Consider the following 121,896-nt stretch of genomic DNA (forward strand, 5'->3'; position numbering starts at 1 on the left):
ATTCTTTAAGATCAAAGAACATCATGGCTTTTTTTTAAATATAATTGCCCTGTACACTTATTTAAAGTTTATAAAATTATAGTACACGTTTCTAATATTTACTTGAATTTACTTGCAATCACTTTGATATGTTGAAAATAATTGTCCTCATTCTACTGTTAAATATAATATAATACTAACTATAATAATTCTTTAAGATCAAAGAACATCATGGCTTTTTTTTAAATATAATTGCCCTGTTCACTTATTTAAAGTTTATAAAATTATAGTACACGTTTCTAATATTTACTTGAATTTACTTGCAATCACTTTGATATGTTGAAAATAATTTTCTTCATTCTACTGTTAAATATAATATAATACTAACTATAATAATTCTTTAAGATCAAAGAACATCATGGCTTTTTTTTTAAATATAATTGCCCTGTATACTTATTTAAAGTTTATAAAATTATAGTACACGTTTCTAATATTTACTTGAATTTACTTGCAATCACTTTGATATGTTGAAAATCATTTTCCCCATTCTACTGTTAAATATGTTACTGTTAATATAATACTGTTAATATAGTACTGTTAATATAGTAATATGTACTGTTAATATAATACTAACTATAATAATTCTTTAAGATCAAAGAAAAATGAAGTCCCACGGATCGATACTTCGTCTAACAAGATATCCAAATTATTTTCACGTTACTTTAATCATCCTATGTATAACATTTTACCAATCGTATGGTACGAGTGAAAGATACCTATCTAATAGAAATACTTATAAGAAAGAGGATACGGAAAACACTAAAGATATACAAGAAAATAAGGTAAGCGAAGAAAAATTGAGAATTTAATTCACATTTCAAAATTGAAATCAATTTAATGTTTCTTTCATAAAACGTATATTTAATAACTACGAAAATATTCACAATTCAATATTACACACCTCTACCTGTACGTGTATGTGTATCAACAAAAAATAATTCAGTATAAGTAGGTGTGAGCATTTTTTTTAATTTTTTTCATTGTTCGATCTCATCTTCTCCTCTCTCTCTCTCTCTCTCATGTTTCTTTCGATAAACGTATATTTAATAACTACAAAAATATTCATTTCCTATTACACACCTCTACGTTTATGTGTACGTGTATGTGTATTAATAAAAAATAATTCAGTATAAGTAGGTGTGAGCTTTTTTTTTAATTTTTTTCATTGTTCGATCTCATCTTCTCCTCTCTCTCTCTCTCTCATGTTTCTTTCGATAAACGTATATTTAATAACTACGAAAATATTCATTTCCTATTACACACCTCTACGTTTATATGTACGTGTATGTGTATTAACAAAAAATAATTCAGTATAAGTAGGTATGCGAGTTTTTTTTTAATTTTTTCATTGTTCGATCTCACCTTCTCCTCTCTCTCTCTCTTTCTCTCTTTTTTTTCGAGTGATTCGTCCTTACGCCGGATGACAAAATGACAAAGGGAGAGTAGAGTCGCCCTCAGGCTTGCGATATTACCGTTTCCGTTTCGGAACTACTGCGAATACACGCACATATATACACACACACACATACACACACATATATATACACACCCACCTCGTCTCGGTCCAACCCCCACTCCCAACCTTACACCCTTTTTTTTTACGAACCTTTTCCGCGTGCACACCAGTACCCGAAAACCGTCTCGTGATTGATTATGCTCGGTGTACTTTTGGCTGGTACCGGTCCTCAAGCTAAAGCGCGATTGATCGAACGAAAGAAACCTGAACCTTCGTTTGAGAAAAAGATATGGATAACTTGAGAAATAAAAAGGGAGACACAGAGGGAAAGAGAAGGAGAGAAATATTGCGAGATCATTTGCAAGAATTTTCTACACCCATTTGCTGAAAATTCTTATTTAATCGTTTACACTCGAATTTTATATCGATACACGAGTTAAATATATCCATGATATTAAAAAAGAAAGAATCATATCTTAAATGTCATTATTACTGTAATCAAATATAATTATATTTGAATCGTTCGCGTAGGAATCTTATTTCGTATAAGTCGAATAATAATTTATACGATAAAGATATTTTGTTAAAATGTCATTCGTAATGAAAATGAAATTTCTAAAACAGTCCGTGGTTAAGAAAAGACTTGACATAGATAGAAAAAAAAAAGAAGTGTCTCTTAAAAACGATGAAAAAAAAAAGAAAAAGAATAAGGGAGAAAAGAAAAAAGATGAAGTGGAGAAAATGAAAGGGCGTTAAGGGAAAGGACAGGTAGTGGTGGTGGTGGTTATTTGCTTAAATGCCACCTATAATTGGGTGTAAAAGTGGTTGTTTTTTTTTGTACTTTCTCTCCTTGTTTACCATGAAGTAGAATAAGAAGAAGAATAATGATAATAAAATGAGGGAAAGGACGAAGGACAAGAGTAGGGAAGGGTAGAAGAGAACGTACATTGGAAGCACCTTTCTCTCTCTTTCTTTTCTTGAAGCCCTTTAAGCATCTCCTACCTATAAGGTCGAGTTTTCTAGCCCTTTTCCGCGTACTGGCAGCCACCTGATGGTTGCTGGTGCTGTTCACTGTTCACTGTTGGATGTTCGCTGTTAGCTACTGGCTTGCTAGGTTCCTAGCTTCCTAGCTTGCTTGCTGGCTGGCTGGCTCACAAGGGCCCGCAGGGAATGAGATGCAGATTGCCAGAGGCCACTTCACCCGCTAGAGGGAGTGAATTTTTAATAACACCGAGACCGTACCTGCGGCTTCTCGCGTTCCTCTATGTAGAATCCCATTGTCTTCTCCTCTTGCCCACTCTCTTTTCCCTTTCTTTCTTTCTATCTTTCTTTCTTTCTTTATTTCTCTTTTACCCATCGCGTCCGTACGCGCTGCTCACCAACCGAGAAAAAAAAAGAAAAAGGACAAAACGAATACGATGCGTAACGGAACCGTACCGGTGTTATTATAACGCGCCAACATGTTGAAAAAAGGGAGAGTGAGAGGGAACGAGGTGGATTGGTAGAATGGGAGGGAACAAGAATTGTCAACGACAAGACACTTCGCACAGTTCTTCTTACAAAACGTTTTCTTCGGATTTCTTCTTTTTTTTTTTCTTTCTTTACTTTCTTTTAACGAAACTTAGAATATACGAGAAATTAGTATGACAGAGAGAGAGGGGGAGGGAAATGTGTAATACGATTGACAATTAATTTTATTCTTTAACTGATAATTCATTTAATTCTTTAATTATGCAATATTATTATTATTTGTTAATATACTTTTTTCTTTTTTCAGATCGATCAAAGTGAATCGATCGATTCGGTGCATCATAGATCGGCTAAAATTACAAACGAATCTGATAGTCCTGCTTTACGTTCCTTCTTGAAGAATATTTTAAAAGCACGTTACGAATTGAAGTGGATAGATCGTGCTGCTATTAATCGATTAAATCAACCAAATCCTTTCTCAGAGTACGTTATAATTTCAATTATTTTCAAATCGTTATGATGTATAGAATAACATGAAAGGAATTGTGTTTCGAGTGTAAACACTTAAAATACGTTATTCATGCGTGATAATATTTATAGAAGTTTTATATAGAAATCTAATCTTACAAAAGAATCTTTTATATATATATAAAAATGTTCTTTCTTTCGCAAATTTAGATCGAATAAAGCTATCATCGATAAAAGAGATATTATGAAAGAGGGAAGACCATCGAACGATCTTAGAACTTTTTCTTTAAACGATCGCTTGAATTCTAATCAAAATCTTCGATATGAAAGAAGCAACAGAGATAATCGATGGATTCGTGATTATGTAATCCCTTATACGAATAACGACATTTCAGGTTTCGAATTTATGATATTGCTAAATGTAAATTACATAAGTTAGTTTTTTGACAAAAGTATAATCAGTCATTTTGAACTATAAATAGACGTATATATATATATATATATGTATATATGTGGGATGCGAACACCTCCAAGCCAAACACTTAAATAGGCATTCGTGAGGAGATTGGACGGTGGGCCCTGGATAGCTCAATTGGTTAAAGAGCAGTCAGTCGCTCGGAAAGCGGAAGATCCGGGTTCGAGTCCCGGTCCTCCAGTCAGTCCAACGGCCCAATTTTTTCTCGAATCCTACATATATAATAATAATAATATATATATAATAATAATAATAATAATATATATATGTATGCATATTAAAATAAATAATAATATAAATGAATAATTATTAATATAACTGAAAATAAAAAAAAAGGTAAATGTTGATAGGAAATGAGGAAAAAATTTCATCTCAAAATTTAGATCCGAAGATTTATGCGCAAAACAAAAGAGAATCCCCTAACACCGAAGAATCGTTGGAAGAACTGAAACGTACCGTATTAGAATTAAAAGAAAATCTGACAAGAAGAAACGAAAATTCTGAAAGAAATAAAGCTATAGAAAAAGCTATCCTAAATAATAAGGAAAACGAAAAACTCAGCGAGGAAAATCCGTTGAAAAGGATTAGCAAAAATAAACGCAAGAAAGATCCGTCGTTCTTACAATCGAAAGGTCAAAAACATACTGAACGATCATCAGCAGCAGCTCTCGTGAGAGGAAATGTTAACAACGCGAGTACGTACGGATTTGTTTGCTTATTGTTTGCTAATTTTTATATAAAAATATAAATATTATCGGAATGATGATTTTAACTGAAAAATATTTATTAATTTATATAGAATTATCTTGGTTGAACGAGGCAGAATCACCGGAGGAAATGATCGAGTCTGATAAATCGCTTAATAATGTGGGAAATCAAGATAGAAGCGTGATACTTTTGAGAAATAAGAGAACGAATTTGAGGAATGATCCTTTCAACGGAAGGGAAATGAATTTATATAAACGTAAGAAACGTAGCAAAGGAAATATTAATAAAGATAATAATTTCAAAGAATATTCGTATTACGATAAATCAAATAAAGACACTAATAATTATTGGAAAACAAATAATTACAAAGAATTAACTAACGTCGATGATTTGATAGCACAACAAGCAAAACTTCTTGATTACGATAATACCAATAATAATAATAATAATAAGAATAAAAATGTACTAAGTGAAACTGAACAAGTAATAAAACGTAAAAGTTCGGAAAGACGATTATTCTCGATAATAGAAAAGGAAAGTAATAATCGATCATTGTCGGATAATGAGAATAAATGTTTCATTGGTAAAAAACATCAACGTAGAATTCTACAAAGTTACGAGGAAGAAAATTTGGAAGAAGATTTTCTTACCAAAGAAGAAAATCATTCGAAAAGGAATGAGATAAGTAAAGTCGCCAAAAGTTGTCAAGGTAAGAAAGATGAAAGGAAACTGGATTATCCAAAATCACCGATTAATCGAGACGACGAACGAGAACGACGGAATATTATCGAAGAAAATTTAGAAAGGAACGAAAAAGTAGAAAATGGTATCGAATTTAAATATTTTTATTTTGTTATTTTACTTCCAGTAATTGTAAATGTATATATATATATATATATATTGTTTTTTGTTTAAATTATACACTTTCAAAATGTATTTGTTAATCTACAGATAAGAAGGACACTTCGAAAGTCGAGAGAGATGTAAAAAATATGTCAGAAAATGTAAAGGATCCGTACGAAGCTAGAGTTAACATGATGATCAAACAACGAATGGCATTGAGACACAAGGATGATAAAAATCATGTAAGAAGGAAACGTTATCCTTTGGGAATAATCGAATATTACGATTACGACGAGGAAATGAATGAAGGGTCGAGAGAATCTCAAATTATTGGTGACAACGAGGAAAAGAATACTAATCAAAATGATAGTCCGATAGATTCGAGTTTTAGATTAGGTAAACGAAGTTGTTCCTTCTATTAATTAATTTATTATTATTATTATTATATTATATATTTATTTATCTATTAATCTAATTATTTTCTAAGATGTGCACATTTGTGCCTTATTATTGAAAAATTGTAGATGCAAATTTGCGAGAAACTCAGAACGAAACGTTGATGAAGAAGAAAAATGAGGAAGCCGAGGAACAAGAGAAACAAAAGAAAAGGAAAGAAAAACTGAAGAACAAAGAACCAAAGCAACAATTTCTGGTCGACCTCGAACAACAAGCACGAGCTAAGAACGAGAATCCATCTGAGTCTCTGAGGAGCAAGGTCACGTTTCAGGGGGTGGAAAAGGGGGAGGATAAAAGCTCGCAAATGGATCGAGAAAAATCATTTTTAAACGAGGCCGTACAACCCTCTGGCCAAATTCGCGATGAAAAGTCATTTGTTCCAGCTTGTCAAACGAAATGGTAAATATATATATATACACACACTATTGTATATTCATATATTATTATGTGTGTGTGTGTGTGTATGTGTGCCGTTAATTAAGAAAGTAGAATGAGCCGAGAAATTTTGTTCAACTCTCTGTATTTATAATTATTATCATTATTTAATATCAATTATAAACTTTATTTAGTTAGTTAGTTTTTTTATTTCATCTACTACCACAATTTACACATATTATATTTGAATTGTTGTCTGGCATTTGCTACACATATTCGATCGAATGTAAAAAGTAACCTAATTCAATCATGACGAGTAGGTCGAACAACAGAAGAAAAGAACAAGATGAAAATGATCGAGTGATGGAAGAACCTAATCAAGAATTCGTAAACATTGATAAAGTTGTACCAAAGGAATCTCTCGAATATATATTACGTGCACCTGAAACTCTCCAACGAGAAATAGTCGACGTTGTTTTCGGTGACGTTCAACCAATCCAATTACCGGAACATGACAAAAAGTTGGACAATGTGGATCAAACTAGGTATGCTATTCTTTAAGGGGTTATACGCAGTTGCGAGGCTCGAAAAAGACGTATTTTCATGAATTTTTTCTAGAAACAGTTTTTATTTCTCAAACAAAAGTGATGGTAATTCAAATAGAGGCAACTTTTGAGAATACAATAGCGCGTCGATTATGTCAAAATATTAATCTGCACCGTTCCTGTAGACGATTTCCTGAACGTCCTCTAAAAAAAGACGTTTGGCGGTGATCTTCATTTTGGCGGTTTGGATTATTGAAATTAAAAAATATGGTGGATTCTTTTAAAGGATAGATTAATGCAGGTATTAAAACCAAGGAATAATAAAAATTTTGATTTTTGACAAAATGGCGTCTATTTGAAAAAAAGTGTGTTGTTTTTGACTAAAATTTTCGCTCTAAATTGTTACAAAAAAATAGTAATAAATTTTTTCAAAATTATTCCTTATACTTAATACCTGAGGAATATATCTAAGAAGATTGTGTAAAAATTCGAAACCGATCGGTTAAGCCGTTTTTGAAAAATCGAGATCACCAACTTTGAAAATACCGTATTGAGAAAAACGCGTTTAAAGTTTCAAGGAGACGTTTACACATAGTTAAAAATTTTTCTTTGCAGCTTACATGAAGCGAAGAATATTTGTCGGATCGATTTGAAATTTTCAGAGAATATACTTAAATATATGTACATTCCGAAAATGAAAAAAAAAAAATCGATTTTTTTTAAATTCTAACTGCGTATAACCCCTTAATAACACCAATTACCATTAGAACATCCGTAAATTGCGTTAAATTATAATATTAGGAAGAGGAAAAGGATGAAAAAAGAAACAAATGATAGATTTCATTTGAAAAAGATTTATTTTTTTTTCCCAACAGATTGGAAAATCGAGTTGGTTCGAAAAAATTAGATGAAAAAGAGTACGACGATATCGACAACGTCTACGACGAATTGAAGAAATTATACGATTGGGAGGATAACGAAAATAAAAATGGGCCTCGGCTTAAAGGAGACCAACGAATGCATCTCGATGCATCCGAAGATGATTTTGAAATCAAAACTAATACCAACGATAACAATAATAACAATAATAGTAATAACACGTCGGAAAGTAATTACTTAGCTTTGAAGAAAACGGATGATCTTTTTAAAGGTGGTTTAGAACAAAGTGATATTTTTGAAGAAAGATCATCGAACAAAAGTCAAAATCAACATCATCATCAGAATTCGAGCAATAATTATGCCGGAAACATCGAATGGAAAGTGATCCCCGTAAAGAATCGTTATTTAAATAATTCAATTCTTATATAATAAAATAGACAGAGAAATTATTTTTAATTTTCTATATATATGAACATATATATATATGTGGGATGCGAGCACCTCCAAGCCAAACACTTAAGTAGGCGTTCGTGAGGAGATTGGACGGTGGACCCTGGATAGCTCAATTGGTTAAAGAGCAGTCAGTCGCTCGGAAAGCGGAAGATCCGGGTTCGAGTCCCGGTGGTCAGTCTGTCCAACGGCCCAATTTTTCACGAATCCTACATATAAATATAAAAATAATATTCTAAATATATATATATATATATAAAATATATATAAACATATATATATATATAAAAATAATTTTCTAAATAAAATATATAATATGAATGAATAAATATAATATATATATATGAAAATATATATATATACATATGAATTTACATACATTTATACTAAATATTTATATTCGTTCAATATTATTTATTTGTTCACTTAAAAAAGTAAGGAAATTTTATTGATATAATTAATTATTTGTCGTCGATATCACGATTGTTTTAATCGTGAAATTAATATAACGATTACATAATACATATATGTATATATACATAAGAAGATGTATAGGTAGATTAGATATTAAATATTATTCCTCTATTTCTTGGGGGTACTACATTACTTAAAATAAATGTTTTATCACAGGTAGTGGAAACTATAAATGATTCACGTTCCAAATCAAGCGGAGTGGTTCGATCGGGGTTATCCAAGCGTAAAACTGCGCCGGAGAACGATTCAGGTTCGCCTTATGAAAATGGAAAGTACCACGATTCCATGAACGAACTGGAAGAAAACGTTCGGAACGTTATCGACGGTGATAAACGTTCAGTTCTCGAATCTAAAGACATGCACGAATCTTTCGTAGAGCCTATGGATCGAATAGATGATTTTGACGATGACATTAAAGTTAGATTAGGAAGGGGTTTGAAAACTATCGATGATAATTATCTCAAAAATGCTACTATCAATAATTATACTAATCGAATTATTTTATCTAACGAATATTTAACGACAACGATTAAAACTACTAATATTTCTACGAAATACGAAATAACTAATCATTTCTATTCGTCGTCGTCGTCGTCATCTGTTCTAGAAAATATCAATGATAATTCAAACGTGACTGTGAAAGAAGAAATGAAAGAAATAAATAATAAAAAGAATGAAAATAATTCGAATGTAAATAATATCGATACGAATTCGAGTAGATTCAACTTGACGTTTAAACCACAAGCGTTGGCCAATAGAAATGCATCGAGAATTAAACGAGATGGAAATTCTTACTCGTTAAATTACAACCAAGGAAGAAATCCTTACGAAACTTATTACTATAGACGTTCGAAAGATTTATCGAATGATCTTTACACGATTAATCCTTATCAATACAAAGCTAACAAAGATACTGAATTAAAATACAACAACGATATGAATGATCTTTATAATAAAGAAAATAAAGAAGATATTTCTAAGGATAAAAATATTCAAGATCGTAATAGGAAGAAAAAGAAAAAACGAAGGAATAGGATGCACAAAAAGAAAAAGAAAAAGAAGAAGAGAAAGAATAAAAAAAACCAAAAGAAAAAGAAGAAAAATAGTAATTGGAAAGTGTCGAAAAAACGTGCGAGAAATTTGAACAACGAATTCGACGATTTATTCGGTAATTCAATGAAAAGTAAGAGGAAACTTTGGAAAAAAAATAATCCCATCTCGAATAACCGTAATAACGATTGGAATGATAGAGTTAAGAAGTGGCAACAACAACACGTGAAGAGAAGAAATAAGATGAAAATGAAGAAAAAGAAAAAGAAAAAGAATGAAAAGAAGAGAAAAGAATTGGAGAAAATGAAAATGAACGTTAATCGTGAAACGGCAACTGTTAAAGGAATCAGAAGAAATTCTAATAACGATGGCATCATTCGAAAGGATTATTCGAAAGATCGAAACGTTAGTTCCAACCAAAAAATAATAAATAATTATAACAAGATTGTTCCCTGATAGTTTTCAAATAAAATATTAACAAATTTTTCATTTATCCATTCGAAATGTCAAATATTTCAATTGAGTAGAATTTCGTTAATAAAAATAGACGAGAATAATATTATTAATTATCTCGTAGATTAATTAGAGAAGATTTTTGTAAATAATTTTCTAGTCCCCTTTCATAGATACTTTTTTAATAAATATAAATAAATATATAAATAATATTTATATATTTATATAATATATATTTATATAAAATTTATATAAATAATATAAATAAATTTAAATTTTTTTAATTAATAATAATAATCAAACCAATGTCATAGTTCAATTTCTATACAAATTATGTCATTATTTATTAACGAAAGAAGAAATTAAAATAAAACAAAACGTTTCAATCATGAAAAATAATAGTAGGAAATAAAAAGAGAGAGGGAGAGATAGAGACGATAGTGAGGATATTGTTTATTCATTTTTGAATAAAGATGGTGCGATAAATAACGAGCGATGAATATACAGACAATGAGAAAGAAGGAGACGAAGAATGAGGATACTCGTAGAAAGAAGCTTGCTATGCTCCTGACAGCTGACAACATAGAAGATGAATCTCAAATGGATTTGGCTCTTCATGGAGAATTGGCTGGAAAAATCGTCGAAAATATTTTTGAACAAGTAAGAGAATCGCGGATAAACTTTCTCACTTTCTCTCTCTTTTTCTTTCTCCTTCTCTCTCTCTCTCTCTCTCTGTTTCTCGTTCTCTCACTTTGATAGATGGCAATGAGAAGCAACGTGGCGAGTGGTTAAACGAAAGCGAAAGTATTATCGATCATTTGCATCGTAGGTGCAAAGGAACGAGGCCCTTAAAGTTGCACTTGGTCCGGGACTTTATAGAAAGAACAAACACGAAGATGAAATTGAAACTAATCAGATTTATCATCGGGGACTCGATGAAAATGACGTATGTCAATAGTATAATTAAATAAAGTTTCATTAAAAACAACCTAACTTATTAAAAACACCTGCTACATATTGTAATTTAGTATACTGTAATATTATATTAGAATGGAATACAGTATTCCTGAATTGAAAATATTTGATAGAAATCTTAGAAAAATTTCTTCCAATCAAAGTTCTTCAAACTGGACCCGATTATTCTTTTGTAACAGATAAAACATACCGAGAAGACGATGAAGAAAATTATGGAACTTCTTGATCGACTAGTTTTGGATGAGGTACAAAGTAAAACTTGTGCGAAACTACCACCTGACATGCAAGAATTTTTGGAATGGATGTTACAAGTTAAAGGAGAGAAACAATTATACGAACAAGTAAATACTAAATTATTTTATTAACTTTTTCATGAATTTTTCATTAATGTTATCTTATTATTAATAAATATATATATATAGGGTGTTTCATAATATGTGGGACTTATTAACAAATATGAAACAGGAACATACGAACAATGATAAAAAAAAGTTTCTACAAAAATATTTCCTAATTGACCTCGTTTCTAAGTTTTAATTACAATTTAATTGATTTAGTTAACGCGTACTCGACAAAATTTTCTACTTCATTTTTCACGTAGAATCAACCCTTAATCGTTTGGAACTGAATTTGTTTTTAATATACACCGAATAAAATATTGAATTACAGACACCGTTATTACCATTGGTAAACGATCAAGAAACAACGGAACATCCTGTAGACGATGATAAAATCATTTTCCCTAAAACCTCCGATGAAGAAATTGACAAAGACTTGAACGAATTCCAGAAGAAAGTTCGAATCTTGCAGAACCTTATAAACGAGTACAACGCTTTATCTGCTAAAGAAAAGATAAAGGTTCAGACTGTCCACGATTATCTGGTAATATCGCGAATCTATTGTTCTCGAAAATAAATTACTATTTTTAATAATATCATACTTGCGTATATAAACCTAATTATTTTTCGTTTATTATTATATACTTAGGTCAGACAATTGAATGTACTTTTACATTACATCGAAATGAAAGAAAAATCTAAGAAAAATGATACGATCGATGTTCCACAGACAGAAGAAGTTAGACGTAATACCGGATTTATTCTTCATTATCAGAATGCATCGCCAAAATTCAAATTCGATGATAACGTAACTGTAATCAAAGATCCGAACGTATCGGAATTTTGGAAATTAAACGATACCAGATTTTCCTTGGATATCGAAAGAAACAAACGTAGGCCTGTTAGAAGTTACTATGATCATTATCTTAGAAATAAAAAGAAAAGAAAAAAACGTAAGAAAGGTAAAAGAAAACGTCGACGTAGACGAAACGAATTAAATTATGGTAGACGAGATACGCCGGAATATCGAAAACTTGCACGTCGTGCCGCTATGATAAGAAAAAAACGTGACGATTATTTGGAAGACGAGTGGAATCAGTTTGATTTTAAATACGAACAACCAAAGATATATAAATCAATGAGTATAATGAACGATCCGATTGAGTAAGCAATTTATAATATAATGATTCGTAATTTGTATATCATATTATCTCATTTTTTCATAGAGATACTTTTCTACGAATACATTTTCACATCTATTCGATATTACTATTTTTTGTTTGTTGTAAAAATTTTTGTTTTTTTTTCCAAACGAATAACCCATCGATTTTATTAAACGTGCCCATATGTGTGTTTGATTTTAGTAATCCGACGTAAATTAATAATCCAACTAGATCGTTGATACAATATTATTAATAATAATAATAATAATTTAATATATTAATTAATATATAATATATATATAATTTGTGTTTTAATAGAAAAATAAGAAACGAACGTTCGACCGATCTGCAACAAAAAGAAAGGGAAATTCTAAAAACAGATAACGTTACAATAACAAATTTTGATAACAATAATTTCGATGATTTACCTGTGAAAGGTCGAAATCTTGCCGAGGATGAAATGATACTTCTTAATAAACGGGAAGCTTGGAAGAAAGAGAACGAAAGACAACTCGAAGAAGTGGCATTCGGTAAAGATATGCGAAACAAAATTAGAGAAGAAGAACAATTTAAGAGATTGATTGGAATTAAAGGGAAAAGAATGGCCAATGAAAAAAACAAATTAAGAGAAAAACGAGAAAATATTAAAGAAAAACAAAATTTCATTAGATCAAATTCAAATGTCACGTTGAGCATTAACGTTACTACTGTTTCGTACAATGAACCAACTATCGTCAACTTATCTTCTAATTTTCTTGATACTAAAATCATTTCGTTAGAAAAACGAAACGATACTAATGAAAATGAAGAAGAAAAATTGAAAATTATTAAACGAAAGATAAACATTTTTGCCGATGATAAAAATGAGACGTCGATAATGAACAAAATAACTGCTTAGATAACGACGAACGAATAATTAATAAGTGATGTTTATATCATTATATAAGATAGTAATATAACACAATAAAATAAAAATGAAAAAAAAAAGAAAAACGTAAAGAATAATAAATAACGTGTCCTTATTGGTAATTAAATAGAATTGATAATTATTATGTCAGTATTTAAAATAAATGATTGCTATTTATAATAAAATATATCCCTGTACCGATATACGAGACGTTGAAGCAACCTTGTCCTTATTATAAATACTAATCATTTATTTAAAATACTGAAGAATAAATATATATTTCAAATATACGATCAGTATATTTATTTATTAAAAAACTGGTGTGTGTATTTATGTACGCACGTAAGAAGTTATACTTTTTTGGCGTACGAACATAACCTCAATAACCTCAAAAATAACTTCAAAACAAAACTTCAAAGAACAAAAATAACTTAAAAAAGAAAATATCGTGTCGTCATTGATAATTAAATAGAATTGCTAATTATTATGTCAGTATTTGAAATAAATGATTGCTATTTATAATAAAATATATCCCTGTATCGATATACGAGACGTTGAAACAACCTTGTCCTTATTATAAATACTAACCATTTATTTAAAATACTAAAGAATAAATATATATTTCAAATATACGATCAGTATATTTATTTATTAAAAAACTGGTGTGTGTACTTATGTACGCACGTAAGAAGTTATACTTTTTTGGCGTACGAACATAACCTCAATAACCTCAAAAATAACTTCAAAACAAAACTTCAAAGAACAAAAATAACTTAAAAAAGAAAAAGAAAATATCGTGTCGTCATTGATAATTAAATAGAATTGCTAATTATTATGTCAGTATTTGAAATAAATGATTGCTATTTATAATAAAATATATCCCTGTACCGATATACGAGATGTTAAAGCAACCTTGTCCTTATTATAAATACTAATCATTTATTTAAAATACTGAAGAATAAATATATTTCAAATATACGATCAGTATATTTATTTATTAAAAAACTGGTGTGTGTACTTATTTACGCACGTAAGAAGTTATACTTTTTTGGCGTACGAACATAACCTCAATAACCTCAAAAATAACTTCAAAACAAAACTTCAAAGAACAAAAATAACTTAAAAAAGAAAAAGAAAATATCGTGTCGTCATTGATAATTAAATAGAATTGCTAATTATTATGTCAGTATTTTAAATAAATGATTGCTATTTATAATAAAATATACTCCTGTATCGATATACGAGACGTTGAAGCAACCTTGTCCTTATTATAAATACTAATCATTTATTTAAAATACTAAAGAATAAATATATATTTCAAATATACGATCAGTATATTTATTTATTAAAAAACTGATGTGTGTACTTATGTACGCACGTAAGAAGTTATACTTTTTGGCGTATCAAAACGAACATAACCTCAATAACCTCAAAAATAACTTCAAAACAAAATCATTTAAGTAAAGCAGCGCTGAGTACAATTAGTATTTGGATGGGTGACCCGCTTGAAAGAAAAGAAGAAGAAGAGAAGACAACAACTTCATGGTGTCGTTTTTCTAGACGCTCGGAACAAAATCACTCCCCATTACATTTTCCTCAACGCGCCAAAAGAAGTATAACTTCAAAAATATTTGTTTGAAAATATTGAGGAAAGAAATTAGAACGATTAGATGCATATAATGTAAAGCGGATCTAATAAATCCGTCGATCGTGAAACGTCTAAATAATTTCATCTCGAATGAACGAACGAACGAACGAACGAATCGATTGCGTCGGTTGGTCGCGTTATCTCGGTCGACGTGTTCTCCCCATCGCATCGGAGTAACAGACAGCCAGGCGAAACTTCGTAAATTGTCCTGTCGTTACGATCAACCGGATGTCCTCGTGCATTTACACGAGCCCTACCTTCGCTCTGCTAATCTACAACCAAATTACTCTCAATGAGATCGAACTAATTGCGAAAGAAATGATCTGTCTGTTTTGTATTCGAAAACGAATTCCAACAAATTGGACCCAAGTTATGCGATCAACCCCCTTAAAAAAAAAGTACAAAATTCATTCCAAAGCAAATAATGAATCCCATAATTTCGCAGTTCGATGTTAGGCTTATTTAATCCTTCGAGTGCTGAATACTCTTACCTGAAGTGTTGTAGGGACGTAATAGTTAGAGAGATGCGTCTATAAAAAAAAAGAAAAAAGAAAAATAGAACGCTAAAAACAAAAGGTATCAAAACGAACAGATAAAAAGAGATACGCTTAACACTTTAAAAAGAATTGAAAAAGTTAGTTTTACCCGGCGATTACGACACCTGTGAACTTTCGCAAGTTTATTAAATACCGCGTAGGTGTTGTGTATGTATTATATATATATACCAACTTAACTTATCCGAAGTTCTTTAAAAGCTGCTCGGAAATTGATAGTCATCTTCCTCTTCCAAGTTCTTTCTTAAACAAAACAAAAAAAAAGAGAACAAAAATAAGGCTTCAGCTTGCTTTTCTTCTTCTTATTTTTCTTTCGTTTAAAAGAACGCAACAACAGCCTCTGTTGAACGCGCTTCAATAAAATCTTACGAATCTTTAATCACCTCGACCCTTCCCTCATAATAATCCTTTCCTTCTCCGCATAACTACCGACGATCTACGCGATAATTTACGACGTACAAAACTCGATTAAGCCCCAATACTCGTAAAAATCCCTTATCTTCTCAGTTACAGTACATGAATGTGGAGAAAAAGTAAACTTTTTAATTTAAAAAAAAAAAAAGCAACAACAACAACAACAACAACAACAACGAAGTACCCAAAAAAGGAAGAACTATATTTATACGTTCCCCCCTCCCCACGCCCACCACACTACACTACACCACCCCTTCGTTTCTTTTGACGAGAAAGGAAAATATCTAAAAAAAAAAATCTTCTCATCCCGCAAAATTTCCACGCGTTGGAATTCCCCCCCGAGCCAATTAAAGTCCCAAAATCGGATGCGCTCGCTTATGCAAGTTAAAAAGGGGTGGCTAACTTATAGAGGGTGAATGTAAAAAGAGAGAAAGAGAAAGGGAGAAATAACTGGAAGTAGGAGTAGAAGAAGAAGAAGAAGAAGAAGAAGAAGGAGCTGGGTTCACTCACGCCGAACGTTATTACTTATTCGACGAGATTTTAAGGGTGGTCGACACGCGGATTTATTTAGATATTCAACGGTGAGCATCTGCAGACTTTCCTCCTCTCTCTCTCTCTCTCTCGGTCGCGTTTTGCTAGCCGCATCATCCTCTCGCGGCTCGCAACATCTCGCGGAATCTCTATTTCCCTTATTCCCCCTAACTCCCCCTAACTCCCCCTCCCTAACCACCACCTCTCGCGCATTAATATACACCCGGGCTTTCGAGAGGGAAGAGTCCTCCGGAGAGGACCAACCAAACCCTCCTCCCCTGCTATCTTTACATAACATTAAGTTGTTGCTATGCCAAGAACCCTCCCACCCCTTTTTCCTATCTCTCTCTCTCTCTCTCTCTCTCTCTGTTACTATTCTCTCTCACTTACGCTATCTTTATTGGAGTGTACGAAGCTTAGGCCACTAATGGAGGTTAAAACACGGAAACGAGCCGACGTAATTTCTTTTTTTAACTTTTCCAACCTACTTCTCCCCACCCCCAACCCCTTCCACTCCATTCTCTCTCTCTCTCTCTGTTCTATCCTGTAAATTATATTTTTTTCATGGGACAAAGAAATTATCGATCTACCAAAGCCATTTTTTGTTACCAAGCCGAAGGTGTTTAATATTACAGGAAAAGGCAGCTCGCGAATACGATGAAGCGTGTCCCCCATGGCTAAAGAGAATTTCGTATTATACAACTCGGATCTATGAGGCCCGTTCGCGAATCCTCTTTTGAAATTTTTAATACTCTGTTCTAGATAGACCGCGTGAAAGAATACCTAATTCGATAGATACATTCTACTCGGTTTATTATTTTTCATTTTATTCCTATCCATATAGAGAGTGAGAGAGTCCCATACAGGATAGAAGTACATCCTATATTTCTCTAAGAGTATATTCTAAACATAAAAATAATTCATTTTAAGGGGTTATACGCAGTTGCGAGGCTCGAAAAAGACGTATTTTCATGAATTTTGTCTAGAAACAGTTTTTATTTCTCAAAAAAAATTGTTGGTAATTCAAATAGAGTGAACTTTTGAAAATACAATAGCGCGTCGATTCTGTAAAAATATTAATCTGCACCGCTCCTGTAGATAATTTCCTGAACGTCCTCTAAAAAAAGACGTTTGGCGGTGATCTCCATTTTGGCGGTTTGGATTATCCGAAATTAAAAAATATGGTGGATTCTTTTAAAGGATAGATTAATGCAGGTATTAAAACCAAGGAATAATAAAAATTTGGATTTTTGACACAATGGCGTCTATTTGAAAAAAAGTTCTTGTTTTTGACTAAAATTTTCGCACTAAATTGTTACAAAAAAATAGTAATAAATTTTTTCAAAATTATTCCTTATACTTAATACCTGGGGAATATATCTAAGAAGATTGTGTAAAAATTCGAAACCGATCGGTTAAGCCGTTTTTGAAAAATCTAGATCACCGACTTTGAAAATACCGTTTTGAGAAAAACGCGTTTAAAGTTTCAAAGAAACGTTTACGCATAGTTAAAAATTTTTCTTTGCAGCTTACACGAAGCGAAGAATATTTGTCGGATCGATTTGAAATTTTCAGAGAATATACTTAAATATATGTACATTCCGAAAATGAAAAAAAACAAAAATCGATTTTTTGAAAATCCTAACTGCGTATAACCCCTTAAATGATAAATTTTCAAATGTTATTAAATACGATATTGATTTGTTTTTAAATAACTCGCAATCAATACAATATGTTTTCTACGTACTGTATAAATATTGAATGGTGGTTGTTTTCTAACACCCAAGTAGTATAAGGAAATCTAAGAAAATAGGTTTATAAATTCGTGGAATAAATATGAGAGAATGGAAGATTTTGAAGGGATCTCGAACGATCTTCCGTCGGTCCGACGGATTCGATTGAATTGTACCGCGACGAGGACTCATTGTCGGATATGTTTAATGAACTTATCAAAGCTATCGTTAGTCACCCTCTCGCTCACTCTTATCCTGATCGATATTATCTCGACGACGTCGACCCCGATTGTGGGCCAATATACCGTTAGTTCGTACGATTCGAGTCGAATGCACATTGTAAACCTTCTAATTGGAAAGTGAATTCGGCTATAAGGACAATCCCTACGTAGAAAAGCCGCATTGTTTCGGAATTCGGATTACGGTCGCGGTATGCGCTGAAGAAAAGGGATCAAAAAAATGTAAAGAAGAAAAGAGAGAGAGTGAGAGAAAGAGAGAGAGAGAGAGAGGAAGAGGAGGAAGAGGATAGGCGAATCGTTAAAAACGCATGGTATGCGCTTAATAATCGCGTTCGCATTCTCACGTTCCCACATTTTCGCGATGTTTTCGATAATACGCTTCCGGGGGCTTTTTGAATTTTCACGCGAACGAAACAAAGGTTCCTAGTTAACGATCAAATTCTTATTGACAATGGACTAATATACTAATTGTTAGTTTCGTTTCTGGTTAATTATAGTAAGTACCATCTCATATTGGTACATATATCTATAGATTTGAAAATTATTCTGCGAGAAAGTGAAATTTATACTAATTCGTCATACTAATTCGTCATTAATATACATATACATATATATATATATAAAATCTATTACAAGTAATTAATAGATTTAGATATAATTAATTACACTCTTCATACAAATGGGAAAATTATTCGGTAAAAGAAAAATAAAAAATAAATAGATAGATAGATAGATAGAGAGAGAGAGAGAGAGAGAGAGTGAGTTTCACTTTGATTTAAGCGTCGAGTACCGGATTGGGAGATAGAGAGTCGAAAGGGATAAAGCTCGTCAAATCCATCACGATTATAGGAATTCGCGGCTGAACGAGGCTATCGGTATTGAGAGAAAGAAAGACAGACAGACAGTTAGACGAATGGACAGACCAACGGATAGACAAAGAGAGAGAGAGAGAGAGAGAGAAAGACAAATCAGATCGATCGTCGATTCCATAATCACAAAATCCAATGACGAGCAATACGACACGTTGATCATTTCAATAATTCCACTTGGTTTATAAAATAATTCTAACTTAAAAAAAGAAAGTAATAGAAACATATTTTAGGAGAACAGAAACGGAATGAAAATTTACTTAAAAATAAAAATAAGAAAAGATAATAGAAATAGAATAGAAAATTGAATAGAAACGAAAAAACAAAAATAATAGAAATATAGAAGATTGACTCTGGGAGGGATCATGCCACGATTTCTGAGCCGTTTATTTTGAAAGTGGCCTAACTCCATTTTTCATTTTTTTCCGGTTACCCGCGGTAACATGTACAGCTTCAAATTATCTATCAATAAAGCATTTAAGATTTTTTATATTCCGAGTAAATACGGTAATTCTGGACACATAAGTTATCAGAGTTAGTTGAATCACTGAACCGTTTATTTTGAAAGTGGCCTAACTCCATTAGGAGTAGAGATTTTGGTGTGGTAGAAATGGCATTAAATAAAAATAATTTACCGTTTGTCCCCCGAGATTATTACAATATTATCAAAAAGTGTCGGAAAGGTAATAACTTTATTGTACATGAAATGAGACAAGAAGATTTTGTATGAACAAAATTATTAGAAGACGCAATTTTTAAAAGGGTCAAGAATTCTAACGGAGAACCAATAAACTGGTTAAAAATATGTTGGATGCGTTTTGTCAAAAATGAATAAGATTTTTCTATAAGACATCAATGAATGAGAACGAAAATTGGAAAGTCCTGAATTTAATACCACGTCGGGGTAGACCAAAAAAGTTCGAAAATATTGTATTGACACCACTGTATAAAAATATAAGACAAATTACAACCGCAAAATTCAAGGACATAATTGACTTATTACGATATATACCACCGGAACATCATGATTTCTTTAAATCCCTTTCACATACACAAAATGTAGATGAGTAGAAAATTGTTTTGTAATTTATGTTTGTAAAAAATATTTTCAATCGCATAATTTATGTTTTTAAAGTGTTATAAAGATATGTAAAATAAAATAAGTATTGTTTTTTCGCAATTTGAAGCATCTTAAATTATGTTGAATGGACTTCGGTTCCTTCAAATTTTAACGAATCTGGTTGTTAATTTTGAAAGTGGCCTAACTCCATTCTTGGTAAGAAAACGCATATTATTCACTTAATAATTGCCATTATTTTAATAGGAACTGTAAATTGAACACCTTTAGATATACTTAAACAACATAACTCATTGTTATTCTTTACGTATATTTTGAATTGCATCGAAACGCAAACCTTTAAATATCTCAATTAAGGTTATATGGAGTTAGGCCACTTTCAAAATAAACGGCTCAATTGAAGATTAGATAATCACGAAATTCAATAACGATCTATTTAATAATTCCTTCTTAACTCTATAACGATCTTTACCAAAGAAATAGTAAAGTAAAGTAAAGGAAAGGAAAAAAATAGGAATAAAGAAGTTTGGTTCTGGAAAGGTCCTGGCACTCGTTCTACAATGACAGATGATATTTTCGCGTATCATGATCGCAGCTAGGATAGTATATTCTATGTATCCTCGAATATATATATACACAGAAAGAGAGAGGGAGAACACTAGGAGTAGCAGCAGTAGCAGTAGCAGCAGCAGCAGCAGCAGCAGCAGCAGCAGCAGTAGCAGCAACGCACCGGCCTGGCATCGTCGACATGTCGATAGCAGGCCTTGCCGTGCGATACATCCACCGATATCTCCGTACTAGCATGGGTAGAGAGTAGTATATCCGCGACCCACCCCCCTCGTTCGACCGCTAAATGGCCGAGCGGAGGCCACCCCCCTATGGTGCTCAATTATTGATACTTACCCCTCTCTCTTTCCTATATATCTCTGTGTAGTATGCGTGTATCTTTAGATCTATATATATCGGGTACGTACCACAGGACTCTTTCAACTGTACCGTAGGTATTTTCTTCTCCTCTCGTTCGCCCTTTATCCGAGATGCGTCGGGTTCCTTCTATTCCATTGCGGAATGCATTTTCTCCCTTTCCCCGTCGTCCCAATAACCGGGCTCCCACCACCCCCCACCACTCTTAAACCCACGTAAAAAATTTATTCACTTGATACCTCGAAACAACGAATGAGAAAACAGGGAGATGAAATTTGACCGTTTCAATTGATTTCCCTTTTTTTGTTGGCTTTTCTTTCTCGAAGGGTCGAGTGATTTTTTTCTTCAATTCTTTTTTTTTGTTTAATAGTATAGATTATAAATCAATGAAAATCGAATGGAAATTGATAAGATGAAGAATGAGGATAAGAGATAGAGTATTGTAGGATATAGTATATCACTAAAATTTGATAAGGGTTAGGTATGAGAACCACTGAGCCACGGAATGGCCTCGATTAACCGTTTGATCGGCTAGAGGCAGTGGTCAACGTTTTCCAGCCGGCCAGCTCGGCCTATTAGATCCTACTACGGGGCTATGGGTTACGTCTGGGTTGTCGAGCTTTTCGGCGTAAGCGAACGAAATCGTTTCTATGTTTCTTTCCTACCCTGTCTATATACATATGTGTGGTATATAGTATCTATGTATTTATCGTACGGTTCACAAACTCTCACTGAACAGACTCAATTCCTACGAAAGAACGAAGAAGTAACAAGAAGGAGAAGAAAATCAAATGGATGTTATTTATTTGGTTCAATTAATTTTCTAATTATTTTCTTTCAATTTATTATTTATATTACAATATTAATATTTCATTTGTATCAATGTGCAATCCTAATGCAATGCTATTCCTCTCTCTCTATTATAAAAATTATAAAAAATTATTATTTATAATGAAAAAAATACTCGACATTATATCGACAATAAGGTAAAAGACCCCTCGGTTGGCCAGGCCCCCTCTATTGGCCACTTTATGCCACAACAGTGATTATAAATTATATGCTGATGTGCACATGGTGACAGTTTTTAAAAAAAAAATTCTAATTTTAAAATATCATTGAAAGTAATTCGGATTATTTTAAAAATATATTTAAAAACGAAAAAAAATAAAGTTGTGCAAGACTTCTGTTTTTGGATGGTTTCTTGTTAAGTAAGGTAAGGATACTGTGATTTTTATTAACCTATATATTTCATTTTTGACAATAGCAACCAAAATATTTTTTTTTCTGCAATTAACATAGCTTAAAATTATTATAGAAATTGAAAGTTAAGTGATTTTTAATTATTCTCCATTAAAAATATGGTGGCCAAGCATGGAGACAGTATTATTGCCTCTGTTTTTATCATTAGCCAACTTATGGCTATTCGCTTTGAGGTTATATATATTGTACATAAAGTATTCAACTAGTTTTTTTAATATTAATGAGTAATTAATTTCTTTGTACACGAGTTTTGAATTATTCAATTTTGATTTATTTAATAAATTAGTTATTAATTAATTATTATATTTTAAATAGGAAACATGGCCAAATGAGGGGACATGCGTGGCCAAAAGAGGGAGAAAGTTGGCTAAAAATAGGGACATTGCAAATCTATGTTTTTTTTTAATTTATTATTAAAATATTTATGAATAATTTATCTTTTTCTTTATTTTTATTCAAAGCTGAAAGCTCAAGCTTACAGGTTAAACCATTAGTTTAGATGTAAGTTATTTTATTGAATGAATATAATTTTTCTAAAAAAGAAAACGGCTTAACTGGCCAACCGAGGGGGGGCTTTTACCTTATAGAAAACAAAAAATAGTCAGTATCTATGATAAATTATTAATATATACTATTTACAATTACAAATACTCACCCACGTATTTAAAATATTGACAAAAATTTATCATATATCTATAAAACAATACAATATTGAAAATTATTCTTACCGAAATAAATAGAAAAGTGAAAACAAAAGTATGAGTAAACTTAAAGAAATGAGGAAAATTGAGGAAACATCGGCGACGAGGACGTCTGATTAAAAGTTTTCAACGAAAGAGAGAGAGAGAGAGAGAGAGAAAGAGAGAAAAGAAGAAAAAGAAACAGAAGGACAGAAAGGGAGAAAGAAAAAGGGAGAGGGTTAGGGTCGAATCGTTAGGTCGGTCCAGGGTGAACACGTTAGATTCGATAAATCGAAACCAGTTCGCACAAATGCCTAGGACGAAACTCTTAAGACGCGACTTTTAACGAGAGAGCAAACTCTCCTCTCCCGGCTTCGTTATTAAAAGCGAAACGATCTTCCCTTCTCCCCCTCTCTCTCTCTCTCTCTCTATCAACCCATCTAGCATCTTTTTTCGTGGAGAATTTGAAAGGCAGTCATCGATTGGAATGTCGACTCTTTGCCTAAAAAGTAAGTTTGAAAAAAGAAAAAGAAAAAAGGACAAAAGGGAAGGGAAGGGGAAGGAAGAAGGGAGAGAATAGCACAGAAGGGAGAGTATAAGAGAGAGAGAGAGAGAGAGAAGAAAAGGAAGGAAAAGAGGTCGTCTCCATAAAACGATCGGAGCTTCCCTTTTTCATGTTCGTTTTTCGCGCGAATATCTCTCTCTCTCTCTCTCTCATTCTCGCATTCTTTCGCATTCTTTCTATCTCTATTTTTCTCTTTCTAAGTGTATTAGACTCTCGCATTTCGGATCGTCGGACGAAGGCGAAGAAGAAGAAGGTGGAGGTCGGTTTTGAAGGGTGCGAGAGGAGGGTGGTCCGAGGGCGCGCGCGGCCCTGTACCCCGCTAATGGCACCCTCGGGGTATTCTCGCAGAACCCTCTCGTATTTATTATTTAGCGAGGATGCTGTGAAGAGGGAGAGAAGAAAAGAGAGAGAGAGAGAGAGAGAGCAAATTTACGTGAAAGGACGAAGAATGAGAGAACGAACAAATAATCGTCCGACCGGAAGCTTAGAAAGAAAAAGAGAGGAAGAAAGAGAGAGAGAGAGAGAGAAGAGGCAGCCCGTTTTCACCCCTCTCTACGATTCTCTCCCTTCGGTAAACCACGAGGATTTATCCGCAAACATCACACATAGGAAGAACTCGGACTTCCGTCGAACACGATTTTCTTAGCAACGGAGAATAACCGCGGAAAAATCGAGAAAGACACGCACCAGAGCTTACCGACTTGACTTTGGACAAAAATAAGTCGAACTCCCCCCTTCCCCCCTCCTTCTCCTTCTTCTCGCCCCTTTTTTTGGTTCTATGACAAATTATATTGGAAATCGACTGGACGAATCGGATACGAAAATGAATATTTTAAATAATACTCCGTAATTGAAAATATCACGCGTTTTGACGAATATAAAAATGTTTAACTGCAAAAATTCGTACATTTGTGGTGTTACGAATTGCGTTATAAATTGCATAATGGATTGGTTTCTGTAAAATTTATTTTGGAAATATTAATAATAAAAAACCGCACGAATTTCTGGTTCAGACTAATATTTATATTTGACAATACATTGACTATAAATAAATATAATTATATATATGTAACGAAATATTACTATTTATATTTCGTCACCTTTACTAATAATTTAAATTGGCCGTCGTCCTACAGTTAAGGGGTTATACGCAGTTGCGAGGCTCGAAAAAGACGTATTTTCATGAATTTTTTCTAGAAACAGTTTTTATTTCTCAAACAAAAGTGATGGTAATTCAAATAGAGTGAACTTTTGAGAATACAATAGCGCGTCGATTATGTCAAAATATTAATCTGCACCACTCCTGTAGATGATTTCCTGAACGTCCTCTAAAAAAAGACGTTCGGCGGTGATCTCCATTTTGGCGGTTTGGATTATTGAAATTAAAAAATATGGTGGATTCTTTTAAAGGATAGATTAATGCAGGTATTAAAACCAAGGAATAATAAAAATTTTGATTTTTGACAAAATGGCGTCTATTTGAAAAAAAGTTCTTGTTTTTGACTAAAATTTTCGCTCTAAATTGTTACAAAAAAATAGTAATAAATTTTTTCAAAAATTATTCCTTATACTTAATACCTGAGGAATATATCTAAGAAGATTGTGTAAAAATTCGAAACCGATCGGTTAAGCCGTTTTTGAAAAATCGAGATCACCGACTTTGAAAATACCGTTTTGAGAAAAACGCGTTTAAAGTTTCAAACAGACGTTTACACATAGTTACAAATTTTCTTTGCAGCTTACATGAAGTGAAGAATATTTGTCGGATCGATTTAAAATTTTCAGAGAATATACTTGAATATATGTACATTCCGAAAATGAAAAAAAACTTTTTTTTTTAAATTTTTTTTTAAATTCTAACTGCGTATAACCCCTTAAGACGCGCAGGCGTATTAGGCTTAGAAAGATTCGGGAACGTTAACAAAGAGACCGAAAATATATAGAAACAGTTAGTAGTTTGCTAAGCAGAGACGGTTAGAGTTCAAATTGCGTAACTAGTAATAAGACAATAAAATAAGAATGAATATTAGCTGTAAATATTGTTTCTCTTATTTGCAGGTAATGCAACTAATGTACATAGTGTAGTTTTAAGTGTAATTTGTATTTTTACAATGTAACGCAATGCAGATAATGTAGGTTAGTGTGAATAATAATTAATAAAATAATCGAGAGAATCTCTTATTTGCAGAAACTCAAGGCAGTTATATATTCCAAGACATCATCCCTATAAGAACCATATAGAATATACCTTATATATATATATATATATATATAAAGATTATATTAATATAACGTTACAGAGAGTATGGTTGAATTTTCTCTTCAATCTTTATGAAGAAAAAAAAGCCACTAAAAAGAGAGATGTTGACAGAGATGATGGTAAAGGGGGAAAGAGAGAAAGAGAATTAGAGGTGGAGGTTAAGCCGGAAAATCGAAAACGATTGTCGCTCGTGGCCCTTCGTTCGAAAAGGGCTCGCTCGCGCGCGCAATTTGCGCGTCAGGGAAATGCATGCTTCGGTGGCAGCAGCTGCGGGACGTTATTGATACTACATTTCTCCCGATTTGACGAATTGCCGTACTGGACTAATGGTCCGAATACGAAAGCCTGGCCTTCAACAACTGCTTTCTGACCGTACCACCTCTGCTTTGAAAAGAGAGAAAGAGATGTTAGGATACCTAAAATTGTTGAACCCGTCGTGTTGTATGTACGTACGTATACAGTGTGTGTATGTATATATATATGTGTGTGTAACTGTAGCTTGCTCATAACTCTTCGACAAGAGCATTGCCTTCGAAAACGTCCAGTTGTTGGTCCAACAAGAAAAAACCCGAAAGAAAAGAGAAATGAAATACATATGTTACTGTTAAAATGTTCAATGTGTTCATTCATGAAATAACTACATCGACCTGTTGAAGTATGAAATAAATTAGAATTGCATATTTTAACCAGATAATATAAGAATTCACGCAAAAGACGAATTATAATATCAAATCGAAATTATATCTGTAAATTAGATTGGATAGAACAGTAATTCAGAATAACAGAATATTGGTATTCATAGTACAGAAATAAATAAGAACAAATAACTATGAACACATTGTAGTAGAAAGAAAAGCAGACGTTAAAGACGGATCAAATTGATACTTCTCTCGTCAATTCATATTTTGTTTAATTATTTCATAAAAACAGCTAGTTTCATTGTAAACGTATAACAAAATTCTTTTTATATATTTTTCCTAAAACGTCTAGTTATTTCTTGTAGAACCTAATATTTTCGTGAATTGAACTGAATTAAAGATTTTAACAGTAACATATGCGTACACAGAGAGGGAAATAAATGTGGAATTGCGAACGAAATGGAATTTATCAGAATTTAACGGAATCGTATATACATACGTTAAATCAAATGATTTACATACGTGAATTTATAATTACATCATGAACGACACCTATACGTACCAAATAGAAATTAGAGACAGCGCCACCGACCACCTGTTGTTCACCCTTATAACGAGATTCCATAAAAAAAAATATATATATATATGTACATATATGTTTATATGTGCATATGTAAAATATAATGATAGGATGAACTCGTAAAAAAAAAATATTATATATATAACGAATTGTACAATTTCGTAGGTAATATTTATGCATGTAAATAAAAAAAAGCAGTTGTCACGAAAGAAAAGAGATAAATTGTTTTGTCTAGTCGAACGAGAGCAAGAACGTAAGCCAACATTACTGACGTAACAGTGCACTATTGACTTGCGTGCTATCGGCTTATGTACCATCACCTTGTGTACTATTACCTCGTGAACCATTGTAGTGTTCTGGACCGAAGCTCACCCGCACACAAACATAGACCCTGCATATCCATGTTTGTCCACGATTTCTCTCTACCTCTCTCTCTCTCTCTTTACGAACGAGAATCAAAGCATTCCGCTTAAATCGTTCAAATACATTCGCATTACACAACTGTCGAAATTCACTTATTCGCGAATACTTAGATTACTTCAAATAAAAATAATGACAAATGTTTAATCGATAAGTTTTTACGTAAGAAACGTAACGTACTTGAATGAACATTCAGAAGAATGAAATAAGATATGCAATTGCAAAACTTACTCAAAATGGAATTTTGTTCTTCTTGATTACGGACGACTCAAAAGTAATATATTCCATTAGTTCACAAATGAAATATTTAAAAAATACTTGTTCTTGTTTTTTTTCTTTTAAGGTACTACGAACGAAAAGAAAGGATTAATTTATCCATAATACCTCTCTTGTAACGGTCCCTTTACTTTTATCTACGTTTTAATCATTACAATTTTACTTGCGCGCGTTACTGTTACGTCCAAAAGCCAACATGATTCGTCGTAGACTGATCGTTCAATGAATATGTTCCTTTGTATCGACGATGAACGTCGATAATTACCGTCAATAGATACAGACGCAGAAATTACCCGTCGATAACTTTCAAACTATGTCCAAAAAATTCTTTATCATTGACTTACAATATATATTCAAATAATACAGAAGTATAAAAAAGGTAACAAGTCAACTTTTCGCGCAACCACACTCATTTTAGTTACTCACCAGATAACCAGTATGCGATAGTAGTTACTAAACGTGATGACGGTACAATACCTATAGTATCTGACAGAATATAATATGCTGTAAAAGAATTTTAAATAATTATATTTAATTTTTAGCGTATAAATACGTGTGTGCCTTCAGAAATGCGAATTAATATAATATACAAAATACATATATTTTAAAAAGTAGTCATGGCGTTCCAATAGAAGAAAATTTGAGATTTGTTGTTAAATCCCACGATGATCACCTGTAACAAAAAGCAAAATATATTAATCATACAATCAAGTGATACAATAGCCTAACATATAAATCATCCAATTGGCGATGCACTTTTCAATTGAATTCTCTATTTACTTTTATCAAATCTCTAATTACCGTAGCAATAAAATTAAATGTAAACGCGTGAATTTACATTTACATAAAATAAATAGAAATAAAGAAATAGAAAAAGTAAAAGTACTAAGTTACTAAAAAAAATAATATCTTTTAATTATTATGAAAGTCTCTAAACTGCTTTATATAGAAAAAAATAGCAAATTTAATAAAATACGATCGCAGTAAAAGATATTAAAAACGAAACAAGAAAAGAGAAATTACTATAATATTTACCGAACGTTATTTAAGCTTTAAAATTTATTACTAAAAGAATTTTAATATTTCTGACCCTAACACTAAACACATATGCATCTGTTAGACGAAATAGACACAAATTTGGTGTCCCAAGGAGATGGAATGGTCCATCATCTCCAATTACAACTACAAAATTAATGACGAGCAAGAATATAATATAATAAAATATAAAATATGACTAGAGAGCTATTCTCGAAAAGTTCGAATTTGAACCTTTGAAAATAACTCAACAGTCTATGTAGTTGCCCTCTTCAGCCACAATTAAGTGGGGGCCTCTTCGGCATTAGCCTCTTCTTTCTTCATTCCCTGAAAACTGCATTGGACATTTTCTACGTGCAAGAAAGATAAGATCTTTAATACTACTTTAAAGAAATTACATCGTATTTTTGTATGATTTTAATCATTAATTATTAAAAAATTAATTGACGTTCACCGTTCATTAGTAAAGCTCGTGAACCATGAATGAACTTAGAGTTCATTGACATATACACGAGCACAATTAATTATTTGTCCAAGCAGATAATTATCGATGACCTAAAAACACGTCGCACTTTTAATTTCAAGTAATAAAATAGAATTGAAATAAATAATGCAATAAATATTATGCATTTTCTTGCAATATTTTAATTTCATTCATTCGTTATATTTCTAATTGAAAAAATCGCGATTGTGCGAAGTGCTAATATTATAATGCTTAAAACTAAGTATCAAATTCATCAAAGTATTTGCGAATTTGTTCGGCTCTATCTCGTTCGAGATAGAATCGAAATAGAAATGAATCTTTCAAATCGTTGCAAATCCCTTTGAATCATGATACATAATAAAGATTACAGAAAAGTCACAAAATAAATTTACAAAACAAGCATAATGGAATGAAATGATATAATTTTGTAACAGTTCTGTATAAACCAGGAGGCGGAATTTCCACTCCGGAGTGGAAGCAAGCCTAGTGCCTTTCCTGGATCCTACCTACTTAAAATTAAAGTTTTCACATTCGCTCAAAGGAGTATGCTACCTGCCTGCCAATTACCCATATTTAAAAAGAGCAAATATACATACGTACCCACCCACTCACTCCACGATTCTCTCACATACTACCAGGGTGCAAAAGCCTAAACTAGAGAGCATGCCCCGGGGCACCTCCGACACCCTAGTTCAAACGCGTGTTTTCTAAACTTATGGGAGTACGTACCAATGCTGTAATCGATTGTCAAGGCTAATGATTATTGCAAATATGACTAATGCAAAAATACAAGTATACACTAGTATATATTGTATACTAGTTATATACGAGTATATCATAGTTTCCACAAATAAATGCGGTAACTCTACTATTCAAAACGATTTTATTACAAAAAAAAAGTAGAAAAATTTAATATAAATATAAAAATATAGAAACACTCGTATTTGTCATATCACACGTGATATGTAGAAGTAGTGTTCTCAGTATTAAATGATGTATTAATTAAAAAATATCGCGAAACGATGTACAAAACACTTTACCTAATACGCACACACAGGTGTAAAGTACATCGTGCAACCACTAGCACAATAACAGCCGCCAATAGGGGAAAAACTTAAAACTAAACCCACACTAACTGTTTCTCACCCATACGTGTAACACCTGGGCACACGCATAGATGAGAACACAGAAAGTATGGGGGGGAGAAACGGGAGATTAGTATATTAGAAGCTGAAAATCCTGATCTAAAAAATATGATTAAAACACATATATACATAAGACATAAATACATTTTTATAGAAATTTATCTAAGCGGCTAAGGACTCTACAATTTATTTGATAAAAAAAAACTTTTAATATTTTTAATATAACTTTTAATATCTTTTAATTAATATATAAAAAAAACCTCGGACGACTCCTTTCATTAAGTTGGCTGTTCTAATAAAAGAACTGGGCTTTGAGCCACCACTTAACTGCTAGAATCTATCCGTCGCGAATGAGTTTGTTTTCTTGCTCATTTATTTGTAATATCGAAGTATCGATATATCAAAATTAATCGCGATTAGATAAACTAAGTACGAAGCAATACATGTAAGACATTTATTACATGCTTTTCTGGACGAAAACGAGTAAATAAATGCTCGATTTCACCACTACTAACCACGAACAAAATACGTAATAAAAAAGAAAGTGCATTAATTGATTGCACTGTTAATTAAATGAATTTAACCGATGAGACAAGAAAACCTATCCTGAACTAATATAAAATATATAATACAATATACAATACAATATACAATTTTCATGAGTAACTCCTAGAAAGGAATTACTCATGTGCTCGTCACTAATTTATTTAAATAATTACAACCAGTAACTCGTGCCGATTAGGACCTTTCATCCTCGACATGATTGAGCACCGGAGGGACTTTAAATTTTAACTCACGGCATAAGAAGTTCTACGATGGCTCCAAAACACTCCTACTTCGCAGCAAGTATTGTAGAATGCGAGTATCAAAGATCCATCGAAGATCCATCGAAGATCCATCGAAGATCCATCGAAGATCCATCGAAGAATTCGTCCCACATTTTGATAAGGTAGAAAGTCCGTGTCATATCTGTAAAATAAAATAGAACAAAACGATAAGTTATCTGCAATATAATCTAAAATCATATAAAATAAAATCGAATAAAATGTAAATAAAAATAGATACTTACAATGCATTCCAATGGGATGAAATTCAATTGCACCATGGCGATGCACCTCGCGTGAATCTAAAAACGCGGTATAAACGAAAATAAGAAACTATAGATGAGTTTCTTATCGCGAAACCGAAATTTTATTATCGACGAACAACACTGATTCTAATTCGCGTTTGATTTTAATTTGTTTTACGCCCGATCACTGATTCTACACAACTAATTCAAAGACTGCTTTGCACACAGTCAATGCAAGTAGAAAAATCTTCATTGATGCACTGATTCTAATACGCGAACAGTCTGTGCGACTGTTTAAAGATAAAAATACAACTTTACTCGAACAAACTCTAATGCAATTACTGCATTGGTCGCAGTTAATTTAATATATAAATTTCAAAAATAGTTCGCGAACGCGACGGAATTGAAATAAAACGAACGAACGTGCTTCTAATCCGTGATTTTAATTATATTTAACGATACAACACTCCCGTATATTGCTTCGCGCACGATAGCAATGCACGAACACTTGCAACACTTCACAAACACAATTCACAAACACTTCCAACACTGATATATTCCCATGATGATCTGAAACAGAAATAAAAACAAAATTATAAATATCATTGTTGTAAGTAAAAAAATTATTATAATTATTGAGAAAGTGTTTAAAATAAAAATTGACTTACGTTTATTCTTCATTGATGAATGCACGATGGGTATCCTACCCTTAGGATGACGATGAGCACACGTTTAAACCGAATAAAAGAAACTTACGGAGTTTCTTAACCGAGCAAACGAAACTTTAACATGCGACGATCAACACTGACTTTACTTTCCGATTCTTTTGTATTTTATTTTTACGATGCAACACACGAGTACCTCATTGCCTACGCGCTCGATTGCAATGATGTTCTGAAACAGAAAAAGAAAAAGAACAATTAATATCATCCTTATAATAAAAAACCATTAAAGTTATCATAGAAACGTTTAATAGGAAAATATACTTACTTTTAGTCTTCATTGATGACTGCAGGATGGGTATCCTACCCTTAGGATGACGATGAATAAAATAAAATTAAATAAAACTCTGAAAAGCTGAAACATACTAAAAAGATTATAGAACAATATATCCTGTGAATCATTCCTGAAGGCATTGCACACTTTTAAAGATATTTTATCATAAAGAATCAATATAAATTCAAGCAATATTAATTGCCTTTATCTCACTACTTGTATAAAATTACATATAAAGTATTTAATATCAGTAAAAATTGTTAATAAAAATCGAAACGTTATATATATATAATAGTTTAATACGTCACGTCGTTAGATCTTAGCTCGTTGAAGGAACGATCTGGAATGAACACGTAATCGCGTCCTTCATGTCGAACGTTCGGCTGTCTTCGTTTTGTTTTCGGCTGTCTTCGTTTCTTCTGTTCTCACTTCGAGAAATTCCTGGAATATACGTACACATTCGTTATTGCCCGTAGATAGAATATTTTGTTTTCTTATTTTCTCTCTCTCTCTCTCTTCTCTCACTTTCGTTCTCACTCTTTGTATACATTTCTGTATGGTTAAAAAAAAGAATAACGCTTACCTCGATGAATATGAAGATAAAAAAGAGTAAACACAATTGTTAGACTGAGTATATGTATTCCTGCTGGACTCTTCTAATGCTAGGTACCTAAAAAGGAAAAAAAAAGATTACATTAGTATAACATAAAGAAAATCAAATATATGAGTGTATGTGTACGAGCTACCTATACTTATGCATATATGCCTGTATGTGTGTGTATGTGACAGGAATCGAATTTAATACGAAATACGATCTTTGAATAGATAATTATGAAAAATAATTAATTAGAGCATCATTAGAGATGGTAGTAAGTATCGATACCATGAAAAAAGCTGGAAATTAGAAGAAATATTGTTAAGTAACATTGGTGAGATTTGGCGGAACGTCGAGATATATCGATGTTACATTCTCACAGATATATATCGAACTTTTCAATATTTCGTTTTGAAAACACTCACGTATAAAAATCTTGCTTATAGCTATCGTTTGATATATAATAAAAAAGTGTACAATACTTTTCAATTACCTGAGTTAAACGAGATGACAGGTATACAAAATGGTGATCGCGCTCTGCGCGACATCTGCTGCGAGCAATGGCTACTTGAGATATTGCATCCATCTATTATAGAAAAATATCGAATAGTTAAAAATAGGATATAGGAACATAACAATTGTCGAAATATATACTTTATTAATCGAAACAATAAAAATAGAACATTATAAGTCGATATCCTGCTGTATGTCGATATGCTGTAAAACAAGATATATATATATATATATATATGATTGCATAGAAAAATGCATACCAATGTAGATGGAATTTTTTTCTACGAAAATATTTTTTATCATTGACATTATCGTAATCTTTCGATTATATCATTTGAAAGTTATTTATTAGAATAATCGATTAGTATATAGGTAAATTATTTACGTTAGAAAATATTTTTTAATTACCTGAGATTAACGGGACGACGTAGAATCCATCCGATCTCCAGCACCGACGCCGCGAAAAGAAAGAAAAATGATCAGCAAAGAGCCCTGATTGGCTGATATAATTATTTCAAAAGACAAATGACCAATTAGAAATTCCCAATTACCATATAGAAATGTATTTCACGCACACAAGCTTGCCCCGTCACACGTACGTAACTCGGCTTTCTTCATGACCACGCTAGTCAAGCTAGATATGATAATTTATTTATTAAATAAATAAAAATTTTATTCTATTTTACTATTTAAGGTACACGTATCTTGTTAATATTTAAAAAATAACGAAAAGAATAAAGACAATATGCACTATAATCCTTATCACACAGAACAGCAAAACATACATAATTTATTTATTACAATAATTAAATATCAATTTTATGAATTATTATAATTATCTAATTACTAATCCAATTAATAATTCTTGTTATCTAATTTATTTTTCTATTAGGTGTATACGTTCCATGTTAATATTTAAAAAATAAAGATTAAAATAAAGACAATATACACTAAAAACTTAATCACATTGCAACGTTCTGATTTAAACATTCCTTCAATTTTTATGTAATTGTTTAAACTAATATACATTTGTTTTAACGTCCCTGTGCAATGATGACTTTGGATAATAAAATTTTTATCCAGAAAAATATCACATTAAAATTATTTTATATTCAAAGTATGTTAATAAGTATATAATGTTTAAACCAGTACATATGCGTTTAAACAATCTGAAATATAAAGAGATTGCATTAGAATATTAAAATAATTGTTAAATAATCGATAGGAATGTCTATTGTTGTCTAAAAGATCGAAATATATGATCTATGTACCGTCCCCTTCGAAATCCACCGTTGAAATGAGACGTTGTCCTCTATGAAAGTACTTTTATTGAAAGTTGTTTATATGACTTTCCTAACGTTGCGCATGTGTATAAAGTGAATAATCCATCTAATCGATAAATTTAAGATTATAACGTTATGATTTTCGTATTTTTATCTATTTCATGTAATTATTTTAATGCTCCTGCGCACTGAGGACTTCGAGGGTAAAATTTAGCTGCAATATAAGAAAAGTGCATTAGTGCATTAAAATAATTGTTAATTAATACGTAATGTACACGTATATGGAAATGAAAAATGAGATTACATTTCTCTAAACAATTATACAATCAATATATTAAAACAATTAATAAACAATATACTAATAGAAAATGTGAATTATTAAAGTTTACCATTATGATAGAAGAAAGCTGAGGTGTTTGCTCATTTAAATACCAAAAAAATTGCCATGATTAATTTTAAAATCTTGTAAACTCTTCTTTTATGTATGTACTTGATACATGAAACGATAAGAAAGCCTAATCGATGCTGTGCTTTTCAAAATCTTCAAATACTTGCAAATCTGAAAAACATAAGATTGTATTAGTAAAGTATTTGTAAAGTATCAAGCAAATATGTATATGTATGATATTTGTATAAAATGTCACTCTCTCTGTCTCTTTCCCCTTCTCATACTTTTTATATTACTATTCTTTATGTTATAAAAGAAAAGAGATAAACTTACCACAGCTGATATCAATATAAAAAAGTAAACACAATTATTATTTAGATAGAAAAGTAAACACAATTTGACTGACAATGAGTATGTGTATTCATGCTGTATTCTACCAATGTTGGGAATCCTAAAAAAAGTATAAATTAACATAGCATTCGTATAATATAAAGAAAATTAAATTTATGAGTGTTTTGTATACTTGTAGCACGTTCCTAGTTAATAATTAAAAAATAACGTACATATAGAATAAAGACAATATACACTAAAAACTTATCATACTGCACAGAAAAACACAAAATTTATTTATTTAATAAATCAAAAATAATTTTATTTTCCTATTAGGTGTACACGTTCTTTTATAATATTTAAAAAATAAAAAATAAAATAAAGAGGTTATATACTAAAAACCGCACAGAAAAACGTAGTCGTATAGAAAAGAAACCTCGTTGCAGATATTTAAAAACAATTGACATACAGCATTGTAGCCATCCTTCAAGAATTAAAATAACAAGAGTTTTTCCATATCAAAACTGAGTATGGGAATTTATACTTTCATCGTTGGTATGAGAGATGTCAATGTGTTTTGTTTCAATTTATTTTAATTCTTTAAGGATGGCTATATTGCTTTATGTCATTTGTTTTAAAGATTTCTATAACGTGGTTTCTTATCTATACGATTATGTTTCTCTGTGCAATGTAATGTCAATTGTCTTATAATATCAACAACGTTGTTTCTTTTCTATATGATTGTGTTTTCTGAGCGGTTTTTAGTGTATAACCTCTTTATTTTATTCCTTATTTCTTAAATATTATAAAAGAACGTGTACACCTAATAGGAAAATTAAATTATTTTTGATTTATTAAATAAATAAATTTTTTGTGTTTTTCTGTGCAGTGTGATACAGTTTTCGTGCATATTGTCTTTATTATACACATTTGTTTTTAAATATAACAAGGATAGCTTGATATTATACTAATACAATCTTATGATTTTCAGATTTGCAAATATTGAAGATTTGGAATTACACAGCATCAATTAGGCTTTCTTATCGTTTCATGTATCAAGTACATATATAAAAGAAGAACTTGGAAGATTTTAAAATGAATACATGCATTATTTTGGTATTTAAACAAGCAAACACCTCAACTATCTTTTATCATAAAGGTAAACTTCACATTTTCCATTAGTATATTGTTTATTCATTGTTTTAATATATTGGTTTTATAATTGTTTAGAAAAATGTACTTTCTTTTTTCATTTACATATACGTTAATAAATGCCAAAAAAAGTAAGTAATTTGTTACATGTTAATTTATTAGTTAGTATTCATTCAATATTTACAATTGCTTAGCTGTAATTTATATAAAAAATTACATCTTTTTAGTGTAGTTTTATTTAAACAATTGTATAAAAATTGCATAGACACTAGCATCGATTAATTAATAATTATTATAATGCACTAATGAACATTTCTTATATTGCAGCTAAATGTAATCCTGGAAGTCCTCACTGCGCAGGAGCAATAAAAAAAAATACATAAAAATGATAAAAATACGAAAATCATAACGTTTTTATCTTAAAGATTATGTATTAGATGTATGACACCCTTTATACACATGTGCAACGTTAGGAAAGTCAGATAAACAACGTTTAATAAAAGTACTTTCATAGAGGACAAGAGCTCATTTCAACGGTGGATTTCGAAGGGAACGATACATAGATCGTATATTCCTAGCTTTTAGACAACAATAGACATTCCTATCGATTATTTAACAATTTTTTAAATATTCTGATACACTCTACTTATATTTCAGATTGTTAAAACACGTATGTACTTGCTTAAACATTACATACTTATTAACATACTTTGAATATAAAATAATTTTAATATAATATTCTTCTGGATGAAAATTTTATTATCCAAAGTTATCATTGCACAGGGATGTTAAAACAAATGTATATTAGTTTAAAAGATTACATAAAAATTGAAGGAATGTTTAAATCAGAACGTATTGATGTGATAAAGTTTTTAGTCTATATTGTCTTTATTTTACTCGTTTTTTTTAAATATTAACAAAGAACGTATACATTTAATAGAAAAATAAATTGGATAATAATAATTATTAATTGGATATATAATAATAATTATAAATTGGATAATTATATATAATTAATGATAAAATGGATTTTTGATTTATTTAATAAATAGATTATGTGTGTTTCTCTGTGCAGTGTGATAAGGTTTATAGTGCATATTGTCTTTATTCTTTTCGTTATTTTTTAAATATTAACAAGATACGTGTACATTAAAAGAAAATAAATAAATCTTTTATTTATTTAATAAATAAATTATCATATCTAGCTTGACTAGCGTGGTCATGAAGAAAGCCAAGTTACGTATATGTGACATGGCAAGCTTGTGTGCGTGAAATTTCTATATGGTAATTGGGAATTTGATTGGTCATCTTTTTCTTTTGCAATAATTATCAGCCAATCAGGGCTCTTTGCTGATCATTCCTCTTTCTTTTCGCGGCGTCGGTGCTGGAGATCGGACGGATGCTACGTCGTCCCGTTAATCTCAGGTAATTAAAAAATATTTTCTAACGTAAATAATCTTGCTATATACTAATAGATTCTTCTAGCAAATGACTTCCAAATGATATAATCGAAAGATTACGATAATGTCGAGGATAAAGAATATTTGCGTAGAAAAACATTCCATGTACATTGGTATGCATTTTTCTACGCAATGATATATATATCTTGTTTTACGGCATCATTTCTATGGATATCGACTTATAATGTTCAATTTTGATTGTTTGGATTAATAAAGTATATATTTCGACAATTTTTATGTTCCTATATCCTATTTTTAACTATTCGATATTTTTCTATAATAGGTGGAAAAAATGCAAAATCTCAAGTAGCCATTGGTCAACGGATTTCGCTACTTTTTTTGAAAGTTGACTACCGCGCATACTACCGCGCGCAGCAGATGCGCAGCAGAGGCAACGCAGTGGCAACGGAAGGGGCTGCAGGGGAAAGGTAGAGGAAACGCCATTTTCTGTCAGCTGTATATGTTCCAGCGTACTGCGTCATCTCGTTTAATTCAGGTAATTGAAAAGTATTTTACACCTTTCTATTACATATCAAACGATAGTTACACATAAGATTTTCATACGTGAATGTTTTCAAAACGAAATATTAAAAAGTTCGTAAGAAATTTGTGAGAATATAACATCGATATATCTCGATATCCCGCCAAATCTCACCAATGTTACTTAACAATATTTCTTCTAATTTCCAGCTTTTTTCATGGTATCGATACTTACTACCATCTCTAATGATGCTCTAATTAATTATTTTTCATAATTATGTATTCAAAGATCGTATTTCGTATTAAATTCGATTCCTGTAACATACACACACATACAAGCATATATTCATAAGTATAGGTAGCTCGTACACATACACTCATATATTTGATTTTCTTTATGTTATACTAATGTAATCTTTTTTTTTTTTTTTAGGTACCGAGCATTAGAGAGTCCAGCAGGAATACATATACTCAGTCTAACAATTGTGTTTACTCTTTTTTATCTTCATATTCATCGAGGTAAGCGTTATTCTTTTTTTTAAACCATACAGAAATGTATACAAAGAGTGAGAACGAAAGTGAGAGAGAGAGAGAGAGAGAGAGAGAGAAAATAAGAAAACAAAATATTCTATCTACGGGCAATAACGAATGTGTACGTATATTCCAGGAATTTCTCGAAGTGAGAACAGAAGAAACGAAGACAGCCGAAAACAAAACGAAGACAGCCGAACGTTCGACATGAAGGACGCGATTACGTGTTCATTCCAGATCGTTCCTTCAACGAGCTAAGATCTAACGACGTGACGTATTAAACTATTATATATATATAACGTTATCGATTTTTATTAACAATTTTTACTGATATTAAATACTTTATATGTAATTTTATACAAGTAGTGAGATAAAGGCAATTAATATTGCTTGAATTTATATTGATTCTTTATGATAAAATATCTTTAAAAGTGTGCAATGCCTTCAGGAATGATTCACAGGATATATTGTTCTATAATCTTTTTAGTATGTTTCAGCTTTTCAGAGTTTTATTTAATTTTATTTTATTCATCGTCATCCTAAGGGTAGGATACCCATCCTGCAGTCATCAATGAAGACTAAAAGTAAGTGTATTTTCCTATTAAACGTTTCTATGATAACTTTAATGGTTTTTTATTATAAGATGATATTAATTGTTCTTTTTCTTTTTCTGTTTCAGAACATCATTGCAATCGAGCGCGTAGGCAATGAGGTACTCGTGTGTTGCATCGTAAAAATAAAATACAAAAGAATCGGAAAGTAAAGTCAGTGTTGATCGTCGCATGTTAAAGTTTCGTTTGCTCGGTTAAGAAACTCCGTAAGTTTCTTTTATTCGGTTTAAACGTGTGCTCATCGTCATCCTAAGGGTAGGATACCCATCGTGCATTCATCAATGAAGAATAAACGTAAGTCAATTTTTATTTTAAACACTTTCTCAATAATTATAATAATTTTTTTACTTACAACAATGATATTTATAATTTTGTTTTTATTTCTGTTTCAGATCATCATGGGAATATATCAGTGTTGGAAGTGTTTGTGAATTGTGTTTGTGAAGTGTTGCAAGTGTTCGTGCATTGCTATCGTGCGCGAAGCAATATACGGGAGTGTTGTATCGTTAAATATAATTAAAATCACGGATTAGAAGCACGTTCGTTCGTTATTTCAATTCCGTCGCGTTCGCGAACTATTTTTGAAATTTATATATTAAATTAACTGCGACCAATGCAGTAATTGCATTAGAGTTTGTTCGAGTAAAGTTGTATTTTTATCTTTAAACAGTCGCACAGACTGTTCGCGTATTAGAATCAGTGCATCAATGAAGATTTTTCTACTTGCATTGACTGTGTGCAAAGCAGTCTTTGAATTAGTTGTGTAGAATCAGTGATCGGGCGTAAAACAAATTAAAATCAAACGCGAATTAGAATCAGTGTTGTTCGCCGTATAATAAAATTTCGGTTTCGCGATAAGAAACTCATCTATAGTTTCTTATTTTCGTTTATACCGCGTTTTTAGATTCACGCGAGGTGCATCGCCATGGTGCAATTGAATTTCATCCCATTGGAATGCATTGTAAGTATCTATTTTTATTTACATTTTATTCGATTTTATTTTATATGATTTTGGATTATATTGCAAATAACTTATCGTTTTGTTCTATTTTATTTTACAGATATGACGACGGACTTTCTACCTTATCAAAGATGTGGAATGAATTCTTCGATGGATCTTCGATGGATCTTCGATGGATCTTCGATGGATCTTCGATGGATCTTCGATGGATCTTCGATGGATCTTCGATGGATCTTCGATGGATCTTCGATGGATCTTCGATGGATCTTCGATGGATCTTCGATGGATCTTGATGGATCTTCGATACTCGCATTCTACAATACTTGCTGCGAAGTAGGAGTGTTTTGGAGCCATCGTAGAACTTCTTATGCCGTGAGTTAAAATTTAAAGTCCCTCCGGTGCTCAATCATGTCGAGGATGAAAGGTCCTAATCGGCACGAGTTACTGGTTGTAATTATTTAAATAAATTAGTGACGAGCACATGAGTAATTCTTTCTAGGAGTTACTCATGAAAATTGTATATTGTATTGTATATGTATTATATATTTTATATTAGTTCAGGATAGGTTTTCTTGTCTCACCGGTTAAATTCATTTAATTAATAATGCAATTATAAATGCACTTTCTTTTATTACGTGTTTTGTTCGTGGTTAGTAGTGGTGAAATCGAGCATTATTTACTCGTTTTCGTCCAGAAAAGCATGTAATAAATGTCTTACATGCATTGCTTCGTACTTAGTTTATCTAATCGCGATTAATTTTGATATATCGATATTTCGATATTATAAATGAGCAAGAAGACAAACTCATTCGCGACGGATAGATTCTAGCAGTTAAGTGGTGGCTCAAAGCCCAGTTCTTTTATTAGAACAGCCAACTTAATGAAAGGAGTCGTCCGAGGATTTTTATATAATTAAAAGATATTAAAAGTTATATTAAAATTTAATAAAAGTTTTTACTTATCAACTAAATTGTAGAGTCCTTAGCCGCTTAGATGAATTTTTAAAAATGTATTGATGTCTTATGTATATATGTGTTTTTAATCATATTTTTTAGATCAGGATTTTCAGCTTCTAATATACTAATCTCCCGTTTCTCCCCCCTGTACTTTCTGTTTCTCATCTATGCGTGTGCCCAGGTGCTACTCGTATGGGTGAGAAACGGTTAGTATAGGTTTAGTTTTAAGTTTTTCCCCTATTGGCGGCTGTCATTGTGCTAGTGATTGCACGATGTACTTTACACCTGTGTGTGCGTATAGGTAAAGTGTTTTGTACATCGTTTCGCGATATTTTTAATTGATACATCATTTAATACTGAGAACACTACTTCTACATATCACGTGTGATATGACAAATACGAGTGTTTCTATTTTTATATTTATATTAAATTTTTCTACTTTTTTTTGTAATAAAATCGTTTTGAATAGTAGAGTTACCGCATTTATTTGTGGAAACTATGATATACTCGTATATAACTAGTATGCAATATATACTAGTGTATACTTGTATTTTTGCATTAGTCATTTTTGCAATAATCTTAGCCTTGACAGACGATTACAGCATTGGTACGTACTCCCATAAGTTTAGAAACACGCGTTTGAACTAGGGTGTCGGAGGTGCCCCGGGGCATGCTCTCTAGTTTAGGCTTTTGCACCCTGGTGGTATGTGAGAGAATCGTGGAGTGAGAGGGTGGGTACGTATGTGTATTTGCTCTTTTTAAATATGGGTAATTGGCAGGCAGGTAGCATACTTCTTTGAGCGAATGTGAAAACTTTAATTTTAGGTAGGTAGGATCCAGGAAAGGCACTAGGCTTGCTTCCACTCCGGAGTGGAAATTCCGCCTCCTGGTTTATACAGAACTGTTACAAAATTATATCATTTCATTCCATTATGCTTGTTTGTAAATTTATTTTGTGACTTTTCTGTAATCTTCATTATGTATCATGATTCAAAGGGATTTGCAACGATTTGAAAGATTCATTTCTATTTCGATTCTATCTCGAACGAGATAGAGTCGAACAAATTCGCAAATACTTTGATGAATTTGATACTTAGTTTTAAGCATTATAATATTAGCACTTCGCACAATCGCGATTTTCTCAATTAGAAGTATAACGAATGAATGAAATTAAAATATTGCAAGAAAATGCATAATATTTATTGCATTTATTTTAATTCTGTTTTATTACTTGAAATTAAAAGTGCGACGTGTTTTTAGGTCATCGATAATTATCTGCTTGGACAAATAATTAATTGTGCTCGTGTATATGTCAATTAACTCTAAGTTCATTCATGGTTCACGAGCTTTACTAATGAACGGTGAACGTCAATTAATTTTTTAATAATTAATGATTGAAATCATAAAATACGAGGTAATTTGCTTAAAGTAGTATGAAAGATCTTATCTTTCTTGCACGTAGAAAATGTCCAATGCAGTTTTCAGGGAATGAAGAAAGAAGAGGCTAATGCCGAAGAGGCCCCCACTTAATTGTGGCTGAAGAGGGCAACTACACAGACTGTTGAGTTATTTTCAAAGGTTCAAATTCGAACTTTCGAGAATAGCTCTCTAGTCATATTTTATATTTTATTATTATTACATTCTTGCTCGTCATTAATTTTTTAGTTGTAATTGGAGATGATGGACCATTCCATCTCCTTGGGACACCAAATTTGTGTCTATATCGTCTAACAGATGCATATGTGTTTAGTTAGAGTCAGAAATATTAAAATTTTTGTATTATTCAATTTTAAAACTTTAATAACGTTCGGTAAATATTAGAGTAATTTCTCTTTTCTTGTTTCGTTTTTAATATCTTTTACTGCGATCGTATTTTATTAAATTTGCTATTTTTTTCTATATAAAGCAGTTTAGAGACTTTCATAATAATTAATAGATATTATTTTTTTTAGTAACTTAGTACTTTTACTTTTTCTATTTCTTTATTTCTATTTATTTTATGTAAATGTAAATTCACGCGTTTACATTTAATTTTATTGCTACGGTAATTAGAGATTTGATAAAAGTAAATAGAGAATTCAATTGAAAAGTGCATCGCCAATTGGATGATTTATATGTTAGGCTATTGTATCACTTGATTGTATGATTAATATATTTTGCTTTTTGTTACAGGTGATCATCGTGGGATTTAACAACAAATCTCAAATTTTCTTCTATTGGAACGCCATGACTACTTTTTAAAATATATGTATTTTGTATATTATATTAATACGCATTTCTGAAGGCACACACGTATTTATACGCTAAAAATTAAATATAATTATTTAAAATTCTTTTACATCATATCATATACTATCATATACAATCAAAGAATACTGTACTCTTTGATAGTATTGTACCTTCATCACGTTTAGTAACTACTACCGCATTCTGGTTTTCAGGTTAGTAACTAAAATGAGTGTGGTTACGCGAAAAGAGGACTTATGTGTTTCTATGTACTTCTGTATTCTTTCATAATACTCATTTGTTTATATTGATTTATCTGGTTTCTTTTATTTTTCAATGATTTTTCGTTCGTTCTTGGAATTTCATCGATACATTCCTCAACGTTGTATATAACCGCAGTTTATTTAAAAAAAATACTTTTACTAAATATTTCAATAAATAATATTTCTTACTTAGGTTTTTTCGATATTTTAAATCCCGTTAAAATTAATAAATATTATAGACGTTAAAAGGCAGAAAAAAGCGAAAATTTCAAATAATAAATTTGTAAAAGATAAATTTATTAGTAAATAACTTTTTTTTTTCACCACAAGATGGTCATAGTGTCGCATTGCAGGTTTTCAGATGGAAAATATTCAACGCTTGACACTCTCAGTAATATTTCTATTTGAAGCAAATCCCGTTCTATCTGATTCTACCCTGTTACACCCAAAGTGGATACCTTACGTTGCTTTGGTTCCACTTACTTTTTCATTCGGTCATATTAGTTTCACCTGCTTGCATTCTACAGGTTGTACCATTTACTTCTTACATCGTCATTTATCTTTTCATGACTGAACTCAGTTCAGCAAGTGCGTAATTTCGAATATTTTCATCCGTAAATGGTAAGCAGAATATTATAAGTTAATTTCAAGTCAGACATTCTCCAATGTCTATTTAAGAAAAGGAATTCACAATTGACATACCTTTCAAATTGTTTTCTAAACATGGTATACCATACTTTTCCAAAAGTTACGTTTAAATAATCCAGTTCGTATAAGCAACCACAGCTATGGTCTAAATTTAAATTATTAATCTTGCATAAATATATATATATATATATATTTATGTATATATGTATGTATATTATATGTATATGTATATTATATATATATATATTTACACAAAAATTATCAAAGCATGATAAATGTGCATAAATATTTGTAAAAAAATACAAAGTACATTTAATAGTTGTAACGCAAAGAAATCCAAATAGATATATATATATAGTAAAAAATATAAAATATAATTAAGATATTTTCTTCAAAGTTAATTATTATTGAATACAGATGGCATTTAGTGAACTTGAAGAAAGAATTAGTAAAATCCGACAACAAAATGAGGAAATTAAAAGAAGATATGAAGTAAGTTAGAATGATATTTTGTTATATGCTGTTCACATGTACAAATAATGTACGATTAACATTTAATGCAATTAGGAAGTAGAAGAAGATAAAAAGAATGCTGCTAAGTCAAATGCTTTGGTGCAAATGGTACCATCAACGGTTTGGCCAGAAAGAAAAGAACCACCAGAATATTCGAATCCACCTAAAGTTAACCATAAACAAAAATCTGCTACAAAAGAACAATCCGAACATGTCCAACAGCATCATCAAAATGATAGAAGAAAAGTATGTCTTATTTTTATCATTTTGTATAATTAGAAAATATAATTAGTTAGGTTGATGCATTTAATTTATTCATATTGGAATATAGGGCGAAGGACCACCTCCTGATCCTAAATATAATTTTCTTGCTGATGCTGAGCGAGAAGAATACAGTGCACCAAATAATCAAAGAGACAGTACTGGAAATAAAAATCATAATAGATCTACTCGGGGTAATTTTAAAAAAAGAGGAATGGGAAAAGAAGGCCCACAAAGGGTAATTGTATTTATTTATGAATACGTATGTATAATATTTATTGCTCATAGTTTCATATCCTGTGCAGGGTAGAACATATCATGGAACGCATAGAGATGAGCACAAGCCTGAGTATGAAGCTTGGCGAAAGGAAAGAAATCGCATTGATGAAGATCGTATTAGTAGACAAAAAACTGCAGAAGGCAACTGGCGTAGAGAATGGGATAATGATAAAGTAATTTGTTATCGATTAAAAAAAAAGTATTTAAACTTCGTAAGCTAATTTAATTTTTAATTCATTTTTTATTTGATTAACAGGCCCATTTAGTAAATGAGATTTCAAAAGGGGAAGGTAAAGCTACTTTAGGAGATTTTTCAAAGAAAGATGGGAGATACTCTGATGGTAAAATATATTTATATATACATATATACCGTTTGAAATATTAATTTATCTTTTTTAAAATTTCTGAAAGTAATAACAAATATTTTTATTAGGTAACGGATATGCAAATCATAATCGTGGTGCTTATCATAAATCCCATCGAGGATCTCCTAGAAATTTCCATAATAACTCTGATTACTCTCATATGGATTTATATGATATGCCTAATTTTTATAAGGCTACCACGCCAGGTTCTGTTGATGAACGAACTGTTGTTGCAACAGATAAAAGCATTAAGGTAACATTAAACCAAAGCAATTTGACAAAGGGTCCTGTTATGAGTGTTAAAGGTATAATACTTAATGCGATTAAATTCTGTAATTTTGTTGTTTTAATATGAACTATCTTACGTATAAAATTGGAATTATTTCACTTGTTTTTTTTTTTTTTTTAATTTTAAATTTATAGTAAATTCACCAAGTATAGCTGGTACAGGAAGAGTAGGTCCTCGACAAAGAACTCGTGTTACATACAGTAGTCATTCTGACATAGATACAAATATATACGAAAGTGGATCATTTTCACGACAAAAATCATTTGAAGATAAAACTAAAGGAAATCATTATAATAATGTGCAAAGGACTCTTAGCTTAAGGAGGCCTCAATCTCAAAAAAAGAAAGAAAATGGTGCTAAATCTCCATTTTCGCAGCGAAAAGAATTTAAGAAGGAAACATCATTTGCAAATTCATCTAAACATTATGAAAATGGATCACAATCAAATTTTGTACGCAAAGAATACAAAGATTCACAAAAGTCTCATTATCCACCTAAGTCACCAAGAACGTTACATAAAAATATAAAAATACTGAAAGATGATTCTGCTGATGTAATGATCGACAATACGATCACAGATGAGAAAAAAGAAGCAGTAGTAATCTTAGAAGATAATGACGTTTCTATTGAATCAGAAAATATCGACATAGAATCTCCAAACGAAATCAAAGATGACGAGTGCATTGTTGAAAATGAATCGAAAAGTGATATCAAAGAAGAAAATAATGAAAATTCTGAATATTCACCTTGCGAAGAAGAAATGATTAATGAAAATATTGAATCAAATCAGGATGATGTAGACGTCGTTTCTGAAATCAATCAGGATGATGTAAACGTCGTTTCTGAAATCAATCAGGATGATGTAAACGTCGTTTCTGAAACTAATCAGGATGATGTAAACGTCGTTTCTGAAACTAATCAGGATGATGTAAGTATCATTTCTGAAACTAATCAAGATAATGTTAATATTTTTGAAGATAAACGTGAAGAAACGAACGAAGATAATATTGTCGTTCCATCAGAAACGCAAGATATCAATAATGATATTGAAAATAATACGAATGAAGAAAATAAAAAAATAGATAATTTGATTATAATTATAGATAATGCAGCTACGGATAGTTGCAATTCTGACAATAATACTACAAGTACTTTCAAGTGTATCTCTCAAGTAGAAGATATAAAAACAGATGAATTGATTCAAGATTATGTGTCTAATATGACAAATGATGAAAAATCTAAAGAATCATCTGAGAGAGATGATTCAGATCAAAATAATGACCAAAATGATATTGTTGCAATGAATAGTGAAAAAGTATCTGAGATTACGATTGAAACTTGTTCTGAAGAAGCATTGCATCCTCCTATTGACAAATCTGTGATGGCTCTTGAAGAGAATGATGTTACTCATCATAATAATGAAGTTCCCATTGAAAAAAGTGAATTATCCGTAAGTAATATAAATGATCAAAGTACTACCGAAAATACTGAAGGTAGATCGTCAATATGCATTGATAATATATCGTCCAGCTTAGTTGACATAGCAAAAGATAACGATGTAACATCTGAGGAAATAGTTGAAAAAAAAGAATTGCAAAGTAAAACTATTGAGTCAGCTGTAGAAAAAAATTGCATTGAAAGTGAAGTTACGCAAGCTAATTCTGGAAATTAAGGAAACTGATATATGAAATAAAAAAAAAATTATCTACTAAATATTGTCAACATAAAAAATAAGTAAATATATCTATGAAAATCGTAAGAAAAAAAAAAAAAAACAAAAAAAAAGAAATACAAAAATGCAATGCATTCAAATGATATAATATACGAAAAGAAAAGAAATTTAGCTGCTGCACAAATTATATTTTTAAATGTTACTTCGATTATTTATATATAAATAATAGTTAAAAAGTGAAGCGTTCTTTCTATAATTTGTGATTATGTTAATAATCTTTTCCTAGTGACGCAAGAATTAAACGATTTTTCATTAATTTGGCATTAACATGAATGATTGCTTAATAGAAACATATTTTAATTAATTTGATATAAGTTTATTATAATATGTTGCAAATGTTTATATGAAAATTCGCTTGTATTCTTTTAATTTCGTTACAACATTTATATTATTTATACTCTATTTTTAATTATTGTTATATCACCATGTTATTATTTTTGCAAAGTGCAATGTGATTTATTTTCGATAAATTTGACTTGCTGATTATACGTCGAATCAGAAAATGATAGTATTTTTATGTATCCCATTAGATGATCGAAAAATATTTTTATAATTCGCTTTTACAATCAGCAAATTAAAGAACAATTACTAAGTCATCTTATAAACTGAGATTAGTATCTCACAAAAGTTTCTAATTCGGATTAACGCCGATGCCAAACTATTAATCATTGATTATTATTATTATTATTTCTTATAGTAATTAATTGTTATATTATTTTATAGTTTATTTGTATTTATTTTACTTTTTTTCCAATTTATTATTTGTTTTTATTACCGAAGTTTATGTTCAATTACATACAAAAATATGAACTTTAAGTTTCTTAGGAGCTTTTAAATATATATGACACAGATTAAATATCTTAACTCTACATTTATTATGCCCTTAAACATTGGAGAAAGAATACATTTCCTCTCATCCCGAATCATGGATTGTAAAAAGATTTACTAACAATCTCTTCTTCTTTTTAATTTTCTAATCTTTACTATTTCACACTTGATCTCATTTTATTTAACTTGCAAAACTTCGACTTCATAATTCAACCGTTTCATAAATTCTCTTATCTCTTTCAACAATTCTTCATTTTTAAGATTATACTGAAAATGCATCAGTTCCTTTCATATATTATTTTTTTTTTCTAATAATATTTTATAATACCGATTACCATGATAACTTGTCTGTAACATAAAGTAAATTCGTCGTATCGTTTAAGAGAAAGATTCAACAAGCATAAATATCCCCAAATATCAGCGTTGCAATTATCAATCTTGTTTGCTTCTATCAAAGCTAATTCGGCTTCTTCTAATTGATTCAACTTAAAAACAAGAATTTAATTATCAAAAAAAAAATCGTTCAATCAAAGTACAACGAAAATATCTTATCATAAAAGATAAATATTGTTAACTTCATAAAAAGAAATTCCAACGTGAAGCCAACTAATAGACGTAGGTGAAGATTGGCAAGCATTTAACAATACTTTCTTAGCTTTTTCATAATCCTTTTTACTTTCGTAGTACAGTCCCATTCTAATCAAAATATTTCAATCATTATACATTGTAATTTCATTTGAATATCTTTATGATACCTTAATCGCATCAAATAAATATCATCTGGTCTGTCAAAAACCATATTAGCAAATTCGTAATACTTTATAGCTTCTTCTAAATCACCATTTTGGAAATAACAATGCCCCATTAAACAACTTATCGAGTAATCCTAACGAAAGAACATTAATTAAGAACAAATGAATCGTGTATATTTGAGTGAAAAACAATGTCAAACCAGTCCGTATTGACATTGAGCTTCCTTCAAATGAGATAATGCATCTTCGTATCTGTGTAAGAGATAATGTTCCACTGCCATATAATATAATAAATGCGTCGATCTACCAGTTAGAGACATTTCTTCTGCCAATGCAATACCTGCCAACTATTATAAAGAAATACATTTTTAAACTTATATGAATGCAGCTTAAACGTAAATAATCAAGTATTATAAATGAAACAATAATAATTATTACATCATAAAGATGTAATTTAAGCAAGAACGTTATTGTCATCGTGTATATGCTATCTCGTGGACAATGGATCATTGACCATGCAAGAGGTTCTTGATTATTGATTGCTATATCTCGATCTTTATCTTTCATGCATTCCTCGGCTATCCGAATCGTGATGCCTATTCCTAATATAACAATACCATTTTTACGTGCGATAAGTATGAATGTATATGTACATATGTGTGAGTGCATGTGTTTGAATCCATGTGCGAGGAAAAGAACAAAAAAATTATATACAAGAACATGGTTCCTGTAAGTATAAAATAATAAAGAAACGAATAATTAATTAGTTATTTCATTTTTGTCGTTGTTGTAATTAAAAAGTAAAAAAAACCATGAATAATTTGAACGTAATCGAGGGGATTGATAATTTGATTAATTAATACCTGAATAATAATCGGTACGAATGTAAAATAAATGCAAGATCATCCATCCTTCGACAAATCGTGGATAAAAATCGGTAATACTTCGAAAAAATATTTCAGCTTCTCGGTAAAGTCTTTTTTTCATTAAAATAGCTCCGTAAACTAATAATCTACGCGAATGAAATAATAATAATAATAATGATTAATTAATTAATAAATCGATTATTTCTATCGATCAAATTACGAATTATATTTAATTACGATATTTTGTGACGATTATTTAAAAGAATCGCTTCCCGACAACATTCCTCGGCACGTTCTGTATCTTCCATTCTTAATAAAAATATTGCATAATTGATCCACGCATCAGGATCATTTTTAGTTTTATCGATAATCTAAACACATGGAAAGTAAAATATGAATTTTGTCTACGAATAAATAAATTTGATTAAAAAAATGATTAATAATCAGTATAAATATTACAGTAGTATAATATTTTCTAGCTTGATCGATGTAGCCTAATTCATAAGCTTCCTCCGCATAGAAATAAAATCGATCTGAATCAGAAATAATCGACGAATCTTTCGAATAATTTCCTTCGATCGTTTGATTAACTATCGTGTGCATAGATTCAACCAAATAAGTATACACCGATATTATAAAATTCTAATAAACAAACGGGTAATAATGTTCTTTAATTTTACGATTAATTATAAAATCAATTAGTTCAAATAATTATTCACGTGATTTACCTGTCCTTTGCAAGAATCTAAAGTATACGATGGCATTTGAAATTTGTTATCTAAAAGTAAACTAACTTTCGTCTTCAATGTATTACGTACGGATAAATAGACTCCTGTTTTATATAAATATTGAACAAAACATGTTAACTCGTCCTAAAAAAGAAAATTATTATTTGTTTATTATTTTTTATGTTATTATTGTTATTAATTATTATTATTTGTTTATGTTAACGTTAAAATGAATAGTTCAGTTAATTCAGTTAATAGTAAAAATTTGCAACAGGCTAATGATTAAAGTATAAAATTGAAATTTGATCTATCTTTAAAATCTGCATTCCTTTTAACAACAATGATCGTAATTTATTAGTATTCGAAATATATTAATAGGTATGTAATGTTTAAACAATTAATATATTGCTCTTTAAACATTACTTAATTATATTCCATATTTAAATATATATTTCATAATGAGTTTTTTAAATTGAGACAATAAAATATCTGGAAAATATTAAGCATAACTGAATTAATTTTTTATTTTTTTTTTTTTTTTATTTAATGAAATCTATAATTCTTATATAAATTAAAGAAAGTGAAGAGAGCAACAACTTCTGTATGAAATATGTTTTTAAATTCTATTTGTGTTAGTGTCTCAATTTGCAAAACTTATTCTATATATTTAATTAGAATGAATTTTTATTAGAAAGAAAAAAAGAATTACGAACCGGTAAATAACAAAATGTAGAATTTTTATCTTCGGTAGTTTCTTGGCCAGAAGAAAATGATTTCTTTTTTGTTTCTTGACAAAAATCCTATTAAATCGTATGATTTAAATATAAATAATATTATTCATTAATAATATACTTCTTTCTCATACTTTATAACTTTCCGTTAAGATATTAAATAACGTTTCAATGCATTTTGTATATTGATCCTCAACAACATCTACGGAATACGGATAATATGGTTTTTTATCTGTCGGAGTTATCAATTCATCGATCCTAAAGTAAATCAAACGATTTATAATAATAATTAAAAAATTATTTATAACAATAATTTACAAATTAGAAAAATCTTTAGCTAATCGACAAGGAACAAGGGGACGATGAATTTCAATCTCGATTATCACAAAAACAGGTTCATTGGTTTTTGTGATTACTGGTTCACTCGTTAATGTTTCGGCTTCTGATATTATCGACGTATTCTACAACAACAACAAAACAATACAATATTCCAAAATAATAATATCAAGAATATATGTTAATTAATTTCGATAAAAGATAAATTGATCACTTTTATCGAAGTTCTTCCTCTTTTATCTTTTTCCTTAGATTCTTTCGTTTGATTATCTATTAAAAAAATATCGTTATCAAATCCGGTTTTTTCCATAAGATCTACGGGATTGTAGGTATACAATTGCGACGCGATTCGCGTTTTTGTTCCTAAAATACAAATTTATATATTATATATGTAATAACTTCAATTTTCTTTTATCTTCTTTTTTTTATTATTTATTTATTCGTTTACACTCACTCCCAGGAAATAATAATTCGCTCAAATCGACGTAACATTGATAAATCGGATATTTCGTGGATTTTGTTTTTGTATTAATTTTTTGTACATCCGATGCCATAAATTGAAATGGCCAATATTTATATCTATATTTGTATAAAAGAAAATTATTATTATATAAAAATGATTAATTATAATTTCGTATTAAAGAAAAAAATATGAAAATAATTATTGATTTTAACTTGGAAATTTGATATCGCAATTTTCTAATAGCATCTTTTAACAAAATGTGACGACTCATAGAATTCCACTCGATTCTCGTTATATCATTTTCAACTACGTTCTTAAAATAATGAAATTATTATTATAAACATTTAAACTTTCTTTTATTATAAATTACGGTAATTAAATACCTGTAATTGTAACTCCTTATCGAGCGTATTTTTTACATCATTGTAATTACACGCAATTTTATATTTCGACAATTTAGCACGACTTTGTAAATGAAACAAAGAATTCCAACGTTTAGTTTGATATATATCTCGATCAATTATCAATTTACCACCATCGTGTATTATCGTTTCCGGTTCCTTCGATCGAATAATTATAAAACAACAAATTTATTCGTAATATGTTAGATAAAAGAAAAAGGTTAAAATAAAAATATACAAACTTCGTTTTCTTCGCCATAAATAATAGTAGCAGCTTTATAATCGATATTATCGGTGAACCATGATGGTGGATTAAAAATACTTTCTATGGTGATGTTTAAAAAATTATATTCTAGATCAGAAGGAAAGAATCGTTCTTCCTCTTGTTTAACTTTCATTGTTAAATATGGAAGATTAGGCCACGACGAAGCAGTACCATCGAATTTAAATTGCATTGTTTCCAATATTAATTTTTCAGTAAATAAATTCTCTCCTATATAATTAAATAATTTAATTATATTCAATGATTTATATACAGGGTGTCTTATAACTGGTTGTATAAACGAGCAAGGAGTGATTATACATGAAAAAAAAATCGAAAATATACAATAAAGTATAATAAAAATAATAAAAAATTTTTATATAAGACTTGTGTTTTCGAGTAGAATTAATTTGAAAATATTTCGAAAACGCGTGCACTTGAATTGAAAAATCATTTCCGAAATTCTTATACAATGTGTCAAGTTGCATACAAATAACAAATGTGCATGTTTAATTAATAATTCTTTAATAAAACTTTATAGGGAACAAATTTTATTCTATATTTTCAACTTAGTTTTTTTATATTGAATAATCTTTTGCTCGTTTGTATTAAAAGTTATATGAAACATTATATATACTTAGAATATTTATACAAATTTGACGTTACCTAATAAAATTGGCATTAAATCGACATTGCATAATCCAATAATTTTGGATGATTTCAATTCTTTTTTCTTTCTTTCCGTATCCAAAACAGTAGGCGTAACATTTCCATCTTGGTTGACGTGTAATACTTTAACTATAAATTGAAAAAGAAATCATCTAATCGTATAGAATAAAATTGTATAATTAAACTTTACTTAAAATTGGAATGGAAACGATAAGATTGATGCTGTTTCGATCGTGAAGAATTACTGGAATTTTGACTGAAAAATTAACATCGTATACGGGTGTGGATTCTTTGATACCAGCTTCGATTTTAATTGGATTACTTTCTCCGAGTATATTTGAATTATGTTCTATGGAAATAATAACATTTGTATCTTCGTTTTTTATCTGGAAAATAATTAAACTCGCGTATGAAATATTTTTATCAATTTCTTCATTAAATATATACAAATTAACTTACGATATTTTCTATAGTAATTACAGTTAACTCGATAATTCTTTCATTTCTATTTTCATCTAAGTTCAAATTCAAATTTGACGGCTCACGATCATTCGACTGTAATTGATATTGATATCAAAAAAATAATATATGTTATAATATAAAAAAATTACAAATAGAAAAATATCATTACCGTATCCATTTTGAGAACTTCGTTCATTTGTTCGCATGTTAAAATGGATTAGATCAGTTTGACGTAGGAAAATTCGGATTCGACAAGGATACCAAAAAAATCGACAAATTTCAGGAACTATTTGGTTAAATAAAATAATATATAATATATTTTTCGCAGTAGACAATTCGATGTTCGTCATATTGTTTGATATATTTAGATAAAAAATTCATTTTACAAACCATTTTATGATATATAATATATACGTAATATATAATAATAATATATATTATAATATTGTATATATATATTAATAATACACAAATATAAAAAAATGATAGCCAATAAAATTTGGCCGACTAGAAAGACGATTAGATATTGTGATCATACATCAAATGATTTAGAATAAACGATGTATGAAAGAGAATGTATTTAAGGAGATCAAGTAAAATGAAATAATATACATTATAATAACTAAAGTTTGACCGCTCTTCAAATAATTATCGTTGTACTCTATATCTTTTTTATAGATAAAAGTCGAATAATTTTTTATTTTTTCTTTTTTTTTCATTTTTTGTCTCTTTTTCTTTTAATTTTTTTTTCTTTTTTTTTTTTAGAAAGACCTTTTTTCTTTTCGCATACGCTAATATTTAGAACTAAATACGTATTACAAGACGTCATGATTTTTAACGATATTTGCGTTGATTGTTAATTTTCATAACAAATTGGATGATTTAAAACTCATCGTTAATTCTCATCACCAAAGTTTGAGAATTTGAATAAACACGTGTCGCACAAATCTATCGTTTAATTAATTATTATTTATAATGGTCAGATTATTTTCTTTTTTTTACGTATAGGAAACACAAATTTTGCGATTTTGAAATATCATTTAATCATCGTTCATCGTTCATTAAAAATGTACGATTAAAGGGATTTCAAAGTTTTATCGATATGCCTCAAGGTCTTTTCTGGTACGGCATCGTTCAAAGCTTTTTGGAAACCCTCGTACTTCATCAATTGTCTAAAAATCTTCTTTGCGTGATTTCTATAAATAAACAAGAAAAATACATTGAATTAAACGGTCAAAATTAACGGTATATTTATTTCAAAGATATTTTCATTGCAACTGGGGGGTAAAAAAGGAGTTCGAACACTTACCTTGCTTCTAAATTTCCATCCATCAATAATTTAGCTCCTGAATTCATTAATTTATCTCTAACATCACGAGGTAACATCATAGCGTGTTCAGCACCAATACGTTCTACGATCGATGATAATAATCTTGCAGTGGTTGCTCTTACGATCGCATTTTGATGACTACAAATTTAATGATATATATCATTTATTTCAATTAATTCATTAATTGAATTATTTAATTCAATTTCATAAAAAAATTATTTAATTCAATTTTTAATTGAATTATTTAATTCAATTTCATAAAAAATTATTTAATTCAATTTCATAAAAAATTATTTAATTCAATTTTTAATTGAATTATTTAATTCAATTTCATAAAAAATTATTTAATTCAATTTCATAAAAAATTATTTAATTCAATTTCATAAAAAATTATTTAATTCAATTATTAATTGAATTAATTAATTCATTAATTTCAATTTCATTAATATAACAAAATTATAATAAAATAAAATGAATTTTTTTGTTTTTTCGTACTTTGCACCACGGATTACGATAACAGCGATAGTTTTATGCGGGGGAAGTGATTCGACCATTTTATCCAATGCTGTGTTACTATTAAAACGTAAAAAACGATTCGTATCAGCTGTCCTATGAAGCAGTGGTCCAACAATATCATCTATATCCTGTCAACATAATTTAACATAAATGTAAATTTTAAGAAAACTAAAAAAAAATTATAATATAATATAAAAACTATAAAATTCAAATATTGATTATCTAGTAATTTAATATATTAGGATTAAACGTACCTGATCTATACTACGAATTTGACAACTAAAAATATCACCAGCAGCTGTACAAGCAGCACGTGCTACCTGAGAACGAAGACTTTTAATGTGCCGACCTAATAATCGAGCTACCGTACCACCAATATTATTATCCAGATACTCCGGATGTTGTTTAGCTAATTGAGATAAAGATTGAAGTCCTTTTATCGTTACCTCCCTATTCCAAAATTTCATTTAAATAAATATTTCATTTTGTAATATAGTTAATAATAATATGGTATATTTTGATAAAAATACGTACCAGTCTTTATTATCTAGTTGTTCAAAACATTTGTGTAGAATATTTTTCAGCGTATCCGTTGCTTTATCCGAATGATGATAACTCGTGTTTGATTTATTCAAAATATTCCTAGATTTGTTGCGAAGTACGTACTTAGGTTTTTTAAAGACTCCTGCATTGTCCGTAGGTTGTTGCTAAGAAGTAAAAAACGATAATAACAAATTTATTATTTATAAATTTTATTAATTTATAAATTATAATTTTAATAATTTCTAATTTTAATAATAAATTAAATAATTAAATTATATTAATTATTTAAATTATATATTTAATTATTTAAATTATATTATTATTTTTAATTATAATTAAAAAAAAAAATTAAATAATTTTAATAGTTTTTTAAATTAACAAGAAAGAAAATGAAATTTATATCACGAAGAAAAATTCTTATCGAATAGAAATGCACATACTTCTATTTTAATAATCGCAGGTGCTTCGTTATTTTCTTTATTATCTTTTTTTTCGATATTATCTCTAATAACGTCCAATTTCGTAAAACTTTCTGAAATAATAGTAGGTATCTTAGTAAACGCAATATTTGTCATAGAAATATCATTTGAAATATCTTCCGAATCAACATTTGATGCAATATCTCTGGAATTATCAACGTAATCCGAAGTATTGTTTAATAACGTTGAAACAGATTCATCGACGTTTTTTAATTTAGATATTATCACATCGTCACTTGTGATAGTCATAGATTCATCGATACAAACAATTTCTTCTTTTTCAATAGTTTCCAATAATATATCGATGTTATCGTCGGAGAACTACAAATAAAATATGATCAATATTAAATTTCATTTTGAATATATCACGTTTATATATGTATGTCACCGTTAAAATGTATAATTCAATTAATTCGTGAAAAACTTCAATTTTATTATACCCTTAAACTAATCGTTTTAAAAAATAACTAAATTTGTAATAGTATGAATTCACAAGAACGAAAGTAATTAAAGTATTAGATTGAAGAAACTACAAATAATATGATCAATATATTAAATTTCATTTTGAATATATCACGTTATATATGTATGTCACCGTTAAAATGTATAATTCAGTTAATTCGTGAAAAACTTCAATTTTATTATACTCTTAAACTAATCGTTTTAGAAAATAACCGAATTTGTAATAGTATGAATTCACAAGACGAAAGTAATTAAAGTATTAGATTGAAGAAACTACAAATAAAATGATCAATATATTAAATTTCATTTTGAATATATCACGTTTATATATATAAATGTCACCGTTAAAATGTATAATTCAGTTAATTCGTGAAGAACTTCAATTTTATTATACTCTTAAACTAATCGTTTTAAAAAATAACTGAATTTGCAATAGTATGAATTCACACAAGACGAAAGTAATTAAAGTATTAGATTGAAGAAACTACAAATAAAATGATCAATATATTAAATTTCATTTTGAATATATCACGTTTATATATGTATGTCACCGTTAAAATGTATAATTCAGTTAATTCGTGAAAAACTTCAATTTTATTATACCCTTAAACTAATCGTTTTAAAAAATAACTGAATTTGTAATAGTATGAATTCACAAGAGGAAAGTAGTTACAGTATTAGATTGAAGAAACTACAAATAAAATGATCAATATATTAAATTTCATTTTGAATATATCACGTTATATATGTATGTCACCGTTAAAATGTATAATTCAGTTAATTCGTGAAGAACTTCAATTTTATTATACCCTTAAACTAATCGTTTTAAAAAATAACTGAATTTGTAATAGTATGAATTCACAAGACGAAAGTAATTAAAGTATTAGATTGAAGAAACTACAAATAAAATGATCAATATATTAAATTTCATTTTGAATATATCACGTTTCTATATGTATGTCACCGTTAAAATGTATATTCAATTAATTCGTGAAAAACTTCAATTTTATTATACTCTTAAACTAATCGTTTTAAAAAATAACTGAATTTGTAATAGTATGAATTCACACAAGACGAAAGTAATTAAGTATTAGATTGAAGAAACTACAAATAAAATGATCATTATATTAAATTTCATTTTTATATATCACTTTTATATATAAATGTCACCGTTAAAATGTATAATTCAATTAATTCGTGAAAAACTTCAATTTTATTATACCCCTAAACTACTCGTTTTAAAAAATAATTAAATTTGTAATAGTATGAATTCACACAAGACGAAAGTAATTAAAGTATTAGATTGAAGAAACTACAAATAAAATGATCATTATATTAAATTTCATTTTGAATATACCACGTTTATATGTATGTCACCGTTAAAATGTATAATTCAATTAATTCGTGAAAAACTTCAATTTTATTATACCCTTAAACTAATCGTTTTAGAAAATAACCGAATTTGTAATAATATGAATTCACACAAGACGAAAGTAATTAAAATATTAGATTGAAGAAAATATTACCTGTTCTGAACCTGAACGATGAGAATACCTTCTCGGTGAACCGAACAATCCTAAATCATCAATCGGCGTAGAATAATCCAATTCGGATTTGACTATAACTTTTGAACGTTTAGGAGATGAAAATGACCAATTATCTGGCAACGTTTTATTGATTTTAAAATTAATTTCCAATGAATCTTGACCAGATGACATTGATAATTCGTTCATTATAATATCTTGATCGATTTTGGTAACGTTCAACTTTCTAGGCGAGTCAACATCATTTATTTCTTCGTTCATCGTGTCAGAATTTTCGCTATTTAAATTCGAATCGTCGCAGTCTTTAATCGATTCCTCCCTTTCTTCCAAAATAGTTTCTTTGTTAATCAATTTGATCCCTTCGTCGCTACTCCAATCCTTCAAAATTTCATCATCGGCAGATGTACTCGTAACTTCGGTCGAAGTATCCGATTCTTTCGTTGTTAACTAAAAAAATGAACAATAACTATTTAATATTTAAACGATATTAGGGCGAATCGCAAAAGTTCGTGCGTTTTTTTTTTTTATTAATATTTCTTTTATTATTTTTATTAATTATTATTTTTAAAAAAATATTAAATCAATTAACATTTTTATTATTATTTATATTTTATTAATATAAATATTTTTTTTATTATTATTTTTATTAATATTGAAATTTTACAAAAACAATCCATTATGCAATTTCGAAATAAAGTTTCAACACTAATAAACGCACGAGCTTAATTATTATTTTAATAATATTTCTGTTTTGAAAACTTACGTCATAGGAATCGATAGGATTGATTTCTGGTGATTTATTTGAAATAACGTCGAATGCTTTTTCATTAATTTCGTTTTGAAAAATCAATGTACCAATTGCATTTATATCACTATTATCTCGACCTGTTTCCAGAAGAGATCTCAATATGCTATCATTTCTTTTAGATTTTAAATGAACATCCGATGTATCCGACGATGTACTATCAGGACTTCTTACTCTTACTGCATTTCGTTCAATAAATATATCCAAAATCAAAAGAATACATTTTTGTAAAAATCATCGAGAAGAAATAACGTTCGATCAAATTATTAAAAAATATTAAAAAATATATCTTACTAAAGTATATAAATTATGTAACTATACAAATCATCGTGTTTTTATAAATTAATCAATTAGCTGTGATTGACGAGTATACTTCGTCATAGTTTCATTTTGATGATACAAATTAAATAACAAACTTTTCAATGAGATTGTTACAACTAATTGATTAATATATACAATCTTAGATGATTATTTTGATTAGTTGATTCAAATGACGATATATTCGATCCAAGTTTAGACTTGACCAGCAAAATATTGATTACTTCGAGCCTGTAAACTCAGCTTGGACGTTAAACTACGTATATATACGTTTGTGAGTGTGTATATGTATATGTATATACAAACACACACACATATACATAAGAGGTTAAGAACCTTCTGCTCCAGTTCGTCGTACATTCGATCGTCTAAGCTGATTTCACAGTTAATTGTATCTTTCGTATCGATCGTTATCGTATTTACATTAAATTACTATTAATCTAATAATATACATATATATATATATACCTTTGTTAATAATTTGTTCGTTGTTTAAAACTTGTCTAGGATAAACATTATTTTCTGATAAATAATAATCCTTGTTTTTTCCATCGTTGTATATTTCTTCGTGCACAGGTGCTTTATCTCTGAAAATTGATCGAACAGAATATAATTATTGATGCATGTTTATTGATTCCACGAAACACCTACACAAAGAAAAAGAAGGATTCTCGTAATAGATTTTGCCAATATTTTTCATATTATATAAAATATTTTATATAATATTTTATATAATAGATATTTTATATAATATTAAATAATATATATATTAAATAAATATTTTATATAATAAATATTTTATATAATATTAATAATGTATAATATAAATAAATATTTATATAATAAATATTTTATATAATATTAAATAATATATAATATTAAATAAATATTTTATAATAATATTTGTATAATTTAATAAATATATTAAATAATATTTTATAATAAATATTTTATATAATATTAAATAATATATAATATTAAATAAATATTTTATATAATAAATAAATATTGATTCGAGTTATATTGATCGTAGATATAAATACAAGGTAACACCTAGGGAACAATGAAAATAAAAGATCCTATTATAAATTAGAAATAAACGTACATCGAATCGGTACTTCTATGTAGTCTCACTGCTATCACAGGTGTAACATTAGGATTAGTAATGATCGTTGATATAGATCCATCATCGTTATCATCGTTGCCGATACCGATCGATCTTCTACAGCGAAAAACGCAAGGGCAACAACGGAGAACGGTACCAGCGAAATTATATTCATTATCACCACTATTAATATTACCCTCGTCTAATTTATTATCCTCTTTGGTCTCATTAGACCACACGCAATATTTAAATATCATTATTCATTTATCGATCTTCACGTTGTTCTCTTATTATTATTATTATTATTATATTTTTATTATTTTTATTACACCTCATTCTGCCTTATGTTACAATTTTGTTTGTTTTTTATTTTGTTTAATAACATTATCACCGGTAATATACTTTATCGTCCATTCTAAAGAAATGATTGAAGTAATGTACATGCATATGCTATATATGTATGTGTGTATCAGTGTACGATGGCATGCAACAAGCGTACGAATGAACGTCATGTTAACGATAAATTACTTGCATTATACATTATATATTTTTTTATTTTCATATTACAGATCTTACGATTGGTAAATATATTATTTCATAGAAATATCGATAGATAAAGAAATCATTTGAAAAAATAGATTAATAATATGATTATAAGTTAATGGAAAATTCTATAAAGATCTCGTAGATCTCGTAATAATATAAGTATCGATATTAATCGGACATTTTCCACGCAATACAAATATTCCATTCACAATTCCGTGATATTATATGTTTTCCAAAGAAAAAATAATGTTAAAAATAAAAAAAGAAAAAAATTGTTAAGTATTAACTTTTTCCCCCCAACGAAAGTGTTGTCTTGGCTATTTTTTAACTAAAGAAAAAAATCTATGAATTTTTAATGAGAACAAAAAAAAAAGAAAGAACAAATGACCACCATTGTTGAGTACCCCGTGAAACCGGTTAAATGCAAACGATGTATCTTTTTTGTCTTTAAGGTTGAAACGTTCAAATGAAGAGAAAAAAAGGTACGCAGTAGAAAAAGGGTTGATACTTTTTAAAACGGAGGTCAGATAATTCTGACAAGCAACAAGACCGTACGCACGACTATGACTGGTTGATGGCGCCGAACGCACGGACGTCGAGCGTCCCGACGCTACTGACCGCTACCCCCATCCACCCATCTTAAACCCCCCACCTTAAACCTAACTCCCCATTACAAGCCTCCCTTCTTTCTATATTACCTTTACACTTTCAATCGTATTTTACTACTTTACTTTGACTTTACTTCGTTCTTTTACGTTCGTCCTTGTCCGAAGGTCTTTCAATTTCTCTTCTTTTTTTAGATTTTTTAATGATAACGATATTAATTATTTGTATTTATTAAATTTAATTAAACAAATTTTTTTTATTATTAAATTTAATTATAACAATATTAATTATTTTTATTTATTAAATGTAATATAACAATATTAATTATTTATTTATTAAATTTAATTATAACAATATTAATTATTTTTATTTATTAAATTTAATTATAACAATATTAATTATTTTTATTTATTAAATTTAATTATAACGATATTAATTATTTTTATTTATTAAATTTAATTATAACAATATTAATTATTTTTATTTATTAAATTTAATTATAACAATATTAATTATTTTTATTTATTAAATTTAATTATAACAATATTAATTATTTTTATTTATTAAATTTAATTATAACAATATTAATTATTTTACATAATTTTTTTTTTTCATTTTTTGTTGTTGTTGTTATTGTTGTTCCCTTTCTTTTTAATTTACGCGACTGGTTTAGTTAGTAATAGTTTAGAGAATTGTATTATACAAAATTTCATAATGATGTTTCTAACAGAAAACTGTCCTGACTCACCTTCAACGTTTTATAGTCCTATTTCTAAGAAATTTCGATCTATCGATCGATATTATCCTATTGCGATCTAATCTTTATACTGCGGACACAATACGTGATGGCATCCATTTTCCTACGAAGTATTCTCTTTATGTATACAACTGTTAAATCAGTTATATTATCAATAACAACGAAACAACAATAAATATATAATATATTATATATTTATATATAATTTATAATTTTTTTATTATATATATAATTTATAATTTTTTTATTAAATATAATTTATAATTTTTTAATTATATTTAATTTATAATTTTTTAATATTTATATAATTTATAATTTTTTATTATATATAATTTATAATTTTTTAATATATATAATTATAATTTTTTTATTATATATAATTATAATTTTTTATATATATAATTATATTTTTTTTATTATATATAATTTATAATTTTTTAATATATATATAATTTATAATTTTTTTATAATATATAATTTATAATTTTTTAAAAAAATAATATTATAATAATATATAATTTATAATTTTTTAAAAAAATAATATTATAATAATATATAATATATAATATATATAATAATAATATAATAATAATAATATATATAATATTATAATATAATATTTATATATATATTATAATATAAATATATATAGTATATAACATATAATAATATATATATAATATTAAATTAGAATTCTCGTGTTGTGTTCATACGTATGCATTTTGAATTTCTTTCCCGCATGTTTTCGTATAACGAAAGATAAAAGGAAAGGTGTGCACGATTTTCTAATCAAATTTGTTTCTACAAATACCTCGATAAAAACAGAAAATATCTATATTATTTAATTATTTTTTCGTTTGTTTGTTAAATAACATTGAAATTTGTTCACAACTAACTGTATTTTTTAATTGTCAACCTTCCTACATAAATTCATACAGTGAAGGACAAAAGTTTTTAATAAAATCCGTTGTTATTTTATTCTACTCTTTTTTTTTTATATTCAAGTAGTAGGAATCCCTCCCACTAGAACTTTTTTTTATTATCGCAGAAAGAACGACTCTGTACACGCAACTTAAAAGTGACCTAAAACCCTCTCTCTCTCTCTCTCTCTCTCTCTCTTTCTCTCCTTCTCTCTTTCTTGTTCTCTTCCCCAACCATAATTACTGCTACTTTAAATGTAATTATTCTACGTAAAGTGTCGTCTGGAATATCGTGCATTGTAAGATACTGTATAAAATGTGTGTACTGTAAAAAAATTTCAGTTCATTACACTTTGTATCGTTTTTACGGATGTCTGCGATATAACGGGATAGTAAAAACAATAATAATTATTGAACAGGGTGTTTCATTAATTAAACAAATGTCACATTGACGTATACAACAAAAAATATGTAAATTAGGTGCAGCGATAAATTCAAATGAATATTTGTATATACAATACTCGAGATTTACCATACAAACTGTGCAAGAACGTATCGTACAAAGTGTGGCATTTATTTGAAATAACGATAGGAAACATTTAATTACAAATTTATAAACGGATAAAATTAAAATACATTGAAACAAAATGAATACATCAAAATGAAATTTAATTTCTAATTTAACTTGGAATAACATTTATTTTCTTATTTCAACTTGTGGAATATATTAGTATATAAATGTGTGTGTTGTAAAAAATTTCAGTTCATTACACTTTGTACCGTTTTTACGGATGTCTACGATATAACGGGATAGTAAAAACAATAATAAATTATTGAACAGGGTGTTTCATTAATTAAACAAATGTCACATTGACGTATACAACAAAAATATGTAAATTAGGTGCAGCGATAAATTCAAATGAATATTTTTATATACAATACTCGAGATTTACCATACAAACTGTGCAAGAACGTATTGTACAAAGTGTGGCATTTATATTTGAAATAACGATAGGAAACATTTAATTACAAATTTATAAACGGATAAAATTAAAATACATTCGAACAAAATGAATAGATCAAAATGAAATTTAATTTCTAATTTAACTTAGAATAACATTTATTTTCTTATTTCAACTTGTGGAATATATTAGTATATAAATGTGTGTGTTGTAAAAATTTCAGTTCATTACACTTTGTACCGTTTTACAGATGTCTGCGATATAACGGGATAGTAAAAACAATAATAAATTATTGAACAGGGTGTTTCATTAATTAAACAAATGTCACATTGACGTATACAACAAAAAATATGTAAATTAGGTGCAGCGATAAATTCAAATGAATATTTGTATACAATACTCGAGATTTACCATACAAACTGTGCAAGAACGTATCGTACAAAGTGTGTCATTTATATTTGAAATAACGATAGGAAACATTTAATTACAAATTTATAAACGGATAAAATTAAAATACATTCGAACAAAATGAATAGATCAAAATGAAATTTAATTTCTAATTTAACTTAGAATAACATTTATTTTCTTATTTCAACTTGTGGAATATATTAGTATATAAAATGTGTGTGTTGTAAAAAATTTCAGTTCATTACACTTTGTACCGTTTTTACAGATGTCTGCGATATAATGGGATAGTAAAAACAATAATAAATTATTGAACAGGGTGTTTCATTAATTAAACAAATGTCACATTAACGTATACAACAAAAAATATGTAAATTAGGTGCAGCGATAAATTCAAATGAATATTTGTATATACAATACTCGAGATTTACCATACAAACTGTGCAAGAACGTATTGTACAAAGTGTGGCATTTATATTTGAAATAACGATAGGAAACATTTAATTACAAATTTATAAACGGATAAAATTAAAATACATTGAAACAAAATGAATAGATCAAAATTGAATTTAATTTCTAATTTAACTTAGAATAACATTTATTTTCTTATTTCAACTTGTGGAATATATTTTCGCATTTGTTTGGTAAAACTTGAGATACGGGTTCGAATATAAATAAAGATTACTCACGTATCATGCGCCGAAGATCTTTGAATTTTGTTGTATACAACTACGGTGAATCTGTCCTGATGATAAAGCTGCGATGGCGATAATGAACGTATTCGTCTTCTGAAGGGACTATTTATAAACACAGGATCATCCGTACGCGTGCTAGATGACGATTGTTCGGTCTCGGTAAATTGTTGATCAGTCGGCTCGTTAATTTTCCAATCATTTCTTGACTGAAACGATATCTCGTAATTTCGGTTAATTATTTCCTATTTATTTATTCATTATTTAAAACAAAAACAAATGAATAAATTTAAAAACGATAAAACGACACAATTATTACATATCACCTGTCCGTACCTGTCCGTACGATTGATGATTAATTATTGTTTCTTCACCCGTCGTATTACCCAGATCTTCATAATTACGTGTATACGTATTAGTATTAGTTGTATTCAATGTTTTAAACGATGCTCCGTTAATTAATTGTCTTTGTCGTTGAAAAATTGTATCAAATCTAAAATTATAAAAGCCATACGGCGACGATTGTTTTTCTATCGTTTTTTTACTTTTCTATGAAATATAATTTAGGAAATATTATTATATCATTTAAAAAATATAAACAAATGTTGAGAAAACTAACGTTTCGAAATGTGGTAATTTGTTTTGTTTATTAGTATCGGGTATTGTATATGGTGGTGGTAACGTTGTTTCGATTGGTTTCATTCTCGAATATTTTAAATAGCCGTCAGAACTCTTCGAATATCTTTCCTTGACTATTGCTCGAGGATTATCTTGAGATACGAATTTCGATCTAATGTTGTTTACTTCATTCGATATGTTTTGATTACTTTCCACGGTGTACTGTGAATTTATTGTACACGATAAAGGACGATACGTATTTCTATGGGAATCGAATGTTTGATTCGTTACTTGGCTATCTAACGATGTCATAGGAGAAATTCCGGCATCTTGTTGAAAACGTTTGCGTCGTTGATACGTTGTTTCTAATCTGTGTGTGTGTATGCATCCAAATATTATTTATTAAAATTATATAATATATACGTATTTATTAATTTATTATTTAAATGATACATCGTGGTAGAAGAAGAAACGTCATTTACAATAAAATTGAAATAATTAAAAATTGCAAATAATCCCATGCATTGGAAAAATCCAATTTGTGTTATAAATAAGTATTTGATATTTGAAAATATTCAATTATTAATTAATGCAATTCTTTTTTTCTTTTCTTTCCTGACATTTCTTCTTCTACTCTTCGATTTTTTTTTTTATATATATTTATATAGATACCCGATATTTTTACTTCTCAATTTCAAAACGTTATTTTTATTTTCCGAATTGTATAGAGTATTTTTTCTTAACTTAGCGTTTAACTGATCTAAATTATTTTCGGATAAGGGGTTAGATGATTGATCGTTTATTTTTGTACTCGACGTTCCTCGTGAATAAAGTATCGGAATTTTGGATTCCATTCTGATGTTAGATGTTTCTTGAGACAATGGTCGAGCCAAACGATCATCTTGAGAATTGATATTTTCATTAAGGATAGGTCTAACGTTTCCATTATCATTGAGATTGATTTGCGTCGTTTCTCGATGATTTAAATTTATACTAATTCCGTTTCTATTCAATGTATTTGTATTTTGATTATCTCGACTTGTACGCGAATGACCATCTAAAACATAGTAAAATTGCAATAATCGTTAGTACGTCTTGTTTCATTTTCTATTCATTAAATATTCAATTTAAATCGATTACCATTGTGATTACCTATATCATCAATTCGTTCTTCCAACCCTTGAACATCATTTAAACGCGAGAAAGTGTCCTCCTGAAACAATTATTACGAATAATATTTTTTTTTCAACGAATAATTACCAGGATCGTTTTCTAACCTTTATTATTTTTAATTGATTAATTACATTCGAATTAGACTTCGTCATAATTGAATAATAAAATAACGATGTTGCATTATCGTTAAGAGTGATATTATATTAAAAAATGACATGTATATATATATAAAAGAATAATTTGTAAATTTAATAAAATTTTCTTACAATACTAATTCGATAGATTTAAATGATTTGACAGATGACAGATTTTACAAACATATTACGATTAAATGTATCTAACAAAGGGAGGACACAATTTGGGACAAATTGAAATTGTTTAATCATTTGGTAATTGTTTTAATATATATTATATTGAATAAACTTTTTTTAAATCGTGCCCACCCCTTGTAATAACATCTACACGTACGTATATATATATGAGCCGTTTATTTTGAAAGTGGCCTAACTCCATTTTTCATTTTTTCCGGTTACCCACGGTAACATGTACAGCTTCAAATTATCTATCAATAAAGCATTTAAGATTTTTTATATTCCGAGTAAATACGGTAATTCTGGACACATAAGTTTTCAGAGTTAGTTGAATCACTGAACCGTTTATTTTGAAAGTGGCCTAACTCCATTAGGAGTAGAGATTTTGATGTGGTAGAAGTGGCATTAAAAAAAAATAATTTACTGTTTGTCCCCCGAAAGTATTACAATATTATCAAAAAGTGTCGGAAAGGTAATAACTTTATTGTACATGAAATGAGACAAGAGGATTTTGTATCAACAAAATTATTAGAAGACGCAATTTTTAAAAGGGTCAAGAATTCTAACGGAGAACCAATAAACTGATTAAAAATATGTTGGATGAGTTTTGTCAAAAATGAATAAGATTTTCTATAAGACGTCAATGAATGAGAACGAAAATTTGAAAGTCCTGAATTTAATACCACGTCGGGGTAGACCAAAAAAGTTCGAAAATATTGACACCACTGTATAAAAATATGAGACAAATTACAACCGCAAAATTCAAGGACATAATTGACTTATTACGATATATACCACCGGAACATCATGATTTCTTTAAATCCCTTTCGCATACACAAAATGCAGATGAGTAGAAAATTGTTTTGTAATTTATGTTTGTAAAAAATATTTTCAATCGCATAATTTATGTTTTTAAAGTGTTATAAAGATATGTAAAATAAAATAAGTATTGTTTTTTCGCAATATGAAGCATTTTAAATTATGTTGAATGGATTTCGGTTCCTTCAAATTTTATAACGAATCTGGTTGTTAATTTTGAAAGTGGCCTAACTCCATTCTTGGTAAGAAAACGCATATTATTCGCTTAATAATTGCCATTATTTTAATAGGAACTGTAAATTGAACACCTTTAGATACACTTAAGCAACATAACGCATTGTTATTCTTTACGTATATTTTGAATTGCATTGAAACGCAAACCTTTAAATATCTCAATTTAAGGTTATATGGAGTTAGGCCACTTTCAAAATAAACGGCTCATATATATATATAAAAAGAAATTAGTATGGTAAATGTTACAAATTATATGCAAACTGATGTATATATGTGATAGTTAAACAAATTCTCTCAAGCTTAATCACGAATCAACTTTAATTTAAATAAAAAAAAATCGAATCAAAACGTATAAGTAAGGTGTATTATAAACCGACGTGTTATTTTTAGCCTAAGAATTTTTCTTGTGTGACCTTAAAGAACGGAGCTCTCTTAAGAAGGAAATATTAAATAGCGTGATAATGGTTATCACGAAAATGCAAATGTAATTATTAGTGAATCATAAGTATTTGTCACGAAACCTACCCACGAAGTTAACTTTTTATCTATGTTAACTTTTACAAAAGTGGAAATTTCTTGATATCAATGCGCATATAAATAATAATTTATATATTACATATATGTAAATATATATATAATATTTATTATATGTATATTTATTATAATATTATTATTTATAATATTTATTATTATTATATATATATATGAAATTATTAATTAAATTTTCTTACAATTAAAATTTATATATATATAAAAAATTATTAATTAAATTTTATTACAATTAAAATTTATATATATATATAATATAAATGTATTTATGTATTTATTTTACCTGATTTTGAGGTAATATTTGCCACACTACGGGTTTCTCGTTCGTAGAACGTAAAGCTATACCACGCGCAAACAAATTTTGTCTGTTTGTCCATGGGCTGCCATACTTCTTTGCATTCTTATTTCTAAATAATAATAATAGATAATCTATATTATAATAGGTTTAAATTAGGTGAACTTTCAATTTACCCTAATATTATAAGGTTCAAATGAAAATGATATAATTGCCTCAAAAAATTTCCCCTGTCAGGTTTAGCCGTTGCGATTTGACGCTTGCTACGTCCTGTACCAGGTGAAACCGAACCACTTCCGGCTACGATCCAATCAACGTCGGGTCCTAAATAAAAATGATGCGTGTTAACTTTAAAAAAAGAAAAAAAAGAATTAATTTAGAAAAATAATTCCACGAGTAAGAAATTATGCGTCACACAATATTAATATATTACAAATTTATTTTATTTAAAGAATTTTTAAAAAAAAAAAACAACATGCAAACGTGTAAAAAATAATAATGATATTATATATATAAAATAAAATATATAAATGAAGTATTAATATAATACTTTTACTTTTATAATACTATAATATATAATATATTATAATATAATATTTTTATTATTATATAATAATATTATAATATTAATATATTATTATTATATAGTATTATAATTATATAATACTTTATTATATCATTTAATATTATCATATATTAATTATATAATTATATAATTAATTATATAAAATAATAATAATTATTAAATATAATAATTTAAATATATAAATAAAAAATTATAAATATAATAATTATATAATTAATTATATAATTAAATAATACTATATAATAATAATATATTAATATAATACTTATACTTTTTTATAATAATAAAATATGTTAAATATTTAACAAAGGATATTTAGGAATGAATTGATAGTACGATTACCGGTAGCAATTTGAACGGTTGGTGAAATTTGTAAACCATAAACGACCAAACCATCGGCAGATACCAAAGGCAATGATTTTCTAGCTAGACGAGATCTTATAGCTGAAAACATAGCCTCGCCATCGTGCCTACTGGCCGATGCTCTTTTCCCTGCTCGTAAAACCTCCTTCAAACGATAACAATAATTATTTATTTTTTTTTTTATTTATAAGAGATATCATTTAAGATCAATGAATGAAATAATAATAATAATTACCTCGGGTTCGTAAATTTGTGCTAAAACAGCTAAGGCATCTAAAGCAGCTTGTCGTACTCTTCGACGTCTATCACCAACCATAAGAGCAACTTTATGCGCCACGGTTTCTACTTTAAATTCTGTACTGGGAAAAGTGACGAAGGAGAAGATCAACAATTGCAATGCGTTCTCTCTCGTCTGTAAAAAAAAGAAAAATGAAAAAACAGTTAATAAACAAAATTAAATTAAAATTGTTAAAATAATTAAAATTTAGATGCTACCTGTGTGTGTGAAAAATAAATATTTTCAAAAGATATTAATTAAATATTATTTACCTTAGCATTTCTAGCCCCGAGACATTGCGGTTGTAAAAATTGTTCTAAAAGATACGCAGGTTTTAATCTGAGCATAGCAATTCGGGCAAGTTGAGCAGCACTAGGTCCACCTTGCCTAGCCAATCCCCAAGCTAATTGAGCTAATCTTCGTTTGAGTGCATCTTCCGTGACACCAGCAACAACGATCTAAGATCAAATAAATGCAATAGGAATGACCTAGATTACTAAACGATAAGATAGACGAAAACTAAGGAATATAAATTTAGGCAAGATCAAATCCAGGAAGTTTGTAAAACATTGTAACATCTCTGTGTCAATTAAGAATTCAATGTCACTTTAATAGTAATACCTTTGCAACAGCTAAACCAGCAGCTGCTACGCGGCAGCTCCTTTCACCGCCAAGCACAGCATGCAAAAGTGATCCTAATCGGGGTTCTATCGCGATTAGTGCTGAGGGAGTTCTTAACGCCGATGCTACTCTTTCGAGACCCCTTACGCGAGCACGCCAATCCTCCTGGAAAATAAATTTCTAAATAAATTGTAGATAACAGATGATACAGTAGAATAGGGTCATCCCATCAAATAAGTACATTTTTAGGGGGACAACCCTCGCGGATTATGTTTAAAATTTGTCGAGGTCTTCTCTATAATAAGAACAAAATTTCCTATAAGTTTCAGCCCTTAATATGCAGCGGTTCTGGTGTTGTGATTTTTTGAAATTTTTAAAAAAATTATTAATTTTTCTGATGAGCAAAACTTTTTTATTAAAAATCCACACGGAAAATCGTATCTTGTGGGAAAAATTCTCAGCTTTTGAATGAAAATATCCATTATTATCATAAACACATCAGAAGACCCTTTAAAATCCAATTAAAGTGTAATAATTGATTTTTCTCGATGTGCGACGCGAGGTATTTCGAATTTGACTTTTTTTTCTGAAAGATCAGATTATGCGGATTATGTTTAAAATTTGTGGAGGTCTTCTCTATAATAAGAACAAAATTTCCTACAAGTTTCAGCCCTTAATATGCAGCGGTTCTGGTGTTATGATTTTTTGAAATTTTTAAAAAAAATTATTAATTTTTCTGATGAGGAAAACTTTTTTATTAAAATCCACACGGAAAATCGTATCTTGTGGGAAAAATTCTCAGCTTTTTAATGAAAATATCCATTATTATCATAAACACATCAGAAGACCCTTTAAAATCCAATTAAAGTGTAATAATTGATTTTTCTCGATGTGCGACGCGAGGTACTTCGAATTTGACTTTTTTTTCTGAAAGATCAGATTATGCGGATTATGTTTAAAATTTGTGGAGGTCTTCTCTATAATAAGAACAAAATTTCCTACAAGTTTCAGCCCTTAATATGCAGCGGTTCTGGTGTTATGATTTTTTGAAATTTAAAAAAAAAATTATTAATTTTTCTGACGAGGAAAACTTTTTTATTAAAAATCCACACGGAAAATCGTATCTTGTGGGAAAAATTTTCAGCTTTTAAATGAAAATATCCATTATTATCATAAACACATCAGAAGACCCTTTAAAATCCAATTAAAGTGTAATAATTGATTTTTCTCGATGTGCGACGCGAGGTACTTCGAATTTGACCTTTTTTTCCGAAAGATCAGAGTTTTTTTACACAAAATATATGGTTTTCGCGATATGCATATTTTTTATTCAATCGCAATTAAATTAAACGTAAAATTTTTATAATTAAAATACTTTTATTTTTGAACTTTTTTCAGATGTTGATACAGTTTTAATAAAAGCATATCCAATTTCATCATTTATCGGTAAAAAAAAGTGTGCAATGTATCCTTTACTGTTTTTAATGAAGAATATCATACGTCTAACACATTTTTGTTGTCTAAATAATCATCATTCGTTACGAAAGTAAAATCAACGTCTGTAAAATTGTTGATTGGCCAGGAATGCAAATCTTGTGGTTTTTACACACAAAATTGGATTTTAAAGGGTCTTCTGATGTGTTTATGATAAAATGGATATTTTCATTAAAAAGCTGAAAATTTTTCCCACGAGATACGATTTTTCGTGTGAATTTTAATAAAAAAGTTTTCCTTGTGAGAAAAATTAATAAAAAAGTTAAAAAAAATTTCAAAAAATCATAACTCCAGAACCGCTGCATATTAAGGGCTGAAACTTTTAGGAAATTTTGTTCTTATTATACAGAACACCTCCACAAATTTTAAACATAACTTATTTGATGGAATGACTCAATATTATGCATTTAGTAAATGCATAGATTCAGCATTGCTCTGTTTCTCGTAGGAATCATTTAAAATAGTCGATATTTTGTTATGAGGGTATTATCATATTATTACACGGGCTTATGATGAAGTCTACTAATGTCAATGTCCTCTTGATAATTCCTAACTATACACCTATATACACCTGTGTGCGTATATTACGTTTAACTCTTAGAGGAAGACTTAGAAGAGAACTCTTAGAAATGCATTAAATGTTAGATAGATATCATTGATAATTAATAAACGAATCGAACATTAATATAATCATAGATCTATTTGTTCAATCATCATTAGTATTGTTGGTGTAACGATAAAACTCACGAGTACACGAGTTAAACATTATCGATCGTTGCAGGAACATAGTAAAACGTTGTAGTACCATCTGCATTCCCTATTCTAAACTAGTATTAGATTTATTTGTTGCATTATTAATAATTCGGATAAAATATTACTACACCCAGGTGTGTAAAGGTATACCAAGGTATCACGTTTGATACTTACACATAGTTAGAACGTTGATAACAATTGCTTTGAATTTCATTATAATTTTAATCCGGTAATTTGGAATGGCTCTCACATCGTGACTCATCTATCAAATCTTTTAGATGAGAATGAGTCTCTTGAAATTCGTCTAAGTAAATCGCATTGCAATTGCATCTTATTTGCATATACACGTTGGTAGAAATGACGCCTTAGCGAATCGGCTCGACACGCAACACGGTAACGTTATACATACTGTCTAATTATTTTCTTGCAACTTAGAAGTACTATCGTTCCCCTATTTCGATTTCTTATTCTCTCACACTTTCTTAGCAGGGTGGTGGTATATAAAGAAAAGGGAATCTTTCATTTTCCTATCCTAGGAATATTCATATCGAAATCTCAACCACCCTTGAATCCTATCGCGATACTATCAACCAACTGGGGTTGTATTTTTAATGAATAATTTATAAGAGTTGTAATTCATAGAAAAAAAATATTTTAAAAAAAGGGGGGTAAGAGAGAAATAAAAAAAGAATCTCTCAACTTCGCGTTACATTTATCAAAACTTTGATGAAATCTATGCATAGATTTACTCAACTTTTTGAAATATGTGTCTCTCTAAAGGTATATGAAAAACATATTATACATATCCGAAAAAAATTGGTCATATAATTGTAATATATACGTGTGTTTATGTGTAAAACTTTCCTTGATTCGATTGAAACCTCACGTGGACCCGTCGTCATTTTGTTCTCATAGAAAATGTAACGAAGCACGTCAGCGATCGATTTGAAAACTGTTATTTCTTTACATACTCTTATTCTACCGACACGTTGACAAGGTTACTCTCGCGTTCATGAAAAGGTCTCTAGTATACAATATATCCTTGAACTTACATTGAATGAATATAAAATATATGACCCAGTCACATAAAATGCTCGGTCATAGTTTTTCCGAAAAAAAAAAAAAGTATTTGTATAAATACGTGTATCATCTAATCTGTTATTAAGTGTAATTAAATAAAATAGAAAGAAAGAACTAGCGAACAAGTAGGATATGTGATAAATTATAATATAATTTATATTATTATAATTTTATATTATAAATTTATATTATTATAATTATTATTATAATATAATTTATCTTATATTAATAAATATATTATAATTATAAATTTATATTATATATTATATTATAATATAATTTATCTTATATTATTTTATATATTATAATTATAAATTTATATTATTATATTATTATAATTATATAATTTATCTTATATTAATATAATATATATTATAATTTAAATTATATTATTATAATTATTATAATTATAATATAATTATCTTATATTAATTATAATATAATTTATCTTATATTATTTATAATATATATTATTATTATTATAATATATTATATATATATTATAATATATTATATTATATAATACAAATAATATTTACTTATTGCTATTTTTTTGTCTTTAGTTATCATTAAATCTCATTCATCCATCCATTCGTCCAATAAGATTCAACTGCAACCGAACGAACTTAATTAATATTCATCAGGATACTCGAAACCTCGAGACGAACCTTTCTCTTATTCAAAATCAGGAGTGGACGATTATTCTTTTGGAAGAATATTTTTATTCGGAATTTGTATTCGATTAAAAAAATTAAATTAAAAAATTTAAAAATTAAATTAGATTAAAAAATTAAATCTAATTAATTAATTAATTAATTAATAATTAATTAATTTAATAATGTATATATTAAATTAAAAAGTAATATAAATATATAAATGAAAATTATATTCATTAAAATTGAATATATCAATTATTTAAAAAATATTTTTAAAGTAATGATATATTATTTATATACAAGGTGCAAAATAAGATATATACAGCATTGATATTAAGTTATCATAAAATCATTCTCAGTCAGTATCGTACCTGGTGACCGAGGTGACAGTTGTGTTTGAAGAAAATTCACAACTTCTGAATCTTCGAAAATTCGATTATTATTTCTACAAAATGATTATTTAAAAAATGAAGAAGAATAAATCAACGAGATTAGAATTAGATTATTATTATTTGCATTTAATTAAATATAAGATAAAATCAGGCGAGTGTAACTAAACGTGGAAGTCATGCATCGATCGCAAAAACGTCTTATTAATCAACTAATCAAAATAGTAATTGTGTGCGGTTTGATCTTGATATTATTTAAATTAAACGTCACTATGAAAAATAATGAAACCGAGCCTGTATTAATTTTGACAGATTTACTGGTAAGTCGATAAATAATCGGTTAATTTGATTATTTCTTTTTTTTTTTATTATTTCTTTTGATAATATCAAAATCTCGTGATAACGATATTAAAAATTTGTACGTTGAATCGAATAGAATGAAGCAGAAAAAATAAATAACGAGAGATTATTAATCGTCGATGAAGTATGCAAAGAATACAGATTAGGTATTTACAAAGATTCGAGTAAAGTTTTGTTTAAACATCCACCAGCACCGCAATACAGTGTTTTCTATATTGTTAGGTTGGTACAATAAATAATAAATTTATCCATAAATCAAATATTCAAAATATAAACATTATTTCAGAGATCATAACATTTCATATTGTCCATTATACAAAGCCAGCAGTACAACTTGGTTATATAATTTATGTTTGTTAATGAATGTACCAGAAGAAGAATTAAACAATGGTAAAGAACAATTATCTACTATTGCTAGAAGGGTCATAGCCGAATTAGAATATCCCGAAGCTGAGGAGGTCAAATATAATCTACAAATCCTTAATCCTAACCTACAAAATCTTCAATAATTTATTCCTCGAGAAAAAATAATATCTTTGTATTAACAGGCATTGAGAAATACAAACAAATTATTAGTGGTAAGGCATCCATTCGAAAGATTGTTGAGCGCGTATCGTGATAAATTGGAAAATTCTGTGATTGGTCGTGAACACGGAACTCTACATTTTTATCAGAAATATGGAGCAATGATCGTTAGAAAATATCGTAGTGAGTAGATGATAAAAATCAAATAACTATACTTATCAACGTCAAAGTTAATCGTGACACGATTTATAACATTAATAATTAATATTTATATATAATATATTTATTTAATATTATATATATATTTATTTTATTATAAATTAATATTATATTATTATTATATTATTATTATTTTATTATATATTAATAATTTGATATATGAATAAATCAAATAATAAATTTGATATTGAATAAATGAATAAAATTATTCATTTTGTATAGGTAAAAATTTTGTAAAACCACGTGACGATGAAATAATTGTACGAAGGGGTGTTCAACCACCGGCAGGAATTGAACCAACATGGCGAGAATTCGTTGATTACTTGATCAACACTGATTTAGCCAGTTATGGCGACGATCATTGGATTCCATATTATCTTTATTGTACACCGTGTTTGATTAAATACGACATCATTGCTAAGGTTCGTTCAAGAATTAATAATTGCATAACGATGTTAATAAATAAATATTTAATATTATTAATACTGATTTAAATATGTCGATTAATTTAGGTTGAAACACTATCGCGAGATCAAATTTATGCGTTGAACAAATTAGGATTGAACAAAATGATCAAACCAATTTGGAGACACGGCAGTGGTTATTCGAATGCCTCGAGCATATATTTCAGACAATTGAGTAGAAAAATGGTTGAACAACTTTACGAGAAGTTCAGATTGGATTTTGAACTGTTTGATTATTCTCCTGATAATTATTATAGATATGCCGTAGCCTCGGATTAAAAAAAAAAAACAAGAAGATAAAATAAAGGCAATTATGTAAATAATATCTGGGTAAATATTATCGATTAATAATTATGAATTGGATAAAAAGAAAAAGGAAGAAAAAAATGCAAAATTTTATGAACGTTCTTACGCGATCCTGTAATTAATCGAGTTTAAATCGCGTTACGCCACGCGACGAACGAAACTTTTGTCGACAAAATCGATTGACCTACTTACTTCCAACAATAATGTATCGGAACGATCTATCCTAAACTCAAAAGATTTGTAGACTTAACTAGCGATGATACTCTCTAATAACTCCCATACAATATTCATTACCATATACACCTTATTAATACTATATGATTTAATAGAATACTATATGAGCTGTTTATTTTATTTTAAAAGTGGCGTAAGTCCAATCATACCCACCAAAAACATCTTATTTTTTTAATAATATTAATTATTTTTCATAATTATTAATTATTTTGATTATAATTATAATTATATAAAATAAAAATAATTAAATTATTAAATTAAAATTTAAATAATATATATATATAATAATATATATAATAATATATATTATATAATTATAATAATAATATAATTATATTATATTATTAATAATATAATAATATTAATATTAATAATTAATAATATAATTATATATATAATAATATATATAAATAAAATTAAAAATTAAAATAATTAAAATTATATAAAATAAATTAATTGATTATAATTATTAATTTATTATTTGACAATTTTATTAAACAATTTTTTTTTGTATTATTGACAATTTTTATTAAATTATTATTTGACAATTATCGTTTCAATTAAAATTAAATTAAATGTCAATGTTAAAATTAAATTAAAAAAATTCAATTAAAATAATTGACCCTAGAAACATTATTCTACAATGTCATCTGTTATCTATATTTTGAAATTTAATTCAACTTAGACCCTACGATATCTCGATTCGAACATAAGTGGACTTACAATACTTTCAGAATAAACGACTCGATATATGTTTGAGATACGTCATCGAAAAATTCTTACCTTGTTATGCAAGTCATCCAAAACTTCACGATTAACCAATCCCAATTCTTCCCAACTTGGTTCCTGTGATTTAGTCTCGTTCTTGTTATTGTTGTTGTTGTTACCACCTTCACAAGTAATGTTACCATTTCCCTTATCGTGACTCGTTTTAATTCTAAATCGTATTTCTTCGGATTCATTAGAAGATTTCCGTGAATTCACTTTATTCACCGAATCAACAACACTCTTGACTGGCAAACATGAATCACGTGTATCACGTGAATCACGTTTTAATGTTTTGGAACTATGAATCTTTCGTATATTATTAATCGATTCACGTTCGTTCGATTTGAATCCCGACGTAGTTGGTAAGCCAATGTTATCCTTTATCCTTTCATCGATTTTCAAGGATCTCTCGTTGTCAGCACTTTCACGATTCAATTCATTCGAGACAGCTCTGTTATCAATTTTCGTATCAAACGACGATAATGATCTATTAGTATCTGGAATATTTTCGTTAGATAAATGAACATTGGCTTGATTTTTCATCGATGACATTTCAGGGATATTATTATTATTATTATTATTAAACGATTTGTTATCTTTATCTTTGATAGTTTTGATCTTTTGTTTGAATTCTTTAGATTCGTAATTATTTTCAATCACTTTCATGGACGGAACGCTGAACGATCGAAACAATCTTCTATCATTTTGATCTTTTCTGTGATCATTTTGAATATCATTGGACGATTTATCGTCGTTAAGATTTTCAACGAAAGTTCGATTAGATTCATCGTTATTTAATTTCGGTGATCCCGATCTGTTAGACGTTTCAATAGATTTTTCATTACGTTTATCTTTCTTATCGTCTGACCGACGATCGATCGATTCGATAAGAAAAAGTGGACTGTTCGTTCGCGTTAGGATACCTTTTTTCGGACTTAAGTCAGCATTATGAGTATAAAATTCTCTTTTAGGACTATTCGAGAGTGATCTGGACATTCTTCTATCGTTGTTACGTCTAGCAAAATGAGGACTGTTGGGTTGAGAAATAGATCTACGACGTGGCCGTTCCGATGGCATCTTTGTTGCTGGTGAAACTGGAAGGGGTATCCTAGTTTTCGAAGAAACTACGACAACCGATTCGGTGTCGTCGCTATCGGGTGTCCTTAATTTAACAATTTCACCACCGAAGTGTACACGTCTGGGTGTTTTCCTTTTGTCGTTACGTTCACTGGTTATTTCCGTTTCGTTTCTTACATCCGTACCACTTTCTTCGGCCTCTTCGTCTTCCTCGCTGTTCGTTGATTTTTCTTCCAGAATCGTCATAGTTATAGCGGTCTCTTCGTTGAATTTTATTTCCGTTTCCAATACCACTCGTGCGGGTGGTGCCGATGCAGGTATAGTTCCCGCGTCAACGATTTCATCTTCTTCCTCGGCAATGCCAGAAGTATCACTGTCGCTATCCAAAATTCTATCGCGAGTAGTCGTAGATCCAACTTCATCTTCTTCCTCCTCTTCTTCATCTTCTAATTTATCAACTTCTTTCCTTTCCAAAGATATCTTAGTTTGGTTCTTCTTACTCGGTTTAACGTTGTAAACCTTGCAGAGAACTTCCAAGTGTTTTTTCAGCTCACCGTCGTAACCGGAAATGATGTCGTCGAATTCACCGGTGCCTATCGTCTCGCGAATTTTCATCAACGATTTCAAAATAGCTTCCTGATAGGTAACCTGGGTCAAACGCGAGGCCAAGGAAAAGGTTACGTATTTGATGATATCCTTGCTAGGACGCGTACTACTCGACGATGGGAATAACAATGATGGTGCGCTCAGTATCACTCCTGTTATCAAATTCGTTTGGAATACGTCCTGTGCATCTCGTCGATTAAAACCATCCCGAAATATCTAAACAATTACGATTACGATTTATCAGAATCAACGAGAATCCACTCGGTTCAACTTTAAGGGGTTATATGCAGTTAGAATTTTCAAAAAATCGATTTTTTCTTTTTTTTTTGCATTTTCGGAATGTACATATATTTAAGTATATTCTCTGAAATTTTCAAATTGATCCGACAAATATTCTTCGCTTCGTGTAAGCTGCAAACAAAAATTTGTAACTACGCGTAAACGTCTCTTTGAAACTTGAAACGCGTTTTTCTCAAAATGGTATTTTCAAAGTCGGTGATCTCGATTTCTCAGAAATAACTCAACCGATTTGTCTTATATTCTTGCACAATATTCTTAGATATATTCCTCGGGTATTGACGGGAGGAATAAGATTTTAAAAAATTATTACTATTTTCTTTTTTACAATTTAGTGCGAAAATTTCAGTCAAAAACGAAACATTTTTTTCAGATAGACGCCATTTTGTCGAAAATCAAAATTTTTAATATTCCTCCTATTAATACCTGCATTGCAGGTTCTATTTGAATTACTATCACTTATTATTGACAAGTTAAAACTTTTTCTAGAAAAAATTCATAAAAAGACGTCTTTTTTGAGCCACACAACTGCGTATAACCCCTTAACACATTCGTGACAGGCTTTATTGTTCGAGCAAGATGTCATTCAACTGCAATACTACATTTCATTACTTCAAATATATAACATATTATTAATAGTAGAAATAATACTACAAATTGAAGAAGTTTAACACGTTGATTTAGCAATGAAACGAAATTGATCGACCAAACGAACAAATTAAAAATTTAGTTACAAATTTGAAAATGTTATGAAACCGGTCACGAATGTGTTAATCAATAATCCTTATAATCCTTACATTTTTCACGATCCTTTCTTTATCAAGACAATGTACGAGGTAAACTCTCAATGCGTCCAAAGCACCCTTACGAACGGCCGGTGCTGCATGACCTAAATTATTTAACAATTCTGGTACCACCGGTTGCATTACCTCGTCGACTATTTCTGCGGATAGAGTCGGCATCACGTCCATTAAAACACGAACCGCGTGTTGACGTACTTCCCATTCCGGATCTCGCAATCTTTCCGATATCTCCACAAAGATCAACCGAGTATCGATCTCTGTTGGAAATCTTCTCGTTCGAACCTGTTCGAATCATGTTTTGTTATATTTTCAAACTATCCTACTCCTCCGCGATGTCGCGTTGAAAAGCAACAATTAATTCTTTATTTATTTGAGACAAACAATTTTAATTGAATGATGTATCTTAAAAGTACCACCACGACGAGTTAATATATTAAACCTTTGAGGTATGAAATTATTAGAAAACAAAACGACCCATGTTATATATGAGAGAATATTGTACTGAATAAATATTAAAAAACGATAAATAATAATAAACTTAACTTATAATAAATAACTTAAACTTATAATAAACTTAAAGGTGATCTAATTTGATACATACCACGTGTTCCCAAAGTGGAGTTAGTTGAATTGGTGTACCAGTCGGTGGTGGTAATGGAGTCATCTTCCGACGAGGCTGATGATGCTGACTTCGTTCCTCGTTCACGAAAGAATCGTGAGAAAATAATGTTGTCCTTGTAGGAATAGGTGAGGTTTCCTGGGGCCTTAGGCCCTCCGAGCTTGTAGATCCTGTCATAGATGTCGAACCGATGGAACACACGAAGAACTCGGATACTCACGTTTCGTTTCGTTGAAACCATCTGTCCTTCATCCTATTCTTCTTATTCCTCTTCTTCTTACTATTCTCTCTTTCTTTTTCTAAAAATCTTTTCAGCAAATTCTCATCCTGTCGAATAAATATTATTTACGAAAGTTAGCTTATCAAAACAATGTGGATATTATTTATTTTGTTTTTCTTATGTTATTTCTTTATCATAGTATTTCGATTTTCCAAGAAAGCTTTTAAAGCGATCCAATCTACGAACACCACTACATTTTGCATAATCGAATGACCCGCATTCTAAAATAAAACCCTATTTACCAATGCTATAATTTACTCGACTCTTAACTATGCCATGATGTTTCCTTACTTCGTTATCGTTCCTCCTATACCTACGTACTTCTTATTTTCGATATGACACGACTCTTTTTTTTCATTCACGTGTCAGAAAAATACTGGCAACGACGGAGAAGGGTGACTTACCTTATTACCAACAATATGAACACATTTATCGAGCGATTTTTACGATATATACGCGTGTATATATTTTTATTCATATTTGTAACACAGATAAGAAGGGATAGGGTTGATTAGAATATGTTCTTCAACCCTCTTGTTACAGGCTCGCGTTATAACCAATTTATATTTCAAAGCAACAGGGGGATGTTCGGATAGGATCGGTACTTTATTAGTTATTATAAACTTATCAGCTTCCTCTCTCTCTTTTTCTCTCTCTTTCACCCTCTTTTTCAAGCGGTACTTTTAAAAAGAAAAAAAAGAAAAAAGAAAAAAGCGGCCAAGCAACCTACCGAACGGGGAAAACTTGTGCCAAGTTTATCGTCAAATCTCACGACACGAACTTGATGGTATAAAAGTAGTACACACGAAATGTGCGATTGCATAACCAAAAGAAATTCTCCCTATGTAATATCAGAGGGATCGTTTGTAACCGAACTTACATATTTTCTCGAAACGTTTCCGCTTGAAAATGAATAGAAAATTACAAAGAAAAAAAATAATACAAACGTAAGGTTTAACTTTTGTATTAAAAAAAGTTTTCAATAAGTGAATATATATTTATTAACTGGATGAAATAATCGAACGTTTAGCGATAAAAAGATTATTCCCATTTTGTATTAATTATTATTGTTTAAGCTAATATTCTTGACAACCCTTATTTTTTTTATTGTACGAACCTACCGTATATATTAGTATTCTCATTTCTTCCTTCTCGTAATTGTTTCACCAATCATGTCATAGTGTTCGTTAAAAAAAGGAAAAAGAGAAATAAAATTTGTAAGTATAAAACGTTTGAAAGAAAAGGAACAAAAAAAAGTAAGAAGTTAATATTTATAATGGTGGAGACACGCGTATATTGAGGAAGCGGAAGTGGAAACTAGAAACGGTATCCTCACTTGACCACGACCGGCATGTGACTATTGCCCCTGTTCCTCGCGAGCATGGTGGTTCAAAAGTAATATCGACCATTTCATCCCCACTTTAGTCAAACTGTTTCTAACTCTTGAACTCTTACTCGACGATAGAAGAACGAACCAGCTTCGATCACCTTTCTTTCATTCTTTACTTTTCTTTTCTTTTTCATAATCGTGCAAATGCATATACAATATGTATCATTATTTTATTTCTTATTAACATTATTCATTTCCATCCAATTTATTAATAAGAATTTATCTTTGATTTTGTTTTAAGAACAAATACAAATCTATAAGTTTATGCATTTATTATTTATTTCACTTTTTCTTTTTTTTTCTTTTTGTATGCACTCCAAGCTGTAGCTTCTCGAAGGTCAGATAACAGTACCTCTTTATACCTCCATTATCGATGTTCAATATTTATCTCCCCTTTAGCGTGGCTCAAGATTGATCATTTCATTATTAAAACCCAGTCACGAGATTTTCTCTTTAACAATTCTACCCCTCGTTATTTCAAGTAGTATATACGTTCAACGTATTAAACTATGAAATTATTTAACAATTGACAATTGTTCTCTTTTTAATTATTATTGCCGATCGCGAAGCATATTCTTTTTTTTATAAATATTATATCGATAAAAATAATTATATTAAAAAAGAAAAAGTAAAAACACCTATTTATTAATACGTAATAAAATTAATAATAATAATAATAAATATGTATAAGGATAAATATAAAATGATTAATACGCATTTTTTTAAATAAATATATAATAATAATTAATTAAATTATTAATTAAATTATAATAATCTTTGTTTGTGACTTGTTCGCATTTTGCATACTCCAGTTTGGTAACAATATGTTTCTATTCTACATATGTAATCTATTATTATATAGAATGTATCAGGATTTCTCAAAATGTGAGTCAACCCCATAAAGGGTCGCGTTACAAAATTCAAAAATCGTAGAAATTTTAGCATAACTAAGAAATTAGTACAAATATTTGGTTTTCTCTTTAATGCATGGTAAAATTATATTCGTATTTTTAGTTTATATATCTCTGTACCTAGAAAGAGGATCGCCAAGTGGAAAAATTGAAGAAATCCTGACATATGCTATATAAGTCAACTTTGGTATTTAAGTAATTAATTAAATACACACACATTCGTGTATTTGTACGACATATGTTTTCACACGCTTGTACGTATAATGTCTATGCTGATATTCATATATATTTTTTACTTCCTAATAAGTAATATAAATAACTATTATAAATCCTATAATTACATAAATATCACATTCACATATTCTTAGTGAATCTTTGATTATTGATCGATTAAATAAAAATACTTTGTTGAGAAATAAAATAAACTTAGTGCTCAATTTTATACTGATTCGAAATTGATACTTCTATATATTCTAATATTCTAATATCTTTATTTTTGACTATATTGCTGTAAGAATTCATTTATAATTACTATTATATTTTAACAATCTATTGTACGATTCTTTAAACCATCAATTGTTTAGATTCTATTCCTATTGGTTTTTCATTATTAACTGGATTTTGGGAATACAAAATTACAGAGTAGCTAACCATGGCAATAGATACCACTGTATTTATAAAAATAGGTATATCGAATATAATCCAACATAAAATTGCTGTAAATACTAATTCTAATGCACTAGCAAATGTCTTTAATATAGAATTTAAGTTTTTTAAGAAAAAACTTGTTATAATACCAATGGCTGTATTGTTTAGCATTATTATTATTACTTTGGGTTGCATCAAAATACTAGATCCGACATTATTGAATATACCAGTATCATTGGTTCGAAATGTTATTAATAATAAAAATACTATAACGTTGCATAAAATACTATCAATGTACATGAAGACATTTTGTACAAAAATATTAATATTCGCTCCTTTCTTGAGTAAATATTCATTATAAACTCCAGCTAAGCATGAACAAAAAGTCTGTAAGATAAAATAATTCATTTTGTATATAGTAACACCAACATACGTTTTACCAAACAGATATATAAGTATTATATTAAATAAGACTAACCTGAATAAAGATGAGATATATATTTTTACTTAGTACAAATTTTGCACTAACATTTGCATCCATACTAATATTTACATGTTTTATCATACAACCAAGTGTCAGCAATAACAAAGACAGCCATTGCTTTACAGATAATTTCTTTTTAAATATAAGCTGAAAAACAAAAAAGAATATTATATAAAATCATTGATAAATAAATATAAATTTATAAATATTTACCTGAAATATAATTCCTGTCATAACAACACGGAATTGCAATAGAACATAGTAAGTTGTTGGATCGAATGCAGCCAAATTGATAAATGCCAGATTATTATACAGGCAATATAAAAATGAAGGTATTAAGTATAGTAGAAGTACTAAAAATATAGAATAATAATTATTTGAACTGTTCTGTATAGATATGTTATATAAATAGAAAGAATATTCCAATGTTATCTGACTAAATTTAATCTATTTATGATTAATTACATACCCTTTTTATGCGTTGCAATCTCTTGAAAAAGAGATAATACTTTATTACTGAAAACATGTAAAATGTTTTTAAATATTATATACATATTATAAAAGGCAAGTAAAATGAAAAAGATTTGCTTTTGAATGTACTTACTCTTTCCAATATAAAATAGCTGAGACAATTAATTTTAAAACTTCTGTTAACAATACCACTGTTACAATGTTATATTCGTATTGACCATTTTTTTGAGACCATGTTACAATAATTCCTGTAATATATATATATATCCATATAAACAATATAAGAAACAATTTGACTTAATTGGTCAACAAGTGCATCTAAATAATCACTTTATGAATCTATAATTCTACAAAATAATATAATTATATATTAGAAACAAGTATTTCGATAAATACTTTTTCAAAACATTTATATCATATATTATACTAAATAAACAAGAAATGCAGTGATGCAAAATAATAACTTAACCTCAAATTTACCTTGATTAACAAAAAGTGCCATATAAGAAAGAAAAATAACAGGACTCCATCTTCCTGGAAACAATTCTCCCCAATTTATAGATCCCATTTTTAATGATTATTTTAAAACATTATTTTAAATATCAAATATTAAAATCATGTTAAAAATGTTATACAAACGGACGTGAGAAAGCCGCTTAAACGACCCCGTTCGCTATCTGGTTATTTTATCTTCTCTTTCATATCAGTATTAAAACAAAAACATAATCTTTTTACAATTACTTATCAGTCGGTTCTCTCATTTTTAAACGTGTATTTTGTTATATCTTCTTTCTTTTTTGGGAGATAGCATATCCCCTGATAAATACGATACCGAAAAAGGTTCTGTTTTGTTTTTCTCTAAAGAAGAACAAGTGAATAGACTTTTTTTTTTAATAAAGAGATTTTTGTAAGTTGGTTGCTGACTTATAATTATTTATTATACATCATCTATAATACATATATTCTTATTTACATTTCCGAAAAGATATAATGAAATTTTCTTATATAATGCTTCGTCTAATATTATTAAATATTATTTCTACGAATAAGTAATATATTTATATCATTTTGTTTTTAATTACTTATTGTTAGATATATATCAAGACGTTCTTCCTTGGAAGCTCTAACGTGAAATTTATTTTCTTATTTGTTTCTTTCTACTTATTGTACAAATATAACAACATAATGTAAATTTAATTCCATTAGTTAGTACACTTTGTAGCCAAAAATTATACAAATCAATACAAGCCAATTTGTTTAAAACAGTCTTTCTCTACTAAGTGTGATCAGTGTATAATAAATAAATAAACAAATCTATTAATGTGTAAGAGATTGTAGTTAACAGTAATTACTAATTCAATTATAAAAGTAATAAATGTATTGTTTTTTATTTGTGAGAGCATAGAAAATTATGAATTAGAAATATTTTTATCAAGATACTCTTAATTAGACTTTAAGACAAATTTTTCCTTACTTTGAAATAGCTGTTTATGTATATTTATATATATATATATGTATGTGTGTGTGTGTATGTGTATATTGAAGAAATAATGATTAATTTTCCTATATATATATATAATAGCAATTATTTTATTAGATATCTCATATTTATCGTAAAAATGGAGTTGTATACGAATAAAGGCAATACAAAGTCAGTACTACTTTCTTTGAATTTCTTTAGAAGATTCATCTAGATCTTGTATGATTCATATAATATTGGAATATTGCATAAATATATATACTAGCTTATGTCAAAAATCAAATAGACATTTTTATGTGATATTCAAAGGCAATTAATGTAATATTTTTTGTTTAAATTTTAAAATTAAAAGACATTTCAATGAATTTATTTTTTGTATATAAAAACTTAATTTTCACAAATCACTAGACAGTACAATACGTGTATAATTGCGTTACACCATATTATATAAAATGAAAATATCTTTGAAATTAATTATTAGTTTAACTCTGGTAACAACGTCATTCATTTAAATTAATATCTTAAGTACTTTAAATAATGTGAACTACACACTAACAAAAAATTAAACAATGTTTCATATATTTATATTAATACCATGATAATCATATTGTGTTTGAAAATTTCAAAATTTAATTAATTTGCTATTCGATTATATATTGTTTTTCGAGTTTTTTTTAATATATTAAAAGCCCTCAGTCTTGCATGTACATTATGCATTAAGAACTTGTTAAAATCTATTATTAGAATCATAGTTTCTATCACAGCCAGTTTATAAAATTTGTGAAGAAATGAAATGGAATATGTTTTACCTATATGGCATATGTTAAATATAAATATAAAATGTATATATATCAACATTATTGAATGCAAGATGTGTTTATATGAAAGCTATTAAATGTTATAGTCAAATATAGAATATATAATACTATTTCATATATTATATATTACATGAACGTATTTTCTTTTCCTTATATTTCATTTATAATGATTTATTAGAAAAAAAATTTAAGTTCTCTGCATAATGTACAACATGATAAATTTTTGACTAGACTCGGGCAATCAGCTCACAACACAAGTTTTAAGTTACCCTATATTAAAATAAAAATCTATAATTTTATATTTATGAAATATGAATTGATCCAAAGAGATATTACGTAACTTCATTATTATTAATTATAATAAAAGTTTTCGTGGTCTACCGATTTTGTAATACCTTATGAATTTTATTATGTTAACTATTAAAATAAATATATACTGTATTAAGCAGAGATAAACATTTATAATATTTTATATTTATGTATATAAGATAAATTAAAAACTTTCAATATATTATTCATAAATGAATTCTTTCTGCAATTAAAATCATATACTATAATTCAATTATTGTACTCATTTAGAAATTACGACGTTACTTTCGTTATTTTCGTTATTTTCGTTATTTTCATTATTTTCATTATTTTCGTTATTTTCGTTAGATGGTTCCAATTGTTTTAAAATTTGTTCTGTAATTAATTTAGTTGCTTCGCTTGCATTAGGTATAAGAAATTTATCCATATCAGTGATCACTGTATGATTACATTGTGTAGTACCATATTTGAAAGTAATTAGGTCTGAATGTCGTTTTCTGGATGTTATTTTAACAATACTAGTTAAAAGACGTTTAACAATTACGTGTGCTGCACCTTTACGTTCTTGTATCTCACGGAGTACAATGAGATGGGTATCAGTAATTAACAATATGCTATAACAGGAAAATTTAGAATAAATATATATAAATATATGTCTCTATACATATTTCTACATATAATAAAAAAGTCATTTGAAATTAAAATTTGATTTACCTATTACAAAGGTCTCCATTAACTTTAACTTCTTGACACTTGAAGGAATGTAATAATTTAGGATCTTTCATCCATTGCTGAATAGACACAACCTCGATAGGCTCTTCACTTTCATTATTGGTCATTGTCATATCTAAAAAAAAACTTGCATGTGTTTTCAATAAGTATATATATATATAAATAATTTAAGTACTGATTATATATTAACTCACCCAATTCTTGATCATCATCTATACTAAAAACGGGTGGTGTTTTTCTTGATCGTCTAATGTATTCTAAATCTTTATTATCCCTCATATCCATATTGCTATTAACACTCGCAGAAGGATTAACTATATAATCAAAAAGTTTTCCTTTTACTTTTTGACTCTTCAATCTCATTACCATACCAATCTTCCCAAACAGATCAATATTATTGTTCTTTGTTTTATTTGGACTTGCTTCATTAGAATTAGTCTCCGACATGTTGGCATTACATACCAAACAATGTTGCGAATTATGATCGACCAAACTAGAAACCACTTCGTCTCCAAAATACTCGTGTATTGCTAAAGAATTGTAACACAATCTATTATAATTTTGATTTTATTTCATTAATCCCTTGCACTATTTAAAACGTAGAGTAGCGTGCTATATCCAGTGCTATATTTAATGCTTTTTATGCTTAACCCATAAAATTCGTCACGAGTTTCTCATGTTTGAATCATAAGGTTTATCATGAGTATCACACGTTATTATAGTGCATGGGGTTAATATAATAAAAAGTATGTATCAAATATATTTGATCATACCTTGATACCCTGAAGTAACCATGCTCACATATTGAGTGTGTTTTTGCAAAAAAGAAGCCACTACCATATGAGTATATCGATCTTCCTCTTGTCTACCACTACCTAAAAAGACAAGATGTTCTCCTCCTGCGTCCGAACCAACAGCTACTGCATGACGCTGTGCTTGTAACAATCCTTGTACTGCAGTAGCAAATGCAGATGGTTCTTGTAGCATCTGAAACAATGAACATTATGAATAGTATTTATTAATAAAAATTTTATAATATTTATAGTATTTATAATAAAAATAAAATAACAATAAACATACCAAATTACAGTCCAAATGAAATGCAGTTGGCAAATGTCCTGCATTATATTGTTCTGCAGGTCGACAATCAACTAAAAAAAATCTAACTGATTCAACAGAATTGTTAGACATGGACGGAGTTTCAATAGCATTTTCTACTAATTCTTGCGCAGATACTGGTAAACATAAAGCATGCGATATCAATTTATTTTCATAATTATCACCAAACATAACAGGATACAAGTCGTGTTTAAAAGATGATGGAGTTTTCATTGCATAATATTGTGCTAATGAACAAAAATCTGTTACATCTTCGGCTTCTAAAGCACATGGCATCATTGATATGGCATCTATTATACTTTGTTTATCTTCATCTTTCATGCTTAATATTTGCTCTCTGTACAAAAATAGAAATGAAAGTTTAATTTAATATACAATATTTAAATAATAATATTACAATTAAGTAAAAAATTAATTGTTTTCTAACCTTGCATTTATTACCATTATAAGAGAAAGGAACAACATAAAAAAAGGATCAGCTTGCATAAAATATAAATCCCACATTGTACACACAGCTGGTAATGAACATACACCAGCAAATAAAGTATTCACCCATCCTTTCGTATATTGATCAGGTGATACCCTTTTTGTATCCAAAAAGGAACACAATTCTGGCTCATGATATAACAGCAAAAGTCTTAATACAGAACTATATATTTCACCTCTGAAAAATACAAATAACGTTATATTTATTAAAAAAATCAAATCCACGTAATAATAAATTTTTACCTTGGAATATATAATTTTTTTATTGCTTCAAATAAATTATATGTTGAAGAGCGTGGTAATTTTAAAGCTACTAATGGACCGAGTAATTCTAACCAACCATTTCCTCTTTCGTATTGCACTCCTTTAGTTTTACAATAATATGTTATAATTGATTCTAAGTCGGAAACAACAAACACTTTATCTTCATCGTCATTTCCAAGTTTTGCTATATTAATGAAAAATATTACAATATAATATATGAAAATATACAAAACCCATCGAATTGATAATTATTTCAATTAAAATTAATCAAAGATTAATGTTTTGAAATAATACAAATAAAAAGAAAACTTACCAACAAATTCTACGCAATCATCTCGTATAATATTTTGTTCCGGCAAGTCAAATACCTCATTAAAATGGCTTAGTTGATTACCTCGATCAGCAACATCTAAACATGCTTGCCAAACATCTGGCCTTAGATCTTCGGGTACTGCCTGACCTTTACATATTGCATATATGTCAGACGCAGATGGTGCTTCGTCATCGAGCAATGCTGCTTCCAATTCCAGTATCCTAAATTATTCATTAATTTTAATTAAGCATATTCATTATTCAAACAGATATTTTTATTATCTCAGATAGTTGTCATTATATTTGAAACTCATAATTGATAATATTTATTCATGTTACCATAATTGTGTGATAACAAAAATGCATATAAGTATATATAACAGACAAATAAATAAGAGATAAAGAAGCTTAACATTGACTGATAATATTCACATAATTATTGAATGTAGAAATATATAATGAAATAAGTTCTTTCTTGTTTTATTTTAAAAGATTTACCAATAGTAATATAGAATTTGAATTGTTTATTAATTTCAAACGAAATATCTAAATTTATATATTAAAAATACTTATTTAGATGGAATAGTAAATAATCCAGAATATCGAAGCATATTTACGATAAATTGATACTATATGCGTATATTTAACAAATCTTAACGGGATTATTTAAATATAGTAAGCACACAAAGTGTGACGTAAAATTATGTTAAGTATAAATAATCTTTATGAAAACTACTGATATTAAAAAATAATATTTTCTTATAAAGACGTACCACGTCTTGCCTTCTTCTAGTATTGCCATTTTGACAAGTGCCACTATTTAAACAAGATACAATATTAGGTTTAAAAAACAACGTCTTCTAATTATATTTGCTTGCATATGTTGTATAACTTCGACTAGTAAGCATCGTTCAAAAAATTTGATAATTTTTGTAATGATTCTCTAACTTCATAACCTCTTCAAAATTTAACAAACTTCTGGCATGAAAGTTGATAAAACATCGTTCCTGTTGACAGAACATCTTTCCTTGAAAATATTGCGCATGCGCTTAAAAAAAGCGCGAAATTTTTAAATGCAATAACATCGTTCAAATTTATATCCTGAAAAATGAATAATAATTAAAATTAATATAATAAATAATAAATAAAATAATATATTATCTAAAAAAAACTAATTATCATTAGAATTATCCATCATTATGTTTCATTACAAAATTATTATATGTATATACACGCGTAAATCTTAGGATAATAAAAATAAAAAATAGATAAAAGAATATAAGATAAATGAAACAATAAAATTATCTTATATAACTTTGGAACAAATAAGAAAACATAAGTAATACAAGAGTACAAGGATAATATGTAGTCTATGAGAATAGATAATAGCGACAACTTCTCGATATGGTGAGATAAAGAACTAAACAGTGTATAAGTCATAAAGTTGGAAATCGTATACTCAAGGAGGTGAAGTAGTTCACAGTACAGACGATTGTGATTAATTGTAGGGTGAAACGTAGTTGTAAAGGCGATGTAAGTTCTTCTGTATTAAAACTAATTAAAATTAAAACTGGAATGAACTAGAATAAAAGATTTCTTTTTTCATCTATTATACGAATACAATTATTCCGCATGATCGCAAAACTCTGGTTATTCAAACGCTCTCCAGCAGCGTATCGGTGTGGGCATCGGTGAAAGAGAAAAAAAAAAGAGAAAGGAAGAAGGGTCAATAAAGAAAAAATACAGAAATACGAATTATTTTGGAAAAATAATTAAATTATTCTTGATAATAAAGTATGTCAGCAGCAAATAGTGTGAGTAGTGTAACCAGCAGTGCCTTACCAAAATGGCAACTCGCTTTAGCGGTAGGAGCTCCGGTAGCTTTGGGACTTGGTTACATGTATTATAAAAATAATAAAAAGCCATGCTCGAAACCAGAGCGTGGTAAATCTAAATATGGCTTGCGAGAAAATGGCACTAATAATAAGAACGATAAGCAAATTTCGATCGATGGAGATTGCAACTCTAAACCCGAGGACACATCAAAAATTGAGGTTAGAAATATAATTACAAATTTCATTGATCGTGTATATTCTAATAAAACATATGATATATTTATCTGTAGTTCAAAGAAACATGTCTCATAGTTCAATAGTTCATGACAGATTAATTCATGACACGCTAGAGCATATACTTTTAATTTAATTAGTATCAATCAATTTCGAATATACTTATTCATTTACTTTATGAATTAAAAATCATTTCTTTAATGATAATATTAATGAGTTACAAATGAATATTTCCATTTACTTATACTAAAAGTTCATTTATTTTAGACTCCCTTAGAAAAAGCAAAAAAATTTAAGGACGAAGGCAATGTTCACTTTAAAATGGGAAAATATGACGAAGCTATAACCTTATATAATAATGCCATTGATGCTTGTCCAAAAGATAATAAAGAAGAATTGGCTATATATTATCAAAACAGAGCTGCAGCTTACGAACATTTGGTACAAATTGTCTTTCTAATCTTATAAGTGATCACTATTATAACTGATATTAGATACACATATATATATGTATATATAAACATTAAATATTATGTTACAGAAAAAATATAGTGCAGTAAAAGCAGATTGTACGAAAGCATTAGAATTAAATCCAAAATATGTTAAAGCATTTTTACGTAGAGCACGAGCTTTAGAATATATCAATGATTTAGAACATGCCTTAGAAGATGTTACTACTGCGTGTTTCTTGCAACGATTTACCAATCCATCTGCCTTAACAATAGCAGATAGAGTTCTAAAACAACTGGGTAAATTTTTTTCCATTGGAATCTAATTTTGAAAACTTTCTAGTCAAAGCTGAACTTCATTTTTATAGGTAAGCAACGTGCTCAAGAACATTGGGCAAATAAAAAGTTAATAATGCCAAGCAAGCATTTTATCAAAAAATACATCAATTCGTTTAATAATGGTCAAGTTTTTCTTATAAATAAAATCTCGTGCCGTGATAATCTCTCTGCGTAAGTATTTGTCACAATGATTTTAATTTATATCTAACAATCGTAACATTATGTAAATTTATAACGTTTGTATTTTCTTTAATACTGCAGAGGCTTTAAGAAAATTGTAAAAGCATTAAATGATCAAGATTATGACAACATAATATCACTTTGTACAGATGAAATTAATAACAAACAGTCAGAAGACTTACCATGGGAAATGGAAACGTTACTTCTAAGAGCAACATTTTATTTACTCTTAGGGAAACATGAAGCAGCATTAGAAGATTTTGAAACAATTATAAATTCACCTAATGCATGTACAGAAATAAAAATTAATGCTTTAATTCAAAGAGCAAGCTTATATATGCAACTTGAAAATCCAGACAAAGGCTTCATTGATTTTGATTTAGCTGTTAATCTTGATCCAAATTGTAGTGATATCTATCATCATAGAGGACAGGTAATATAATACATGTGTTTTAGATTATATAAATGATATATTTTAATACGAATAATTACATTTGGTATTATATGAATATTAGGTAGATTTGCTTATGGACAAAATGGATGAAGCAAAAGAAGATTTTCAAAAAGCTGTTGATTTAAATCCTGATTTTGGATTAGCAAATATACAAAAATGTTATACGGATTATCGTTATGCCATGAACAAGAGGAATGTACAAATGGTAGAAGTTTGTTTAGAAAATTTTAAAAAAATAATTGACAAATTTCCTGACTGTCCTGAATGCTATACATTATATGCTGAGGTATATTAAATATTCTATATTTATTTTATATTACAGTAGATTACCGCATACCATTGTACATTATTATTATAATGTAATATTTTAAATTCGTATATATATATATACCATTATATAATATAGGTGTTGTCAGAAACAATGGATTATGCTTCAGCAGATAAATATTTTGCTAAAGCAATTGAAAAAGATCCAAATAATGCCACTACATATGTGCATAGAGGATTAATGCATTTACAATGGAATAATGACATTAATAAAGCTGTCGAATACATAAACGAAGCATTGAAACTTGATGACAAGTGTAAATTTGGATATGAAACTTTAGGAACGATAGAAGTACAAAGGTACGTCAAATTTTTAATATGAATATATTAAATTAATAATTCTTAATATATTCTATATGTGTATTTACATCATTGAATTGTTTATTATGACTTTTATAATAATACTTATATCATATTTTATAGAGGAAATTTAAAAGAAGCAATAGAACTGTTTGATAAAGCTATAGCACTAGGTCGCACATCAATGGAACTCACACATATTTTCAGTTTAAGGGATGGAGCAAAAGCGCAGATTATCATAAGAGACAGATTAGGATTAGATCCAGATCTTAAAAATTTCCTAAATATGTCATAAAATCTTTTACGTTTCTATGTCATGAAAATTGAAATAGGTATAATGTATAAAATAAAATTTAAAAATGTATTAATTCTTTGCTCGAGCAACTGCAAAAAAAATACGTTCCTGTATGAAGCTATAGTATAAATTTACATATATATATATTTATATATAATATATATAATTTTTTTTACTTATTTGTTTATATATATTTTATATATATAAAATATATTATATATATTATACATACATATATATGATTTTGATTAATTAATACCAACAAAATATTGAAATTTTAATATATATATTTATTATTGGCAAAACTTTCTTGTAATGTATGTACACTATGATTGTTCGATATTTTTTATATACGTTGCTATTTGATTTCAATATTCATTATTAATCAATTTGATTATGTTGTTAAAATTGCCATATTATAATTTATTGACTTTATATTTTTTCAGAGATCATTTCTAGAATGATCTCATTTTTTATTATACTCTATAGCATTTAATTAACAGTTAAGTTTACTATGAATGATAATATCATTAAGTCAATATGAAATATCCGATTTCGAACTGAAAGTAATCGGACGTTTTATACTTGATGATTTAATATATTATATTCCATCCATTGAAAACATTTATTAGTACTGAAACATTATCAAACAGACTTGATACAAATAATAGCACTTTTAAAAAATCTTTATTTCAACTGTATTGTGTTTATTTTCATCTGTTTAATATATGTATATATACAGAGTGTTCCATTTAAAAAAATATTAGTACAGATAACATGATTATCTTCATTTTTTGTATCAAGTATTTATGAAAGGCTATATATTTTGCATTCTTTTAAAAGTGTAACATTTTTCCGATATATTTGATTTATATTGTTTATTGATTTTGTTTTTTTTTTTATCATAAATTAAAACAAACAAAAGGGAATACGAAGTAAATAATATATATTAAGCAGATATAATAAGCTCTAATCGTGAATTGAAATAAATTTTTTTTATTATCTTGTACATAAGATTACAGAAAGTTTTTAAACAAGTTATACACGATTTATACAACAGACTTAATGACTTATATAAGCTTATAATAAAATTATGTCATTTATTTCTTTATCCCTTCAATTACCTCTTACTAAGGAACTTATGAGAGATAAATATGAATGTTATTTTAGGATATATACATATTTCACAGTCTTACTTAGAAATTGTATTTCTAAGCATTTTAAAGTATATGCCTTTCATATGTATTCATTTATAATTTGCTTAGTAATCTATATATCATTTAATGTAAAAATCACAGTAGTAGACATATTACTACAAATCCTTTATATACAAAGAAGAATGTAACACCTACTACACAGATTATCGTCTATATTTATCGTTTCTTCTGTACTTCAGATATCATAAAATATTGAAGCAAATGGGTAACGTATAACAAATGCTAAACAGCTACAACAAACCTAAAAGATTCATATATAAAATGTACATAATTGCATATAAAGAAAAAGCAAAAATCTATATATATATATATAGTTGGTATAACATTTCGTTAAAAACACAATACCTGTAATAACATTAAAATTAATGTTAGCTTAGGTTCCCTTGTTGGTCCAATATTAATTAATAAAAAATTGATTAGAGTTAAGTTATTACATGTCACAGTGTCTTCGTCACTCTTTTGCCATTGGACAATTTTTGCGGTTCTAAAGACCCACATGAAAAGTTTACCTATTTAAAAAAAATAATTTATCTCATGATCTATATAGATACAAAAGGCATATATACAAAAGCAAATCTATCGATGCAACATACCTAAAGGATTCAGATCAGAATATTTGAATACTGTGACACTGGTTTCCAATTTATCTGTATCTTTGTTATACCTGCAGAAAGATATAAAATTGATTTTTTTTTTCTTTTCTTTCCCTTTTTTTACGATCCTAATTCAGCATGTTATTATTTGTAAAAAAAAAACAAAAAGAAAGAAACTTACTTTGGAAGTCTGTGTCTAGGGCATGGTACAAAATGAAACAGTTGTGGTACACTATATAAAAAGTTAATGATTTGTGGGATAAAAAATAATAAAGTAGTTTTACTGAAATGTCCAATAATACCAACAACTGCAAATGTCATTCCAGACAGATAGCAAAATGTATCTCCTACAAATACTTTAGATGGGTACCTTAAAAATGCAATAAGAACATTTTAATATTACATATTATAGTTTTATATAGCTATAAATAAGAAATATATATGGTAATAGTTAAAGGAAAAAAGAAAAACTATAAAATGCTAGTCAAAGAAGGAGACTAACATAAGATATATAGTTCGTACATTCTACATTCTACATTCTACGTTTTGTGATCGACGATCTAATGGCAAAAGCAAGACGCGTGCGCCTTACGAATAGTCACGATCACGCTTGCCGAGAAATTTGGCGAATGAACGATGAGGCACGAGTATAGTCGCCCATTCGGGCGTGGTTTGGATACGACATTTAAGACGATTTCAGGTAAGTCTCTGAGAGAAGAGACTCAGACTAAAAGAAGCAATCATCGGAGTAATACCAAGGTTCTTCTGGGAACTTCAAAAAATATGCTTTACTATCGAACGAAGAACGATCTACCTATCTGCGGAATACTGGAAATCGAATAGAACAACACGCGTTTTTAGTCAGCGAGGACGCTACTGTCTTCTAGTCATAAGGAGCCATTCAAAATTAAATGGCACGTCGGAGAACAGTGACGTCACGACTAGAACGTCACGTCGAGGGGGCATTGGATCCTCGTCACGTTGCATTGTAAGTTTATATCAAATTATGCATTAGGGATTTAACTCTTTTATCGTAATATATTATATCGTCATAGTGTTTCTATTATATTTTTTAAATCGATTACTTGGATCATTAATTAATTATCCTATATATATATGTATATATGTATATATATATATATATATTTAAAAAATGTATATTAATAAAAAAAAAAATAATATATGTAAATTTTTTATAAACGTAGACATTCTATTTTCAGATTATATTGATTATTTGATTAGGTAGAAGAAATGTCTTGCTTCAAGAAAGATACGTATAGAAAAACGTAAAATGAAAAACTGAAGTTTTTTTAAGCGGAGAATAGTGCCATGCAGACCCGCCTAGATGGGAAGCTGGCGTTACTTTATACGTTGTTGGTTTTACAAGTTCTTATTGTTATGGTTTATGTTGTAACAACTCCACCATCTGAAATAGTTGTTGCCAGTACGCGTAGCTCTGTCAGTTTTGTTAACTTTGAAGAAACTCAGGTATAAAAAAAAATTTATATTATTCTATAAACATTTTGACTATTAAAAAATATTTTATAAACTGCGACATTTATTATCTAATTGTAGGGTCATCATACAGAACGAACAATACACAAAAGACTTCCAAAATATCAGACAATCAGCGGTGAGACATACCTAAATGATATCAGAACTTTTAAATTATTTCGAATATACAATCATACTACATGCTGGAAGCATGGAGTCGATGATCGTAAAATGGGGATTAATGAAATCTCTGAAAAATGTATTTGTAATCAAGGTTGGCATGGGACAGACTGTGGACAACCTGAAGTGGTGTGGAGAGCAATCATGGCATCTAAGCAAAATATTAAATTGAAACATCGTAAAATAGCTAGACGCATAATTCATACTTTTTACCTAAATGAATATAATTCGGCAATTGCAGAAGTTATTGTAGAAGAACTATACGATGTAGTTGATCTTTTTGTAATTTGTGATTTTAATGGTGCGGAAGATAATTTTCATCATAAGTTATCTAAAGGATTGTTGCAGCGGGAACAAAAAAAGATTTTATATATTAATGCAGCAACAAAATCTCGCAAACCATCGAGAGTACTATCTAAGTACATATGGGAGAAAGTAAAGACTGCCGTGCAGAATTTAAGAGATGATGATATTTATGTAATGACTGAGCCAGAGCAAATATTAAATTCTAGAGCACTGATGTTCCTTAAAGTATACGACGGATGGCCTCAGCCCATAGGCTTCAGGTTAAGATGGTTGATCTATGGATTTTATTGGCAACATCCGCTTAAAACAACAATAACTCTTAACGCATGTACTATCGGATTAATGCATGAAGCTTATAAGTCAAATTCTATAATTCTGCAACAACAATTATTGGAAGAAACGAGCGAAAGAGATGTTCTTGGATTAGTAATTGGAGATTTAAATCATTACGGAGGATGGTATTGTTATCTATGTCAAGCTCCAGCCAATATTATAATAAACCTTCTTCGTAATACGAACAAGTCTAACAAAATGCCAAAAATTGAGAAAAGGATCGATGTTCCTTTTATAGAAGATCTTATAGGAAGTGGGTTATGGATAGATGGTAAAACTAATCTCCTAAGGGTCTCAAAATCTCATGATCTGTATTTTGCTCCTGAAACTGTACTCAATAACACATGGAAATATGACTGGCTGATAGAAAATTTTTACGCTAAGTTAGACTACTATTGAGACACTGGTCATACTCTGACTGTGATATTACTTCATACTCATTACTCAGCATATATTGTATGATATTATATACTGAATTTATATACTAAAGTACTATGTTGATTAAAATATGAATGTTAAATGATTTATACATATATAACTTATAAAGAAATGAATGGCCTATATAATTCTACTTTTAATTTAAAAATCTCCTTTGCCTTATAGACTATAAATATTCATTTAAATATTTCTTTATCATTTATAATATCTTATGTTAGACTTACCAATTATATTTAAATAGCGCAAGAGAAGTGGCTATGTATGGAAATATAAAATACAATGAAAATCTATGAGCTTTCCACAAGTCTCCTGATAGCTCTACAATATTGAATATTACTATACTGATAGCGATTATCAAACTCTGTCCAACTTCCAAACCATTTATACCAGCCAATATGTTAATAGCATTTGTACAAAATACTGCTAACATTCCCATATAAACGTAATAGAATATCCATAAATCTACTGAAAATCCAAGCCAAAATCTTAAAGGTTTTGGCACTATAATCAATGTCGAATTAAAGTTTACGTAATAGACCATTAAAAGTGGCAAAGTAGCAATAGTAGGTAATAATAATTTGTGTCGCCAACGAAGATCCAAAACATCATCGGCAAAACCCAAAAGCAGCATACAACAAATAGAAAGTAGAGCTGCCAAAAATTCAACAAACTGTAATGTAAGTTTATAAGTTATTAACTTCATTCCGATACTAAAATTTAGAATTTTTCTCTACAACATATAGAGGGTGTTTCCAAATATGCGGGCATAATTTCAGGGATAGTTGTTTTTATTTTAGCGTACTAAAACTACCCCTGAAGTGATGTACACATATCTTAAAACACTGTATATATTTATTGTTTCTTTCTATGCCAGTTAATATTTATTGAAAATCATATAAGTATGTAAATTTACCTCGTTATGTGGAAAATGTTCATTTTTGAAAATATAATCTGTGAACGGTACAGGAATAAATAAGAACATTATTATAAGAAATATACATCCTGTAACAACTCCTAATGCTTCCGGACTGTAAGAATGAAGTTAATGAAGGTAATATCAACTAAGAAATGTTCATTTGTTTTATAAATATCGTTTATAACTTACACTTTCAGACTGTTCCTCTTATTCATATCAATTCCATAGAGGTTAGCTTTAATGAAGAGATCTTTTAATCTAGGAATTAAATTAATGGTAAAAAAGTATGCACCGATTGACATAATAACATTGATCGATAACGGAAGAATTAATTGCCACATTTCACTTTCAGAATTCATTAGACACTAATTAAAAAGGAAATAAAAAACTTTGTATGTAGAAAAATAAATGAAAATAAAATATCGCGCTTATCTCCGTTGACACATGTACGAAGTTAGGTGAAATGAAAATTGATAACCAACCGAGGATATCAAATAAATGTATGTTGAAATAATATTATTTTATCAATTAATTAAATCAACATGATTTTATTGTAAACAAATCGTTTCACTATTGTATAACAAGACCATCGTAATCACGTGTACATAACTGGAACTTGTTCATTAAATGAACGTTAAAAGAAAAGCGTGTTCAAATATGAATACAGAATGAACAGAAAATATATAAACATAAATATAATTTCACTCGGGAAGACGAATAATATCAAAAAAAAGATAAATTATATATAAAATGCATATCGCGATAAAAATAATTGTTTACGCTTAAAGTTGGTCTTAAGTTAGAATTTTCCCGCTTCTTGAAAATTTGAAAAAAAAAAAATAATGTCAGAAATAATACGTTGATACGTTGATGCGTTGTTGATTTTATCAGTGGTGTCTTGAAGATTAGGACAGAAGAATTGTTTTCTCCTTTTTTTTTTCTTTACATTATATTTAAAAACAAAATTTGAATATAAATTAAATTCATATTTTAAATCAAGAAGCCTTTCTTACTCGACTATAGTTCAATTCGTGATTCATAGCTCGATAGTATTCGAGAGTGTTCAATTTTACGAAGTTAATATAGTATCAAAAGTAGATATTTTATTTGATAAGTGTTAATTTGAGGTTGGAAATTGTATTACAACATTGATGGTAATTATAAAATGACGCATTATAAAAATTGATTTTAACAAAGAATCGATTTATTACATTGATTTCATAATTTAACCTTGACAGGTATTTAAATCATTTATTTACCAAAGAAGAAAATAAAATATATCATAGAAATAGAAAAGAGGAAAAGTTAAAAGACAAATAAAAAGAAACATTTAAAAATACTCGATTTTCAATGGATAATGAAAAACAGAAAGATGAAATTACTGCTTTAGAAAGCATCTACAATAAGGAAGAATTTTCTTATTCCAATGATGATAAACTTTATCAGTGTAATTTCAAGATATTTATAACACTTCCAGAAGAATATTATTTTACATATAAAGATACTAGATATCCAGAAAAATCAATAGAGAAAGTAAAAATATCACATTTACCACCGTTGTCGTTATACGTTACTTTACCAGAAGATTATCCTTCCGCTTCACCGCCAATGTTTTCGTTGTCTGCGATTTGGTTATGCCATACACCACTCGCTAAGTTGTGCAAGAAGTTAGATAGTTTATGGGAAGAAAATAAAGGCCTGGAAATATTGTTTGTATGGGTTGGATTTTTACAGCACGAAACTTTACAATTTTTAAATATAAAACAATCTATTAGCATGGACTCTGTTTATACGTCTTATAAAATAGCTTTGGAAAAAGCGCAGAATATTGAAAGACACGTAGAAGAATCAAGTTTATCGAAGCATGTAGAAGAGAACGAAGCGAAAGAAACTGTTGCTAAAGATACGAATAACAGCAGTAGAAGTAGTTGCAGCAGTAAAAGTGGTAAAAGTAGTAAAAAAGAATTTCAGAGACAACGTTATAAAGGGATAGAAAATAGAAAAATAGATAAGAGAGCTTTCTCTGATTGTCCCTTCGGAAAGAATCCAATTCAAGTTTTAATAGATTATAACGAGAAACGTAATCATATTGAATTCAATAAAAGTTTGTTTACTTGTAAAATTTGTTTTACAGATAAGTTAGGAGAACATTGTTTTAAATTTTTACCATGTTCTCATATATTTTGTAAAACTTGCATCAGTGGTTACGTAGAAGTCAAAATTAAAGACGGGGATGTACAAAATATTTCTTGTCCCGAACAAAAATGTACTTCTGAAGCAACACCTGGACAAGTACGTGTTTTATTATATATATATTTTTACATATATATATTTTTATATATATATACATATATGTATATAAATAAGACTGTGACACTCTGCATATAAAAAAAGTATAAAATAGTTCTTTTTCTTTTTCTTCTTTTTATATATAAATTATTAATAATTATATTTGTTTATTTAGATTAAAGATTTGGTTAGTCCAGAAATGTTTGCTAAATATGACTCTATATTATTAAGCGTTACGTTAGATACTATGACAGACATAGTTTACTGTCCAAGACGTCATTGTCAATATCCAGTCAGTCGTGATCTTAATGAAGAAATGGCAAACTGTCCTGTTTGTCAATATGCATTCTGTGTTTATTGTAAAATGGTTTATCATGGTATAGAACCATGTAAAGTGGCTTCAAGTAAGTATATACGTAATTATATATAATAATTACTAAAATATCATTATAGCAAATATATATATAAAATTGCTTATTATTATGTGAATTATTATAAATTATTATATAAAATAATAAAAATATTATTTAACAGCTGAAAAGCAACAATTAGTTAACGATTATCAAGCTGCCTCAGACGATGAAAAACTTCAAATGGAAAAGAGATATGGTAAAAAACAACTTCAAATATTAGTTGAAAATACTATGTCAGAGAATTGGATCAAAGTAAATAGTCAAAATTGTCCTCGTTGTTGTGCTGCTATTGAGGTCAGTATTTACATTATGATTATATATTTGTATATGAATGATTTTTCTTTTTAATATTATATTACATAATAATTATATTTTAGAAATCCGACGGTTGTAATAAAATGACTTGTTATAAATGCCACACGTACTTCTGTTGGTTGTGTGGAATAAAATTAAATCCACAAGAACCATATTTGCACTACCGTAATCCGGAATCTCCGTGCTTTAATATGTTATATCATGGCCTAATAATAAATGACGGCGAAGACATTTATGATAATTTTCCTGAAATATTAGATATGAATATTCCAGATTATTCTGACGATGAAGATTTTGAAGATGATGGTTTATTCATTGAATATTAATTTTTTGTTAATAATATAGTGACAAACAAATTTTAATTTATTACTATTTTTGAAATCATAAAATCATGTACTTTACTTTTCTTCTTCTTTCATCGTATTATTTCTTTCTAAAAAAGTTATTATTATTTTGTTTTATAATAATAAGATATGAGGAATTACCAAAATTCTTGTGTTGACGCTATACAATGTATTTTATAAAATTAAATATTTCAAATGTACGAAAACTACTTTAATTGGTTTATTAATTTATAAATATAATTATACAGTTATTGATTTTGCACGAGATATCAATTTTTATTGAAAATTAAAATTTATTTTTAAAACTAGTTGTAGTAAATCTCAAAATCTGACCCTTGTAGGTAATAGTAGATTTGTTCGTTGCTGACCTTGGTCGAAAAGGTAAATTTGTTACCGATCAATGTTGCCTTAGCTTGGCAACTAAGTGAGTGGGAATTTTTTCGATTAACCATTGATATGCGGTGTTTTCACGATTCGTAAACCACATATCTACCGACACACACACACGTTCATGTGTCGTATTTTAGTTATCATAAACCTCTTCTCACAGTGATTAATAATGACGATACTATTGATCTAATTAATATTCAAAATGATAATAATAGTTAAGATAATAATAATAACATAAATAAATTAACCTTCCTGACAATGTATTTATGTACGATATGTATGATATATTTATGTAAAATGATTGATGTATAATATTTTACCAAATAGCCATAAAATATGTAAATTGAATAAGAATATATACATTCTTTAAGGATATTAATTGATGCATTTATTTACCCTTTTTTACTTACTGCACAGAAAAAAAAGGTTTACTTCAATCACGAAAAAACTTTTTAATTCAAGAAAATTTATAATAAGACAAGTTTTTCTAGCTCCAATATGATATCGGTCTTTATTTTAATCTAGTAAGTCTTTTTTTTCTGTACCTGTTCGAAGAAAATCATTTTTAAATAGTAAACTCCAGTCGTGCGTCGGAGCTGACACACATATTTTTTAAATTATGAGCCGTATATAAAAAAAAATTCGCATGTTTTACGTAAAGATTCCTTAATGATTAAATTATAATTTTTCTTAAAAATATATTATACATATATATATATATACTTAAACTTTAACATTTCACTTAAATATGAATGACTATGAAGACGATTATTTAATTCAAACAGCGAGTAAGCAAGCTAGTCGAGTGAGCCACTATAGTGGCTCATGGACCTGGAAAAAATAATCGCCAAAGCCACTTTAGTGGCAGGCCGGCTAAGGCCTATATCGGTAATAGTAGTGATCTACCTTTATCTTTTCGACCGTCGGTAACTGCCACTGTCGGTAACTACCACTGTCGGTAACTGCCACCGTCGGTAATACTAGACTTAAAAATTTGTTTACTCTACGTCGGTAATATTTTGTATTGAGGTTACTGACGGTCAATATTACTAAACTACAAATTTTCATTAACATCGGTCGATATTTAAAAAAAAGGAACCTACTATTACCGACGTTCGATATGATAAAGGTAGAGCACTACTATTACCGATATCGTCTTAGCCGGCTTGCCACTAAAGTGGCTTTGGCGATTATTTTTTCCAGGTCGATGCGCCACTATAGTGGCTCACTCGTGTAGCTTACTTGCTCACCGTTTAATTAAATAATCGTCTTTATATTCATTCATATTTAATTGAAATGTTAAAGTTCAAATATATATATATGTACAATATATTTTTAAGAAAAATTATAATTTAATCATTAAGAATTCCTTACGTAAAACATACGAACTTTTTTTATATACGACTGGTCATTTTAAAACATTTAGATAATGAAGTACAGATTTTATATACGGTAACTATTTAATAACAGACTTTGCATTATCTTATATATATATATTTCGAGTCTGGTATCAGATAAAAAGCATAGATTATTTTTGTCGTTGAAGAGGTCCTTCTTCTATTTAACGCAAGACTCGTGATAAAATAGCGTGACGTATATAGACCAGAGAGGAGGACGGTCGAATTACGTCGCATGGATAATCCGGGTGAAACGCTTACCTCTCTTCGGGCAAAAGTGCGAGGGGTCTACGACATAGAGCTACAGAGAGAAGGAGAAAGAGAGGGAAAATAGAAAGAGGGGGATAGAAAGAGAGAGAGAGAGAGAGAGAGCGGGTGGGAGAGTGGGGGAACGCTTAATTGGCCCCGGGTAATTATTTTATTAAGTGAGAAGATGGCGGATGGAATGCTAAGAGAGAAAGAGGAGTACGTTGCCGGTGCGGTCTGCCGGTATGGAAGAGAGGGCGTGTTGCTGCTGCTTCGCGGTGGAAGGGGATCCACAGAGAGAGAGAGAGAGAAGTAGAACGAGAGGGTAGGTTTAGTAGTGGGGAAAAGAGGGTGGTGCGGGGAAGTAGGTGACGGTGTGGAGAGCGTTTAAATACCTACGTACCCACAGAGAGACGACGGGAATACCGCGGCATCGAGTTTTCCATGTACGTGAACGTATTCGCAACGTATCACGCAGGCAGGGTGTTCACGTTTCTCTATCTATCTCTCTCTCTCTCTCTATCACGCTAGCAGCACATGGAACACACCTATAGAGATTATTGTCGAGCGTGTATTGTCTCGTTGGTGGCAGGCATAGGCGCGCGAGAGAACGAAGGGAAAGGACGATGGAAAATTGTTCCCTGGTTAAAGAAAGACAGGGAATAGAGAGGGATAGAGAGAGAGAGATAGATAGGTAGATAAAGAGAGAGAGAGGGAGAGGTATAGTTACGATGGAGATAAATAGATGGACGAAGAGATAGAAGAGAGAGGAGGAGGAGGAGGAGGAGGCAGCTTTCTCTCGGTCGCGAAGGAGGAACATCTATTACCCGGTACATAGGCCAACGTGGCGGGGATATCGTCGAGGGTGGAGGGGTGCGGGCAAGAGTAGTCGAGCGGCAAATTGTCCGCCATCTTACCCACCTTATACCTTATCTCACACCCTCGCTCCGTAACCACCCTTACTCCGGATCCTACCACTTCCACGCTTTTCTCTTCTCTCTCTCTCTCTCTGTTCGTCTCCTTCTCAACTCCCCCCTCCCTTCAACCCCAAACCATCGCGAGCTCCTTTCTCGCTCAGCTCTTTCTCCGACGCGCCTTCGCCTCGAAAGCTTTAGATTACCTACCCCCTTATAAGCGCTCGTGTTGCCCATTTATTACCGCGACGACTCTTGCTAGACTACTCTACCGACCGTTTTTTCCTTCCTATCTCTTTCTTATAAAACGTCAAGATGAGTCTTTATTTTCTTATAACACGACGCGTATCTTCTCTTAAACGTATGCATCTCTCTCTCTCTCCCTCTCTCTTTCTATCCTATGTAGTATGCATGTAGGCATGCATACGTACGTATGCAAATACGTTTGCATCTATAGTACCTGTATGTATGTATGTATGTATGCATATATATATATGAAGGTATATATATCCTCCACTTCTCTATTCGTCTCTTTCTCTATGTGGTAAAGCGATGAACGTAGCTCACTCTCGTGAGGAGCTCGAATAACACGATTAGTCGAGTTTACAGAGAATTACGCGTACCTCCGCAACGAGGAGTCACCGATTCGCTATGGCAGCGAAATCGGAATCCGGTTAATACCGAGCAAACCGTACCTACCTACCTACCTACCTACCTACTATCTCTCTACCTCTGACGTTTTCATTAAACGACCAAATCCATTCTTTCTCCTTCCCCATCTCTCTTTCCTATTTTTTTTTTTTTTTATTTCTTTCTACTTTTACTTTTATATCTTTTTTTTTCCTTTGCTGATCTTCTTTTTCTCGCCAGCGATCGCACAACGATTCGAATCATCAATCCGTTTGTAAAATAGTTTCAAACGGAAATTATAACGCGAGGCGTATTAATCGAAAGTGTAGAAAAGGGATGGATGGATGGATGGGGCCCATTGACGAGAAGAAAATCAGCGAGGAATGAAAGAAATAACGGGGAAAGAGCAAAGACAATGAAAGAAAAGAAAAAAAGAAAGAAAAAAGGAAGGAAAATGGGAAGGGCGAGGAGCGAGCCGTGGTCGAGAACTCGGTCGATGAAACGTTTCCGCAGGGAATGCGGGAGGGAAAAAAACAAGAAGAGAGCGAGAAAAGAGAACAGGAGATAAAAATTGGAGAAAAGAAAAAAGGAATGGTAGAACGGACGCGAGAAAGGGTCGGTCGGCTTGGGGGTGAGGGTGAGGATGAGGGTGAGGGTGAGGGTGAGGGTGGTTGTGGGAGTCGGAAGAAGGAGTGGGCGAGAGAGAGAGAGAGAAAGATAGGACGGACGTAGGATGAGCAGGGAGGGGGGGAGGAGGGAGCTGAAAAGTGCGACGCGGAGATGGCATTCTGCGTTGTAAAGTTTTGCGAGCGGCCGCAAAAGCGAGATCGCGCGCGCACGTTCCTCAGAAAGAGAAAGAGAGAGAGAGAGAGAGAGAGAGAGAGAATTGGTGACGGGTGGTTGCTTCGGCCCTGTTCTCGTTCGTTTCCTCTCAATTCGTCGACGAGAGCAAGGACGGGAAGAAGGAATAGTAGGATGAGGAGTAGAATCAAGTCGAGAATATCGAGAGTAAGAGAAAGAGAGGCTAAGGGTGGTGGTGGAGATTCGCGTGCGAAAGAGTGAGAGAGAGAGAGTGAGAGAGAGAGGAGGGTATTAGCGGGGGAGAGTTGCCACGAAGAGATGAGGAGTCAGGAGGATACGGCCGAAGGAGGGTGCAAATAATAACAATAATCATATTTCCCGGCAACATGGCCGCTGAAAGAGGGTGGGCGCGCAGCCTGGTCCGTTGTAGGAGGGAAACGAGGCTGCTAAAGCGAGAGGGAGAGAGAGAGAGAGAAGGAGGCTGGCTGGCGGTCTGGCTGCCATAGAGAGGAGAGGGATGGAAGAAGGAAGAGGAGGTGAAAGAGGAGGAGAACCAGCCAGGGTTATCATAATATTACAAACCACCGCCGCAGGGCCGTATCTATACAAACGCTCGTAGTAGTATTACCCCGTTTTCACCCGGTCTACCTCGTACTCGGGGAGAGAGACAGAGAGGAAGAGAATGAGACTGAGAGAGAGGGAGAACTAACGATAGCTAAGTCCCCGCACGCGATTCGCGCGAATTGCCGCATTCGGCAATTGTCGCGTTGTACGCTGCTTCTCTACCTACCCTACCCCAGCAGCCACCTTTTTCCTCCTTGCTCCTCCTCCTCCTCCTCTCCTTCTTCCTCGTCCTCCCTGGATACGATCCCGTGGAAAATGTATACCCACGACATAACATGGCTTTAGTTTCCACGCCCAGCTACCAGCTAGTAACGACGCTCTCCTTCTCCTTTTCTTTTCTTTTCTTTCTTTTCTTCTCGCTTGTACCCTTTATATTTTAACCCCCCCTCCCGTTCTTCTTTTATACTCACTCTCTCTCTCTCTGTCTTTCTTTTCTTCTTTCTTTCTTCTTCCTTCCGTTCTTTCTTTCTTTCTTTTTCTATTTATCATTCGATTCAGCTGTTCGCTCGAAATATGCAATCGCAAGATTCTCTTCTCTCTCTCTCTCTTCCCTTTATTTCTTTCTTTCTTTCTTTCTCCATTTGTGTTTTTCCTCTTCTCGCGTTTTCCCTCTGCCCAAACCTCTTTCATTCTCATCGTCTATATAAACGAATATATCCGAGAACAAAATAATTACTTACATATACATTCCGTAACAACGCGTTCGCCGCCATTTTGCATCTTCGCGCGAGTACAGTACGTGTAAAAATGTAACCTAACTTTCTCATCCTACTATTTTTGACGTAAATATCGAAACGACGGTACTAGACGGTTGCGAAAGAGATACGATCGTTCGCGAAAACGATTGTTCGAGAATCACGAGGACAGCATTTTTATTCGCGTCGCGGGATACCATCTCCGGTTGAACATTTTTCCATGCGGATTTTTCGACGATTGCTTCCAACGCTTTTCACCTTCCTACGTGTACCTTCTCCTCCTCCTCCTCCTCCTCCTACTCTTTCTATATTTCGTTACGTCGTTCTTGTTATTGTGGTTCGACATCGTCGAGGTTATTCGTTTTCAACCCTTAGAATCCGCGAGCCCGGCCACCCCGATTGTTTCGAGAATTCGCATTTTGTTCCATCATCTTTTTTTTCTTTTTTTGGCCGATTTTTATTTTACTCCTTTTTTTATTTTTTTTTCTCCTCTGCGGGTTCCTTTTTTTTAACCAATTCTCCACCGCTGCGAATTAAAATACGCTTGTAAAAACAAAGAGCGTTACATCGTCGACAAGTTTTTGCACTATCGTTTTTCATCAAACTTTTTTCATTCGTTATAAACTTATACCATATACCAATACGCGTAAATCTATATATATATCTTTTATTTACATAAACAAGATGAAAATTTTTTGATGCACACCCCCCTCCTCGTCCCCCATATATACTACGTATAGGTCTTTTAAAATAATCAAACTTTTGTTATTGCATACAAAACTATTTGAAATAATCGAATATTACGTATAATTTACATAAACAAGATGAAAATTTTTGATGCACACCCCCCCTCCTCGTCCCCCATATATACTACGTATAGGTCTTTTAAAATAATCAAACTTTGTTATTGCATACAAAACTATTTGAAATAATCGAATATTATGTATAATTTACATAAACAAGATGAAAATTTTTTGATGCACACCCCCCCTCCTCGTCCCCCATATATACTACGTATATAGGTCTTTTAAAATAATCAAACTTTTGTTATTGCATACAAAACTATTTGAAATAATCGAATATTATGTATAATTTACATAAACAAGATGAAAATTTTTTGATGCACACCTCGTGCATACCCATATATACTACGTATAGGTCCCCATATACCCATATATACTACGTATAGGTCTTTTAAAATAATCAAACTTTTGTTATTGCATACAAAACTATTTGAAATAATCGAATATTATGAATAATTTAGTTCGTAAGATAATGCTTCATTAAATCCTATATGCACGATGTAATTAACTAACGATCGTTAATCATATACGTGTTACATAAATTGAGAAGAAAATTTGGAATAAAATTAATGTAGGATTCGTGAAAAAATTGGGCCGTTGGACCGGGACTCGAACCCGGATCTTCCGCTTTCCGGGCGACTGACTGCTCTTTAACCAATTGAGCTATCTAGGGCCCACCGTCCAATCTCCTCACGAACGCCTATTTAAATTTGGCTTGGAGGTGCTCGCATCCCACATTAATAAATAATATATTTACTTGGGGAGGAGGAGACTTTTAGAAGAAAGTAAAAACCAAAAATCACGATAATCTGATTTTCTACTTTCGTCTTCCCATAAGAATTCATAAGAAATCCTATATGCGCGATGTAATTAACTAACGATCGTTAATCATACGCGCGTGTTACATATATTGAGAAGAAAATTTGGAATAAAATTAATAAATAATATATTTACTTGGGGAGGAGACTTTTAGAAAAAAGCAAAAAGCAAAAACCAAAAATCACGATAATCTAATTTTCTACTTTCGTCTTCCCATAAGAATTCGTATAATCCTCGACAAGAATAGTACGCTGTAATAATACATGCAAGTTTCTTAACTAGTTTCATGCTACTTAATTACTAATTAGTACTTTAACTGGTCGCGTCGAAGGGCATCACCACGAATACACAAAGAAGATAACGTCATTTTCAAGAAGAAGAAGGAAAGAAAGAGAAACACAGAGAGAGTGAGAGAGAAAGAGAGAGAGAGAACGGAGACAGTGAGTCTGCGGAAGAACCGTTCGGCTTAATTTCATCCAGATGTTCGAAAACCTTCTAACGGTTCGTTGACTTTTCCGCACGGAACCTCTTCTCCACGTTCACCCCTTTAATGGCTCTCTTGGATGTCCTTGCCGACAAACTCGAGTCCTCCTCTTTCGTCTGGCGTACAATTTTACTTACAGGACCGTTTTACCGGAATTATGTCTATCCTTATAATCCTAATCATTTGACATTAATCGTCTTAAGAGAAAAAACAAAACCAAAATTATTCGAGTATCGATCAATTATTTTCCTTAAGTTTTTCGAAGTTATACTTCTTTTGGCGCGTTTGGGAAAATGTAATGGGGAGTGATTTTGTTCCGAGCGTCTGGAAAAACGACACCATGAAGTTTGTCAGTATTTACGACGCGCGACAAAGTGATTTCAAATTTACGGTGTGAAGTTGTCTTCTATTCTTCTTCCCCTTTTTTTCTCAAGCGGGTCACCCATCCACATAATATCGAACTCAGCGCTGCTTTACTTAAATGATCGAACGAGAACTAATGCTGTAACCGCGCCATGGCTGTTGACGCGTCAAGTAATTAGATATATCTCTCTTATATTTAGTGTGGACTGATATCTATATTTTGATATTTTTGTTTTTCTTTTGTTTTGTATTCTTTCTTATATATGTAATATATCGATCGATTGAAAATATGTTTCATTTCTTTTTTTTAAGTTATTTTTGAGGTTATTGAGGTTATGTTTGTTTTGGTACGCAAAAGAAGTATAATTTCTTACGTGCGTACATAAGTACACACACCAGTTTTTTTTTTTTTTAAGTTATTTTTTTAAGTTATTTTTGAGGCTATTGAGGTTATATTCGTTTTGGTACAGCAAAGAAGTATAACTTCTTGCGTGCGTATATAAGTACACCCACCAGTTTTTTTAATTAATTCGAACAATTAACAAACGATATATCCGCGTATTATCGTTTCAATTATAGATTTTTTTTAAGTTTTTTTTTTCTTTGAAGTTATTTTTGAGGTTATTGAGGTTATGTTTGTTTTGGTACGGCAAAGAAGTATAACTTCTTGCGTGGGTACATAAGTACACACACCAATTTTTTTATTCTTTCTTATATATATCTATATATATAATTATTATTATTATTTTTGGTTTTTTTAAGTTATTTTTGAAGTTCTTTTTGAGGTTATTGAGGTTATATACGTTTTGGTACGGCAAAGAAGTATAACTTCTTGCGTGGGTACATAAGTACACACACCAGTTTTTTTTATTCTTTCTTATATATATTTATATATATAATTATTATTATTTTTTTTTTTTTTTTAAGTTATTTTTTGAAGTTATTTTTGAGGTTATTGAGGTTATGTTTGTTTTGGTACGGCAAAGAAGTATAACTTCTTGCGTGCGTACATAAGTACACACACCAGTTTTTTTAATTAATTCGAACAATTAACAAACGATATATCCGCGTATTATCGTTTCAATTATAAATGAATAAAGAAAGAAAAGAAAGAAATCCCCCCGTGGATCGAGAAGTAAGTCAGTTGAAGTAAAAAAAAAAAATGGCGCACAGCGATCGAAACGTCGCGTTGCGGTTGTAAGACGATAAAGGGCAAAGAGAGGCTACGAGAGAGAAAAATAGATGGTGACAAATAAAGGAAGAAATAAAGAAAGAAAGAAAGAAAGAAAGAAAGAAAGAAATAAATAAAGAAAAAGAATTTGGCGTATATAGATCTCAAAGTGGCACCGCGAGCGCATCGTGCCAGAGGAAGGAAGGAAGGAAGGAAGGAAGGAAGAGAAAGGATGAGGGACGGAGAGGAAAGGGGAGAAGGTTTAGGTTGAGATCGAGGATCGGCCGGCGGGTAAGTGTGATGCTTCGAGGAAGTAGAAGAAGGAGGAGGAAGAGTAGAAGGGGGTGGAAAGATAGAAGAGATAGAAAGAGAAATAGAAAGAGAGAGAGAGAGACGAAGCTGAGGGTGGCGATGGCGAGGGGAGGAATGGGGTGGGTTGGGGTGGCGATGGGAGAGAGGTTGGTTCGGGTGGGGGGTGTAAGGGGGGAAGGAAGCACTTAAAGAATTATCCGAACTCGCAGGAGGGATGGGATTCCTCGCCAACACGTGCACCAGTTCTCAGGCCAACACCTAATACCTACTAATACCGTGCCGTGTATCTATCTACCCTTTTACCGCTCTGACGCGAATCCTACGAGGCCAGGACTACGGAAAGAGTAAGTAGGGTCGTGTTTATAAGTGGATACCTACGTAGTGGGAAGAACGGTGGGCGCCCTGTCGACCGTCCCAGGACAACCAACCGAATGGTTCGTCCAGCTAACGAAAGGCTTCAAGGGTCAGGACGCGTGTGTCCCCTTATCCAAAATCGTCCTTAGCTTCTTCCTTTCGAAATACAAGGAAATTCATTAGGTTTTCGTTTCAATCCTAAGATTCCTATGATCTTAATAATTATCATTATTATCTAAAATTTGAATTACATTGTAAATGTTGTTAAATTAAGAGAACTCGACGTCTAGTTTTGAAGAGAAATTCTTGGTACTTGCGTTCCCTCCCCTTCTAACCGGTTTCTTTATATATTTTTTCTTTCCTTTTTTGAAGAACCTAGAACAAGACGCGAAGAGAGAGACAGAGAAAGTTTATAGACGAAGAAGATGAAGAAGAAGAAGAAGAAGAAAGATGGACGTTGGTAAAAGAAGCGAATAGTTTGGTGCACGTGTTGCCAACGCATTCCCCGACAAATTGACTTCAGACCTCGACGCGCTCCGCGGCCGTTCGTCGCCCCCCCCTCTTCCTCCTCCTCCTCCTCGTGCTCGTCAACGACGAGGGGTGTTCACGAAAACCATCCCCTTCCATCTCCTTTCTCCTCATCCTCCTCTACCTCTTCCTCTACTTCCACCTCTTCTTTCGACGACGACGACGACGACGACGACGCCTTTATTATTAGCTCCGACGAAGCTAGTTAACCGAGTTAGTTAAGTGAGAATTATTATTTAGCTGCCTCTCCCCGAGTTCACTCTCTCCCTCTCCCTCTCTCTCCCTCTTTTAGTCACTCGCTCACTCTATCACACTCTTTCTCTGTTTAGCTATTATTCCTCCTTCGTAAAGAACTTGAATGGAAGTCAAGTTTGAACCACCGTGTCATCTATCCGTTTCACTGTATCTTATCCTCCCCCTACCTCCTCCTCGTTCGAGTGTTTTTTTTGGTCCAGTCCCTCTTATCCATCTTCTTCTCTTCCACCCTCCTTCCACTCCTCCTCCTCCTCCTCCCACTCGTGCCGTCTTATTTGTCCAGGAGGATCGAGGTGTCGAGCACTTTACGATTTCCGACTACTTTTCTATGCCGTTACTTTCGTCCCAAGCTCTTTCGAAATCGGAGCAAACGAGAGGAAGAGAGAGAGAGAGGGGGGAGAGTATGTTACGACTTTAGTGATTTGAAATCATCTTGACGATACTTAGATCGAAATGATCTCGTTTTGTTCTGGCTCGTTTAACTAACCGTTGAGTCAATGAAATATAATGTGTCTCTATTTTTATTTATTTAATTATATATTTATTTGTCTGTCAGATATAAAAATGATAATTTATCATCATGAACTGTTTTCTCGCAATCGTTTCATATTCGTGCCAATGCAAAATTGGCTAAGAACGAATAAAACAGGTTGATTTAAATGAACCTGTGTCGAGTAATCAAGCCTGATTAACTCTGAAAGTATATTTTAACAAAAGAAAGAGAGAAAGAGAGAGAAAGAGCGAAGATCAATTTGGCTAGAAGCTACGACTACTACTATTACTACTACTACTAATACTAATACTAATAGTAGTAGGAGTAATAGTAGTAGTACTATTACTCCACTTCGTGATAACTCCTTTCGCGTTTCTCTCCTTGTAACGCTCGTTATTTCCGTCCATTAAGGTTCGCATTAAAGCAGTACTCCGTTCTAAGCCGATTTAGATCGACGGCATGTAGATGAAGGCCTGGGGATTCGACTCTGAATATGGCAGAAAGGAATAAGAATAAGAGAAAGAGACACAGATACCTAAGGAAATAACGACAGGTGTAGGATATCGAAAAAATTGAGGTAACAGACAATCATATTAGTCAAGAACAATTATTAATACTATCATACTAATTTTATTTTTTAGATTTTCTTTCTTGATCAAGCTTACTCATAGTCAAGAACAATGAAGACGTATAATTAATACTATCATACTAATTTTATTTTTTAGATTTTCTTTCTTGATCAAGCTTACTCATAGTCAAGAACAATGAAGACGTATAATTAATACTATCATACTAATTTTATTTTTTAGATTTTCTTTCTTGATCAAGCTTACTCATAGTCAAGAACAATGAAGACGTATTATTAATACTATCATACTAATTTTATATTTTAGATTTTCTTTCTTGATCAAGTTTACTAATAGTCAAGAACATGAAGACGTGTAATTAATACTATCATACTAATTTTATTTCTTAGATTTTCTTTCTTGATCAAGCTTACTCATAGTCAAGAACAATGAAGATGTATTATTAATACTATCATACTAATTTTATGTTTTAGATTTTCTTTCTTGATCAAGCTTACTCATAGTCAAGAACAATGAAGACGTATAATTAGTACTATCAGACTAATTTTATTTTTTAGATTTTATTTTTTGATCAAGCTTACTAATAGTCAAGAACAATGAAGACGTATTATTAATACTATCATACTAATTTTATTTTTTAGATTTTCTTTCTTGATCAAGCTTACTCATAGTCAAGAACAATGAAGACGTATAATTAGTACTATCATACTAATTTTATTTTTTAGATTTTCTTTCTTGATCTAGCTTACTCATAGTCAAGAACAATGAAGACGTATTATTAATACTATCATACTAATTTTATTTTTTAGATTTTCTTTCTTGATCAAGCTTACTAATAGTCAAGAACAATGAAAACGTATTATTAATACTATCATACTAATTTTATTTTTTAGATTTTCTTTCTTTATTAAGCTTACTCATAGTCAAGAACAATGAAGACGTATTATTAATAATATTATACTAATTTTAATTTTTAGATTTTTTTTGTTGATCAAGCTTACTCATAGTCAAGAACAATGAAGACATTATTAATACTATCATACTAATTTTATTTTTTAGATTTTATTTCTTGATCAAGCTTACTCATAGTCAAGAACAATGAAGACGTATTATTAATACTATCATACTAATTTTTTTTAGATTTTCTTTCTTGATCAAGCTTACTCATAGTCAAGAACAATGAAGACGTATTATTAATAATATTATACTAATTTTAATTTTTAGATTTTTTTTGTTGATCAAGCTTACTCATAGTCAAGAACAATGAAGACATTATTAATACTATCATACTAATTTTATTTTTTAGATTTTCTTTCTTGATTAAGATTACTCAGTGACGTATTGGAAAAATCAAAATAAATGATTAGATGCATTTATAATAAATTATAACTATCTAACATAATCCTAACAATATTACAAATACTTTGATCATTTATTTTACAATACACATGGACAATACATATAGTCAAGAACAATGAAGACGTATAATTAGTACTATCATACTAATTTTATTTTTAGATTTTCTTTTTTGATCAAGCTTACTCAGTGACGTATTGGAAAAATCAAAATAAATGATTAGATAGATTTATAATAAGTTATAAGTATCTAAAGTAATCCTAACAATATTACAAATACTTTGATCATTTACAATACACATGGACAATACATATAGTCAAGAACAATGAAGACGTATTATTAATACTATCATACTAATTTATTTTTAGATTTCTTTCTTGATCAAGCTCACTTGGTGTCGTATTGGAAAAATCAAAATAAATAATTAGATACATTTATAATAACTTATAACTATCTAACGTAATCCTAACAATATTACAAATACTTTGATCATTTATTTTACAATACACATGGACAATACATATAGTCAAGAACAATGAAGATGTATTATTAATACTATCATACTAATTTTATTTTTTAGATTTTCTTTCTTGATCAAGCTTACTCAGTGACGTATTGGAAAAATCAAAATAAATTTTAGATACATTTATAATAAGTTATAACTATCTAACATAATCCTAACAATATTACAAATACTTTGAACATTATTTTACAACACACATGGACAATAAAATGTATTAAAAAATATTAACCAAATAAATAAAAGTAAAAATCCCCTCAATCGTTTAAAATGTTCGCGTAGGAACGAATAAGGAAAAAAAGAGTAAAACTCCTCTCGGCTTAGCGATTTTTTTACGCTTACATAGGGATGGATAGATAAATATATATATATATATATATGTAGATAGATAGAGACAGATAAAGACAGAAAAATCTCAACCGGTTACGGTCCATCGAGGATCACTCAGCCTTTCTCAAGTCACGCAGAAGTCTACGTGGATAAGACGATACCGAGGAAAATCCTCTTGAATTCTGTGCTTTTTCCGAATCCGTAGGATAAAGATAAAAGAGAAACAGAGAAAGAGAAAAAAAAGGACAATCGATACTCTTATCTGGTCTCCGCTAGGTCCTAACGATTACTCGCTCGGTTGTATATAGGTAATGTGTATAAAAGGGAAAGAAGAAGTGGAATCCTTGAGTGTTTCGAAAATCACGATCTACGTTTTTCGAGAGGCTAACAAATTGTCCGATATTCCTTCTACACGAGTATATATTTAGTTTCGTTTTAATCCTCTTTTTTTTAATTAAAGTTCAAATATCGCAATTTTTGGGTAGTCGATAAAATTACTTTATACGCGAGTGAAATATTTATTTAAAAAAACACGCGAACTTTTTTAGCTCATCTCCCAATATATTTTATATTTATTTTATTTATATTTATTATTTATATTTATTATTATTATATATTATATTATATATTATTATATTATAATATATTATATATTATTATATGATTATTTATATTTATTATTAATTTATTATTAATTTATATTTATTTATATTTATATTTATTTTATATATTTATATTTTATTATAGTATTTAAATATCTCATATTATTTTTTTCACCCTTTTTCTTTTCAACGAACACGAATATAAAATATAATAATAATCATCATGATATTTAAAATTAGAAGAAACGAGTGAAAGCAAAGGAAACGATAACGAGAATAAATTCAAACATTAGCGCGTTAAAAATCGACTTCTAGGGTAGTAATAGTAGTAGTAATAGAAGTAGAGGAGGATACTCAAAAGTGTCTCGTCGATGGTAGTCGGAAACAGCAACAGCAGAAGCGGCTACCGTCGCAAACCGAATTCCCGTGCAAACAACTTAATTAAGCTTTTGAATTTTTAATACAAGCACCGACGACCAAAGAGTCTTTAGTTCTCGCTACTACACCAGAGGAGGAGGAGGAGGA

The 121,896-nt window shown here is 29.7% G+C and overlaps 12 protein-coding genes across 16 annotated transcripts; 7 read left to right on the forward strand and 5 right to left on the reverse strand.

The window, feature by feature from the left end:
• Nucleotides 1–3,365: 3,365 nt before the first annotated feature.
• Nucleotides 3,366–5,296, forward strand: LOC122518680 (serine/threonine-protein kinase pakE-like). The gene is made up of 6 exons (XM_043637711.1): nt 3,366–3,448; nt 3,644–3,828; nt 4,292–4,603; nt 4,708–4,872; nt 4,987–5,099; nt 5,219–5,296. Exons 2-6 carry the CDS (start codon nt 3,678–3,680, stop codon nt 5,294–5,296), a joined length of 819 nt encoding a protein of 272 aa, XP_043493646.1. The 5' UTR covers nt 3,366–3,448; nt 3,644–3,677.
• A 136-nt stretch (nt 5,297–5,432) lies between these two features.
• On the forward strand, nt 5,433–13,428 carry LOC122518681 (protein PFC0760c-like; the record flags this gene model as incomplete). The annotated part of the gene is made up of 12 exons (XM_043637712.1): nt 5,433–5,442; nt 5,568–5,855; nt 5,984–6,314; nt 6,611–6,835; nt 7,711–8,104; nt 8,795–9,268; nt 10,649–10,801; nt 10,971–11,087; nt 11,296–11,457; nt 11,786–11,998; nt 12,104–12,618; nt 12,936–13,428. Coding segments are annotated over exons 2-12 (3,324 nt in total), but the record flags the coding sequence as incomplete, so codon positions are not given.
• Nucleotides 13,429–45,028: 31,600 nt separating this feature from the next.
• Nucleotides 45,029–48,750, forward strand: LOC122518716 (protein PFC0760c-like). Its single transcript, XM_043637772.1, has 8 exons — nt 45,029–45,292; nt 45,737–45,811; nt 45,887–46,078; nt 46,164–46,331; nt 46,399–46,545; nt 46,629–46,713; nt 46,806–47,042; nt 47,161–48,750. Exons 1-8 carry the CDS (start codon nt 45,290–45,292, stop codon nt 48,696–48,698), a joined length of 2,445 nt encoding a protein of 814 aa, XP_043493707.1. The 5' UTR covers nt 45,029–45,289; the 3' UTR covers nt 48,699–48,750.
• Nucleotides 48,751–49,793: 1,043 nt separating this feature from the next.
• Nucleotides 49,794–55,649, reverse strand: LOC122518682 (cilia- and flagella-associated protein 70). The gene is made up of 18 exons (XM_043637713.1): nt 55,426–55,649; nt 55,254–55,349; nt 54,985–55,180; nt 54,792–54,923; nt 54,106–54,356; nt 53,833–54,022; nt 53,214–53,362; nt 52,982–53,124; nt 52,798–52,921; nt 51,933–52,076; nt 51,664–51,846; nt 51,442–51,575; nt 51,202–51,350; nt 50,777–50,940; nt 50,539–50,685; nt 50,342–50,472; nt 50,162–50,282; nt 49,794–50,071 (listed from the first exon to the last, which is right to left on the reverse strand). Exons 1-18 carry the CDS (start codon nt 55,450–55,452, stop codon nt 49,895–49,897), a joined length of 2,658 nt encoding a protein of 885 aa, XP_043493648.1. The 5' UTR covers nt 55,453–55,649; the 3' UTR covers nt 49,794–49,894.
• A 576-nt stretch (nt 55,650–56,225) lies between these two features.
• On the reverse strand, nt 56,226–85,986 carry LOC122518699. 4 transcript variants are annotated; one of them, XM_043637744.1, is made up of 24 exons: nt 85,144–85,986; nt 83,725–84,069; nt 83,118–83,405; nt 80,356–82,239; nt 73,093–73,257; nt 72,744–72,929; nt 72,430–72,606; nt 72,174–72,339; nt 71,461–71,569; nt 71,234–71,357; nt 69,017–69,077; nt 68,537–68,921; nt 67,866–68,234; nt 67,583–67,739; nt 67,244–67,455; nt 61,722–61,840; nt 60,894–61,114; nt 60,113–60,577; nt 58,086–58,445; nt 57,637–57,809; nt 57,357–57,552; nt 57,082–57,230; nt 56,566–56,724; nt 56,226–56,452 (listed from the first exon to the last, which is right to left on the reverse strand). In XM_043637744.1, the coding sequence occupies exons 2-24, from the start codon at nt 83,917–83,919 to the stop codon at nt 56,332–56,334; spliced, it is 6,441 nt and encodes a 2,146-aa protein (XP_043493679.1). In that variant the 5' UTR covers nt 83,920–84,069; nt 85,144–85,986; the 3' UTR covers nt 56,226–56,331. The 4 variants fall into 4 exon arrangements, with proteins under 4 accessions (XP_043493679.1, XP_043493676.1, XP_043493677.1 ...); XM_043637741.1 differs by having other exon boundaries at nt 69,005–69,077; XM_043637742.1 differs by lacking the exon at nt 85,144–85,986 and adding an exon at nt 84,427–84,694 and having other exon boundaries at nt 69,005–69,077.
• On the forward strand, nt 77,649–79,321 carry LOC122518700 (carbohydrate sulfotransferase 11-like). Its single transcript, XM_043637745.1, has 6 exons — nt 77,649–77,784; nt 77,901–78,046; nt 78,111–78,282; nt 78,373–78,532; nt 78,791–78,990; nt 79,081–79,321. Exons 1-6 carry the CDS (start codon nt 77,737–77,739, stop codon nt 79,309–79,311), a joined length of 957 nt encoding a protein of 318 aa, XP_043493680.1. The 5' UTR covers nt 77,649–77,736; the 3' UTR covers nt 79,312–79,321.
• Nucleotides 85,987–86,525: 539 nt separating the features above from the next.
• LOC122518701 (UDP-galactose transporter senju) lies at nt 86,526–88,808 on the reverse strand. Its single transcript, XM_043637747.1, has 6 exons — nt 88,407–88,808; nt 88,060–88,174; nt 87,925–87,971; nt 87,669–87,808; nt 87,450–87,602; nt 86,526–87,358 (listed from the first exon to the last, which is right to left on the reverse strand). The coding sequence occupies exons 1-6, from the start codon at nt 88,492–88,494 to the stop codon at nt 86,888–86,890; spliced, it is 1,014 nt and encodes a 337-aa protein (XP_043493682.1). The 5' UTR covers nt 88,495–88,808; the 3' UTR covers nt 86,526–86,887.
• A 1,928-nt stretch (nt 88,809–90,736) lies between these two features.
• On the reverse strand, nt 90,737–94,490 carry LOC122518702 (TBC1 domain family member 23). The gene is made up of 9 exons (XM_043637748.1): nt 94,220–94,490; nt 93,448–93,668; nt 93,114–93,318; nt 92,812–93,048; nt 92,346–92,721; nt 92,039–92,252; nt 91,460–91,795; nt 91,248–91,380; nt 90,737–91,147 (listed from the first exon to the last, which is right to left on the reverse strand). The coding sequence occupies exons 1-9, from the start codon at nt 94,246–94,248 to the stop codon at nt 90,796–90,798; spliced, it is 2,103 nt and encodes a 700-aa protein (XP_043493683.1). The 5' UTR covers nt 94,249–94,490; the 3' UTR covers nt 90,737–90,795.
• A 351-nt stretch (nt 94,491–94,841) lies between these two features.
• On the forward strand, nt 94,842–97,928 carry LOC122518703 (mitochondrial import receptor subunit TOM70). Its single transcript, XM_043637749.1, has 8 exons — nt 94,842–95,500; nt 95,783–95,956; nt 96,057–96,264; nt 96,333–96,474; nt 96,565–96,916; nt 96,999–97,223; nt 97,344–97,564; nt 97,688–97,928. Exons 1-8 carry the CDS (start codon nt 95,243–95,245, stop codon nt 97,857–97,859), a joined length of 1,752 nt encoding a protein of 583 aa, XP_043493684.1. The 5' UTR covers nt 94,842–95,242; the 3' UTR covers nt 97,860–97,928.
• Nucleotides 97,929–98,835: 907 nt separating this feature from the next.
• LOC122518731 (UDP-N-acetylglucosamine--dolichyl-phosphate N-acetylglucosaminephosphotransferase) lies at nt 98,836–103,994 on the reverse strand. Its single transcript, XM_043637788.1, has 7 exons — nt 103,526–103,994; nt 103,334–103,448; nt 102,645–103,090; nt 99,851–100,039; nt 99,670–99,740; nt 99,422–99,585; nt 98,836–99,317 (listed from the first exon to the last, which is right to left on the reverse strand). Exons 1-7 carry the CDS (start codon nt 103,693–103,695, stop codon nt 99,252–99,254), a joined length of 1,221 nt encoding a protein of 406 aa, XP_043493723.1. The 5' UTR covers nt 103,696–103,994; the 3' UTR covers nt 98,836–99,251.
• LOC122518730 (beta-1,4-mannosyl-glycoprotein 4-beta-N-acetylglucosaminyltransferase) lies at nt 100,173–102,511 on the forward strand. 2 transcript variants are annotated; one of them, XM_043637787.1, is made up of 4 exons: nt 100,173–100,657; nt 100,890–101,157; nt 101,245–101,302; nt 101,438–102,511. In XM_043637787.1, exons 2-4 carry the CDS (start codon nt 100,999–101,001, stop codon nt 102,379–102,381), a joined length of 1,161 nt encoding a protein of 386 aa, XP_043493722.1. In that variant the 5' UTR covers nt 100,173–100,657; nt 100,890–100,998; the 3' UTR covers nt 102,382–102,511. The 2 variants fall into 2 exon arrangements, with proteins under 2 accessions (XP_043493722.1, XP_043493721.1); XM_043637786.1 differs by having other exon boundaries at nt 101,245–102,511.
• Nucleotides 103,995–104,094: 100 nt separating the features above from the next.
• LOC122518729 (E3 ubiquitin-protein ligase RNF14-like) lies at nt 104,095–106,709 on the forward strand. The gene is made up of 5 exons (XM_043637785.1): nt 104,095–104,490; nt 104,575–105,628; nt 105,801–106,029; nt 106,160–106,332; nt 106,416–106,709. Exons 2-5 carry the CDS (start codon nt 104,687–104,689, stop codon nt 106,677–106,679), a joined length of 1,608 nt encoding a protein of 535 aa, XP_043493720.1. The 5' UTR covers nt 104,095–104,490; nt 104,575–104,686; the 3' UTR covers nt 106,680–106,709.
• Nucleotides 106,710–121,896: the final 15,187 nt, after the last annotated feature.

The sequence above is a fragment of the Polistes fuscatus genome, unplaced genomic scaffold (assembly GCF_010416935.1).
Source record: "Polistes fuscatus isolate 324 unplaced genomic scaffold, CU_Pfus_HIC Scaffold26, whole genome shotgun sequence".
NCBI lineage: Eukaryota > Metazoa > Arthropoda > Insecta > Hymenoptera > Vespidae > Polistes > Polistes fuscatus.

Excerpts from the sequence above, each read along its gene's own strand:
- LOC122518680 (XM_043637711.1), top strand. The coding sequence starts at position 3,678 with ATGAAAGAGGGAAGACCATCGAACGATCTTAGAACTTTTTCTTTAAAC. Across the intron at positions 3,829-4,291 it reads TACGAATAACGACATTTCAG|ATCCGAAGATTTATGCGCAA; the intron begins GTTTCGAATTTA and ends CTCAAAATTTAG. Across the intron at positions 4,873-4,986 it reads GGAAATGAATTTATATAAAC|AATTAACTAACGTCGATGAT; the intron begins GTAAGAAACGTA and ends ATAATTACAAAG.
- LOC122518716 (XM_043637772.1), top strand. Across the intron at positions 46,332-46,398 it reads GAAAAGAAGGCCCACAAAGG|GGTAGAACATATCATGGAAC; the intron begins GTAATTGTATTT and ends TATCCTGTGCAG. Across the intron at positions 47,043-47,160 it reads TCCTGTTATGAGTGTTAAAG|TAAATTCACCAAGTATAGCT; the intron begins GTATAATACTTA and ends TTAAATTTATAG.
- LOC122518682 (XM_043637713.1), bottom strand. The coding sequence starts at position 55,452 with ATGAACGAAGTTCTCAAAATGGATACG. Across the intron at positions 54,023-54,105 it reads TTTATGGCGAAGAAAACGAA|GAACCGGAAACGATAATACA; the intron begins GTTTGTATATTT and ends ATTCGATCGAAG. Across the intron at positions 52,922-52,981 it reads GCTAAAGATTTTTCTAATTT|GATCGATGAATTGATAACTC; the intron begins GTAAATTATTGT and ends GATTTACTTTAG.
- LOC122518700 (XM_043637745.1), top strand. The coding sequence starts at position 77,737 with ATGAAAAATAATGAAACCGAGCCTGTATTAATTTTGACAGATTTACTG. Across the intron at positions 78,283-78,372 it reads AATATCCCGAAGCTGAGGAG|GCATTGAGAAATACAAACAA; the intron begins GTCAAATATAAT and ends TTGTATTAACAG. Across the intron at positions 78,533-78,790 it reads GATCGTTAGAAAATATCGTA|GTAAAAATTTTGTAAAACCA; the intron begins GTGAGTAGATGA and ends CATTTTGTATAG.
- LOC122518699 (XM_043637741.1), bottom strand. The coding sequence starts at position 83,919 with ATGACAGGATCTACAAGCTCGGAGGGCCTAAGGCCCCAGGAAACCTCA. Across the intron at positions 82,240-83,117 it reads AAGAAAGGATCGTGAAAAAT|ATATTTCGGGATGGTTTTAA; the intron begins GTAAGGATTATA and ends GTAATTGTTTAG. Across the intron at positions 71,570-72,173 it reads AACCGTTCAAATTGCTACCG|GACCCGACGTTGATTGGATC; the intron begins GTAATCGTACTA and ends ATTTTTATTTAG.
- LOC122518701 (XM_043637747.1), bottom strand. The coding sequence starts at position 88,494 with ATGGGATCTATAAATTGGGGAGAATTGTTTCCAGGAAGATGGAGTCCT. Across the intron at positions 87,972-88,059 it reads GCTATTTTATATTGGAAAGA|TAATAAAGTATTATCTCTTT; the intron begins GTAAGTACATTC and ends ACATGTTTTCAG. Across the intron at positions 87,603-87,668 it reads TGACAGGAATTATATTTCAG|CTTATATTTAAAAAGAAATT; the intron begins GTAAATATTTAT and ends TTTGTTTTTCAG.
- LOC122518702 (XM_043637748.1), bottom strand. The coding sequence starts at position 94,248 with ATGGCAATACTAGAAGAAGGCAAGACGTG. Across the intron at positions 93,319-93,447 it reads TGATTGCGTAGAATTTGTTG|CAAAACTTGGAAATGACGAT; the intron begins GTAAGTTTTCTT and ends TCATTAATATAG. Across the intron at positions 91,148-91,247 it reads AATGGAGACCTTTGTAATAG|CATATTGTTAATTACTGATA; the intron begins GTAAATCAAATT and ends TTCCTGTTATAG.
- LOC122518703 (XM_043637749.1), top strand. The coding sequence starts at position 95,243 with ATGTCAGCAGCAAATAGTGTGAGTAGTGTAACCAGCAGTGCCTTACCA. Across the intron at positions 95,501-95,782 it reads AGGACACATCAAAAATTGAG|ACTCCCTTAGAAAAAGCAAA; the intron begins GTTAGAAATATA and ends CATTTATTTTAG. Across the intron at positions 97,224-97,343 it reads GCTATACATTATATGCTGAG|GTGTTGTCAGAAACAATGGA; the intron begins GTATATTAAATA and ends TATATAATATAG.
- LOC122518730 (XM_043637786.1), top strand. The coding sequence starts at position 100,999 with ATGCAGACCCGCCTAGATGGGAAGCTGGCGTTACTTTATACGTTGTTG. Across the intron at positions 101,158-101,244 it reads TTAACTTTGAAGAAACTCAG|GGTCATCATACAGAACGAAC; the intron begins GTATAAAAAAAA and ends ATCTAATTGTAG.
- LOC122518731 (XM_043637788.1), bottom strand. The coding sequence starts at position 103,695 with ATGAATTCTGAAAGTGAAATGTGGCAATTAATTCTTCCGTTATCGATC. Across the intron at positions 100,040-102,644 it reads GCGCTATTTAAATATAATTG|GTACCCATCTAAAGTATTTG; the intron begins GTAAGTCTAACA and ends TGCATTTTTAAG. Across the intron at positions 99,586-99,669 it reads TTCTGATCTGAATCCTTTAG|GTAAACTTTTCATGTGGGTC; the intron begins GTATGTTGCATC and ends TTTTTTAAATAG.
- LOC122518729 (XM_043637785.1), top strand. The coding sequence starts at position 104,687 with ATGGATAATGAAAAACAGAAAGATGAAATTACTGCTTTAGAAAGCATC. Across the intron at positions 106,030-106,159 it reads ACCATGTAAAGTGGCTTCAA|CTGAAAAGCAACAATTAGTT; the intron begins GTAAGTATATAC and ends ATTATTTAACAG. Across the intron at positions 106,333-106,415 it reads GTTGTTGTGCTGCTATTGAG|AAATCCGACGGTTGTAATAA; the intron begins GTCAGTATTTAC and ends ATTATATTTTAG.